The sequence below is a fragment of the Tursiops truncatus genome, chromosome 8 (assembly GCF_011762595.2).
Source record: "Tursiops truncatus isolate mTurTru1 chromosome 8, mTurTru1.mat.Y, whole genome shotgun sequence".
Classification (NCBI taxonomy): domain Eukaryota; kingdom Metazoa; phylum Chordata; class Mammalia; order Artiodactyla; family Delphinidae; genus Tursiops; species Tursiops truncatus.
This window is the reverse complement of record NC_047041.1, coordinates 17,865,751-18,005,394: the sequence shown is the minus strand read 5'-3', so window position 1 is coordinate 18,005,394 and position 139,644 is coordinate 17,865,751. Positions and strand designations below refer to the sequence as shown.

At 39.2% G+C, this 139,644-nt stretch overlaps 2 protein-coding genes, 1 long non-coding RNA gene and 3 pseudogenes across 9 annotated transcripts; 1 reads left to right on the top strand and 5 right to left on the bottom strand.

The window, feature by feature from the left end:
• Nucleotides 1-1,839: 1,839 nt before the first annotated feature.
• Nucleotides 1,840-29,817, bottom strand: LOC109550973 (NXPE family member 1-like; annotated as a pseudogene).
• A 6,959-nt stretch (nt 29,818-36,776) lies between these two features.
• LOC141279315 (uncharacterized) lies at nt 36,777-92,549 on the top strand. Of its 2 annotated transcripts, none has more exons than XR_012333325.1 (3): nt 36,777-36,961; nt 91,922-92,004; nt 92,287-92,549. It is a non-coding gene; the product is annotated as an uncharacterized lncRNA (long non-coding RNA). The 2 variants fall into 2 exon arrangements; XR_012333324.1 differs by lacking the exon at nt 36,777-36,961 and adding an exon at nt 86,087-86,451.
• LOC141275657 (NXPE family member 1-like) lies at nt 39,739-40,256 on the bottom strand (annotated as a pseudogene).
• Nucleotides 55,515-56,722, bottom strand: LOC101319990 (NXPE family member 1-like). Its single transcript, XM_073807941.1, is given in 3 exon segments — nt 55,515-55,599; nt 55,601-56,105; nt 56,641-56,722. Coding segments are annotated over 3 exon segments (672 nt in total).
• Nucleotides 85,661-128,710, bottom strand: NXPE4 (neurexophilin and PC-esterase domain family member 4). Of its 6 annotated transcripts, XM_073808166.1 has the most exons (9): nt 128,576-128,710; nt 115,023-115,186; nt 107,109-107,217; nt 102,087-102,272; nt 100,209-100,313; nt 91,664-92,394; nt 91,100-91,161; nt 88,612-88,821; nt 85,661-86,196 (listed from the first exon to the last, which is right to left on the bottom strand). In XM_073808166.1, the coding sequence occupies exons 5-9, from the start codon at nt 100,236-100,238 to the stop codon at nt 85,661-85,663; spliced, it is 1,569 nt and encodes a 522-aa protein (XP_073664267.1). In that variant the 5' UTR covers nt 100,239-100,313; nt 102,087-102,272; nt 107,109-107,217; nt 115,023-115,186; nt 128,576-128,710. The 6 variants fall into 6 exon arrangements, with proteins under 6 accessions (XP_073664267.1, XP_019797417.2, XP_073664266.1 ...); XM_019941858.3 differs by lacking the exons at nt 102,087-102,272; nt 107,109-107,217; nt 115,023-115,186; nt 128,576-128,710 and adding an exon at nt 99,270-99,375 and having other exon boundaries at nt 100,209-101,571; XM_073808165.1 differs by lacking the exons at nt 102,087-102,272; nt 107,109-107,217; nt 115,023-115,186; nt 128,576-128,710 and adding an exon at nt 99,270-99,375 and having other exon boundaries at nt 88,612-88,818; nt 100,209-101,571.
• Nucleotides 88,946-89,647, bottom strand: LOC101335139 (large ribosomal subunit protein P1 pseudogene; annotated as a pseudogene).
• Nucleotides 128,711-139,644: the final 10,934 nt, after the last annotated feature.

Sequence of the window (139,644 nt, the reverse complement as noted above, 5' to 3'; positions counted from 1 at the left end):
CCCTCTCATATAGCCAGGCAGATAAAACGTACCTCTACACCATGTTCTCGAGATAAATGGTAACCAGGCCTCAGGTAAGAGGACATGACAGCACCATTTGTCACAAATAGTCCCTCATAGATTCACTTGGTAATTGGGGTGACCATCTGTGTTTGTTAACTGTCTTCATCTGGAAGAATAATGAAGCTTCTCTTCTCTCTATGACAGTAGGTAGTTAGAATTTGGAGCCAGAGGACTAAGTTAAACTCTCATAGAGATTGCGAGAGTGGGCTGTTCTTTCCGTTGATGTTTACATTTCAAAGAGGTGGCTCCTAGGTCCCTGAGAAAGACATTCCGGCGTTGTAAACCTGGCGAGAAGCTTATTTAGCTTTTAAAAAGATTTACATACCTCTCAAAAGGACAGAGAAAGAATTTATAATTACAAGTTTTCTAAAGGGAAATGGAGGGGGGAGGTGTCTTTCCCTATGTGCCATTACAGTACTTAGGATCAGAAAGTCTTTGAACATAGTCCAAAGCTTATTTCTGTTCATATGGTCTCATTGGAGAAAGGAGAAGAGCTTGTTGTCAACCTCCAAATAATTACTTTGATTTTGAAGATTATCCTCTCTCCTTTAGGCCACTAATTAATTACTCCAGTCATTGTTATCTGAGCCCTTTCTTTTCTTGGCCTGTGAACTATATCAACAAATGAACATGTTTTCAGGCATGTTCAACTAACCATGCTAAAGAGAAAGTCCTTTACATTAAATTCTCTTTGATTTTGAGTGGCAATGAATATTAAACAGCAGATGTGCCCCACTGTCCTGCGCACTAGGGATAAGTGCTAAACACGGCGGCTGCGGTGCTTTCCCTCCTGGATCTTACTCTCTGGCAGGGAATCAGTTTAACACATAGGAATCAATGCCCTGAGTACACCTCCAGGGGAGGTACAGAGTGGATAGTGAATAAAGTGCCTGCCTTAGCCCGGGATCTCAAGAAGTCAGATTATGGAGGTCCTGTAAACTTTAGTGAGGATTTGGGATTAAGAGTTAAGTGTCTTGGGACTATCCCTAGGGATTTTGATTCTTTGGTTTGGTGCAACTTCAGAGCCAATGGTTTTAAGGAGCTCTTCTGTAGGACTCTGGAGCAGTTAGTCCCAACATATCCCTTTGAGAGTCTCTGGACTTCATCGCCTTTGAAAATTTTAAAAGGCAGAGATTGACATAATTGGATTTGAATGGATTGGTGGAGGGAGGGGACAAGAATGGTAGGATGTTAGGAGGCTACTGCAGTAGTCAAGGAAAGAATGATGGTGGCTTGGATTAGTGGGCATTTAGAGAAGTGGACAGTTTTGAGACATTTAGGAGGTAGAATAGGATTTTGTGATTGTTTAAATGTGAAAGGAGATTCTGAAGGAGAGGGAGGTATCAAGGATGACTCCCAGATTTCATATTCAAGAAATGGGCAGGATGGTGATATCATTTCCTGAGATAATGAACATTGGAGGAAAAGCATTGGGACTGAGGGGTAGGGATGAGAGGTTCATTTTTTAGACACAGGGACAGCCACAGGGAGATGTTTAGGAGGCAGCTGAATGCAGCAGTCTGGAGCTCAGGAGCTCTGGGTGGTTGTATACTAGAGATGGGGATTTGAGAGCAGTCAGCCGATAGATGGTAACTGAATGGAACAGATGAGATCCCCCAAAGAAAGGCTGTAGATGAGAAGGGAAGAAGGTCTGGAACAAAGCATGAGCCATATCAGGATATATTTTGGTAGGAAGAGGATCCAGCAGTCGATGTTGAAAGGAATGGCTAAAGTGATGGGAGGGAAACTGGGAGAGTGTGGTATCCATGTGGATATCTATGGAGAGTGGCCCTTGGTGATTTTTCTATATTTGTAATTTGGCAAAAGCAAGTTAAAAAACATTTCAGTCTCATTTCCAATCACACGATCCGGAGGGTGGATATTCTCAGTGCCACATGCAATGGTTTTATCCCAGGCATCAGTCACATTCACAATGAGATCTTAAAACATACCTTTCAGGATAAGTGAGTTAATACAGCCTCAAAAGTCACAAGTCTCTCTCCTTCCATATGCACATCATTGATGTTTTCCATCCCACTTTGGTGTCTGGACTTCTCAGGAGCAGACATTCAATGGCTTTTTTCTTTTCAATAAATTAATTTTATTTATTTTTCGCTGCATTGGGTCTTCGTTGCTGCACATGGGCTTTCTCTAGTTGCAGTGAGTGAGGGCTACTCTTTGGTGCGGTGCATGGGCTTCTTATTGCAGTGGATTCTCTTGTTGTGGAGCATGGGCTCTAGGTGTGCGGGCTCAGTAGTTGTGGCTCGCGGGCTCTGGGGCGCAGGCTCAGTAGTTTTGGCACGTGTGCTCTGCGGCAGGTGGGATCTTCGCAGACCAGGTCTCGAACCCGTGTCCCCTGCATTGGCAGGCGGATTCTTAACCACTGTGCCACCAGGGAAGCCCTCAGTGGCTTTTTGACCCTGTGAATGAAAACACTGATAAGAAATGATCTGGAGTTCCGGCCAAGGGGGATGAGGATGACTGCATTGTTTTCTGCGCTCAGGTCAGTTTCTGGGTGATGTGTTTATCTTTCACTGAGAAAAAATTCAGCGTGATAAAGTCCTTATCTTTTCCACTGAATGTGAATGTTTTTTCTGCATCTAGAAGTACATATTTCTCTTCTTTTTTAAAAAAATTATTTTTTATAAATCTGCCTGACCCAAAGCTCTCAACCAGGGCCACCACTTGCTCTGGTACAGCCCACCAGCTAGGAATGGTTTTTATATTTTTGAATTGTTTTGTTTTAAGGGATTACATAAATACCTACATAACCTTGATTTTGCCTCTTGGCCCACAAAACCTAATATGTTAACTATTTAGCCTTTTATGGAAACAGTTTGCAATCCCTGATCTTAACTACCAAAGACTGAAAAAAAATCTTTTCACTCAAATGGGAAAGGCAAGTAGGCCAGTGGTTCTCAAACTTTAGCATAGGTCAGAATCACCTGGAAGCCTTGTTCTGGTACAGATTGCTGGGCTCCATCCCCAGTGTCTGGAGTGGGACCAGAGAAAGGGCATTTCTTTCTTTCTTTTTTAAATTAATTTTTAAATTGTGTTATATTTGACATATAACATTATATTAGTTTTAGGTGTGCAATGTAATGATTTGATATTTGTATATATGGCAAAATGATCACTACAATAAGTCTAGTTAACATCTGTACCGATACACAGTTACAAAATTTTTTTTCTTATGATGAGAACTTTTAAGATCTATTCTCTTAGCAACTTTCAAATATGCAATATATCAATAGTATTACTATTAACCATAGTCACTGTGGTATGCATTATACCCCCATGACTTATTTACTGTATAACTGGAAGTTTGTACCTTTTGACCCCCTTCACGCATTTTTCCCAACCCCTCCCCCCTCCCCCCACTTCTGGCAACTACCAGTCTGCTCTCTGTATCTATAAATGAGCTCAGGTTTTTTTTTTTTTTCTTGTTTTGCTTTTGTATTATACATATAAGTGAGATCATACAGTATTTGTCTTTCTCTGTCTCACTTATTTCACTTAGCATAATACTCTCAAGTTCCATTTATGTTGTCACAAATGGCAAGATTTCATTCTTTTTTATGGCTGAAAAATATTCCATTATATTTATACCACATCTTCTTTATCCATTCATTTGTTGGTGGACACTTAGGTGGTTTCCATGTCTTGGCTATTGTAAATAATGCTGCAGTGAACATAGAGGTGCATACATCTCGAATTAGTGTTTTTGTTTTCTTTGGATAAATACCTGGAAGTGGAAATGATGGATGATATGGTAGTTCTACTGGTTTTTCTTTTGGCCGCACCATGCGGCATGTGGGATCTTAGTTCCCTGACCAGGGATTGAACAGGGATTGAACCCAGGCCCCCTGCAGTGGAAGTGCAGAGACTTAACAGCTGGACCACCAGGGAAGTACCCTGTAGTTCTATTTTTAATTTTTTTTTTTTTTTTTTTTGGCCACGTTGCACGGCTTGTGGGATCTTAGTTCCCCTACCAGGGATTGGACCCGTGCCCTCGACAGTGAAAGAGCAGAGTCCTAACCACTGGACTGCCAGGGAGTTCCCCATTTTTAATTTTTTGAGGAACCTCCAGTTACATTCCCACCAACAGTGCACAAGTGTTCCCTTTTCTCCATATCCTTGCCAATGCTTGTTATTTCTTGTCTTCTTGATAATAGCTATTCTAATAGGTGTGAGGTGGTATCTTATGGTGGTTTTGATTTGCATTTTCCTGATCATTAGTGCTGTTCGGCACCTGTAGGCCATCTCTGAATTGTCTTTGGGAAAATGTCTATTCAGATTCTCTGCCCATTTTCTAACCAGGTTGTTTCTTTTTTTTTTCTTTTCCTTTTTTCTTTTTGCTGTTGAGTTGTATGAGTTCTTTATGTATTTTGGTATTAGCCCCTTATCAGAAGTACACGTTCTTTTATTTTTTAAAATAAATTTATTTATTTATTTTTGGCTGCGTTGGGTCTTCGTTGCTGCGCACGGGCTTTCTCTAGTTGCAGTGAGTGGGGGCTACTCTTCTTTGTGGTGCGTAGGCTTCTCATTGCGGTGGCTTCTCCTGTTGCGGAGCACGGGCTCTAGGCGCGTGGGCTTCAGTAGTTATGGCACACGGGCTTCAATAGTTGTGGCTTGCGGGCTCTAGAGCGCAGGCTCAGTAGTTGTGGCACACAGGTTTAGTTGCTCTGTGGCATGTGGGATCTTCCCGGACCAGGGCTCAAACCCATGTCCCCTGCATTGGCAGGCGGAGTCATAACCACTGCACCACCAGGGAAGTCCCTACACGTTTCTTAAGTAATCCACTTCCATGACGGTAGAAACACACACACACACCTGTTTACTGATGGTAAATAAACCATATATATATTTTTTTATTTTAAAGAAAAGAATAGAATTTGTCACTTTAAAACGTTTGACTGTAGTAGCCATATATCTGCCAAGTTTAACTTTCTCGAGCAACTAGTCCCCCCCTCATCCCACCAGGTGAGCTGTCATTCTGTCAACCTGTCAGGCCTGGTGCCCTGTCTTTCCACCACATGGGTTGTGGACACATGGCTAGGGGTCCCCTGGGCCAAGTGATTGGTTTGGGGATAGGCACATTGCCCATACGGATTTCTGCCCGGAATAGGTACCTGGATGTTAGGGGAGGAAAATCCTTTGTTCCTGTAGCGGTGGATGAGCTAGAAGGATGTGCCTCTGGGTCTTTGGGCAGCTGCCTTTCTTTCTGCATGGTGAAGGGCTTCTCTGAAGAAGGAAACCAGCCCATAACCAGAAGCAAAGTCGAGAGATGAGCTCCGGTGACACAGTGTGAGTGGTGGATCCAGCTCTCACTTTGAATCCTTGTATCCCACTTAACGTGATAATACCCTTTCTTACTTAAACTGATTAGCGGTAGACTGTTGTCATTAACAACTGAGAGAGTCATAATGAATCCAATGAGCCAGTGGTTAAAGTATTCACTCTAATGTTTTCAGAGATATTTATTAAACATCATTTATGGGCCTGAAGCCCACTACCCTATTCCTCTATACTTAACAACAACAAAAAAGGGGTCATCAAATTGTGACTTGTTAATTTTAAGTCAGTTAAGAACAGTATTCTCCCTTTCAGGGAAATAAATGATATTTATTACAACAAGAGAAGAGAATATACAATAGTTGCTAATTTTTTTGAGAAATCTCTCTCTAGAAATGATGCTTGCTTGCTGTTTTAATGTTTAAGTAGAGGATCAGAGAGGGACTCTGCCCACTGAACTTGCCTCAAACGAGGTTCTGGAGTTATGATTGGATTCACCAAGGACCATTTATTTCTACCCCAGGGCCTAAGCAAAAATAGTCAGAAACTTCACCCTATTGTGTGCACAGAACTTGGTTGTTCAACCCTTGGTACTAAGTGAGTTCCCAGCTTACAGTGGGGGTGGGATGATGGTGTCACAGTGTGGCAGATGGCTGAAAACTGCAAAGTAATATTTAATGTTGCGTAGTCCTGCCTTGGAAATGAGTGAACCTTTGATTGGTGTCCTGAAATTTCCATCTCATTGCCTAACAAATTTCAGAGTTAGCCCAGCACAGAAAAGGAACTCATCCCAGATTTTGGTAAGGTTTTAAAACACATGACAAGATAATCAAATTTTGAGCATGTTGCCTAAAAAGGGCAGATCTCTAGCTCAGATGAATTAAAACTTCAATGACAGAACTTTTTATTAGAACATGTGAAGAGGAAGAATATTTTTAATATTCCTTGTGACAGGAGAAGTGAAATTTTAAAAGTAACTCACAAGTTGAAAAGGCCGATGAGCCCAAATAAGACCATTAGCATAGGAAGATCACATTTAAAGAGATTCAAAAAATGATGCTTGAATTTTAAAATTAAGATAGAAGAAACGTACTTTCAGAAACTGTTGGAAAGTAGTCAATCCTGTGGTGTAGAGGTATAAGTCAGTTTTCCTTTCAAAGAGTCATTGATGACATTTAATTTTCTGTTAGCAAATTTCTGCAATCCGTCCTCCTTCCAAAGGGCAACCACTGGGAGGTGAGAACTTATCTCAATCTTTTGTTTCCCCCCATCTTTTCACTCTCTGGTAAAACAAATACCCTCATAAGCAATGTTCAGCCCTGCTTTTTTTTTTTGCGGTACGCGGGCCTCTCACTGTTGTGGCCTCTCCCGTTGCAGAGCACAGGCTCCGGACACGCAGGCTCAGCGGCCATGGCTCACGGGCCCAGCCGCTCCGCGGCATGTGGGATCTTCTCGGACCGGGGCACGAGCCCACGTCCCCTGCATTGGCAGGCGGACTCTCCACCACTGCACCACCAGGGAAGCCAAGCCCTGCCAAGCCCTTGGCTTTTTTTGTTACAGACCTTCCTGTACACTTGCAAGTATCAGAAACATCAGCCATACATTTCTCCTACCTCGGCACGTGGAGGAACGTAGCACAGCTACTTTGTTAAGGATGGCTATGTGCAGGTTTCAACTGAAAGACATTAAAGAATCTCTCAATTTGTGCTCATTGGCAAGTGGTGGCTGCATGCCTGCTCTTTCCTCACCTATTTATCAAGGGCCTGCACCATAGTTCTGCAAGGCTCAGAGATGAAAACAATATCTCCTGCTCTTAAGTAGCCTACAGCCTAGTGTGAATCCAAGTATGAAAGGCAATACTATACAGACTCTTCACCATTGACTCTGAGGTTAGGAGAGCAGCCTTTAGCTCTGAAACAAGGCAGTTAACTGACCTGGACACTCAAGACACTTGCCTTGTCAATATTGTGATTTAATGAACTGAGTTAAGCAACTAGAGTTGTCTCTGAAGTGTGGACGTTACCTAAGTTCTAATGAAAAGATTTCAGACAGTAACTCCCAGGAAATCTCCTCCTTACAAACAAAAGAGTCAACACATGCTGATTATTTGGGATGTTGGAGCATTTTCCATTAGTTTTAACTGTACTTTGAACATTTACAAATCTTCTTTCTCCCTTCCATCCTCCCTACATAACAGCAAATTATATTTCTTTAGTTATTCATCCCTGTTGAAAGCAGGTGCAAGGTGCCTTAGCTAATAGTCTACAACTACAAAGGTCTTGCACAACTATCTTCCCCCCATAATGCATACCAAATACTCTCACGTTGTCCAGTCTGTCATTCCCATACCTTCCACCCTTGTACTTTGAATCCTTGAACACTTAGACATGGGCTGTCCAGCACTCCTCTGCATGTGTGTCATTTTTTAAGAAGCTTCTTTCAGATGTGGTACATATATACAATGGAATACTACTCAGCCATAAAAATGAATGAAATAACGCCATTTGTGGCAACATGGATGGAACTAGAGATTATTATACTAAGTAAAGTAAGTCAGAAAGAGAAGACAGATACCATATGATATCACTTATATGTGGAATCTAAAATATGACACAAATGAACTTTTATGAAATAGAAACAGACTCACAGACATAGACTTGTTGTTGCCAAGGGGAGGGGTTGGGGAAGGGATGGAGTGGGAGTTTGGGATTAGCAGATGCAAACTATTATATATAGAATGGATAAACAACAAGGTCCTACTGTATTGCCCAGGGAACTATTAATATATTCAATATCCTGTGATAAACCATAATGGAAAAGAATATAAAAAATGTGTATATATGTATAACCAAATCACTTTGCTGTACAGCAGAAGTTAACACAACATTGTAAGTCAACTATATTTCAATAAAAACAATAAGAAGCTTCTTTCCAGTAGGAAGTGTGGTTGTCTTATGAGAACTGAGCATGTACAATCCACAAGGACTTCTCAGCATTCTTTCTTGGGCTCCTACCCATTCACTGAGCCAGTTGTTAGTTGTAATCTCGCATTGCTAGATTATAATAGTTAGGGTCCTCTCACTGTTCCCAATGTCCAGCTACCAGTAATTTTACTCCTTCCTATAGTTTGTCTTTCTTTCACCAAGTTTCTATTCATAAAACCTTGCTGAACTTATTTATATTCTGTTACCTTTTTATTCTTTCATTCCCCACTACCCTAATCTATGTATTTCCTAATTGGTATATTCCCTGTTTTCCATAGTAATACAAGCAAGAGTAAGGTTTACATTTTCAATAAGTAGATTTGTTAAAATGGTTTGAAAATTATTCAAGAAATAGAAACTGGCGTATCTTGAGGCAGACTGCGTTGGTTCAAACCCCAGTTCTGCCTCTTGCTGGTTGGGTTAGTCATTTATTCTGTTTCTTTAAGCATCCAGAGAGTGAGTGTAATAGTGGTACACAGGTTGTATTGAGAGGGTTCTGGCATTGGGTTCAAATCTTCACTGTCACTTATTTGCGGTCTGATGTTGGTCAAATTTACTTAACCTTTCTAAGTCACAGTGTGCTCTTCTGCAGTTCAAGGATAATGATAGCACCTGCCTCTTGGGATTATTGTATGGAATATGACATTCATGTAAAGCAGTTAGCACAGTGCCTGGCACACTTTAAGTGCAGAAAAACATGTTAGATATTCTTAGGAAAAACACACAGCAGGGCCAAAGCTGATAAACTAAAACTCAGATATGTAAAATAGTATATAGCTTTCTAACTTTTTTGTGACTGGATGAATATTGTTTCTGCTATTGAGGGGACAAAAGTGAAATTTCCCATCACAGGTCAATGTCTCTTCTAGTATCTTTCAGATAAATGGTATCTTTCAGGTTATTTCCCCATTTTGCTGGTAAATGGACAATCTTGGAGGATTCCTCTCCCTGCCATATTCCTCTTGATTGCCCTGTCTTCCTCATTCTTTACCTCTATCTGGGCACAGAGACACTTACATGACCTCCTGGTAGAAGGAAAGATTTCTATCCTAAGAAAGGGCTTTCTCGGCTGGCTCCCACTGAACTCTGATCCATGTGTAATTTGTGCCACTTCATCTCTGAGAGTCTTCTTCTGTCTTTTCTGCAGCTGTTGTTGATGTCTTTGTGGCCGATGTAGCTTGTGTTTTCTAGTCAAGGGAAGTGCAAGATGACCCACTGATTCCTGAGCTCCCACTTGACTCCTACTGATACTGATGCCCTTATGTGACCCAGCAACATTGCTCCCTTCTCCCCTCCCCTTTCATTTTCATTCTATTATATGTTGGCACAAGGTACCTGCAAGCCATTCTTTTATCAAAGTTCCAAATGGAAAAGGAAATTCAAGTCTCCTCTTTGCTTTTGGCATGACCTCAAACTATCTGGAGTATTTTTATTGCAAACCTTACCCAAGGTTTGACAGTGGGAGATATGGGAGGCAGGGGAACAGAATTGAGGACTCTCCTTGATAACCTCTCTCTCTCCTCTCCCAGCTTCTCTTCCCAGTGGCCAGGGGGCTTTCTACTTTTCCTTTCTATGTGATGTGAATGCCATATCTTCTTTTTTGCCTGTTCTATGGGTTTTGTAAGACTCTGATCAAGTTGGCCAGATTTGACTCTCTTGATATATGAAAGATATTAAATACACTTTTGAGGTATTGTCCCCTCAAAAAACAAACAACCAGACCTAGCTTTCAGATCTTTTCTGTTCCTATGTGCTAGAATTCTGAAGATCAAACCTGAGCAATACTTCTCTGTCTCCCCAAAATGTTGAATGAATGCTGTTGATTAGGCAGGATAATACAACATATGGGAAATGAAACTTACATCAGTTTAATATTTCAAAAATATCGTCCTTATTATTTCTGTTCGTTATAGAAAGGGATCATCACAAAGTAGAAAAAAATCATTTGTAATCCCATCTCCAGGAAGTAATCACAGTTAATAATGTTTTCTAGCTGGGTGCTAACTGGGTGACTTAGAGCAAGTTACTTTACTATCTGATGCTCAGTTTTCTCCTTTGTTAAATGGGAATAACTCCTTCTCTTCCTCCCACAGAGGGTTGTTTTGATTCAAGATGGCATTTTTATCATGGAGGGAAATTATTATATACAATTGGTTCTGATTCTTCCTTTCTGTTCCTGTTGTAATACTCTATTATTGTAATTTATGTATCTTTATAGTACATTTTAATACTTGGTAAAACAAATATTATACATCTTTTATTATCTTATTATACATCTTTTAAAATAATTTCTGCCAATTATAACTTGTTTATTCTTTTAAATGAACATTGCAATTATTGTGTTAACTTCTTAAACACTTTATTGGTATTTTCATTAAGATTACCTTAATGTTTATGTTATTAAACATTCAAATAAACAGATTTTCTTTTCTGGACCTTGGTAAAGTTTGGTAGTTTTCGTCATATAAGGTGTTTCACATTTCTTATTAGAAGTTTCCTAGGCCTTTTATATTTCTGATGGTTGTTTAAAATGTGACATTTTTCCTGTTAAATTTCTTAACTGATTACTGGTGGTATATAGAAAAAAATATTGTTGATTTTTGTATATATGTATATATTTTTAACATCTTTATTGGAGTATAATTGCTTTACAATAGTGTGTTAGTTTCTGCTGTATAAGAAAGTGAATCAGCTATACATATACATATGTCCCCATTTCTCCTCCCTCTTGCGTCTCCCTCCCACTCTCCCTATCCCACCCCTCTAGGTGGACACAAAGCACCTAGCTGATCTCCCTGTGCTATGCGGCTGCTTCCCACTAGCTATCTGTTTTACATTTGGTAATGTATATATGTGCATGCCACTCTCTCACTTCGTCACAACTTACCATTCCCCCTCCCTGTGTCCTCAAGTCCATTCTCTACATATGCATCTTTATTCCTGTCCTACACCTAGGTTCACCAGAACCTTTTTTTTTTTTTTTAAGATTCCATATGTATGTGTTAGCATACGGTATTTGTTTTTCTCTTTCTGACTTCCTTCACTCTCTCTGTATGACTGTCTCTAGGTCCATCCACCTCACTACAAATAACTCAATTTCGTTTCTTTCTTTGACTAATATTCCATTGTATATATGTGCCACATCTTCTTTATCCATTCATCTGTTGATGGACACTTAGGTTGCTTCCATGTCCTGGCTATTGTAAATAGTGCTGCAATGAACATTGAGGTACATGACTCTTTTGGAATTATGATTTTCTCAGGGTACATGCCCAGTTGTGGGATTGCTGGGTCGTATGCTAATTCTATTTTTAGTTTTTTAAGGAACCTCCATACTGTTCTCCGTAGTGACTGTATCAATTTACATTCCCACCAACAGTGCAAGAGGGTTCCCTTTTCTCCACACCTTCTCCAGCATTTATTGTTTGTAGATTCTTTGATGATGGCCATTCTGACTCGTGTGAGGTGATATCTCATTGTAGTTTTGATTTGCATTTCTCTAATGATGAGTGATGTTGAGCAAATTTTCATGTGCTTCTTGGCCATCTGTATGTCTTCTTGGGAGAAATGTATATTTAGGTCTTCTGCCCATTTTTGGATTGGGTTGTTTTTTTGATATTGAGCTGCATGAGCTGCTTGTATATTTTGGAGATTAATCCTTTGTCAGTTGCTTCCTTTGCAAATATTTTCTCCCATTCTCAGGATTGTCTTTTTGTCTTGTTTATGGTTTCCTTTGTAGTGCAAAAGCTTTTAAGTTCCATTAGGTCCCATTTGTTTACTCTTGATTTTATTTCCATTACTCTAGGAGGTGGGTCAAAAAGGATCTTGCTGTGATTTATGTCATAGAGTATTCTGCCTATGTTTTTCTCTAAGAGTTTTATAGTGTCTGGCCTTACATTTAGGTCTTTAATCCATTTTGAATTTATTTTTGTGTATGGTGTTAGGGAGTGTTCTAATTTCATTCTTTTACATGTAGCTGTCCAGTTCTCCCAGCACCACTTATTGAAGAGTCTGTCTTTTCTCCATTGTATACTCTTGCCTCCTTTATCAAAGATAAGGTGACCATATGTGTGTGGGTTTATCTCTGGGCTTTCTATCCTGTTCCATTGATCTATATTTCTGTTTGTGTGCCAGTATCATACTGTCTTGATTACTGTAGTTTTGTAGTATAGTCTGAAGTCAGAGAACCTGATTCCTCCAGCTCCGTTTTTCTTTCTCAAGATTGCTTTGGCTATTCGGGGTCTTTTGTGTTTTCATACAAATTGTGAAATATTTTGTTCAAGTTCTGTGAAAAATGCCATTGGTAGTTTGATAGGGATTGCATTGAATCTGTAGATTGCTTTCGGTAGTATAGTCATTTTCAGAATGTTGATTCTTCCAATCCAAGAACATGGTATACTTCTCCATCTGTTTGTATCATCTTTAATTTCTTTCATCAGTGTGTTATAGTTTTCTGCATACAGGTCTTTTGTCTCCTCACGTAGGTTTATTCCTAGGTATTTTATTCTTTTTGTTGCAATGATAAATGGGAGTGTTTCCTTAATTTCTCTTTCATATTTTTCATCATTATTGTATAGGTATGCAAGAGATTTCTGTGCATTAATTTTGTATCCTGCTACTTTACCAAATTCATTGATCACCTGTAGTTTTCTGGTAGCATCTTTAGGATTCTCTATGTATAGTATCATGTCATGTGCAAACAGTGACAGTTTTACTTCTTCTTTTCTGATCTGGGTTCCTTTTATTTCTTTTTCTTCTCTGATTGCGATGGCTAAAACTTCCAAAATTATGTTGAATAATAGTGGTGAGAGTGGGCAACCTTGTCTTGTTCCTGATCTTAATGGAAATGGTTTCATTTTTTCACCATTGAGAACAATGTTGGCTGTGGGTTTGTCATATATGGCCTTTATTATGTTGAGGTAAGTTCCCTCTATGCCTACTTTCTGGAGGGTGTTGAATTTTGTCGAAAGCTTTTTCTGAATCTTTTGAGATGATCATATGGTTTTTATCCTTCAGTTTGTTAATATGGTGTATCACATTGATGGATTTGCGTGTATTGAATAATCCTTGCATTCCTGGGATAAACCCCACTTGATCATGGTTTATGATTCCTTTAATGTGTTGTTGGATTCTGTTTGCTAGTATTTTGTTGAGGATTTTTTCATCTATATTCATCAGTGGTATTGGCCTGTAGCTTTCTTCTTCTGTGACATCTTTGTCTGGTTTTGGTATCAGGGTGATGGTGCCTCATAGAATGAGTGTGGGAGTGTTCCTGCCTCTGCTATATTTTGGAAGAGTTTGAAAAGGTTAGGTGTTAGCTCTTCTCTAAATGTTTGGTAGAATTCACCTGTGAATCCATCTGGTCCTGGGCTTTTGTTTGCTGGAAAATTTTTAATCACAGTTTCAATTTCAGTGCTTGTGATACATCTGTTTATATTTTCTATTTCTTCCTGGTTCAGTCTTGGGAGGTTGTGCTTTTCTAAGAATTTGTCCATTTCTTGCAGGTCGTTCATTTTATTGGCATATAGTTGCTTTTAGTAATGTCTCATGAACCTTTGTATTTCTGCCGTGTCAATTGTTACTTCTCCTTTTTCATTTCTAATTCTATTGATTTGAGTCCTCTCCCTTTTTTTCTCGATGAGTCTGGCTAATGGTTTATCAATTTTGATTATCTTCTCAAAGAACCAGCTTTTAGTTTTACTGATCTTTGCTATCGTTTCCTTCATTGCTTTTTCATTTATTTCTGATCTGATCTTTATGATTTCTTTCCTTCTGCTAACTTTGGGGTTTTTCTGTTCTTCTTTCTCTGACTGATTTAGGTGTAAGGTTAGGTTGTTTATTTGAGATGTTTCTTTTTTTTGACATAGGATTGTATTGCTATAAAATTCCCTCTTAGAGCTGCTTTTGCTGCATCCTAAAGGTTTTGGATTGTTGTGCTTTCATTGTTATTTGTTTCTAGGTATTTTTTGATTTCCTTTTTGACTTCTTCAGTGATCTCTTGGTAATTTAGTAGTGTATTGTTTAGCTTCCATGTGTTTGTATTTTTTACAGATTTTTTCCTGTAATTGATATCTAGTCTCATAGCGTTGTGATTGGAAAAGATACTTGATACGATTTCAATTTTCTTAAATTTACCAAGGCTTCATTTGTGACCCAAGATATGATCTATCCTGGAGAATCTTGCATGAGCACTTGAGAAGAAAGTGTATTCTGTTGTTTTTGGTTGGAATGTCCTGTAAATATCAATTAAGTCCATCTTGTTTAATGTATCATTTAAAGCTTGTGTTTCCTTATTTACTTTCATTTTTGGACCTGTCCATTGTGAAAGTGGGGTGTTAAAGTCCCCTAGTTTGATTCTGTTACTGTCAATTTCCCCTTTTATGGCTGTTAGCATTTGCCTTATATATTGAGGTGCTCCTATGTTGGTGCATAAATATTTACAATGTTATATCTTCTTCTTGGATTGATCCCTTGACCAGTATATAGTGTCCTTCTTTGTCTCTTGTAATAGTCTTTATTTTATTTATTTATTTATTTATTTATTTTTATTTATTATTATTATTTTTTTTGCGGTACACAGGCCTCTCACTTTTGTGGCCTCTCCTGTTGCAGAACACAGGCGCTGGATGCGCAGGCTCAGCGGCCATGGCTCACAGGCCTAGCCGCTCTGCGACATGTGGGATCTTCCCGGACCGGGGCACGAACCCATGTCTCCTGCATCGGCAGGCTGACTCTCAACCACTGCACCACCAGGGAAGCCCAGTAGTCTTTATTTTAAGGTCTATTTTGTCTGATATGAGAATTGCTATTCCAGCTTTCTTTTGATTTCCATTTGCATGGAATATCTTTTTCCATCCCATCACTTTCAGTCTGTATGTATCCCTAGGTCTGAAGTGAGTCCTTGTAGACAGCATATATACGGGTCTTGTTTTTGTATCCATTCAGCCAGTCTGTATGTCGTTTGGTTGGAGCATTTAATCCATTTACATTTAAGGTAATTATCAATATGTATGTTCCTTTTACCATTTTCTTAATTGTTTTGGGTTTGTTATTGTAGGTCTGTTCCTTCTCTTGTGTTTCCTGACTAGAGAAGTTCCTTTAGCATTTGTTGTAAAGCTGGTTTGGTGGTGCTGAATTCTCTTAGCTTTTCCTTGTCTGTAAACCTTTTAATTTCTCTGTCAAATCTGAATGAGGTCCTTGCTGGGTAGAGTAATCTTGGTTGTAGGTTTATCCCTTTCATCACTTTAAATATGTCATGCCACTCCCTTCTGGCTTGCAGAGTTTCTGCTGAAAGATCAGCTGATAACCTTATGGGGATTCCCTTGTATGTTATTTGTTGCTTTTCCCTTGCTGCTTTTAATATTTTTTCTTTGTATTTAATTTTTGACAGTTTGATTAATGTGTGTCTTGGCATGTTTCTCCTTGGATTTATCCTGTATGGGACTCTCTGTGCTTCCTGGGCTTGATTGAATACTTCCTTTCCTATATTAGGGATGTTTTCAACTATAATCTCATCAAATATTTTCTGTCTCTTTCTTTTTGTCTTCTTCTTCTGGGACCCCCTATAATTCAAATGTTGGTGCATTTAATGTTGTCCCAGAGGTGTCTGTGACTGTCCTCAATTCTTTTCATTCTTTTTCCTTTATTCTGCTCTGTGGTAGTTATTTCCACTATTTTATCTTCCAGGTCACTTATCTGTTCTTCTGCCTCAGTTATTCTGCTATTGATTCCTTCTGGAGAATTTTTAATTTCATTTATTGTGTTGTTCATCATTGTTTGCTTGCTCTTTAGTTCTTCTAGGTCCTGTTAAACGTTTCTTGTATTTTCTGTATTCTATTTCCTAGAATTTGGATCATCTTTACTATCATTACTCTGAATTCTTTTTCAGGTAGGCTGTCTATTGCCTCTTCATTTGTTTGGTCTGGTGGGTTTTTACCTCACTCTTTCATCTGCTGTGTGTTTCTCTGTCTTCTCATTTTGCTTAACTTACTGTGTTTGGGGTCTCCTTTTGGCAGGCTGCATGTTCTTAGTTCCCGTTGTTTTTGGTGTCTGCCCCTAGTGGCAAAGGTTGATTCAGTGGGGTGTGTAGACTCCCTGGTGGAGGTGAGTAGTGCCTTTGTTCTGGTGGATTAGGCTGGATCTTGTCTTTCTGGTGGGCAGGACAGTGTTCAGTGGTGTGTTTTGGGGTGTTTGTGACCTTATTATGATTTTTGGGAGCGTCTCTGCTAATGGGTAGGGTTGTTTTCCTGTCTTGCTAGTTGTTTGGCATAGGGTGTCCAGCACTGTAGCTTGCTGGTTCTTGAGTAGAGCTGGGTCTTAGCGTTGAGATGGAGATCTCTGGGAGAGCTTTTGCTGTTTGATATTACATGGGGCCTAGAGGTCTCTTGTGGACCAGTGTCCTGTACTTGGCTCTCCCACCTTGGAGGCTCAGGCCTGACACCTGGCTGGAGCACCAAGACCCTGTCAGCCACTTGACCAGGTACGTGGAGAGTTTCTTGCCTTTTGGGAAGTCTGAGGTTTTCTGCCAGCGTTTAGTAGGTGTCCTGTAGGAGTTGTTCCACATGTAGATGTATTTCTGATGTATTTGTGGGGAGGAAGGTGATCTCCATGTCTTACTCCTCCCCTATCTTGAAGCTCTCTAGACTTTTGTATATTTTAAAACTAATTACCTTAATGACTTCTACTAGTCAATTTTCATTTGATTTACTTAGGTTTTCCATTTAAAGAAGCATGATCTGAAAATAGAGAGTAATTTGTCCCCATGTTTCTAAAATTTACCAATTAAAAGAATTCTTCTGTCCTTTATTGCATTGGCTAGAACTTCCAGGAAAGTGCTAAATAATAACCAGCACACTGCTCTTGTTGCTAAATTTAATGGGAATGGGCTCTAGTATTTCATCATTAACTCTAGTATTGGCTATCTCTATACAATAATTATTCTCTAATTGATTAAGGAGGTTTTCCTCTATTGTCAGGAAGCTTTTGTATTTATTTTAATATTTCATTTATTTTTTATCTTTGCATTTATTAAAAGAACTATTTTTAATCTTCTGAGGTACTGAAGTGACTAATTAACTGACTGGTATATTTTACATGCTACTGGATTAGCATGTTATATAGGGAGATTAGTTTGTGATTTACATTTTTGTGCTCTATTTGTTGGACTTGGGGATTAGAGTATTGCTGGTTTGGGAAAATGAATTGGGCAGTGTGCCGTCTTTCTCTGTACTCTGGAACACTTTAAGTGATATGTGAATTATCTTTCCTTGAAGCTGTGCTAGAACTCACTAGTAAAGTTGTCTAGACATGGTACTGCATTTGGAGTTATTCCCTAGGCAAAATTTTCCATTTCTTCCATGGTTGTTGGTATCCACATGGACTAGTTTCTCAAATCATTTCTGGAAGGTTATGTGTTTTTTAGAAAATCCTGTGTTTCATCCTTATTTTTGGAATTTTTAGCTTAGAGTGGTGCATTTAAATTTCTTATAGCATTACAGGGTACTTGTATATCTGTGAATAAAGCCTGATTCTCATTTTTAATGATTTGAATATATTTTCTGTTGTCTAAATCTGTAAGCTTTGTCTATTTTATCGATATTTTCAAAGAAATTATTTCTTGGATTTATTTATCATATCTATTTTTGTTTTCTAATAATTTCTACATCATTATTTTTACATCATTATTAATGCATTTCTCTTTATCTCTCAGGTTTCTCTTCTTTTTTTGACATTTTTTCAAATTTATTTTCATTTTCTGTTTTTAAAAATAAATATATTTAAGGCTGTGAGATTTCTTGTGAATGTAGTTGTCCTCACCATATCAATTTTGATTTGTAGATGTTGTTGCTTTTATAGGTGTAATGTTCTATAGCTGCACTTATTTTTAACTTTTGTAAAAATTGAGTATAATTTACAAACATTGAAATGCACATATTTGAATAGTACAATTTGATAAGTTTTTTATTGAAGTAAAATTTATGTACAGTGAAATGCATTTCTTAATTGTACCATTTGTTGAGTTTTGACAAGTCTGTGTAACCAACACACCAAGCAAGATGCAGAGTCCCTCCCTTGAGCTTTCCTTCTGCCCGCTTCCAATCAGTCCCCCACTGGGCAACCACTGTTTGGATTTCTATCACCAGAGTCATTTTTTGATTCTCGAACTTCATACGAATGAAATCATACAGTAGTACTCTCTGTGTCTGAGTACTTTCCCTCAGCATAATGACTTTTAGGTTGATCCATATTGTTGCTTGTATCAGCGGCACATTTTTTTTAAACTGCTGAGTTTTAAAATTACTGAGTTTTAAAAATTGTATCGTTTGTACCACAGTTTATCCTATGTCCTCTGGATGGACTTTTGAGGTCTTTCCAGTGTTGGACTATAATGAATAAAGCTGCCTGGACATTCCTGTAAAAGTCTTTTTGTGGATATGTTTTCATTTCTTTTGGGTAAATACTTAATGGCATTGCTGGACCAAGGGGTAGATGTATGCTTAATTTTAAAGAAAGTGCCAATCTTTTTCCAGTAGTTGTACCGTTACAGACTCCATCCGGAAATGCATGAGACTCCAGTTGTTCACATCCTTACTAATAATTGGTATTGTCAGTCTTTCATTTTAGTCATTTTGGGGGGTATAAAATAGAATCTCATTGTGTTTTTAATTTGTATTTCTCTGTTGTCTAATGATATTAGGCATCTTTTTGTGTGCTTCTTCTTGGCCATTTATATAGCTTTTTTTGTTAAGGGTTCAAGCCTTTTGACTATTTTTAAATTGGATTGTCTTTTAGCTATTTGAGTTGTAGGAATTCTTTATATTAATATGTTCTGGATATAAGTTCTTTGTCAGATTTATGATTCTAAATATTTTCTTCTAGTCTGTGGTTTATCTTTTCTTTGCGATGTCTTCTGAAGAATAGGAGGTTTTAATTTTAATGAATTCCCTTCTTGTAATTTTTTTCTTTTATGGTTATTGTTTTTTGTGTTACATTAAAGAAATTTTTACCTACCTGAATATTGCAAATATATTCTATATTTTCATGTAGAAGCTTTACAGTTTTAGCTTTTATTGATCCTATCATTCATTCCCAATTAACTTTTGGGATGAAGTGTAGAGTCAGGATTCATTATTTTTTACCCAGTAGCTCTTTGGTTGTTCCAACACCATTTGTAGAAAAAACTATCCACTTCCTACTGAATTATCTTGGTGCCTTTGTTGAAAATCAGTTGAGAATTTCCCTGGTGGCGTAGTGGTTAAGAATCCGCCTGCCAATGCAGGGGACATGGGCTCGAGCTCTGGTCTGGGAAGATCCCACATGCCACAGAGCAACTAAGCCCGTACGCCACAACTACTGAGCTTGCGCTCTAGAGCCCATGAGCCATAACTACTGAGCCTGTGAGCCAAAACTACTGAAGCCTGCGCACCTAGAGCCTGAGCTCCGCAACAAGAGAAGCCACCTCAGTGAGAAGCCCGCGCACCGCAATGAAGAGAAGCCCCCACTCGCTGCAACTAGAGAAAGCCTGTGAGCAGCAATGAAGAACCAATGCAGCCAAAAATAAATAAAATAAATTAGATTAAAAAAGAAAGAAAATCAGTTGAATGTATCTTGTAGGTCTATTTCTAGACTTTCTAGACGGTTTCTGTAGTTGCAGGTTTGGTATTCTCTTTGACCCATGAATTGCTTAGGAATATGCTGCCATCTTTAACAACAACTCTAACTTATGACCCTGAAGACCATTATGTTGGAGCCAGATCAGGACTGAGGCTGAGTAATAATGTCATCCTCTAAAGCAGTAGTTCTAAAATTTAGCCGTGTTACACAGGGAGTTAACAAACAAGAATAGATTTGGCAACCCTATTCCAGACCTAATTTTCAGTGTAAAAACTGGAGAATATCTCTTTTTAAAAAGCCCTCCAGGTGATTCTAAGACATCCAGTCAATTTGAGAACCATTGCCCTAAGCACCACCTCTTACAACAAAGAGCAGACTTATAGTTACATGCTGAGACCTCAGTGGGTTCAATCTGTTCCATTATTTCAGTGTATAGACTAGACCTTCAAAAAAGGGAAACAGAAAATTAGCCTGTTACTTCTTCAGGTATTGAAATGAACATGAACCTCACATCATCTTTGAATGACCTTCTTTTTAATTTGGGAGGACGTAATATCTATTATTGTTGTGGTGTAGTTAAGAGATTTTTTATGTAGGAAACAATTGGATTCTGGATGACTGTTTTGCTGTTCAAGTACGGTGACTTAAAGTTTTAGGGAGAACTGTTTGGGGCATGGAGGCAGGTGCCTTATCTATTCCAGGGCTAATGGATCAGGGAAGCTCCAAGAAAGCCAAGAGAGCTGTCAAATGAAGTGCATTACAGTTCAGGACCAGAGGGAAGGCTTTTGGAGAGACTTACGATCTCATTATATTGGTGAGACTATTAAAAAAGGAGCCCAGCTTCTGTGCTCCTTAGTTGTGGCATGTGAACTCTTAGTTGCAGCATGCATGTGGGATCTAGTTCCCTGACCAGGGATCGAACCTGGGCCCCCTGCATCGGGAGTGCAGAGTCTTAACCATTGCGCCACCAGGGAAGTCCCCTAGATGGTTTTCTTGTGTTGTTGTAAATCTGGATTGTGAATCATACTATGGTTGGTGAGATTTACCATGGGAATTATGTGTGGTTTGGTTTGAGTGTGTGAATTCAGAAAGAGTTTGTATTTGTTTCTGTCAAGTTCCCCTAGGGAATTAGCCCCAGCTTACTTGCTTATTTATTTACTTAGTTATTGGATTGAGGTTTCCTGAATTGAACAGGTAGTATGGATTAGAATTTCAGATCTTTATCAAGGCAGGTCTGTGCTTACTAACTCATAAAGGGAGACTTCCCTTTTTCTATCAGAATCTAGGACAAGACAGACAAACTTCTTTGTCATCTTTCATGGGTATATTTTTTTCCAGTTCTCCCTTTCTCTGAGAGTAGCCCTTTGAAGGTTTAGGCTTATGCAGGGATTTCAGGCCCCTTTCTTCCTGTCGGAGTGAAAATAAGAAAGCCAGTGAGGCTAGAGGGTAATGAATGAGGGACAATGATGGCAGGACATGAAGCCAGAGAGGTGATGAGAGGCAAGAACATGTAAGGCCTTGTGAGTCAGGACAAGATTTTTTGCTTATACTCTCAGTGAGATGAAAAATCATTGGAGGGTTTTGAGGAAAGATATGACATGCACGAATGTGATCTGATTTGTATTTTAAATGGATTTGTCTGGTTGCAGTTAGAAAATAGATTATGGGGCCCAAGGATGGAAGTAGGGAGACAAAGTTGAAGGCTATTGCAGTATTGCGGGTGAGAGGTGATGATGGTGTACACTTGGGTGGTTATGGTGGAGGTGGTGAGAAGTGGTAAAATTCTGGGTATGGTTTGAAGGTGGCGAAAATAGGATTTGATAATAAACTGAATATTGAATATATGGGAGAGACTTCAAGGGTTTTAGGCTTAGACAACTGGCAAGAAATGTATTGCTATATGCTGAGATGAGGAAGACTGGATAGAACAGTTTGGTGGAGGAAAATCAAGAATTTGGTTTTGGACACTTAGATCATAAGCTTGAGATGCCTGTTAAGCCATACAAATGGAGATGTAGATTGACAGTTGAATTTATGATGCTGGGAGACATGAGAGGAAATGTCCACATTATATATATAAATTTGGTAATTGCCAGGTTATGTATGATATGAAATTCTGTGGGATTTTATAAGATTATTCATTTTAAAAAGATGTTATAAATCACCTAGAATTTCTGGGTATTTTGAGCAGATGTATTTTTAATTAGTTAATTAATTAATTAGGCTGCCTTGGGTCTTCATTGCTGCACGCAGGCTTTCTCTAGTTGCAGCGAGTGGGGGCTACTCTTCGTTGCGGTGCGCGGGCTTCTCACTGAAGTGGCTTCTCCTGTGGCGGAGCACTGGCTCTAGCTGTGTAGGCTTCAGTAGTTGTGGTGCACATGTGCTCCACGGCATGTGGGATCTTCCTGGACCAGGGCTTGAACCTATGTCCCTTGCATTGGCAGGTGGATTCTTAACCACTGCGCCACCAGGGAAGTCCTAGCAGATGTATTTTTAGATTACATTGTCTCTACTGTGTTAGAAGAAATAAAAGTATATATATATTTTAAAATGCAGTAAAATACATATAAACATAAAATTTATCATCTTAACTATTTTTAAGTGTACAGCTTAATAATGTTAAGTATATTCACATTGTTGTGCAACTAATCTTCAGAACTTTTTCGTCTTGCAAAACTGAAACTCTATGTGCATTAATAACTATTCCCCATTCTATTCCTCCCAGCCCCTGGCAACTACCATTCCACTTTCTGTTTATATGAGTTTGATTACTCTGGATACTTCATATAAGTAAAATCATACAGCATTTGTCTTTTTGTGACTGGCTTATTTTACTTAGCGTAATGTCTTCAAGGTTCATCCATGTTATAGCATGTGTCAGAATTTCCTTCCTTTTCAAGACTGAATAATATTCCTCTGTGTGTGTGTGTGTGTGTGTGTGTGTGTGTGTGTGTGTGTGTGTATCAATCACATTTTGTTTATCCATTCGTCTGTTGATTGACATTTGGTTTGCTTTCACCTCTTGGCTGGTATGAGTAAAGCTATTATGACCATGGGTGTGCAAATTCTCTTTGACACTCTGCTTTTAATTCTTTTGGGGATATATACTTAGAAGTGGTATTGCTAGGTCATTTGGTGATTCTATTTTTAATTCTTTGAGGAACTGCCATACTGTTTTCTATGGTGGCCACACCATTTTACATTCCCACCAATAGTGCACAAGGGTTCCAATTTTTCCACCTCCTCGTGAACATTTGTTATTTTCTGTTTTTAAAAATTTTCTATAGCAGCCACCCTAATGGGTGTGAGATGATATCTCATTGTGGGTTTGATTTACATTTCTTTAAATGATTAGTCATTTAAATCATTTCTTTAATGATTAGTGATATTGAGCATCTTTTCTTTGCTTGTTGGCCATTTGTATATCTTTTTTGGAGAGATGTCTTTTCAAGTCCTTTGCCCATTTAAAAAATCAGGTTGTTTGGATTTGTGTTGTTGAGTTGTAGAAGTTCTTTAATACATTCTGGATATTAGCTCCTTATCAGGTATTTAATTTGCAATTATTTTCTTCCATTCCATAGGTTGCTTTTTCACTCTGTTGATTGTGTCTTTTGATGCACAGAAGTTTTATATTCTGATGTAGTCAAATTTATCTAATTTTGCTTTTGTTGCCTGTGCTTTGGGTGTTATATCCAAGACATCATTGCCAAATCCAATGTCATAAAGCTTTCCTTGTTTTCTTCTAAGAGTTTTATAGTTTTAGGTCTTAAATTTAGGCCTTTGATCCATTTTGAATAATTTTTTTCCATGGTCTAAGGTAAGGATCAAACTTCATTCTTTTTGCATATGGAATCCAGTTTTTTCAATACTTTTTGTTGAAAAGACTGTCCTTTATCCATTAAATTGTCTTGGCACCTTTGTCAAAAATCATTTGACTGTATATGTGAGGGTTAGAAATATGTTCTTGTTCTCTCCTTTCTGTGGATGAAAAATGTTGCCTGCCATATCAGTAAACAAAGCCCTAGGCCACTGCAGCCACCCCCTACTGTGTGCCCTGAGGGAAGTCAGGATGGAAAGCAGGGCACTGGCCCTACCTAGATGGTTAAGGTGCATATAAAAGGGATGATTTCAATAGCCCAGACTCTTGCATCTTCCCATACACAAAAAAGCTCACTAAATTCATTAACTTGAGATATCTGGTTTTCTTTAATCAACAGTAATCTTTTGATGTTCCAACTACCTGGTTTTTGTTGCAAAAACCCCTATATATCCTCGCTCCTCCCTTAACCTCTTTGGAGCTGTCCCTCAGAGCTATCTGAGAGACTGTCTTCCAAGCTTCAGCCCTCAGTTTTGTCCATCAAATAAAACATAATTCTCAACTTTTAGGTTGTGCATTTTTTTTCGGTCAACATCTCCATTAAACAAGTCCATTTTTATTTTGCCTACTAAATATCTTCTGAATCTCCCTACTCCTCTTTATTTCTGCCAGTGTCACCCTGGCTTATGTTATCATCCTATCATCCAGGTTACAGGAATAGCCCGAAAACTTGTTTCCTCCTTTACTTAAAAAAAAAAATTACCCCAACAAACCAGCTTTATTGTGATATAATTCACATAGCATAAATATACCCATTTAAAGTGTACAATTCAGTAGTTTTTAGTATATGCAGCCATCTCTAAAACCTAACTGTAGAACATTTTTCTTCTATCCCAAATCACAAATACTCTTGACCCACTCTAACCTGTCATCCAATTTGCAGCTAGATTGATCTTTTTTTTTTTAAAGCTAATCTGATTATGTTCCCCTCCCCCATTTCCCTACACAAAAAACCCTTCAATGGTCTACTATCTCCTTACAATAGACCAAAATCTTTGGTGTGACTTTCATTCCACACTGCCACCTGCCCTCCCCCTCCCCGCCGCCCCAATATCTCCAGCTCCATTTCACATCACTCTCTCCCATAATACGGCACTATGATATGGCCACACCATGCTTTACCCTTCCTCATGGATTTTCAGATGCTTTTCTTTTTCTCTGCCCCATTCCCATCTCTATCACCTTCCCAACTTTTATATCTCAGCTCAAATACTGCTTTCTCAAGGAAGGCTTCCATGACTGCCCTTCCCCCTACCACACATCCAGATGAGCTTAGGGTCCCTCTGTTAGCCTCAGATTCCTCCTCTAGAATATAGGCTCCATGAGGCCAGGTGCTGGTACAATCACTGTATCCCCAGTGCCTAGCACGGTGCCTGCCACTTTGCAGACATTTCATTTGTTCAGCTAATATTATTGGGTGCTCACTATTTGTCAGGCACCTTTCTAAGTGAAGATATGCAAAAGAGCATGGCTGGAAGTCTGAGTCCTTGACTGTAACTACCTCCAGAAGCTGCCAAACACTGGCTGTGTACTAGGTCTGGTGTGGGAAGTGGGACGGCTTTCCCCATGAGACCTGTCAGGTAAAGCCTTTGCAGTTACCTGTGGTCAGGCCTGAAAGATCATACATAGGATTTTGGACAGGAGCTGGACTCCTCAGAGATTAGGGGATGTTTTTCTCTTGAGAAATTGGACGGGCCAAGAGAAAAGCTTCCAGGTACTGGTGTGTGTGTGTGTGTGTGTGTGTGTGTGTGTGTGTGTGTGTAGTCCACTGAATAGGCCTTTTGCCACCTTATCACTGCACAGTGAGATGTTCCTGTTGACCAGCCCCATCCATGTACATAGAGCATCCGTGTTGATTTTCAAGTGCCCAATGAAAAGATATGAGCAGACATCTAAGGATTTCAGGTATTTGATGAATACCTCCTACTTGAAAGAGAGACTAAATAATCACACAGATAAAAGAAATCCAGAAGCAACAGGGACAATGTAAAGAATAAAATAAAATTTCAAAAAATGTATCATCATAATAATAATCTGAATGTTTTCGTCATGTAAGAGAAAATATTGCATCCAGGAAATAATGGGATGCTGTGAAAAAGTATAACCAGAGAACAATTAAGAGCTCTAAAATGAAAAAAAATATAGTGACTGAAAAAAAAAAATCAACAACAGAAGTGCCAAAAGATAAGATCAAGAAAATCTGGCAGAAAATATAGCAAAAGATACAGTGGTATACAGTAGAAAACTTAAGTTTACAAGGTAAATCCAGGAGATACAATAGACTATTAGGAATTCCAGAAGGAGAAAATAGAGAAAATGCCAGGAAAATACAATATTTCTGAAATTAAGAGTACTAGCCTCCAGTTTGAAAAGATCTAGGGTGTGTCCAGCACAATAAATGAAAAAAATCCCTACTCCTACCCACCTTAAATTGAATAATCACAACACCAGGGTATAGAGATGATTCGAAGAAAAAAGGTGAGGAGAGAAACAGATGACATAGCAAGTATTAGGAATCATAATGGCACCAAACTCTGTAGTTAGAGAAAACTGAAAAATAACGGACTTTAAAATTCTGAAGGAGAATCATTAATCAACTCAGAAATCTAAACCCAACCAAACTTTCCAAAAAGTGCCAAGGTAGAATAAAGATAATTTTAGATAAGCAAGAAGTAAAAATTAAATTTTTCTTTTCTAAGAAAGTTTTTGAAAGATATGCTTAGCCAAATGAGCAGTAAACTCAGGAGACTGGAGATGCTGTACAGGGAAGTGGTGAGGAGTTCCTAGGTCATTTTCTTCCTTGTATAGCAGGTGGAAAGCAGTCATTCCCAACCAGAATAGATGGCAAAGGGCTCCGGGCAAGAATTCTGCAGGGATAAAGATAGACTTGAAACCTTATCTGATGCCGTCAATGTTTTGGAAAATAAGAATGGAAGAATTTTGACAGTTATGATGGGGGATGTGGACAAATTAAAGATAAATACATAGAAAACAAAGCAAATGAAATTCCAGTAAAACCAAAAAATTTGTATTTTTTTTGAGAGGGTAAGGAAGGTGTACTACTTGGCTCAGCAGATAGCAAAATTTAATTAGCAATGCAAAACACTACTAAGTTAACTTAGTAAAGCCCTTGTGTATAGTTAGAGAAAGTAGTAAAGGAAAATGTGGTGCAAGTGTGATGTAAGAGAATGAAATCTTTTACAACCAACCTAGGGAATTGATATAAAATACCAAAATGGCAGAAGGAAGACATAGCAGTGTTACAAACACTGCTAGAGACCTACCTGGGGTCCATTCTTCTCCTAACAGAACATACGGTAGCAACATGCTTAGCAAAAAAAATTTATTTCCTTGCCTTTCTTGTCAGTAAGTGTGGTCATTTTATATCAGTCTAGCCAGTGATACATGTGACACATGATCAGAAATCATTGGGTGGCAGATGCAGCTGAAATGTGTCCTTTGCCCTTCCTCTTCTTGCCTGGAATACAATTGAGTTGCTGGAGGTGCAGCATCCATCTTGAGACACTGAGGTGACAAGGATGAGAGAGAAAGTCATGTGCTAATGAGGGGAGTTAGAGCAGAAAGGTCTCAGATGGGTCCTGATGGCGTATTGGGTTGTGTGCCATCCCTGCTTTGCCTCTGGGCTTCTTTTACCTGAGAAAATCCCTGATTTGTTCAGAAAATTGAGATTTATTCAGAAAATTGAGTCGATTGTTCATAAAATTGAGATTTGTTTAGAAAATTAAGTTGATCAAGCTACATAAGCATAATAGCTAAAAACTATGGTGGTAAATAATGTTTAAAACAGTTAAAATAATTCAGACTGATTGTATGGGGGGATGGGGAGAGTGTGGTAGAAACTGCTGGGTTTTGGTACAATTGATGCTGTAGTGAGCTCAATTTGATGTCTTGGACAATGCATATGTATTAGTTTAATAAACAGATTAATAAGAAAGAAGACTATCTTCCTGCATGCAACACTTTGATATCTTCCTATTTTACTTGAAATAAAATCCAAACTCCTTTAACAGATTCTTCATGATATGGCTGGCCCCGGCCACCTTCCCTCCTCATCTTTCATCATCTTCCTCCTTGTCTAACCCCCAGCCGCATTACCATCTTTCAATTTTGTAAACGCCCTTTTAGTAAATTTGCACATGAAGTTTCCTCTGGCTCATTCAGGAGCCCAGGAGGAAACATGACAGGCGCAAACTTGGTGACCCAGGAGAGTTTAATAAAGGCGAGATTTAAGGAAACCAACACGGGATGATGCAGTACTTTGGGGCCTACAAGGGCAGGGAACCATCCATCCCCAGGCCTGAACCACCTGTATGGAGAAAATCACCTGACAGAACTGTGGCCTTTAGGAGAATAATGCTGATAACCCCACAGGTATTTGAACACTGAGAGTGCAGCGCTCACTGTTAATTAAAAGGATTGGAGTGGTTGCTATAGGAACATGTCTCAATGCACATTAGTTTGAAAGCTTGCTTGCGCTATGTAAAAGTCTCTGCCCTTCTTGACTGAGTCTCTGGTGGTCACATGATCAGGGCCTCACAGAGCATGTGTTGAGGCCTCACATAGTAAAAGGCTTCTTTTTAAACAAAATTTTGTTGAAGTATAGTTGATTTACAATGTTGTGTTAATTTCTGCTACACAGCAAGGTGATTCAGTTATACATATACATATATATTCTTTCTCATATTCTTTTCCATTATGGTTTATCACAGGAGATTGGATATAGTTCCCTGTGCTATACAGTAGGACCTTGTTGTTTATCCATTCCATATATAATAGTTTGCATCTGCTAATCCCAGACTCCCACTTCATCCCTTCCCCACGCACTCCCCTTGGCAACCACAAGTCTATTGTCTATGAGTCTGTTTCTGTTTCATAAAAGTTCATTTGTGTCATATTTTAGATTCCACATATAAGTGATATCATATGGTGTTTGTCTTTCTCTGTCTGACTTACTTCACTTAGTATGATAATCTCTAGTTCCATCCATGTTGCTGCAAATGGAATTATTTTGTTCTTTTTTGTGGCTAATATTCCAGTGTGTGTGTGTGTGTGTGTGTGTGTGTGTGTGTGTGTGTGTGTGTGTGTGTGTGTGTGTGTGTGTATACCACATCTTCTTTATCCATTCATCTGTTGATGGACATTTAGATTGTTTCCATGACTTGGCTATTGTAAATAGTGCTGCTATGAACATTGAGATGCATGTATCTTTTTGAATTATAGTTTTGTCTGGGTGTATGCCCAGAGTGGGATTGCTGTATCATATGGCAACTCTGAGGAACCTACATACTGTTTTCCATAGTGGCTGTACCAATTTACATTCCCACCAACATTGCAGGAGGGTTCCCTTTTCTCCACACCCTCTCCAACATTTATTATTTGTAGACTTTAGTAAAAGGCTTCTTGGACACGAGTATCCAGGTTCTCACACAGTTCAGCACTTGAATTTAAAATGAGGGCACAATCAGTATTGACTTGCAAGGTGCCACTGGCAAACTGGCCTGTGAAGATCACCCTGTCATAGCCTTGGTTCCTTGCCCTCCAGAGAGCCTACACCCCTTCACTGGGGAGGATGAGCAGGAGAGACAGAGACACCCGGCCCTCCCAGAACAGGGTGAAGCTGACAAGGTAGGTGCCATTGTTGAAGTCTGTCACCTTTCCCGAAGCGCCTGCCTTCAGGGCTGGGGAGGACATCCTGGCCCTCAGGAAACCCCCGCCATATTCCTTCCTGCGTCCCAAGTGGTCCCTCACCTCCAGCAGGACGTCTAGCTGATCCCCCCTGCAGTATGTGTCTTGAGGGCTGAGGAGGGTGGCTTTGCTGTGTGTGGCGCTGGTGGTGGAGCTCACGTGGGTGAAGGGTCTGGGTGGGATCAGCTGGTCTAGCTTCTCCATGATCCCCTTTATTCTCAGCTCAGTCTCTGTTGGTGAAACTGCTGGATCCAGTGGTACTTCATGGTGTAAGACCATTTTGAAGGTATTTCTGTGATGCATAAAGGGAGACATCTCTTATTCACACCAAACTTGAAATGACAAAGACTGAGACATATTCTATGTACACAGCTGAGCCTGTCTCTGTTAACCTTAAGGTTGGATTTATATCTTTATTAATATTTTACCACCAAAGAGTCCAGTCCAGGAATTTCCATAATTAAAGTGCAGAAAGCTTTTGGTAAAACCTATGTGTCAATTGTTCCATTACTATTCCACTACTATTCCATAGGCTATTAAAGCCCATTAAAAAATATTTAAAGATATTAAAAAATATTAAAAGAATTCTTTTGATTAAGAAGTGGTTACAACAGTACATTGAAAGAATTAACTATTAAGAAATATTTCACCATGTCTGTGTCCTAATAAAATGAAAGGAAAAATCATAATAAAAAAATAAACATTTTTAATAGTGAAATGTCAAGTTTTTTTGGTAGGTACCGCATAAACAAGGTACAAAATTAAAAAGATACAAAATGGAAAGAAGTATGAAAGGAGACTCCCTCTTTCATTCCTGTCTCCTGCCACACAGTTTTCCTCCCAGGAGTAATCACTCTTATCTCTTTTATAAATATCTTTCCAGAGCCTATGTATATATACACGTGTGTGTGCACATACACACACACACTACATATATTCTCTTTTCTTTTTACATAAATGGTAACATATGCATTGTTCTGTGCCTTGCTTTTTAATGTAAGGATGTATTCTGAATATCTCTTCATTTTAACACATACTGAGCTGCTTCAGTCATCCATTGAGATGGACACCAAGTATTTCATTGGATGGATGTATCATTCTTTAACAATCACCTGTTGGTGGACGTACAGATTTTCCTCATTTTCTACTAATACGGAAATTAATCATTTTGTACATTTACTCGGAAGTGGAATTACTGGGTTGAAATTTAAGGGCATTTTTTTATGTGTATGTCCTAAACTATGGAAAAGTTTGTGGGTTTTTTCTTTTGACCACACCACGCAGCATGTGGGATCTTAGTTCCCTGACCAGGGATGGAACTCATGCCCCTTGAAGTGGAAGCGCAGAGTATTAAGCACTGGACCACCAGGAAGTCCAGGTTTGTGTTTTCATTCTCGTAATTTTCTTTATATAATATAACAAGTACATGCAATAGATTTACATAACACATTTAATATTCTTTTTTCAGCAATATCTGTTGACTCCCTACCATAAGCAGTGACCAAAATTATTTACACTGTCTTGCCCCAATTTTCTCCTCTCCACTACTGTATTTTTGTTCTTTAAATTATTTATCTTTGAGTTCACCCTATTTCCTTAAAAGTGTGTGTTTTAATAAAGTTATATGTATTATATGTATAACTGTATACAGAATATTCTATATATACTATGATATATATAGTACTATATAATATATATAATATATATTATATATTATCTATAATGTATAGCATATTATACTATAGTATATGTAAGTACTATATGTAATACATATATAATATATAATTGTATTATGTATAACTTGTTTATTAAAACACATATTTTTAATATTTATGTATATATATGTGTGTGTACTTATTAGCTTTAAAAAGTATCTTCAAATACCAGGCTGAAAATGATAAGGAAATCTCTCCACCTGCCCTCCTCCATCTTTTGTTATTTATAACATTTCTGTGTTATCAGAGTTTATAATATTTGTGTGTCAGAACACACAACATTTATGGTTTTCCACCATAATCTCCCTAGTTTTGTTTTGGTTTTGGCCAGTACTATAGTTTAGTGGATTCAGTAATTGTTGTCATTCTATTTGTAAGAGTTTTTCATCATTTATCCCTTGTTTAACTGAGGCTGGTCTTCTACATTTTAAAAAGAAGAGTTCGTAAGGACTGTATCCCCTGTGTTTGTTGTAATAGTTAGATTTTTAAAAAAAAGTTTGAATCTATAAATAACCTGAGATTCATTTGATACGTGGTATAAGGTGAGAATACAAATTAACTTGTAATCTCCAGCAGTGTATGATATCTAGAGAAACAATTTTGCTTATTATTTCTTTAACCTTCAGAAAAACGCAACTGTACAAGGGACAAATTAAGAATTAAAATATGCTTTCCTTCTAGGAAACTGAGACTTCAAACAGAAAAACATGTTCAATGAATTTGAGGATTTAGGGGAGAAAACAGTTCAAGTAATTAGCTACAGAACCTATGTTGGGAAGAAAAGGAAAATTGGGGCCAGGCAGAGTCTTAATGAGTTGAAAGGAAAGAATCAAGGAAACAGTGCCTGGGACATAAAAGGCTTCAAAACATTTTTGTTTACTGGATTAGTGAGTGAATTCAAGGTGTAATGAGAGTGAGAGTATAGGCATACCTTGGAGATATTACGGATTTAATTCCAGATTGCAACAAAGCGAATATCCGCCTTAAAGTGAATCATGTGAATTGTTTTCCCACTCCATATGAAAGTTATGTTTACACTATACTGTCATCTCTTAAGTGTGCCATAGCATTATGTCTAAAAAAACAATGTCCATACCTTAATTAAAAAATACTTTATTGTGGGCTTCCCTGGTGGCGCAGTGGTTGAGAGTCCGCCTGCCGATGCAGGGGACGCGGGTTCGTGACCCGGTCCGGGAAGATTCCACATGCCGCGGAGCGGCTGGGCCCGTGAGCCATGGCCGCTGAGCCTGTGCGGCTCCAGACTTTCTTGCTAAAAGTGCTAACCATCATCCTGCCTTCAGTGAGTTGTCATCTTTTGGCTGGTAGGGGGTCTTGCCCTGACGTTGATGGCTGCTGACTGATCAGGGGGGCGTTATTAATTGGCCTAATTTCAATACTGTTGAGTCTCAGAATAGAGAGGCCTGAGGAGAGGAAGAGAGGGGAATAGCTGGTGGGTGGACCAGTTGGAACACACACAACACTTATCAATTAAGTCCATTGTCTTATATGGGTGCAGTTTGTGGTTCTCCCAAACAATTATAAGAGTAACATAAAGATCACTGGCCATATATTGCCATAACCAATAAAATAATAATGAAAAAGTTTTAAATATTGCAAGAATGACCAAGATGTGACGCAGAGATACAAAGTGAGCAAATGCTGTGGGAAAAATGGCACCAATAGACTTGCTCAACTCAGAGTTGCCACAAACCTTCAATTTGTAAAAAATGCAATATCTGGACTTCCCTGGTGGCCCAGTGGTTGAGACTTCGCCTTCAAATGCAGGGGGTGCGGGTTCAATCCCTGGTCAGCGAATTAAGATCCCACATGGCTCGGGGCCAAAAAACCAAAACATAAAACAGAAACAATATTGTAACAAATTCAATAAAGACTTTAAACTTGGTCCACGTTAAAAAAAAATAACTTAAAAAAAAGCAATCTCTGCAAAGTGCAATAAAGCAAAGTTCAATAAAACAAGATATGCCTGTATTAAGTGTCTGTGGTTAAAAAGTGTGAGATATCAGTTGGGTGATAACAAGGTTCCAGGTGTGGCCTGTAAAGTGTGTTGTCAAGATATATTAGATATGAAGGTCCCTGGTATGTAGAAAGAAAAAAATCACCAGAAGGCTTGAGGTTTGAATTGATTTGGATGTGGGATCTAAATTCTTTCTGGGCAATGGAAGAATATTTTGGGAGGCGATGAAGACTTAACCAGCTACATAATTATTTTGTGAATATGAGGAAACAATCAACTCTATGAGGTAAGTCCTATCTTATAGTTATTTCATAGATTAGCAAATGAAGCAGGAAGATATTAATTAATTTGCCTATGGCCATAAGAGGAATAACTGCCAAAGTCAAGATACAAGTCCAGGCAATCTGACTCTCAAGCTTGTGATCTGACCATACTGCAGCCCCACCTCCAAGTGTGTGTGTGTGTGTGTGTGTGTGTGTGTGTGTGTGTGTGTAGTGGTGGTGGGGCAGGTGTTGTTCGTTTATGTGACTGTGACCCTAGGGGATGGTGCAGAGGCTGAGCAGCATGATACTCCTAGATTTGGTCACATCAACCAGAGCCTGTCCTATAGGGCAGCTCAGGGAGCTCTGGAGAGTCTGTCTTGCATGTATAGTTTAGAAGGAGACTGTTCCATTCCATAGTTACCCTCATCCCCTAAGACTGAGCTGGGTCGCAAGGGGAGGAGACTGAAAAATTTTTGAAACTCTTAGGCATTTCAGAAACTGTGATATTTCTTTAAAATGTACTGAACAATTTATCCATTTGTTCAACAGACATTTTAGAATCTGTCTTTACTAAGCATAGTAAGGGGCATTCAAAGCAAGATCCCTACTCAAGAGTAATATAAAATTTAGTTGGGGACACAGGTTAAGGCAAAGTAAGTTTAACTCTATCCATCTCATTTACTTTAGTCTCTCAAGTTACAAAATTGGGTGTTAACAACTGAGGGAATATTAAATCTTTCCCAATTAAAAAAACTTTCCCACCCTCAGTATATCACCAGGCAATTTAATGCCATGTTCTTGGTCTGACCTGGGATAGGCTGAATTCTGAGAGAGGTTTTATTGAGAAAGTGCAGAACCTGAACCTTTAAAAAAAAAAAATCTTTGTGGAATTCTTCAGTTGTAAAGATGATCCATACATGTAGCCCTAATATAGGTGCTAGCAGTGTTTTACGAATCATCTTATTTGAAAACAAAGCAGACAAGGGAGGGCCTGCATACTAAGGCACATGGAAGATGAGCCCTTTTGTACATGCTGTTCCTTCCAGAACGCTTTCCCTCTAGGTTGCTCCCTTTGTAACCCTTCTTTTGCGTCCCTGAATTCTACTCATTTTCTGGTATTATTTCAGATATTACTTCCTCCAGAAGCATTCTCTGGACTCAATGCTGGGGGGTGACTCTGTTTCCCCTAGCATCCTTTCGTAGCAGGTATCACACTGTATTGCAATAGTTTGATACTGACTGGTATTCTCTCTTGTTTAACATTATGTCCACACCCCGAGGCCGCCATATAATAGTTGTTGAGTAAACAAGTGTTCATTTAATGAATGATTCTCAGAGCAGAACCTCGTTCTTCCTACAGTTGCTTCAATATCTTCTTCTTTTTTTAAAAAAAATTAATTAATTAATTTATTTTTGGCTGCATTGGGTCTTCGTTGCTGTGCACGAGGCGGGGCTACTCTTCATTGTGGTGCGTGAGCTTCTCATTGCGGTGGCTTCTCTTGTTGCGGAGCACAGGCTCTAGGCGTGAGGGCTTCAGTAGTTGTGGTGCACGGGCTCAGTAGTTGTGGCTCACAGGCTTTAGCATGCAGGCTGTTGTGGCACACGGGCTTAGTTGCTCCATGGCATGTGGGATCTTCCCGGACCAGGGCTCAAACCCGTGTCCCCTGCGTTGGCAGGCGGATTCTTAACCACTGTGCCACCAGGGAAGTGCCTCAATATCTTCTTGATGGGGATCTTTTAGGTTCTCAGTATGTGTCATTAGCATAATCAAAAGGAGGGAAATCAAAGACAAGGTGATTGCATTGCAAGTGGCTGCATGTAAATTTTTGGAGAAAACTCAACTCTTTTCTCCAAGGATCCCTGGTTCTTTTTAGTGAGGAAGGCTTCTTAGAGACCACAGTCTAGGTGCTAGGAGTGATTATTGCTAATGGGTTATTTTTGCTTCTGGGCCTTTTCACTGGATAGAGCTAGGAAATATGTCTATTTGAAAATAAAAAGAATCATGAGCTTATACAGATGTTTCCAATTCAATTTTTGAAAAGTTTGTTTTAACGTCTTTAATTTTTTTTACTTGCATTTTTCTTTTTCACTAAAAACTCCATTTCCTGATATCACTAACATAAAAATTTGCCTTATCCAATAAAATGTAAAAAACAGTTACAAAATAATAATATCAGTATCAGTTCTAATAAAAAGACTGTTGTGTGAAACTTGGGATTTTTTTCTAGCTCTATGTATCCTTAGAATATATTCAACCATGGAAATACAGTCAAAATGCTGTGTTCTTAAGTCTCTGAAACACAGAAAAACATAGTTTTGTGTCACCAACTTGACTTACAGCTAGGTTTATTTATTTACTTATTTTTTCATTTTTAGGAATTTTTTTCTTTTTGGTTTAATGCTTTTAATACATAAATCATATATATGGTTCCAAAACCAAAACCATGTAACAAAGTATAAGAGAGTCTTGCTTCTATACATGTCCCTTCTACTCTGAATTCTGCATGCCTTTATGGATTAATTTATTATTTTTCATCCAATGGTTCTGTTGTTGTTATTGCAGTTATAAGCAAATACAGCTGTGTCTATCCTTCCCTTTTAATTACCTAAGAGGTTGCACACTATGTACTGCAACTTTTCTCATTTACAGTATATCCTGAGACTAACAACATTAGTTTGTAGAGCTCTCCCTATTCCTTTTTATGGTGGCATTGTGTTATCTTGAGATGTATCATAATCTGTTTGGTCCCCTATAGATGCACATTTTGTTTGTTTTCCAACTTTTTGATATCACAAACAGTGCTCCAATGAATAATCTGTGTAGAGTTGTTTCATAGTTTTGTTAGTGTGTTTGAGAATGCTGGGTCAAAAGGTAAATACATATGTACTTTTTCCAAATATTGCCAAATTTCTCTCCACCGGGGCTGTACCATTTTGAATTCCCATCAGTGATGTCTGAGAATGACTGTTTCTCCACAGTCTCATCAATATCATATGTTTTCAAACTTTGGAATTTTTGTCATCTTGATAGAAGAGAAATGGTATCTCAGTGTAGTTTAGATATATATTTCTTGTTCTGTGTTTAAGGGCCATTTTCATTTCTTCAACTAAATTGCCTACTCTTATCTTTTTCTAATTTTTCTATCTGGGCCTTTTTTCTTTTCAATTTTAAGAACTTTTTATATAATAGGCATAATAGTTTTTTGTCAAGGATGTAAGTTGCAAGTGTTTTTTCTCTATTTGCAATTTATCTTTTTTTTTTTTTTTTTTTTTTTTTGCAGTACGCGGGCCTCTCAGTGCTGTGGCCTCTCCCGTTGCAGAGCACAGGCTCCGGACGCGCAGGCTCAGCAGCCATGGCTCACGGGCCCGGCCGCTCTGCGGCATGTGGGATCCTCCCGGACCGGGGCACGAACCCATGTCCCCTGCATCGGCAGGCGGACTGTCAACCACTGTGCCACCAGGGAAGCCCTGTAACTTATCTTTTGACTCTGCTTATGGTTTTTGGGGGGACATGTAAAATGTTTTTATTTTTACATAGTCTGACTTATCAATCTGGGGTTTTAAGTTATCTGGACACAGAGAAAAGAGAAAGTACTTTATTCTATGTATTACAAATGTCTTTTCACAGTTTTGGGGGTTTTTTTTGCTCTCTTAATGGTATCTTTTGATAGCTGTTCCTGATTTTAATGTACTAAAACTTACCAGTATTTCCCCTTCTGATTAGTGTCTTTGGAATTCAGTCTAAGAAAACATTCTACCTGGAAGTCATAAAGTTATTTTCTTATATTATCTTCAACAGTACAGGAACTATTTATTACTGTGCTGATCAAACTATGCTCTGAGGACCTGTGCTAATTCTGAAATTCTGAACTGTTTTTTTACTGGTCCATGATGAGATAAGTACAGAGATTGAGAGTATGCATTCAGAAACTTTTATGGTGATGTGACATTACATGGCGTGCAAGAGGACTCATCTTGCTGATAGTTCTGGTGTGATTGAACTCATGTGGTGAGTCAGGCATCTGAGATTTTGGATATTTTTAAAAACATGGCTCTTTTAAAAAATTAATTAATTAATTTATGGCTGCATTGGGTCTTAGTTGCTGTGCGCATGGGCTTTCTCTAGTTGCGGCGAGCTGGGGCTAATCTTCGTTGTGGTGCACAGGCTTCTCATCCCGGTGACTTTTTGTGCAGAGCGCCGGCTCTAGGCACGCGGGCTCCAGTAGTTGTGACATGTGGGCTCTAGAGCACAGGCTCAGTAGTTGTGGTGCACGGTCTTAGTTGCTCCGCGGCATGTAGAATATTCCTGGACCAGGGATTGAACCTGTGTCCCTTGCATTGGCAGGCGGATTCTTAACCACTGCACCACCAGGGAAGTCCAAAAACGTGGCTCTTTACTACAGAGAGTGTGAGATGTATTCTTCGAGAAGCTTTATTGCTTTGCTTTTCGCATTTATGTCTATGATCTCCCAAGGACTGTAGGGGTCCAATTTTATTTTTCCCATATGGGTACCCTGTTTTCCCAGAACTATTTATTGAAAAGGGTCACTCACTGCTTCCCTCACTGCTCTGCAATGGTCTATTTGTCAGGAGCCAAGAGTTCTGTTCTCTGTATTCTGTTTCATTTGTCATGTTTCTCTTTGCACCAGTACCACACTGTCATAATTCTATAAATAGCTTTAAAATAAGTATTGATATCTGGAAAAGTAAGTTCTGTAACCTTCTTTTTTTAGAAGTATCTTGATATTTTTGGCCCTTTGAACTTTCTTAGAAATTTTAGAATCATATTGTCAAACTATGCATGTGCACACAGATACACACACACACACAACCTGTTCAGATTTTGTTTGGAATTGTGTTGCATTTATAGGTCTGTTTAGTCTTTCAATTTGTGGCTGGAGAGTGGTGTGTGTGTGTGTGTGTGTGTGTGTGTGTGTGTGTGTGTGTGTATCTTACACATTGTTGTATTTATTCCTATCTTTTGGGTTACTCAGTGTTTTTGATAGTTCACTGAGTTGTACTTTTAAGTTTTGTGTACACTCCTAAATATATTGTTATGTTTTACAATAGTGATGGTTTTAAAACATGCATTTACAAGAGGTCAAAAGTCCCAAATTTCTAAAATTAAATATAATACAACATAAGATACCATGGGATTTTAATTATATTTTCTAATCATCTATTGCTACTATGAGGGAAATTATTAATTTTTGTATGTTGAGCTTGTATTAGGTCACCTTCTAAATTTTTATATTTAGCTCTTTTTTTAAAGAGAATGTTTTTTTTAAAGAGAATGTTTCTTAAAGTGAGTGATCAGATAACCAGAACAGTTACTTTTGTTCTTTCTGACACATACAGCCAGGACACTGTTGAATAGAAATAGTGACAGGCATTCATGTTTTCTTCCTGACCTTAGTAAGAAACGTTTGTTATGTTTCATTCACTAAGTGATGTTTATTGTAGTTTTCTGGTAGATAAATTTTAAGTTACGGGAGCTTTCTTCTCTTCCTAGTTTGTTACTAGTTTTCCCCTCAACTTCCAAAGAATTTGTGTTCAAGTCTATCAAGATTTTTGTTTTAAACTAGGTGCTGGCAAACTATGGCCTAGAGGTCAAATACGTTTTACCACTTTTTTGGGGGGGACCCGTCATCTAAAAATGGTTTTTGCATTTTTAAAAAGTTGGGCAAAAATCAAAAGAAGAATAAAATTATATGAAATTCAAAATTCAATATCCATAAATGACGTTTTATTGGAACACAGCCATACTCATTCGTTTACATGTTGTCTTGGCTACATTTATGCTTTCATGCTACAATGGCAGAGTTGAGCAATTGTGACAGAAGTAATGGCCTGCAAAGCCTAAAACATTTACTATCTAGCCCTTTACAGAAAAAGTTAGATAACCCCTGTTTTAGACCATCATGATGATCACTTTTATTCTCTTTTACCCTACTAAAGTATCAGATAGGATGCTTTCCTCCACAAGTAATAGAAATCATGACCCAAATTTTACTTACAGAATAAAAACATTCACATGTAGACAAGCTCTGGGCATGGCATAATCATTCTTCGTGTCTGTTTTCTTGGCTTTGCAGCCTATATCGGTTGTCTTTGTTCTTAAGTGTCCTCCCTGCCCAGATGGAATCTTTTAAATTTGATTTTCTTTGTCCCTAAAATAAGTAAAACTTCTCTGACAATACAAATAGGATTATTTGCCGACTGGTCCCTAGGGATTTTGTGTATTGTTTTAACAAATGTAGTTTAAGTACATGTTAGTCTGATTTCCAATCATATGATCAGGTGTGTGGATACTATTGGTGCCATATGCAATGGTGCTATCCTAGGTATCAATGACACCTACACTGAAATTTTTGAAAATGTCCTTCCTGGTAAGATATTGAATGTTAACCGTGGATGTCTCCAAACCTCTTTGTGTCTATGTGTATCTCCCTGATGTTTTCTGTTTTAAGGATCATTTTAGTGTCCGGGCTTCTTAGGAATAGTCATTCAATAGCCTTTCCGACACTGATGGCCCTGCGAATGAAAATGTCAACGTGGAAGGGTCTGAAGTGCTAGCCAAATGTGGTGATGGCTGTGTTTCTTTGATGATGATGGCTGATATCTGGTCAGTTTCCTGGGATATAATCCTCATCTATCACAGAATAAGAAAGTGATAAAAGGGTAGCTATATTTTCCCCACTGACTTGGAATGTGTCTGTCTTTCTGTATCCAGAGGGAATTGTTTCTTAAAAATTCTAGTTCCATGAAGATAAAAAATTTTAGTGCTGATAAAAAAATAAATAAACCTTTTAACTAGAAGGACATGATTAATATTTTTAAAAAGAATATCCTACCATTTCAAATGCTCACCCATCAAGATTATTTCTGACTGGATCTTCCCTACTCTAGGGTAGAGTACCTGTTCATATGTGTGAAGTGTCAATCAAAATGTAAAGTTTTCATTGGAATTTATAAACAGGAACAACATTTCTTCTGAAAGAGGGAATACAATATATTCTTAATTAAAAGGCTCAAATCTAGAAAGATAAGTGAAGTTGAAAATAAAACAGCCAAAATGAGAGAATACTTATTAAAAGTATTATTAAATACTTATTAAAAGTATTTTTATACCAGCCTGAATTTAATACTTATTAAATACTTAATACTTATTAAATACTTATTAAAAGTATTTTTATACCAGCCTGAATTTCTAAAAGAATATAAAATAGTTACATACTTTTTACAACTTTGAGTAGGTAGTACGTCCACTACCACAGGGTAGAGTCTCCCAGGAGGTAAATGAGTTTTCCTTTTAAACATCCATTTATCTTAATTGTATTAACTGAATCTTGAAGTTCTATCATTTCTTTGCCATCTTTGCTGATGCTGTGCTGACTTAGGCCTTGGTCTCTAACCTGAATATCACTGGTCTGACAGTTGGTGTCCTTGTATAAAATCACTTACCCTTGTTCAATTAACGAAGCAATAATTTATTTTTTCTATGAACGTTTCTTTCATAGGAATATTTTTAAACATTTAAAAAATAGCTTAAAAATAACATATCCACATTTTAAAAACTTCAAAAAAGCTTAAAATATCTAACTTGAATTCATATTTTTAAATAGGATTTTGCTAAAAGTGACATGCAGCAGGCAACACAAACCAATATTCTTAGATTTTTCCAGTGAGTTCCATTAGAATTACAAGCTCTCTTGGCACATGGTCTGTCTTCCAATGTATCTCAGGTAGCAGTGCACCAAGAGTTTTGCTATGGGGTAACAGAGATCATCAGATTCCTTACCTGTCATGCTTCCTCGTCACTTGCTGTGTCACTCTCCTACCACTAGACCAATGCATCGTATTTTGATTGTTTACATCAGCACTTCTGTACTAATATCATATTCTGTATTAGATAGGAAGAAAATAATAATGACTTAAAAATACAAACCTATTTATCCCTCACATAACAGTCATATAGTGAGCAAGCCAGGGCTAACATGATGTTGCATGGTGTCAGGGATTCCAGTTCCTTCTGTCTGCTTGTTCTGCTGTTCTTTTTTCAGGGGGGGCTGGTGTGATACTCTTAATTTTATTATTCCTTTTACAACTTTACTGAGATTTAATTGGTGTACAAAAAAACGCATATACTTAATGTGTACAGTTCTTTACTGAGATTTAATTGGTGTACAAAAAAACACATATACTTAATGTGTACAGTTTGATGAGTTTGAACATATGCATAAACCCACGATGCCATCACCACAATTAAGGTGCTATTCTTAACCTATGACTTCAATCCCACGGGCTAACATGGCTCTTTCATCTCTTACCATTATATCTACAGTTCAGCCAGTAGGAAGGGGAGGGCTAGTTGTTTTACTTTTAAACGCATGACCTAGAAGTTTCCCTTATCACTTCCACTCACAATCCTGGCAAAAATCTAGTTATGGCCTTAACTAGCTGAAAGAAGGCTGTGGCCTTTAGTTTGTGACAATGGACCCAGCTAAAATTATGGTGTTCAATTACTAAAGAGGGAGAGGGGAACGGATATTGGGAGACCACCTGCTTCACTTTCCGTGCTTAGCCCCATGTAGGCCTTGTGGTCTCTGGTTGTCAATGTCCACATAATAGTCATCAACATGGTTGTTCTGTGCGTGTAACCTTTGGACAAATGGCAAAATGGTGCTGATTGCAGAACTGGAAAAATTCTGGATTAGCTATTCCTTGATGACCTGGAGGAGTTGTTAAGTCCTGGAGATTTTGGCCTGCTAAAGAGAGTTTTCATAATCCTATGAAATTCCTGTGTTGGAATTTCCATGTGACATGTTTGACCTTCTATGATGTTTGACATCATCACATCCTGGATGGCTGAATATCATAACTGTGGAAAATTAACATTGCTCTACCCATCCTAATAATGCACTGGCATACTTTGGTGAGAAAGATAGCCTTTGAGTTTATTATCATAAACCATATCTTGTATAATATTAATGTGTCAGGGTATTCATTTTTGCCAAGTGTCAAACTAAGCGCTCTGCAGGACTATTGCAAATATATAGCAAATTCTCTTATGATCAGTCTTACATGTTTATTTTACTTGATAATTTTAGAATAGGCTTGAATATTTTTTTTTTTTTTTTTAACATCTTTATTGGGGTATAATTACTTTACAATGGTGTGTTAGTTTCTGCTTTATAACAAAGTGAATCAGTTATACATATACATATGTTCCCATATCTCTTCCCTCTTGCGTCTCCCTCCCTCCCACCCTCCCTATCCCACCCCTCCAGGCTGTCACAGAGCACCGAGCCAATATCCCTGTGCCATGCGGCTGCTTCCCCCTAGCTATCTACCTTACTACGTTTGTTAGTGTGTATATGTCCATGACTCTCTCTCGCCCCGTCACAGCTCACCCTTCCCCCTCCCCATAACCTCAAGTCCGTTCTCTAGGAGGTCTGCGTCTTTATTCCTGCCTTACCCCTAGGTTCTTCATGACATTTTTTTTCTTAAATTCCATATATATGTGTTAGCATACTGTATTTGTCTTTTTCTTTCTGACTTACTTCACTGTGTATGACAGACTCTAGGTCTATCCACCTCACTACAAATAGCTCAATTTCGTTTCTTTTTATGGCTGAGTAATATTCCATTGTATATATGTGCCACATCTTCTTTATCCATTCATCCGATGATGGGCACTTAGGTTGTTTCCATCTCCGGGCTATTGTAAATAGAGCTGCGATGAACATTTTGGTACATGACTCTTTTTGAATTTTGGTTTTCTCAGGGTATATGCCCAGTAGTGGGATTGCTGGGTCATATGGTAGTTCTATTTGTAGTTTTTTAAGGAACCTCCATACTGTTCTCCATAGTGGCTGAACCAATTCACATTCCCACCAGCAGTGCAAGAGGGTTCCCTTTTCTCCACACCCTCTCCAGCATTTATTGTTTCTAGATTTATTGATGATGGCCATTCTGACTGGTGTGAGATGATATCTCATTGTAGTTTTGATTTGCATTTCTCTAATGATTAATGATGTTGAGCATTCTTTCATGTGTTTGTTGGCAGTCTGTATATCTTCTTTGGAGAAATGTCTATTTAGGTCTTCTGCCCATTTTTGGATTGGGTTGTTTGTTTTTTTGTTGTTGAGCTGCATGAGCTGCTTGTAAATTTTGGAGATTAATCCTTTGTCAGTTGCTTCATTTGCAAATATTTTCTCCCATTCTGAGGGTTGTCTTTTGGTCTTGTTTATGGTTTCCTTTGCTGTGCAAAAGCTTTGAAGTTTCATTAGGTCCCATTTGTTTATTTTTGTTTTTATTTCCATTACTCTAGGGCGTGGGTCAGAAAGAATCTTGCTGTGATTTATGTCATAGAGTGTTCTGCCTATGTTTTCCTCTAATAGTTTGATAGTTTCTGGCCTTATATTTAGGTCTTTAATCCATTTTGAGCTTATTTTTGTGTATGGTGTTAGGGAGTGTTCTAATTTCATTCTTTTACATGTAGCTGTCCAGTTTTCCCAGCACCATTTATTGAAGAGGCTGTCCTTTTTCCACTGTACATTCCTGCCACCTTTATCAAAGATAAGGTGTCCATATGTGCATGGGTTTATCTCTGGGCTTTCTATCCTGTTCCATTGATCTATCTTTCTGTTTTTGTGCCAGTACCATACTGTCTTGATAACTGTAGCTTTGTAGTATAGTCTGAAGTCAGGGAGCCTGATTCCTCCAGTTCCTTTTTTTGTTCTCAAGATTGCTTTGGCTATTCGGGGTCTTTTGTGTTTCCATACAAATTGCGAAATTTTTTGTTCTAGTTCTGTGAAAAATGCCAATGGTAGTTTGATAGGGATTGCATTGAATCTATAGATTGCTTTGGGTAGTAGAGTCATTTTCACAATGTTGATTCTTCCAATCCAAAACATGGTATATGTCTCCATCTATTTGTATCATCTTTAATTTCTTTCATCAGTGTCTTATAGTTTTCTGCATACAGGTCTTTTGTCTCCTTAGGTAGGTTTATTCCTAGATATTTTATTCTTTTTGTTGCAATGGTAAATGGGAGTGTTTTCTTGATTTCACTTTCAGATTTTTCATCATTAGTATATAGGAATGCCAGAGATTTCTGTGCATTAATTTTGTATCCTGCTACTTTACCAAATTCATTGATTAGCTCTAGTAGTTTTCTGGTAGCATCTTTAGGATTCTCTATGTATAGTATCATGTCATCTGCAAACAGTGACAGCTTTACTTCTTCTTTTCCGATTTGGATTCCTTTTATTTCCTTCTCTTCTCTGATTGCTGTGGCTAAAACTTCCAAAACTATGTTGAATAAGAGTGGTGAGAGTGGGCACCCTTGTCTTGTTCCTGATCTTAGTGGAAATGCTTTCAGTTTTTCACCATTGAGGATGATGTTTGCTGTGGGCTTGTCGTATATGGCCTTTATTATGTTGAGGAAAGTTCCCTCTATGCTTACTTTCTGCAGGGTTTTTATCATAAATGGGTGTTGAATTTTGTCAAAAGCTTTCTCTGCATCTATTGAGATGATCATATGGTTTTTCTCCTTCAGTTTGTTAATATGGTTTATCACATTGATAGATTTGCGTATATTGAAGAATCCTTGCATTCCTGGAACAAACCCCACCTGATCATGGTGTATGATCCTTTTAATGTGCTGTTGGATTCTGTTTGCTAGTATTTTGTTGAGGATTTTTGCATCTATGTTCATCAGTGATATTGGTCTGTAGTTTTCTTTCTTTGTGACATCCTTGCCTGGTTTTGGTATCAAGGTGATGGTGGCCTCGTAGAAGGAGTTTGGGAGTGTTCCTCCCTCTGCTATATTTTGGAAGAGTTTGAGAAGGATAGGTGTTAGCTCTTCTCTAAATGTTTGATAGAATTCGCCTGTGAAGCCATCTGGTCCTGGGCTTTTCTTTGTTGGAAGATTTTTAATCACAGTTTCAATTTCAGTGCTTGTGATTGGTCTGTTCATATTTTCTATTTCTTCCTGATTCAGTCTTGGCAGGTTGTGCATTTCTAAGAATTTGTCCATTTCTTCCAGATCGTCCATTTTATTGGCATAGAGTTGCTTGTAGTAATCTCTCATGATCTCTTTTATTTCTGCAGTGTCAGTTGTTACCTCTCCTTTTTCATTTCTAATTCTATTGATTTGAGTCTTCTCCCTTTTTTTCTTGATAAGTCTGGCTAGTGGTTTATCTATTTTGTTTATCTTCTCAAAGAACCAGCTTTTAGTTTCATTGATCTTTGCTATTGTTTCCTTCATTTCTTTTTCATTTATTTCTGATCTGATTTTTATGATTTCTTTCCTTCTGCTAGCTTTGGGGTTTTTTTGTTCTTCTTTCTCTAATTGCTTGAGGTGCAAGGTTAGGTTGTTTATTCTAGATGTTTCCTGCTTCTTAAGGTGGGCTTGTATTGCTATAAACTTCCCCCTTAGAACTGCTTTTGCTGCATCCCACAGGTTTTGGGTCGTTGTGTCTCCATTGTCATTTGTTTCTAGGTATTTTTTGATTTCCTCTTTGATTTCTTCAGTGATCACTTCATTATTAAGTAGTGTATTGTTTAGCCTCCATGTGTTTGTATTTTTTACAGATCTTTTCCTGTAATTGATATCTAGTCTCATGGCGTTGTGGTCAGAAAAGATACTTGATACAATTTCAATTTTCTTAAATTTGCCAAGGCTTGATTTGTGACCCAAGATATGATCTATCCTGGAGAATGTTCCGTGAGCACTTGAGAAAAATGTGTATTCTGTTGTTTTTGGATGGAGTGTCCTATAAATATCAATTAAGTCCATCTTGTTTAATGTATCATTTAAAGCTTGTGTTTCCTTATTTATTTTCATTTTGGATGATCTGTCCATGGGTGAAAGTGGGGTGTTTAAGTCCCCTACTATGAATGTGTTACTGTCTATTTCCCCTTTTATGGCTGTTAGTATTTGCCTTATGTATTGAGGTGCTCCTATGTTGGGTGCATAAATATTTACAATTGTTATATCTTCTTCTTGGATCGATCCCTTGATCATTATGTAGTGTCCTTCTTTGTCTCTTTTAATAGTCCTTATTTTAAAGTCTATTTTGTCTGATATGAGAATTGCTACTCCAGCTTTCTTTTGGTTTCCATTTGCATGGAATATCTTTTTCCATCCCCTTACTTTTAGTCTGTATGTGTCTCTAGGTCTGAAGTGGGTCTCTTGTAGACAGCATATGTAAGGGTCTTGTTTTTGTATCCATTCAGCTAATCTGTGTCTTTTGGTGGGAGCATTTAGTCCATTTACATTTAAGGTAATTATCGATATGTATGTTCCTATTCCCATTTTCTATATTGTTTTGGGTTCGTTATTATAGGTCTTTTCCTTCTCTTGTGTTTCTTGCCTAGAGAAGATCCTTTAGCATTTGTTGTAAAGCTGGTTTGGTGGTGCTGAACTCTCTCAGCTTTTGCTTGTCTGTAAAGGTTTTAATTTCTCCATCAAATCTGAATGAGATCCTTGCTGGGTAGAGTAGTCTTGGTTGCAGGTTTTTCTCCTTCATCACTTTCAGTATGTCCTGCCACTCCCTTCTGGCTTGTAGGGTTTCTGCTGAAAGATCAGCTGTTAACCTTATGGGGATTCCCTTATGTGTTATTTGTTGTTTTTCCCTTGCTGCTTTTAATATGCTTTCTTTGTATTTAATTTTTGACAGTTTGATTAATATGTGTCTTGGCGTATTTCTCCTTGTATTTATCCTGTATGGGACTCTCTGTGCTTCCTGGACTTGATTAACTATTTCCTTTCCCATATTAGGGAAGTTTTCAACTATAATCTCTTCAAATATTTTCTCAGTCCCTTTCTTTTTCTCTTCTTCTTCTGGAACCCCTATAATTCGAATGTTGGTGCGTTTAATGTTGTCCCAGAGGTCTCTGAGACTGTCCTCAGTTCTTTTCATTCTTTTCTCTTTATTCTGCTCTGCAGTAGTTATTTCCACTATTTTATCTTCCAGGTTACTTATCCGTTCTTCTGCCTCAGTTATTCTGCTATTGATCCCATCTAGAGTATTTTTAATTTCATTTATTGTGTTGTTCATCATTGCTTGTTTCATCTTTAGTTCTTCTAGGTCCTTGTTAACTGATTCTTGCATTTTGTCCATTCTATTGTCCATTCTATCTCCAAGATTTCGGATCAACCTTACTATCATTATTCTGAATTCTTTTTCAGATAGACTGCCTATTTCCTCTTCATTTGTTAGGTCTGGTGCATTTTTATCTTGCTCCTTTATCTGCTGTGTGTTTTTCTGTTTTCTCATTTTGCTTATCTTACTGTGTTTGGGGTCTCCTTTTTGCAGGCTGCAGGTTCGTAGTTCCTCCTGTTTTTGATGTCTGTCTCCAGTGGCTAAGGTTGGTTCAGTGGGTTGTGTAGGCTTCCTGGTGGAGGGGACTAGTGCCTGTGTTGTGGTGGAAGAGGCTGGATCTTGTCTCTCTAGTGGGCAGGTCCACGTCTGGTGGTGTGTTTTGGGGTGTCTGTGGCCTTATTATGATTTTAGGCAGCCTCTCTGCTAATGGGTGGGGTTGTGTTCCTGTTTTGCTAGTTGTTTGGCACAGGTTGTCCAGCACTGTGGCTTGCTGGTCGTTGAGTGAAGCTGGGTGCTGGTGTTAAGATGGAGGTCTCTGGGAGATTTTCGCCGTTTGATATTATCTGGAGCTGGGAGGTCTCTTGTGAACCAGTGTCTTGAAGTTGGCTCTCCTACCTCAGAGGCAGAGCCCTGCCTCCTGGCTGGAGCACCAAGAGCCTTTCATCCACACGGCTCAGAATAAAAGGGAGAAAAAGTAGAGGGAATTAGTAGACGTATGAGGAAAGAAAGAAGGAAAGGAGGGAAGGAAGGAGGGAAGGAAGGAAGGAAGAAAGAAAGAAAGAAGCAAAGAAGGAAAGAAGGCAAGAAGGAACGAAAGGAGGGAGGGAGGGAGGAAGGAAGGAGGGAAAGAAGGAAAAACAAAAAGAAAGAAGATACAGTAAAAATAAAATAAAGTATAATAAAGTTATTCAATTAAAAAATTCTTAATTAGAAAAAAAAAAAGGACGGATAGAACCTTAGGACAAATGTTGGAAGCAAAGCTGTACAGACAAAGTCTTACACAGAAGCGTACACATACACCCTCACAAAAAGAGGTAAAGGGGGAAAAATCATAAATCTTGCTGTCAGAGACCACCTCCTCAATTTGGGATGATTCGTTGTCTAAAGGAGGGAAGGAAGGAGGGAAGGAAGGAAGGAAGGAAGGAAGAAAGAAAGAAGCAAGGAAGGAAAGAAGGCAAGAAGGAACGAAAGGAGGGAGGGAGGAAGGAAGGAAGGAGGGAAAGAAGGGAAAACAGAAAGAAGATACAGTAAAAATAAAATAGAGTATAATAAAGTTATTGAATTAAAAAATTCTTAATTAGAAAAAAAAAAAAGGGACGGATAGAACCTTAGGACAAATGTTGGAAGCAAAGCTATACAGACAAAGTCTTACACAGAAGCGTACACATACACCCTCACAAAAAGAGGTAAAGGGGGAAAAATCATAAATCTTGCTGTCAGAGACCACCTCCTCAATTTGGGATGATTCGTTGTCTAAAGGAGGGAAGGAAGGAAGGAAGGAAAGAAAGAAAGAAAGGACGAAGGTAAAGTATAATAACGTTCTTAAAATTAAAATTGATTATTAAGAAAAAAAATTTTAAGAAAAAACCATGGACGGATAGAACCTAGGACAAATGGTGGAAGCAAGACTATACAGACAAGATCTCACACAGAAGCATACACATACACATTCACAAAAAGAGGAATAGGGAGAAAAATCATAGATCTTGCTCCCAAAGTCCACCTCCTTAATTTGGGATGATTGGCTGTCTATTCATGTATTCCACAGATGCAGGGTACATCAAGTTGATTGTGGAGCTTTAATCCGCTGCTTCTGAGGCTGCTGGGAGAGATTTCCCTTTCTCTTCTTTGTTCTCACAGCTCACAGGGGCTCAGCTTTGGATTTGGCCCTGCCTCTGCGTGTAGGTCGCTGGAGGGCGTCTGTTTTTTGCTCAGACAGGACGGGGTTAAAGGAGCCGCTGATTCGGGGGTTCTGGCGTACGGAGGCCGGCGGCGGGGAGGGAGGGGCACGGAATGCGGGGCGGGCCTGCGGCGGCAAAGTCCGGCGTGACTCTGCACCAGCCCGAGGCCCGCCGTGCGCTCTCCCGGGGAAGTCGTCCCCGGATCCCGGGAACCCGGCAGTGGCGGGCTGCACAGGCTCCGCGGAAGAGGGGAGTGGAGAGCGACCTGCGCTCGCACACAGGTCCCTTGGTGGCGGCAGCAGCAGCCCCAACGTCTCCCGCCCGCCTTGGGGTCCGCGCCTCCAGCCGCGGCTTGCGCCCGTCTCTGGAGTCAGCGCCCTCAGCCGCGGCTCGCGCCCGTCTCTGGGGTCCGCGCCCTCAGCCGCGGCTCGCGCCCGTCTCTGGGGTCCGCGCTTTCAGCCGCGGCTCGCGCCCGTCTCTGGGGTCCGCGCTTTCAGCCGCGGCTCGCGCCCGTCTCTGGGGTCCGCGCTTTCAGCCGCGGCTCGCGCCCGTCTCTGGGGTCCGCGCTTTCAGCCGCGGCTCGCGCCCGTCTCTGGGGTCCGCGCTTTCAGCCGCGGCTCGCGCCCGTCTCTGGGGTTCGCGCTTTTAGCCGCGGCTCGCGCCCGTCTCTGGAGTTCCTTTAAGCAGCGTTCTTAAACCCCTCTCCTCACGCCCCAGGAAACAAAGAGGGAAGAAAGAGTCTCTTGCCTCTTTGGCAGGTGCAGGCTTTTCCCCGGACTCCCTCCCGGCTAGCTGTGGTGCACTAACCCCTTCAGGCTATGTTCAAGCCGCCAACCCCAGTCCTCTCCCTGCGCTCCGTCCGAAACCGAAACCCTAGCCTCAGAGCCTCAGCTCGCAGCCCCGCCCGTCCCGGCGGGTGAGCAGACAAGCCTCTCGGGCTGGTGAGTGCCGGTCGGCACCGATCCTCTGTGCGGGAATCTCCCCGCTTTGCCCTCCGCACCCGTTGCTGTGCACTCCTCCGCGGCTTCGAAGCTCCCCCCTCCGCCTCCCGCATCTCCGCCCGCGAAGGGGCTTCCTAGTGTGTGGAAACTTTTCCTCCTTCACAGCTCCCTCCCACTGGTGCAGGTGCCGTCCCTATTCTTTTGTCTCTGTTTATTCTTTTTTCCTTTTGCCCTACCCAGGTACGTGGGGAGTTTCTTGCCTTTTGGGAGGTCTGAGGTCTTCTGCCAGCCTTCAGTAGGTGTTCTGCAGGAGTTGTTCCACGTGTAGATGTATTTCTGGTGTATCTGTGGAGAGGAAGGTGATCTCCGCGTCTTACTCTTCCGCCATCTTCAGGCTTGAATATTTTTAAGAGTATGTTAGTAATAGTTTTAAGATTCCATTGTATTTATTGATTAGTTTAGGGATTGTGGCAGGCAGACTAATGGCCCTCCAAAAATATCTGCTTTATAATCCCTGAGACCTGTGAATATGTTACCTTCCGTGGCAAGTGGGACTTTCCAGATATGATTACGGGTATGGGTTTTGAGCTGGGAGATTATCCTGGATTATCTGGGTGGGACCAATCTGAATCGCTTTAGTTATCAAAAGTGGAAGAGGGAAGCAGAAAAATGGGTCAGAAAGATGTGGTGTGAGGACTTGACCCACCATTGTAGCTTTGTAAAAAAGGAGGAAGGGGGCTGCGAGGAATGTGGGCAGCCTCCAGAAGCCTGAAATGACAAGGAAACTGATTCTGCCCTAGAGCCTCCAGAAGGGAATGCCGTCCTGCTACACCTTAATTTTAGCCCAGTGAGACTGATGTTGAACTACTGAACTGCAGAACTGCAAGGTGATACATTCTTGTTGTTTCAAGATGATACATTTTTGTTGTTCAAGATACTTTGTTACAGCAACAATAAGAAAATAATGCAGAGATGATTGACATTTTTTTCAGTATCAAGTCATCCCACCCAGAAACAAACAGTATTTTTTCATCGATTTATATAAATTTTATTTTATATCACTTAGTAGCAATTTAAATTGTCTTTCTGTAGGTCATGCACATTTTGTTAAATTGTGAATCAGCTCTTTAAAGTACAAAGCAGATTGCATCACTCTCTTCCTTCATTGTCTTTTTGTAGCTTTCGAAAACTTACTGCATAAACACTAAAATCCTCAGCTTTGTACTTGAGAGCCTCCATGATTTAGCTTCTTCTTTTTTTTAGCCTCATGCTTCACTACATTGCACCAAATGCTCTCACTCCTTTGGGCTGTTGAACAAAGTTCATGATGATTTTGCTCCTGAGTAGAGTTACCAGATTAAAAAAATACAGAATACTAAATTGAATTTGAATTATTTTTAAGGAGCAATAATTTTTTAGTGTCAGTATTTCTCGTGCAATATTTTCCCTTTATCTCATGTCATATGCATAAGAAATTAGGAATTACTGAAATTGAACTGACACTTTGTATTATTATTTGCTAAACCTGGCAACCTTACTCATGATCTTTATGAGTTTTCTCTTTCACCTCATTCCCTGTCTACAGATATCCTTTGGGGCTAAGTCAAATACCACCTTATCATAAGCCCTTCTGCCTTTTTACTTCCTTCATAGAATTGGTAGGTTAAATGTCTTTCAGATTGCAGCCTTGCTGAACATTTATTTTTCTCCATTTGCCCATAACGCCTCATATCTGTTAGAATCTCAATAAACATTTGCTGAATAAATGAATAAATATTAGGCAATAAATCAGTTGAGGTACATCTCAAAATGATTGTTATTGGTAAACTCTTAGGCTTTAAAGAAAGTTATTTTAAAGCTAAGTATAAACATTGTTCTTTCATAAGTAACATGGCTTTGTGTTTAACACTAAAACACATTTAATGAAACGGCAAACTCCATATAAAACTGCTAAGTGCATCCACTAAAGGTTAGGAAGGTATGCCCACAGAGAATTCGGCTAACTAAACCAAAATGTTTCTACTCTGAAGCTGTGGGTATCCATCAGAGATTTGTACAGAATGTCCCCCAGACAGAATCACTGACTCTAGGAGATGCATTCCTGGGTTTAAATATGGATGTAGGATATGAATACTTTCCCCTTTGGGATAAATTGAGATGAAATCTGTTATAAAAAGAGTTTGAAATAATTTCCTTGACTTGATTTCTCTCTTTAAAATCCAAGGTGATTGACACCACAGACCCCTGCTAGGAATGGTGTTCCTGGAAAATCGTGATTGCTAGGGTTGATTCTGATAAAGTTTCCTCTGTGTCAGAATGTCTCTTAGAAGATCCATGCCAAGCACCACGTACCACAGGACAAAGCAAACTTACTGTTATATCAGGAGACATCAATGTGGTTAAGATGTTTCATCATTTCAACTCCTATACTGGACCTTCAAAAATATAAGACAACAAATTACCCTGCTGTCTGTTGACACAATACAAGTAATAGAAGCTTGTGAGTGAAGGATAATTTAAAATTTGCTACAGCTGCAAGCTATTATGGTTGTTGTAAATATTGTATCTATTGGGCATTGTATATGAATTAGGATTTTTTATTGTATATCCATTGTATATGCATTAGGAAAACTATTTACCTTTCTGGGAGCACCTTGAAGTCCAGGGCAGCTCTGCTCTTCTGTCACATGCAATCAGTGTGTCCTGGAATTTTAGTTTCAAAGTATTTATCTAATCTGAAAGTCCTCCTCTCTCTCTACTTACACATCACTTATTCAAGTTCATACAGTATTTTTCTTAGATTACTGTCAGCCTCTAGCCAGGCCATCTCAATTTTATCCCATCTAAATTCTTCAACACAACTGCCAGAGCATCCTTTCTTATTGCAAATGCAACTGCATTACTGCTTAAAATCCTTTATTTTAAAGTTGTTTATTTAAAATCCCCATCACTTACCTAAGGAGTTCAGGCTTCTTAGCCTGGCATGAAGACCTCTTCTCATAGGGTTCCTGCTTCCCTCTTTATATATGTTTTCTGCTATGTTTACCTTCCATTTTTCCTAGAAACTTGCTTTCCAAGGGTTGTAATCTTTATGAAGGAAGGTAATATATTTGCCTGGTCCACTGCTGTGTCCCTGATACCTCACAAAGTGGCTGGCAGAAAGTCATGTTCAGTCTGATGCATGAATAAATATACACTGCATTTCTTTCCTCCAGTTGATGAAAGACTCTCTGACTCTCCTACTTCAAAGCTCTTACGCTCCCTTTGATTCACTCTTTGTTCCAGTTCTGTGTACATGTGTAGGTAAGCGGTAGCAGGCAGAAAGGGGACACGGGGGAATGGGGACCCAGGTGCCAGGTAGTACAATGGATATAAGTGGTACCTGATTTGCTACTATGGATGTCTCTTCAGGTTCAATCCAGAGAAAGGAAGGGATCAACACATTTTCATCCTTACTGGGACTTAGGCATAAGAACACTTACTGGGTAGGAAGAGATTTGGTGAGGGGTACCATCAGAGATCAAAGGGAAAGAACAGAAACCCAACTGTGCTTTTACTTGTTTCAGAAGGGAATCAAAGACTATTGATCAGAAGCCAACACTTGGATAACTCTGTAAGATCTGAAATGCATGTTATTTTTCCATGTTTGCTATCCATACGTTACTTCCTCTTCGCGTATTTTTTGGGAGCTTAAGGGGAAAAGACTGTAAGCTTGACTTAGAAAACTGCTGAGAAAGGGGTTGCTGAGAACCTAGCATTCCACTCTATGGCCAAGCTTAAGGAAAGTGAATTCCCAGGAAAAAAATGGATCCCTAGGGGGAAAAAAAAGAATGGAAAGGGAAAAGGAAATGGATTGAGACTTACAGAAAGTTAGCAAAGTAGCCAAAGAGTCTGGAACTGATAGGTTGTCTCAGGGGTTGGCCCACAGGTTCTGGGATTTGTGGTGGCATATAAGTTATCCTTTGTAAATTCCCAAACTGACTCATGAAGTGTTTTGCAGCTTATGGTAGAGCTGGCAGACCAGGAAGTAAGTATGTTTGTGAGGAATGGGAGAAAATCTTGGCATTGACACTGCCATGATTGATATGAGAAACATGCTTACACCCCAGTTTATGGAGGTCTGTTCAACTGGAGGCTTCCGAAAATCACTAGATCACAACTCAGGGAGTATGGAGGACTCCTCCAACCTGATATCTGAGAATATCTGAGAATACCTGATCTTGAGATCAATTGGGGATGACCAGTAGGAAGGAGTTGGATCGTTGGAAAGATGACTCCGGTTGCAGTGTGGACAATGGATTAGAGAGGGTAGGCTAGGCAGAAAGGAATCTGTGACAAGTAATCTAGATGAGATGATGATGATGATCTGAACTCAGGTAAGAGCAGTAATCATGGAGAGAAATGGATAAATGTGAAAGATACTTAAGAGGTAGAATCTACAGAATATGATATGGGGGATGAAGAAGCATGGATGTTACCATACACTTATCAAGGAATCCTTTTCTGGTGTAACATCTATTAACTAACACAGCAGAATACTTTTCCATTGAACATATTTTGTAAAACCTAGGTCTACAGTAAAAGATATGACTGAATCTGAGAATACCCGTCATCATGGAGAAGGACAGGCATATATAATATAGTTCACCTTGGGCAGCCCTCTTTTATTGAACATCTGAGTGAGAATGCCAACCCTGGTGGTAGGAGTCATGAACAGGGGGCTCAGGAAGATGCCGCATACCTGATCAGACCTTAAAGAGGCATCTGAGAGGGTCATGCTCAATACATATATATATTTTTTTGCGGTACACGGGCCTCTCACCATTGTGGCCTCTCCCGTTGCGGAGCACAGGCTCCGGACGTGCAGGCTCAGCGGCCATGGCTCACGGGCCCAGCCGCTCCGCGGCACATGGGATCTTCCCGGATCGGGGCACGAACCCATGTCCTCTGCATCGGCAGGCGGACTCTCAACCACTGCGCCACCAGGGAAGCCCCATGCTCAATATTAATTGAGGTAGGCAATGTAGCTCTGCCTGTGGGCACCTCTCAGGGTATCTGAAAGTATACTTAGCTGTGAAAAAAAGCTTCTTCCTTGACAGTAAGATAAGAAATTTCTCCATTCCTGGTGGTCATGTCAGTCAGGGCCTCACAGAGTGTGTGTTGAGGTCAGAAAGTAGAATTCTTGGACACGAGTATCCAGGTTCTCACACAGTTCAGCACTTGAATTTAAAACCAGGGTGCAAACAGTATTGACATGGGAGGTGCCATTGGCAAACTGGCCCGTGAAGATCACCCTGTCATAGCCTTGGTTCCTTGCCCTCCCGAGAGCCTACACCCCTTCACTGGGGAGGATGAGCAGGAGAGACAGAGACACCCGGCCCTCCCAGAACAGGGTGAAGCTGACAAGGTAGGTGCCATTGTTGAAGTCTGTCACCTTTCCCGAAGCACCTGCCTTCAGGGCTGGGGAGGACATCCTGGCCCTCAGGAAATCCCCGCCATATTCCTTCCTGCGTCCCAAGTGGTCCCTCACCTCCAGCAGGACGTCTAGCTGATCCCCCCTGCAGTATGTGTCTTGAGGGCTGAGGAGGGTGGCTTTGCTGTGTGTGGCGCTGGTGGTGGAGCTCACATGGGAGAAGGGTCTGGGTGGGATCAGCTGGTCTGGGTGGGGTCAGCTGGGATCCATGATCCCCTTTATTCTCAGTTCAGTCTCTGTTGGTGACTTTGACAGGCTCGGTGATGTTTTAGGGTATGGGGACTTTGTGGAGCTGTTCCAGTGGCGGAGGGAAATGGGTAAGTTAGAGTGAACGAAACTGAAGGGGCAAGGAATGAGACATACTATGAAATGAACCTGTCCAAATAATTTTTACTTCTTCTGTGTTTGAATATTTATTTACATATTATCATCAATTTTATTTAAACTCTGACAATTTTGAATAAAATGTATACTACACATTCATCTTTAACCTCAGTGTTTTTGAGAATGCCTGAACAGTTGTAGATAAATATATTAAATCCAAAATATAGAGCTCAGAGAATACTTATGAGTAATAAATTGATTCCAGTGCATTTACTCTTCCTTTTCTTATACATCTTATCACCAGTCATCATTAGCTTCTGTTAGTTCTACTTATGTATATCTTTTACCCTTGTCTAATAGTCTTTTCTTCCCCAACTGTATTATAGTTCAAGTCACCATTGTTTATTTCCTGAATTGCAGAAGTCATTCCAAGGGTCAAAGCTTCAGTTCCGCTTTCTCCCCAATTAATTTTCTCCATTGTTGCTAAATCAGTCCTTCTCAAGCAAAACTCTCTTCACGTCCCTCCCTGCTTAAATCCCTTCAATGGCTTCTCATTACCCTGGGGGTAAAGTCTAATTTTGATATGGCTTTATGCTATGACCTCTTTTATAACTCTCTCTAGTTCCTGCCACTCCTTTTTTGCATTCTATTGATACATTTTAATGAGTAACTGTTTTTATTTTCTGGAGCTGACCTTCCTTTCCTTCAGTTCTCACTCTTTATTAATACACCTCTTCCAGGATGGCTGGCCACCTCCACATTTTCCCCCGAACCACCTAAACATCTGTTAACTTCTTACTGAAAAATCTTTAGAACCTTAGAAGTTCCTTTTTATCTTTTTAGCACTAGATCATGTTTTTATAGGTTCTCAAATTCAGTAATTTCCAAATCTTATCGATAGTCAGAAGTGCCTGCAAACTTTTCTAAAAATATGGATTCTCAAGCTGCAGCCCAGATCAGCTGAATCATAATCACTAAATGCCTTGCCCGAGAGTTTGTTTTTCAAAAGCCTCACATGCAGTCAAGTCAGGTAATTGTGAGAACAATGATTATAGACTGGTGGTTGTCAACCCTTTTGTACTTTAGAACACACATAAAGCTTCAACAAAAAATATAGGTCCACTGCACCCCAGCAATAAAATCAATAAGACCCACGTGGTTGGTACAAAGCAATAGAGTAAATCAAAAGGGACAAGAAACAAGAAAATGAGATATAATTAAAAATAAAAATGAATAGAACCCAAGTTCCTTTCAAGGTCAGGAATAAGATAAAAATGTTATCCACTTTAGAAGTCCTGAACAATAAAACAAAACAAACGAACAAACAAGTGTATGAGAATTGTGAGGGAAGAAGCAAACTGTCTTATTTTTCATTTTTCTTTTCTTTTTTAATTTTATTTTTTGCAGATGTTGTTATTGTCCACCAAAAAACCCCCACCAGAGTTAGCAAATTGTTAGCATTTACAGAGTCACAAAGGAGCTGGATACAAAATAAACTTGTAAAAATAGCATTTATCTATACCAGTAATAATCACCAGAAAATACAATAGGAGATAATCTCTGACCTTGTTGGAGGCATTTTGAAAACTCTTTTGAAGAACATTTTTAAAAGACCTTGAACGAAAAGCTTTAACATTTTTAAAAGTAGTAGAGCCTAATATTATAAATTTGTTAATTTTCCCTCAAATAATTTAAAAATTCTATGTATTTATTTTTTTAATTGAAGTATAGTTGATTTACAATATTGTGTTAGTTTCAGGTATACAGCAAAGTGATTAGGTTATATCTATCTATCTACCTACATATTTCTGATTATTTTCCATTATAGGTTATCACAATGTATCAAATATTGTTTCCTGTGGTATACAGTAAGTCTTTGTTGCTTATCTGTTTGATGTACAGTAGTCTGTATCTGTTAATCCCATACTCCTAATTTATACCTCACCCTGCCTCTTTTTCCCTTTTGGTAACCATAAATTTGTTTTCTATGTCTGTGAGTCTGTTTCTGTTCTGTGTATAGATTCATTTGTATTATTTTTTAGATACCACATACAAGTGAGATCATATAAATTTGTCTTTTTCTGACTTCACTAAGTATAATATTCTCTAGGTTCATCCATGTTGCTGCAAATGGCCATATTTCATTCTTTTTAATGGCTGAGTAATATTCCATTGTATATACATATACCACCTCTTCTTAATCCAGTCATCTGTTGATGGGTACCTGGGTTGTTTCCATGTCTTGGCTATTGTAAATAGTGCTGCTGTGAACATTGAAGCACATGTGTCTTTTCTAATTATAGTTTTCTCCAGATATATTCTCAGGACTGGAGTTGCTGGATCATATGGTAGCTCTATTTTGAGTTTTTTAAGGAACCTCCATACTGTTTTCCATAGTGGCTATACCAATTTACATTCCCACCAACAGTGTAGGAGGGTTCCCTTTTCTCCACACCCTCTCCAGCATTTGTTATTTGTAGATTTTTTGATGATAACCATTCTGATAAGTGTGAGGTGATTTCTAATTGTGGTTTTGATTTGCATTTCTCTAATAATTAGTGACGTTGAGCATCTTTTCGTGTGCCTGTTGGCCATCTGTATGTCTTCTTTGGAGAAACGTCTATTTAGGTGTTCTACCCATTTTTTGATTATGTCGTTTGTATTTTGTTATTGAGTTGTATGAGCATTTGTGTATTTTAGAAATTAAGCCCTGGTCACTTGCATCGTTTGCAAATATTTTCTCCCATTCTGTAGGTTGTCTTTTCATTTTGCTGTTGGTTTTCTTTGCTGTGCAAAACCTTATATGTCTGATTAGGTCCCATTTGTTTATTTTTGCTTTTATTTATATTGCCTTGGGAGACTAACCTAAGAAAACATTGCTATGGTTTATGTCAAAGAATGTTTTGCCTACGTTCTCATCTAGGAGTTTTATGGCATCATGTCTTGTATTTAAGTCTTTAAGCCATTTTGAGTTTATTTTTGTTTACGGTGTGAGGAAGTGTTCTCACTTCATTGATTTACATGTGGCTGTACAGCTTTCCCAACACTAGTTGTTGAAGAGACTATCTTTTCTCCATTGTATATTCTAGCCTCTTTGTCGAAGATTAATTGACCACAGATGTGTGGATTTATTTCTGGGCTCTCTATTCTGTTCCATTGATCTATATGACGTTTTTGTACTAATACCACATTGTTTGTTTTTTTTGGCCATCCTCACAAAATGTATTTATTTATTTATTTTCTTATTAGTCATCCATTTTATACACATCAGTGTATACATGTCAATCCCAATCGCCCAATTCATCACACCCCCACCCCCCGCCACTTTCCCCCCTTGATGTCCATACGTTTGTTCTCTACTTCTATCTCAATTTCTGCTCTGCAAACCAGTTCATCTGTACCATTTTCTAGGTTCCACATATATGCATTAATATACGGTATTTATTTTTCTCTTTCTGACTTACTTCACTCTGTATGACAGTCTCTAGATACATCCATGTCTCTACAAATGACCCTATTTTGTTCCTTTTTATGGCTGAGTAATATTCCATTGTATATATGTACCACATCTTCTTTATCCATTCATCTGTCGATGGGCATTTAGGTTGCTTCCATGACCTGACTATTGTAAAATAGTGCTGCAATGAACATTGGGGTGCATGTGTCTTTTTGAATTATGGTTTTCTCAGGGTATATGCCCAGTAGTGGGATTGCTGGGTCATATGGTAATTCTATTTTTAGTTCTTTGAGGAACCTCCATACTGTTCTCCATAGTGGCTGTATCAATTTACATTCCCACCAACAGTGCAAGAGGGTTCCCTTTTCTCCACACCCTCTCTAGCATTTGTTGTTTGTAGATTTTCTGATGATGCCCATTCTAAGTGGTGTGAGGTGATACCTCACTGTAGTTTTGATTTGCATTTCTCTAATAATTAGTGATGTTGAGCAGCTTTTCATGTGCTTCTTGGCATCTGTATATCCTTTTTGGAGAAATGTCTATTTAGGTCTTCTGCCCATTTTTTGATTGGGTTGTTTGTTTTTTTAATCTTGAGCTGCATGAGTGGTTTATATATTTTGGAGATTAATCCTTTGTCTGTTGATTCATTTGCAAATATTTTTTCCCATTCTGACGGTTGTCTTTTCATCTTGTTTGTAGTTTACTTTGCTTTGCAAAAGGTTTTAAGTTTCATTAGGTCCCATTTGTTTATTTTTGTTTTTATTTTCATTACTCTAGGAGGTGGATCAAAAAAGATCTTGCTGTGATTTATGTCAAAGAGTGTTCTTCCTATGTTTTCCTCTAAGAGTTTTACAGTGTCCAGTGTTACATTTAGGTCTCTAATCAATTTTGAGTTTATTTTTGTGTATAGTGTTAGGGAGTGTTCTAATTTCATTCTTTTACATTTGCTGTTCAGTTTTCCCAGCACCACTTATTGAAGAGACTGTCTTTTCTCCATGGTATATCCTTGCCTGCTTTGTCATAGATTAGCTGACCATATGTGTGTGGGTTTATCTCTGGGCTTTCTATCCTGTTTTTGTGCCAGTACCATATTGTCTTGATTACTGTAGCTTTGTAGTATAGTCTGAAGTTAGGGAGCCTGATTCCTCCAGCTCCGTTTTTCTCCCTCAAGACTGCTTTGGCTATCCAGGGTCTTTTGTGTCTGCATACAAATTAAAAAAATTTTTGTTCTAGTTCTGTAAAAAATGCCATTGGTAATTTGATAGGGATTGCATTGAATCTGTAGATTGCTTAGGGTAGTATAGTCATTTTCACAATATTGATTCTTCCAATCCAAGAACATGGTATATCTCTCCATCTGTTGGTATCATCTTTAATTTCTTTCAACAGTGTCTTATAGTTTTCTGCATAAAGGTCTTTTGTCTCCCTAGGTAGGGTTTATTCCTAGGTATTTTATTCTTTTTGTTGCAATGGTGAATGGGATTGTTTCCTTAATTTCTCTTTCAGATTTTTGATCATTAGTGTATAGGAATGCAAGAGATTTCTGTGCATTAATTTTGTATCCTGCAACTTTACCAAATTCATTGATTAGCTCTAGTAGTTTTCTGGTGGCATCTTTAGGATTCTCTATGTAGACCTTAGACCTGTATTGCTGTAAACTTCCCTCTTAGAAGTACTTTTGCTGCATCCCTAGATTTTGGAAAGTTGTGCTTTTATTTTCATTTGTCTCGAGGTATTTTCTGATTCCCATTTTGATTCCTTCACTGACCCATGGTTTTTTTAGTAGCATTTTGTTCAGTCACCCCATGTTGTGTTTTCTCCGTTTTTCTTCCTGTAGTTAATTTCTAGTTTCATGCTACTGTGATTGCAAAAAATGCTTGATATAACTTCTGTCCTCCAGAGTTTGTTGAGAGTTGTTTTGTGACCTACCATGCGATCTGTCATGGAGAATGTTCCATGTGGTCTTGAAAAGAATGTGTATTCTGCTATTTTTTAATGGAAAGCCTTGTAGATGTGTGTTGACTCCAGTGGTCTAACGTGTCATTTAAGACTGCTGTTACCTTACTGATTTTCTGTTTGGATGGTCTATCCATTGATGTAATTAGGGGTGTTAAAGTCCCCTGCTATTATGCTATTATTGTCAATTTCTCCATTATGTCTGTAAATATTTGCTTTATATATTTAGGTGGTCCATGTTAGGTGCATGTATGTTAATAAGTGTTACATCTTCTTCTTGTATTCATTCCTTTATCATTATATAATTCCCTTCTTTGTCTTTTTTTATAGTCTTTGTTTTTAAAGTACTTTTTGTGATATGAGTATTGCTATACCTGCTTTCTTTTTGTTTCCATTTGCATAAAATATCTTTCCCCACCCTCTTGCTTTTATGCTGTGTGTGTCTTTAGCTCTGAAGTGAGTCTCTTGCAAGCAGCATATGCGTGGGTCTTGGTTTTTTGTTTTTTGTTTTTTTTTTAATCGGCCACCCTATGTCTCTTGTTTGGAACATTTAGTCCATTGAGTTTTATTTTTTTAAGATTTAATTTTATTTATTTTTGGCTGCGTTAGGTCTTCATTGCTGCACGTGGGCTTTCTCTAGTTGTAGCAAGCAGGGGCTACTCTTCGTTGTGGTGTGCGGAGTTCTCATTGCAGTGGCTTCTCTTGTTGCAGAGCATGGGCTCTAGGTGTGTGGGCTTCAGTAGTTGTGGTGTGCAGGCTCAGTAGTTGTGGCTCATGGGCTCTAGAGCATAGGCTCAGTAGTTGGGGTGCACAGGCTTAGTTGCTCCATGGCATGTGGGATCTTCCCAGACCAGGGCTCGAACCCATGTCCCCTGCATTGGCAGGCATATTCTTAACCACTGCACCATCAGGGAAGTCCCTCCATTGACATTTAAAGTGATTATTGTAAGGTATGTACTTAGTGCTATATTGTTACTTGTTTTCTGGTTGTTCTTGTAGTTCTTTTCTGTTCTTTTCTTCATGTTTTAGTTTCTTCCCCTGTGGTTTGATGATTTTCTTTAGTGGTATCCTTGTGTTCCTTTCTGTCTAGTTTTTACGTTATCTATTATAGGTTTTTGGTTTGTGGTTTCCATGGGGTTTAATATATGTTAACCTATAACTATATCTTTTAAACTGGTAGTCATTTAAGTTCAAACATATTCTAAAAGATCTGTAATTTTTACTCCCCTCACCCATGTTTTGTGTTTTTGATGCCATACTTTATATCTTCATGTTTATCCCTTAACTCTTTATTTTAATTATAGTTGATTTTACAAATTTTTGTCTTTTAATCTTTGTACTAACTTAAGTAGTTGATCCACAGGCTTTACTATATATCTGCCTTTCCTAGTGGGATTTTTCTTTTCCTATAGATTCTTTTTTTTGACTGTATTAGTGAGATTTTACTTAAAGCATTTTGAAATTTTTTGTGAGGGGGCTTGAAGGTGGCAGAGATAATGTTTTACAAAAGAATTTTTTGCCCCATTATTTTTCTCCTGGGGAGAAAATAGCATCTTTTCAGATGGGCTCTTCCTCTTCTACCCTTGACTTAAATGTCCTCGGTGCTACAGATTCTTACTTCTAGTTGTAGCCTTTTCTTTTCCACTTAGAGACAACCCTTTAACATTTCTCTTACAGTAGATTTAGTATCGATGAACTCCTTTAGTTTTTGCTTGTCTGAGAAGTTCTTTATCTCTCCTTCAATTCTAAATAATAATATTCCTGGGTAAAGTATCCTAGGTTGCATATTTTTCCATTTCAGTACTTTGAATATATCATGGCGCTCTCTTTTGGCGTGCCATGTTTCTGCAGAAAAATCAGCTGATTTTGTATGTGACTGTTTGTTTTTCTCTTGTTACTTTTAGAATTCTTCTATTTCTCACTTTTGCCATTTTAATTATATGTTGTGTTCTGGGTTTGTTTGGGTTCATCTTGTTTGAGACCCCCTGTGCTTCCTGTACCTGGATATGTTTCCTTCTTCATGTTTGGGAACTTTTCAGCCATAATTTCATCAAATGCATTTTGATCCTTTTCTCTCTCTCTTCTCCTTCTGGGCCCCTTACAGTACCAGTGTTAGTATTCTTGATGTGGCACAGGTCCCTTAAACTGTTCTCATTTTCTTAATTTTTTCTTCTCTTTGTTGTTCTGATTAGGTGGTTTCCATAATTCTGTCTTCCAGACCACTTATGCATCTTCTGTATGAGCTAGTCGGCTGTTAATTCTTACCAGTCTGTTTTTCATTTCAGTTATTGTACTCTTCAGGTCTGACTGGTTCTTTTTTTATATTTTCCAATTCCTTCTTAAAATTCTCACTGTGTTCATCTCTTCTTTCCCCTAATTCTGTTAGTGTTCTTATTACTAATTCTTTGAACTCCTTATCTGGTACATTATTTCTGTTTCATTAGTGGTTTTTTTTTTAAAGGGGTTTTTCTTGTTCTTTCATTTGAAACAAATTCCTCTGTCTTCTTATTTTGCTTAACTTCTCTGTGACATTAGGTCAAATATTACCTATTTTGATCTTGAACCAGTATCCTTATGTGGAAGCATCCTTACACAGTCTGTGTGTTCCCAGTGAGTTTGTTTGGAGAGCTGGATCTGGCATAAGCATGAATCATGTCTTCCCCCAGGGCATGCTGGCGGCTATCGCCTTGGTAGGAGGTGGGGCTGGAGACTGAAGGACTAGAACTGGAGCTAGGTGTGAGCCTGGGTTTCTCCTCTTCTCATTTGCCACCACCTCCCTATTGGGGGTGGGGTCTGTTCCCTAGTTACTAGAGCAGATGCCTTGAGGTTTGGGTCTGAGGTGGCTCCATTCCCTCTAAGTGTGTGCTCTCCCCATTCTCAGCAGCAGCATTCTTGCCCTAGAGGTGAGCTATGCTACAGCAAGAGGGGCTACTGTGGGCACTTGGTGTGGGTAGAGGCATGAGCTGTGGTAGTCCTGGCCTCAGTCAGAGTTCCAGACCACTTCCTATGTGCTGCCTCCACAAGTGTCAGCAATGGCCACTCTTGCCCCATTCAGATGCCATTCTGGGTCTGAGCCAGCTCTGTCCCTCACAACTGCACACTCCCCTCAGCCACTACAGCTGCTGCTCTAGTGTGGAGCTTTGCCATGGGGCAAGAGTGCCTAGAGTGGGCGCATGACTCAGGCTGGGGCTTGTGCTGGGGTGGTTGTGGGAAACTGGCCAGAGTCCTGTGCAATTTCAGTCAGCTTCCTCCACCTTGTTTTGGGAGTAAGCAAGTGTGTGTGTGCCCTTCATGAGCAGAGTCTAGGTTTCTTACAGCCCTCTTGTTTGTCCCACTGATTTTCAGACCAGCTAAGGGGACTCATCTTCCTGGTGTCAAAGCCCCAGGTTTGGGTTGCCCAATATGTGTCTCTACCTTAGATCCTTCGATCCTCAGGGAGGATCTCTGAGCTTGTGTAAGCCCCCTCCTCATCTTTGTCCCCTACCAGGGGTGCCGGTCCTGACCTGATTGCTTCTCTTCCCCTCCTACCCAACTCTGTGTGGATCTTTCTCACAGCCTTGGTTGTACAAGAGTCTTTCTGCCAGTCTCCAGTTTGTTTTCAGTGAGAATTTTTCCACATGTAGATGTATTTTTGATGTGTTGGTGGGGGGAGGTGAGCTCCACATCCTCCTACTCTGCCATCTTGATCTCCCCCTGATTGGAATTCTTAACCCTTAGAGTCCTTAAGTCCAAGTGGAAACTAAGAGGTTAGCAATTGTGGACTGTTGGTCACACTAGCATTCTGATGATTGCCAAATTTATAAATACATTTAATAATTTCTGGATGTATATTCTTCCTTATAGTAAATTTTTCAATGCCTCAAAAAACATGTTTACTAATAAACCCAAATATCTTTAGTTCCTCTGTAAAAGGAAGCCAAAAGTGGTTAAACCTATGTTCAGTAATTAATGTTTCAGTATTTTATCTTAGTTGAAAATGATCTAGCTATTCGATGAATAGTCATCATTTAACTTATCTCAATATAACTTTAACATTTCAAGTTTTTAAAAAGATTTAGAAACAATTTTTATGTAGACTTATCATAAAGCATAATTACTGTTGAAAAATTCATTAATAAACTTTTATATGTATTTAATTTACTTATTCTTGGAAATCATGTTTAGATTACTTATGAAAGCTTCACGTGACATTAAATGCTAATCATCATCTTATCTTTCTTGCTGACAAATTATGTAACAGAGATAATGTGAGCTTATTTAACTTTTAGTAAACCGAGGTAGAATAGAAGTTGTATATCTATATTATATTTGAATACGAAAAATTCCTGTTTTAATTAAACCAACAAACTTAAACTAGCTTTTATTTACTAAAGATTATCCTAGATCACATGAACCTGAAAAACATTTCAGTAATTTCTATATTCCTGAGAGTATATTTGATTTAAGTCAATCAAACAGAGCTCTTTACAAATTCATTTTGGCAATACCACCCAGAGGTAGAAAAATATCACATATCTATAACATGCATACATAGACATACATAAACATACAGACAGATGCAAGCAGAGATCTTACGGCTTTCATTTAAAAATTTTAGCCATGACACATATATGATAATGCAAAACTCACTAGTTTATAAAAGAACAGCTGGATCCAAATTGTGTATCTGGCAGATAGAATAAGTTCAGGTTACTTGCTCAGGTGGCTTAAACTTTTCACTAATATTGGTAGTGAAGGTTTTTAAGATTTTTTTATTCACCTAGTTTCCAAATAGCCTTTTTTTTCTCTCTCTTTTTTTTCCCCTTCTGATAAGAATGACCTCCCTGAAGTTTGCATTTTAAAGAGATGGCCCTCAGTTCCTAAAGACAGGATAGAACATTTAAATATATCTCAAAGGCACAGAGAAAGAATATAAGTTTCTCCAAGAAGGGCTTTTGTTTCCTAAAGCCTGAGTTTTTTCAATACCTACAAGCCTTTTGAGATGAAGACGGGATGTTTGGGGATTGGTAAAAAAGGATAGCAGAGATTTTTCGTTCTTGTAAAGATTCAATTTGTAAGACAAGTTGTACAAGTTGTCTTCAGTTTGTCAGACAGTTTTTAATTCCTCAAAGATTGGGTTGAGGGACTTCCCTGGCGGTCCAGTGGTTAAGACTTTGCCTTCCAACGCAGGGGGTATGGGTGGGTTCAATCCCTGGTTGGGGAGATAAGATCCCACATGCCTCGAGGCCAAAAAGCCAAAACATAAAACAGAAGCAATATTGTAATTGCTTCAATAAAGACTTTAAAAATGGTCCACATCAAAAAATCTTAAAAAAAAAAAAAAGAGTACATTATCTTCAATTTGCTTCTTTATATTTAGCTGAAGATCTTCACTAAGATAGGAGTGAAAAGTTTCCTAGATTCTCTTTGTAATGTTTCAGTAAATCCTCCCACAAAGGGTTCAGAATGTTTTTCTTTCCCTCTGGGCATGTAGTTTCATTTTAGATTAGGGGCATGGCCAAAAAGGAAAGTTCCTATTAGGCTCTGAATATCAGCTTTTAATTTGGTCAAATTCTGGGAATTTCCCAGTGGTTAGGACTCCGTGCTTTCACTGCCCTGGGCCTGGATTCAGTCCCTGGTCAGGGAACTAAGATCCTGCAAGGCCACGTGGTGGCTTTATTTTAAGATAAAATAAAATAAAAATTGGCCAACTTCTCACCATAAAGCTACTTTAAAAAATCCTTTCAAATATCTTGTTAGGTTTTAGCCAGGACAAATAGTATTTACTCCTGACCGTACTGAACAACTCCATGGACGTAAGAAGTGTTCCCAAAGAGGGTGCAAAACATACTACTTTCCCCAAATTCAAAGATAACCAAGAGAAAGAAAGACAATTGCCCTGAGAGCTGGCAGCAGTTGGTTGTACCCTAGCTGTAAATGGAGTGCAAACCCACATTTCTGTCCAGCCATGTGTAGTCAGTGGGGTGTGAGCCACAATTCTATCTGGGCATTTTTTAAAAAAAATTTTATTGAAGTATAGTTGATTTACAGTGTGTGTTAATTACTGCTGTACAGTAAAGTGATTCACTGTACATTATATATGTATATTATATATATTCTTTTAAAAATATTCTTTTCCATTATATATGTATATTATATATATTCTTTTTAAAATATTCTTTTCCATTATGGTTTATTATAGATTATTGAATATAGTTCTCTGTGCTATAGAGTAGGACCTTGTTGTTTATCCATTCTATATAAAAAAACTTACATCTGCTAACCCCACCTCCCATTCCATCCCTCTCCCTTGGTAACCACCAGTCTATTCTCTATGTCTGTGATTCTGTTTCTGTTTCATAGATAGGTTCATTTGTATCATATTTTAGATTCCACATATAAGTGATACCATATGTTATATGTCTTTCTCTTTCTGACTTACTTCACTTAGTGTAATAATCTCTAGTTGTATCCATGTTGCTGCAAACGGCATTATTTCATTCTTTTTTTATGGCTGACTAGTATTCCATCGTATTGATATATATGTACCGCTTCTTTATCCATTCATCTATTGATGGAAGATTAGGTTCTTACCATGTCTTGGCTATTATGAATAGTGCTGCTATAAACGTAGGGGTGCATGTACCTTTTTTGTTCTGTTTTTTTTTTCTTTCTTAATATCTTTATTGGAGTATAATTGCTTTACAATTGTTTGTTAGTTTCTGCTTTATAACAAAGCGAATCATCTATACATATACATATATCTCTATATCTCGTCCCTCTTGCGTCTCCCTCGCACCCACCCTATCCTGTTCCTCTAGGTGGTCACAAAGGACTAAGCTGATCTCCCTGTGCTATGTGGCTGCTTCCCACTAGCTATCTACTTTACGTTTGTTAGTATATGTAAGTCCATGCCACTCTCTCACTTCATCGCAGCTTACCCTTCCCCCACCCCGTGTCCTCAAGTCCATTCTCTATGTCTGCATTTTTATTCCGGTCCTGCCCCTAGGTTCTACAGAACCATTTTTTTTTAGATTCCATATATATGCGTTAGCATACAGTATTTGTTTTTCTCTTTCTGACTTACTTCACTCTGTATGACAGATTCTAGGTCCATCAACCTCACTACCAATAACTCAATTTCGTTTCTTTTTATGGCTGAGTAATATTCCATTGCATATATGTGCCACATCATTATGCATTCATCTGTTGCTGGACACTTAAGTTGCTTCCTTGTCCTGGCTATTGTAAATACAGCTGCAATGAACATTGTGGAACATGACTCTTTTTGAATTATGGTTTTCCAGGGTATATGCCCAGTAGTGGGATTCCTGGGTCATATGGTAGTCCTAATTTTAGTTTTTTAAGGAACCTCCATACTGTTCTCCATACTGGCTGTATCAATATACATTCCCACCAACAGTGCAAGAGGGTTCCCTTTTGTCCACATCCTCTCCAGCATTTATTGTTTGTAGGTTTTTTGATGATGGCTATTCTGAATGGTGTGAAGTGATACCTCATTGTAGTTTTGATTTGCATTTCTCTAATGATTAGTGATGTTGAGCATCTTTTCATGTGTTTGTTGACAATCTGTATATCTTCTTAGGAGAACTGTCTGTTTAGGTCTTCTCCCCATTTTTGGATTGGGTTGTTTGTTTTTTTGATATTGAGCTGCATGAGCTGCTTGTATAGTTTGGAGATTAATCCTTTGTCAGTTGTTTCATTTGCAAATATTTTCTCCCATTCTTGGGTTGTCTTTTCATCTTGTTTATGGTTTCCTTTGCTGTACAAAAGTTTTTAAGTTTCATTAGGTCCCATTTGTTTATTTTTGTTTTTATTTCCATTTCTCTAGGAGGTGGGCCAAAAAGGATCTTGCTGTGACTAATGTCATAGAGTGTTCTGCCTGTGATTTCCACTAACAGTTTTATAGTGTCTGGCCTTACATTTAGGTGTTTAATCCATTTTGAGTTTATTTTTGTGTATGGAGTTAGGAAGTGTTCTAATTTCATTCTTTTACATGTAGCTGTCCAGTTCTCCCAGCACCATTTACCAAAGAGGCTGTCTTTTCTCCATTGTATACTCTTGCCTCCTTTATCAAAGATAAGGTGACCATAAGTGCATAGGTTTATCTCTGGGTTTTCTATTGTGTTCCATTGATCTATATTTCTGTTTTTGTGCTGGTACCGTACTGTCCTGATTACTGTAGCTTTGTAGTATAGTCTAAGTCAGGAAGCCTGATTCCTCCAGCTCCGTTTTTCTTTCTCAAGATTGCTTTGGCTATTTGGGGTCTTTTGTGTTTCCATACAAATTGTGACATTTTTTGTTCTGTGAAAAATACCAGTGGTAGTTTGATAGGGATTACACTGAATCTGTAGATTGCTTTGGGTAGTATAGTCATTTTCACAATGTTTATTCTTCCAATTCAAGAACATGGTATATCTCGCCATCTGTATCATCTTTAATTTCTTTCATCAGTGTCTTATAATTTTCTGCATACAGGTCTTTTGTCTCCTTAGTTAGGTTTATTGCCAGGTATTTTATTCTTTTTGTTGCAATGGTAAATGAGAGTGTTTTCTTAATTTTGCCTTCATATTTTTCATCATTAGTGTGTAGGAATGCAAGTGATTTCTGTGCATTAATTTTGTATCCTGCTACTTTACCAAATTCATTGATTAGCTCTAGTAGTTTTCTGGTAGTATCTTTAGGATTCTTTATGTATAGTATCATGTCATGTGCAAACAGTGACAGTTTTACTTCTTCTTTTCTGATCTGGGTTCCTTTTATTTCTTTTTCTTCTCTGATTGCTGTGGCTAAGTCTTCCAAAACTATGTTAAATAATAGTGGTGAGAGTGGGCAGCTTTGTCTTGTTCCTGATCTTAGAGGAAATGGTTTCAGTTTTCACCATTGAGAACGATGTTTGTGGTGGGTTTGTCATATATGCCCTTTATTATGTTGAGGTAGGTTCCTGCTATGCCTACTTTCTGGAGAGTTTTTATCATAAATCGGTGTTGAATTTTGTTGAAAGCTTTTTCTGCATCTATTGAGATTATCATATGGTTTTTATCCTTCAATTTGTTAATGTGGTGTATCACATTGATTGATTTGTGTATATTGAATAATCCTTGCATTCCTGGAATAAACCCCACTTGATCATGGTGTATGATCCTCTTAATGTGCTGTTGGATTCTGTTTGCTAATATTTTGTTGAAGAATTTTGCATCTGTATTCATCAGTGATATTGGCCTGTAGTTTTCTTTTTTTGTGACATCTTTGTCTGTTTTTGGTATCAGGGTGATGGTGGCTTCATAGAATGAATTTGGGAGTGTTCCTCCCTCTGCTATGTTTTGGAAGCATTTGAGAAGAATAGGTGTTAGCTCTTCTCTAAATGTTTGATAGAATTTGCCTGTGGAGCCATCTGGTCCTGGGCTTTTGTTTGTTGGAAGATTTTTAATCACAGTCTCAATTTCAGTGCTTGTGATTGGCCTGTTTATATTTTCTGTTTCTTCCTGGTTCAGCCTCAGAAGGTTGTGCTTTTCTAAGAATTTGTCCATTTCTTCCAGGTTGTCCATTTTATTGGCATATAGTTGCTTGTAGTAATCTCTCATGATCCTTTGTATTTCTGCAGTGTCAGTTGTTGCTTCTCCTTTTTATTTCTAATTCAGTTGATTGAGTCTTCTCCCTTTTTTTCTTGATGAATCTGGCTAATGGTTTATCAATTTTGTTTCCCTTCTCAAAGAACCAGCTTTTAGTTTTAGTGATCTTTGCTATTGTTTCCTTCATTTTTTTTCCCATTTATTTCTGATCTGATTTTTATGATTTCTTTCCTTCTAACTTTGGGGGGTTTTTTTTGTTCTTTATTTCTCTAATTGCTTTAAGTGTAAGGTTAGGTTGTTTATTTGAGATTTTTCTTGTTTTTTGAGGTAGGATTGTATTGCTATAAACTTTCCTCTTAGAAGTGCTTTTTCTGCATCCCATGGGTTCTGGGTCATTTTTCTCTAGGTATTTTTTTTATTTCGTGTTGATTTCTTCAGTGATCTCTTGGTAATTTAGCAGTGTATTGTTTAGCCTCCATGTGTTTGTATTTTTTACAGTATTTTTCCTGTAATTGATATCTAGTCTCATAGCATTGTGGCCAGAAAAGAAACTTGATACGATATCCATTTTCTTAAATTTACCAATGCTTGATTTGTGACTAAAGATATGGTCCCTCCTGGACAATGTTCCATGAACACTTGAGAATAAAATGTATTCTGTTGTTTTTGGATGGAATGTCCTGTAAATATCACTTAAATCCATCTTGTTTAATGTGTCATTTAAAGCATGTGTTTCCTTATATATTTTCATTTTGGATAATCCGTCGATTGGTGAAAGTGGGGTGTTAAAGTCCCCTACTATGATTGTGTTACTGTCCATTTCCTGTTTTATGGCTGTTAGCATTTGCCTTCTGTATTGAGGTGTTCCTATGTTGGGTACATAAATATTTACATTTGTTATATCTACTTCTTGGATTGACCCCTTGATCATTATGTAGTGTCCTTCTTTGTCTCTTCTAATAGTCTTTATTTTAAAGTCCATTTGTCTGATATGAGAATTGCTACTCCAGCTTTCTTTTGATCTCCATTTGCATGGAATATCTTTTTCCATCCCCTTACTTTCAGTCTGTATGTGTCCCTAGGTCTGAAGTGGGTCTTTTGTAGACAGCATATATATAGGTCTTGTTTTTGTATCCATTCAACCAGTCTGTGTCTTTTGGTTGGAGCATTTAATCGATTTACATTTAAGGTAATTATCGATATGTATGTTCCTGTTACCATTTTCTTAATTGTTTTGGGTTTGTTTTTGTAGGTCTTTTCCTTCTCTTGTGTTTCCTGACTAGAGAAGTTCCTTTAGCATTTGTTGTAAAGTTGGTTTTGTGGTGCTGAATTCTCTTATCTTTTGCTGTCTGTAAAGGTTTTTTAAATTTCTCTGTCAAATCTGAATGTGATCCTTGCTAGGTAGAGTAGTCTTGGTTGTAGGTTTTTCACTTTCATCCCTTTAAATATGTCCTGCCACTCCCTTCTGGTTTGCAGAGTTTTTGCTGCAAAATCAGCTGTTAACCTTATGGGGATTCCCTTGTATGTTATTTGTTGCTTTTCCCTTGCTGCTTTTAATATTTTTTCTTTGTATTTAATTTTTGATAGTTTGATTAATATGTGTCTTGGTGTGTTTCTCCTTGGATTTATCCTGTATGGGACTCCATGCGCTTCCTGGGTTTGATTGACTATTTCCTTTCTCATGTTAGGGAAGTTTTCAACTATACTCTCTTCCAATATCTTCTCAGACCCTTTCTTTTCTCTTCTTCTTCTGTGATCCCTATAATTTGGATGTTGGTGTGTTTAATGTTGTCCCAGAGGTCTCTAAGGCTGTCCTCAATTCTTTTCATTCTTTTTTCTTTATTCTGCTCTGCAGTACTCATTTCCACTATTTTGTCTTCCAGGTCACTTATCTGTTCTTCTGCCTCAGTAATTCTGCTATTGATTCCTTCCAGAGAATTTTTAATTTCATTTATAGTGTTGTTTATCATTGTTTGTTTGCTCTTTAGTTCTTTTAGGTCCTTGTTAAATGTTTCTTGTATTTTCTCCCTTCTATTTCAAAGTTTTTGGATGATCTTTATATCATTACTCTGAATTGTTTTTCAGGTAGACTGCCTATTTCCTCTTCTTTTGTTTGGTCTGGTGGGTTTTTACCTTGCTCCTTCATCTTCTGCATATTTCTCTGTCTTCTCTTTTTGTTTAACTTACTGCGTTTGTGGTCTCCTTTTTGCAGGATGCAGGTTCATAGTTCCCTTTCTTTTTGTTGTCTGCCCCCAGTGGGTGAGGTTGACTCAGTGGGTTGTGTAGACTTCCTTGTGGAGGGGTCTGGTGCCTGTGTTCTGGTGTGTGGGGCTGGACCTTGTCTTTCTGGTGGGCAGTGCTATGTCCGGTGGTGTGTTTTGGGGTTTCCGTGAAGTTAGTATGATTTTAAGCAGCCTCTCTTCTAATGGTGGGTTTGTGTTTCTGTCTTCCTAGTTGTTTGGCATGGGGCATCTAGCAGTAGAATTTGCTGGCTGTTGGGTGGAGCTGGGTCTTAGTGTTGAGACGGAGATCTCTGGGAGAGCTCTCACTGATTGATATTACATGGGCTCAGGAAGTCTCTGGTGGTCCAATGTCCTGATCTTGGCTCTCCCACCTTGGAGACTCAGGCCTGACGCCAGGCCAAAGCACCAAGTCCCTGTCAGCCACATGGGTCAGAAGATAAGGGAGAAAAAAAAGAAAGAAAGAATAATAATAAATTGAAAAAAATTATTAAAATGAAAAAATAATAAAAAAACAAAAGAAGAGAGCAACCAAACCAATAAACAAATCCACCAATGATAACAAGTGCTAAACACTAAACTAAGATAAACATAAAAATCAGAAACAAATCAGTTGCCAACAGCAAGCCCCAAGTGTCCAGTTGCTTCCAAATCCACCGCTACAGTTTTGGGATAATTCATTGTGTATTCAGGTATTCTGCAGATTCAGGGTACATCAAGTTGATTGGGGTGATTTAATCCACTGCTCCTGAGGCTGCACAGAGAAATTTCCCTTTCTTTTCTTTGTTCACACAGCTCCTGGGGTTCAGCTTTGGTTTTGGCCCCACCTCTGCATGTATGTTGCCCTCAAGTATCCATTCCCCACCCAGACAGGAGGGGGTTAAAGTAGTGGCTGATTAGGGGGCTCTTGCTCATTCAGGCAGGGGGGTAGGTAGGGGTACGGTAGTTATAATTGGAATGAGGGGTGAGCCTGTGGTGGCAGAGGCCAGCATGATGTTGCAACAGCCTTGGGCATGCCGTGTGTTCTCCTGGGGAAGTTGTCCCTGGATCACGGGACCCTGGCAGTGGTGGGCTGCACAGGCTCCTGGGGGGCAGGGTGTAGATAATGACCTGTGCTTGCACACAGGATTCTTGGTGGCTGAAGCAGCAGTGTTAGCATTTCATGCTTGTCTCTGGGGTCCAAGCTGATAGATGTGGCTCATGCCCATCTTTGAAGCTCATTTAGGCGGTGCTCTGAATCCCCTCTCCTCGTGCACCCTGAAACAATGGTCTCTTGCCTCTTAGGCAGGTCCAGACTTTTTCTCGGACTCCCTCCCGGCTAGCTGTGGCACACTAACCCCCTTCAGGCTGTGTTAATGCAGCCAACCCATCTTCTCCCTGGGATCTGACCTCCGAAGCCCAAGCCTTAGTTCCCAGCCCCCACCTGTCCTGGCAGGTGAGCAGACAAACCTCTCAAGCTGGTGAGTGCTAGTCAGCACCGATTCTCTATACAGGAATCTCTCCACTTTGCCCTCTGCACCCCTGTTGCTGCGCTCTCTTCCATGGCTCTGAAGCTACCTCCCCACTACCCCCATCTCCGCCATGAAGGGACTTCCTAGTGTGTGGAAACTTTTCCCCCTTCGCAGCTCCCTCCCAGAAGTGCATGTCCTGTCCCTATTCTTTTGTCTCTGTTTTTTCTTTTTTCTTTTGCCCTACCCAGGTACGTGGGAAGTTTCTTGCCTTTTGGGAGGTCTGAAGTTTCCTGACAGCGTTCAGTAGGTGTTCTGTAGGAGTTGTTCCACATGTAGATGTATTTCTCATGTATTTGTGGGGAGGAAGGTGATCTCCACGTCTTACTTCTGTGCCATCTTGAAGGTCTCCCCCAGCATTCGGTTAGTTTTTAAATGCTGGACTCAGTTTTGACTGAGTTCTGAGTAACAGTACTGATAGAGCCTTAAAAGCAGAAAAAACAAAAACAAAAAACTGTTCTCTCTTTATTCTAACAGTTGTGTGGCCTAGATAAAATGATATTTATGATATAGCTAGTGGGAAGCAGCCGTATAGCACAGGGAGATCAGCTCGGTGTTTTGTGATCACCTAGAGGGGTGGGAGAGGGACGGTGGGAGGGAGACACAAGAGGGAGGAGCTATGGGGATATATGTATATGTATAGCAGATTCACTTTATTATAAATCAGAAACTAACACATCATTGTAAAGCAATTATACTTCAATAAAGATGTTAAAATAAAAATACAGACTAAGAGACGTGAGAGGTTCCAGTAAAGGAAGTGGTCAGCTGTGGTAAAAAGATAATAAAAAGTCTCTTGCCTCTTCGGCAGTTCCAAACTTTTTCCCGGACTCCTTCCCAGCTAGCTGTGGCTCACTAGCCCCTTCAGGCTGTGTTCACGCAGCCAACCCCAGTCCTTTCCCTGGGATCCGACCTCCGAAGCCCTAGCCTCAGCTCCCAGCCCCCACCTGTCCTGGTGGTTGAGCAGACAAACCTCTCAGGCTGGTGAGTGCTGGTCAGCACTGATCCTCTGTGTGGGAATCTCTCTGCTTTGTCCTCTGCACCCCTGTTGCTGTGCTCTCCTCCATGGCTCTGAAGCTTCCCCCCTGCCCACTCTTGGTCTCTGCCAGTGAAGGGGCTTCCTAGTGTGTGGAAACTTCTCCTTCACAGCTCCTTCCCAGAGATGCAGGTCCTGTCACTCTTCTTTTGTCTCTGTTTTTTCTTTTTTCTTTTGCCCTACCCAGGTATGTGGGTATTTTCTTGCTTTTTGGGAAGTCTTCTGCCAGCGTTCAGTAAGTGTTCTGTAGGAGTTGTTCCACATGTAGTTGTATTTTTGATGTATTTGTGGGGAGGAAGGTGATCTCCGCGTCTCACTCCTCTGCCATCATGAAGGTCCCCCCTGTAAGGTATTTCTATACATGTTCTGCTCTTCGGTTGGATTGTGAGTACTTTCTGGGCAGGGATCAAATCTTATTCTTTCTTGTTTTTCTAAGTTTGTCAAGCCTTTTACGGTAACCACTTTTATCAATATCATTGTTTATATTCCAAAGGAGCAAATCTTTTCTGGCAACACAAAGGGTACAACTCATATGTCCATATTCTCTTTTCCTTTTTAAGGCTGCAGTCATCAATAGATAAAGGTGAAAAATACAATCTATGTCCCTAAATTCTTCATTTCTAAGTCAGAGCATCAAAATATTTTGGGATACACATCTCATGGCCTTTGGCAGATCGGATGAATCTTGGAGGCTCTGTGTCATATCATGGATTTATTGTCCTAAAAGAGAATATGTCTCTATTACATGCCATGTCATTTTATACATAAACCTCTTCCTAATTCTAAATAGGTGGATACTAGCAGCTATTGCATCTCGCTTCCTCCCTGGCAAATGTGAAAGGAATCTTTATTTTATTCAGCTCATATAAACTGAGCTATTGATATATTCTGGGCATTGTTCTAGATGCTGTGGGCAAAGCATCTAGTGAACAACACAAGGCCCTTACAGTTAGGGAGCTTAGAATCTAGCATTGAGTAGAACAGGTAAAAATCACATATATGACCTAACTTAATGAGAGCATTTTGGATAGTGATACATAGTCATATGAAAAGAGAACATGGCCAAGTAATTAACTAATGGAGAGATGGAGAGAGCTACTTCTGTATTGTGTGGTCAGGAAGAATGATCTCTCAGGAGATAGTTGACTGGAGACTGGACTGACAAGAAGACAGCGTTGTGGATCATTGGAAGGAAATTTAGAAGCCATTGAAAGATTTCACCTAAGGATATGAAATAATCTGATTTCCATTTTAAAAGATCAATCTGGCTGCTTTGTAGAGATTGACTTGTGAAGTGTCAAGATTATAAGCAGAAAGACCAGTCATTTCCTAAATCCAGGAAAGAAGTGGTATAGCTTGGGCTAGGATGGTGGCAATGGAAGTAGAAAAGAAGAGACAGATTTTCTACATATATTTTAAGAAAATATGGCAGGACTTTGGAATGAGTGAAAGAAATGGATGAATCAAGGATAGCTTCTAATTACTGTATGGATTTTACTAACATTTTTTGAATTGGAGAAGACTGGGGACAAATGTGTTCTGGAATATAAATCAAGAATTCCATCTTGATCATGTTGGGTTTGAGATGCTTCCTAGACAGGCAAATGGAGAGTTAAGTAAGCAATGGGATATGCAAGTCCTAAGCAGTGGGATATGCCAGTCCTAAACTCAGTGGAGAGATCAGACCTGGAGACACATATTTAGAAGTCATTGAATACAGGTAGTATGTAAACCCAAGAGTGGATATCACCCAGAATGACAGCATAGATAGAACAAAGCAGGTGGTAGGACTGAACCCCAGGGTATTCCAAACTTAGAGGCCAAGAGGTGGAATTAGCAAAGGAGAGTGGGAGGGAGCCTCCAGGGAGGCTGGAGGAAAACACAGAAAGAGTCATGTCTCACAAAAAAGGAAAGTGAGGGTTTAAATAAAGAAGGTTTATTCAACTTGGTTAAATTCTACTGATAGGCTGAACTGGATGAAGATAGAGAAGCGGCCATTGGGATGAACAATATGAAGATGACTTCAACAAGAGCAATGTAGAACATAAGCCCAACTGTGATATGTTGTAACAGAGAAGAGGAGGTAGTGAGGACATTTTCAAGAAGGTATTGTACAAAGAGGAGAAGATATGTGTCAATATCTGAAGAGAAAAGTAATATCAGGGGATATATATAATTTCTACTTATAATTTCTACTTTTTTTTTGCTTTGTAGTCTCCTATTTATTTCTTAAAATATTAGCTCTTTACCATATCTTTAGAAATTTTATTTTTATTAAAAAATTTTATTGCAATATAGTTGCTTTACAATGTTGTGTTAGTTTCTGCTGTAAAGCAAAGTGAATCCATTATACATGCACATATATCCACTCAGTTTTAGATTCTTTTCCCATATAGGTCATTACAGAGTATTGAATAGAGTTCCCTGTCCTATACCATAGGCCCTTATTAGTTATCTATTTTACATATAGCAGTGTGTATATGTCAATCCCAGTCTCCCAATTTATCCCTCCCCCTCTTATCCCCTGGTTTGTTTTCTACATCTGTGACTCTACTTCTGTTTTGTAAATAACATTTGTACCCTTTTGTTTAAGATTCCACCTGTAAGAGATATCATATGATATTTGTCTTTCTCTGTCTGTACTTCACTCAGTATGACAATCTCTAGGTCTATCCATGTTGCTGGAAATGGCATTATTTTGTTCTTTATTTAATGACTGAGTAATATTCCATTGTATATATGTATCACATCTTCTTTATCCATTCCTCTGTTGATGGAAACTTAGGTTGCTTCCTTGTCTGGCTATGGTAAATAGTGCTGCAATGAACATTGGGGTGCGTGTATGTTTTCGAATTATGGTTTTCTCTAGGTATGTGCCCAGGAGTGGGATTGCTGGGTCGTATGGTAGTTCCATTTTTAGTTTTTCAGGGAACCTCCATACTGTTCTCCATAGTGGCTGTTACCAATTTACATTCCCACCAACAGTGCAAGAGGGTTCCCTTTTCTCCACACCCTCTCCAGCATTTATTGTTTGTTGATTTTTTGATGATGGCCATTCTGACCAGTGTGAGTTGGTACCTCATTGTGGTTTTGATTTGCATTTCTCTAATAATTAGTGATGTTGAGCATCTTTTCAGGTGTTTTTTGGCCATCTGAATGTTTTCTTTGGAGCAATGTCTGTTTCAGTCTTTCACCCATTTTTTAATTGGGTTGTTCATTTTTTTGATATTGAGCTGCATGAGCTGTTTGTATATTTTGGAGATTAATCCCTTGTTGGTTGCTTCATTTGCAAATATTATCTCCCATTCTGAGGGTCATCTTTTTGTTTTGTTTATGGTTTCCTCTGCTGTGCAAAAACTTTTTTTAATAAAAAAAAGTAATTTATTTATTTATTTGTTTTTGGCTGCGTTGGGTCTTTGTTGCTGCACACAAGCTTTCTCTAGTTGTGGCGAGCGGGGGCTACTCTTCATTGTGGTGTGCAGGCTTCTCATTGCAGTGGCTTCTTTTTGTTGTGGAGCATGGACTCCAGGTGCACGGACTTCAGTAGTTGTGGCACACAGGCTCAATAGTTGTGGCTCATGGGCTCTAGAAAGCAGGCTCAGTAGTTGTGGCGCACAGGCTTTGTTACTCCACGATATGTGGGATCTTCCCGGACCAGGGCTCCAACCAGTGTCCCCTGCATTGACAGGTGGATTCTTAACCACTGTGCAAGCAGAGAAGTCCCTGTGCAAAAGCTTTTAAGTTTAATTAGATCCCATTTATTTATTTTTGTTTTTATTTTCATTACTCTAGTAGGAGGTTCAGAAAGGATCTTGCTGCAGTTTATGTCAAAGCGTGTTTTGCCTATGTTTTCCTCTAAGAGTTTTATAGTGTCTGGCCTTATATTTAGGTTTTAATCCATTTTAAGTTTATTTTTGTGTATGGTGTTTGGGAGTGTTCTAATTTCATTCTTTTACATGCAGCTGTCCAGTTTTCCCACACCATTTATTGAAGAGGCTGGCTTTTCTCCATTGTATATTCTTCTTCTTTGTCATAGATTAAGTGACCATAGGTGTGTGGGTTTATCTCTGGCCTTTCTATCCTGTTCCATTGATCTATATTTCTATTTTTGTGCCAGTACCATACTGTCTTGATTACTGTAGCTTTGTAGTATAGTCTGAAGTCTGGGAGCCTGATTCCTCCAGCTCCGTTTTTCTTTCTCCAGATTGCTTTAGCTATTCGGGGTCTTTTGTGTTTCCATACAAATTGTGAATTTTTTTGTTCTAATTCTGTGAAAAATGCCATTAGTAATTTGATAGGGATTGCATTGAACCTGTAGATTGCTTTGTGTAGCATAGTTGTTTTCACAATATTGATTCTTCCAATCCAAGAACATGGTATATCTCTTCATCCATTTTTGTCATCTTTTATTTCTTTCATCAGTGTCTTACAGTTTTCTGAGTACAGGTCTTTTGCCTCCTTAGGTAGGTTTATTCCTAGGTTTTTTTTTTTTTTTTTTTTTTTTTTGGTGCAATGGTAATTGGGATTGTTTCCTTAATTTTTCTTTCTGATCTTTCATTGTTAGTGTACAGGAATGCAAGAGATTTCTGTGCATTAATTTTGTATCCTGCAACTTTACCAAATTCATTGATGTGTGCTAGTAGTTTTCTGTTAGTATCTTTAGGATTTTCTGTGTATAGTATCATGTCATCTGCAAATGATGACAGTTTTACTTCTTCTTTGCCAATTTGGATTCCTTCTAATTCTTTTTCTTCTCTGATTGCTGTGGCTAGGACTTCTAAAACTATGTTGAATAATAATTGTGACAGTGAATATTTTTGTCTTGTTCTTGATATTAGAGAAAATGCTTTCAATTTTTCACCATTGAGAATGATGTTTGCTGTGGGTTTGTCATATATGGTCTTTATATGCTGAGGTAGTTTCCCTCTGTGGTCAGTTTCTGGAGAGTTTTTATCATAAATGGGTGTTGAATATTGTCAAAACCTGTTTTTGCAGCTATTGAGATGATAACATGGTTTTTATTCCTCAGTTGGTTAATGTGGTGTATCACATTGATTGATTTGCGTATATTGAAGAATCCTTGCATTCCTGGGAGAAATCCCACTTGATCTTGGTGGATGATCCTTTTAATGTGTTGTTGGATTCAGTTTGCCAGTATTTTGTTGAAGATTTTTGTGTCTATGTTCATCAGTGATATTGGCCTGTAATTTTCTTTTTTTGTGTGATATCTTTGTCTGGTTTTGGCATCAGGATGATTGTAGCCTTATAGAATGAACTTGGGAGTATTTCTTCCTCGGTAATTTTTTGGAATAGTTTGAGAAGGGTAGGTGTTAACTCTTCTCTAAATATTTGATAGAATTTGCCTGTGAAACCATCTGGTCCTGGACTTTCGTTTGTTGGAAGATTTTTAATCACTGTTTCAATTTCAGTACTTACGATTGTTCTGTTCATATTGTCTATTTCTCCCTGGTTCAGTCTTGGAAGGTTGTACCTTTCTAAGAATTTGTCCATTTCGTCCATGTTGTCCATTTTATTGGCATATATTTGCTTCTAGTAGTATCTTATTGATCCTCTGTATTTCTGTGGTGTCTGTTGTAACTTCTCCTTTTTCACTTCTGATTTTATTGAGTTGAGTCCTCTCCCTATTTTTCTTGATTAATCTGGCTCAATGTTTATCAATTTTGTTTATGTTCTCAAAGATCCAGCTTTTAGTTTCATTGATCTTTGCTATTCTTTTCTTCATATCTATTTCATTTATAACTGCTTTGATCTTTATGATTTCTCTCCTTCTACCAACTTTGGGTTTTGTTTGTTCTCCTTTCTCTAGTTGCTTTAGTTGTAAGGTTTGGTTGTTTATTTGAGATTTTTTTGTTTCTTGAGGTAAGATTGTATTGCTATAAACTTCCCTCTTAGAACTGCTTTTGCTGAATCCCATAGGTTTTGGATCATCATGTTTTTGTTGTCTTTGTCTCTAGGTATTTTTGATTTCCTCTGTGATTTTTTCAGTGTTCCATTGGTTATTTAGTAACATATTGTTTAGCCTCTGTTTACTTTTTTTTAAAGATACAAACTATCATAACTATTATTAGAGCATGGTCTTGTTGTTTCCTAAGGAAATGGCCCAGTAAAAAGGAGTGAGTTGATGACTGTCACAGTTATCAATGCATTGCCTCTCAGCTCCAAATTCACCCATCAATATATTCTCTGCAGTGACAGACAGAATTATTTTAAGTACCTCTCCTTAAGTTGAGCGTGTTGTCGAGCTTTGTCATTAGAGGGCATTGGAGGGACAGTACAGGAGGAAGGCACTATCCCCTGTCACTGCCTACAACAGTGGGTGGGCATTGTGAGTATGGAGAGTTCCAGTGGAGCTCTTCCTGTCTTGTTCCTAGAACCAGGCAATTTCTCAGTGACCTTGTAGGCTTGTCCTTTCCCAACAATAACTTTCCCTGGCTTTCGTACACAGAAAACAACAATCTGTGGCTTCCTGCCAGTGAAGGCCTCCTGCTTGCACAGACCCTGATTCCCTCTGTAGGTCCCTGGGCAGGTCAGCTGTCCCGACCCCCACCCACTTTACATGCCCCCACCCCTGCTTGCTGATCACCTGTATTCCATCTGCACTACAGAGGGTCACTTTCTGCTTGCCCAGCAATTGCAGACCATCTGTGACCTGGACAAACCAGTGATCTTTTCTGCTGCCCAGTGGGCTGAACTACATCTTCCTCAGCAGGGTCTGAATTCTAGCCTTGGGGAGGGCCCCTTCCAAGTTGCTCCTTCCTTGGATACCCTCTCTCTTCCCTAAGGGTACAATATAGAGTTTCCTTCTATCTTACAGTCACTCGTTTATCAGAGTGTAATAATTTTTTATATCAGACGTCCTGTAATTTTTAATATTGTCAGTTTCTTCTCAGTATACTCTTTAACATCCTTACCTCTTGATAATAATCATTTCCCTTGGAAATATTTACCTTTTTGTTTCCTTTAGAAATATTTATCCATCTTGTCTAAGAATCCATTCTATCCAAAAGGCTGTGTGCCAGTAATTTTTACTTGTTTCTCTCATTGGAAGACCAGTTTGCAGTTGCTACAGACATACTGCGCAAGCATCTCAGACAGGAAATGACCCACCAAACATCAAGCAGACGTGGCAACAGTTACTCTGTGTTTATAATGATTCATTTTGAGAAAAACTGATTCATTTTTGGGAAGAACTGAAATCATTTTGGATTTCTGCTAGAAAGTGCTCACTTCTGAGGTCTATCATTCTGAATGCATTACCCTGAGCTTGCACTTCCTCTTAGGGTTCACACATTACAAACAAATACTTCTTCTCTTTTCTTTTCTTTCAAAAAAAAATCTCTGGGTCACATTCTAATTTTAGTTGCTCTTCTAAAATTATAGTCCTCTGTGTTCTTTAAAAAAAAATCTGCCCCTTTAGCAAGACCTTCAGTGACCCTGCCAACCTTACCCAATTGGAGAGTGGTAATGGAAAGTCACTTTATTAATAAAAGAAAACAGATGCTTTTCCAAAGTTCCATGGTTTCACAACTGTTGTTCATTCTGACGTTAGCAACTATAGCAGTCTGTGATGATGCCTGAGTTATGTTACCAGTCCCTCTCTCCCTCCCTCCCTTCTTTCTTTCCTTCTTTTCTCTCTCGCTCTCCCTTTCTCTTTCTCTCTCTCCCTTCCTCTCCCCTTCCTCCCTCCCTATTCTTTCCCTCCCTCCCTCCCTTTATTTTCTTCCTTCTCTTTCTCCTTCTTTTCTTCCTTCTCTCTTTCCTACCCTCTCTCTTATTTTCCTTCCTTTTCTCCCTCCCTCAGTTGCCTTCCCATTATAATTAGGATAGAATTCAAACTCCTTGCCATAGACTACAAAGGCCACATGTGATCTGGTCCCTACCTTCCTCTCTAACTTCTTCTCCCTCCATACTTCTCGCACTGACAATACTCCAGGCATAATGGTCTCCTGGTCTTTAAATAAACCAAGCTCCATCATGTCTCAGGGGTTTGGTACTTGCCATTCTTTCTTAAGGATTGCTGTCTTCAGTTTGTCTCATGGATGCCTCCTTTCCATTATTTTGATCTCGCTTGTAATGGCTTCTCCTCTGAGATGCCTTTTTGAAATGCTCTAACTAGTCACCTCCATCACCACCATGCTGTCACTCTGCATCACATTACCCTATTATATACTTTGTTCATACTACTTTAGTAGTGTGGGATTATTTTATATCTTTTTTGTTTATCTTTTTCCTTTATTACAATATAAGTTCTTTGATGGCAAAAAATTCATGTGCCTTTTGGACCACTGTATCCCTAAAGTCTTGAATAGTTCCTGACACATGATAAGGGACTTACTATTTTTGACCATCTGTTTACTGGGCACTGAACTGTGAATTGTGGTTCATGGGCAAATAAGTAGAAAAATTATTATCCCTTTCCTGAAGGAAACTGGATAAATGGATTTAAGATATTCCTATTATAATTGTCTTTTCCTAGATGGAACAAGAGTACGTCAGGGGCCCAGTGATATCTGGGGCATGGTTTAGAGGGAAAAATTAAAGAAGGATATTATACCAAAATACTTTATAATAATTATATCACCCTATTCAACTGAAATTCTCATATTCTTTTTCGGTCAAATTTTGGGAAGGCCTATTACAATGCAAGTGAGGGTGATGAAAATAGTAACCCATATGTGTAGATTATAGAAACCAATGTTGATTATCTACATTATGGTTTTCAAACATTTTAAGCGGTAGAACCTTTTTTTCAAATCAAAAGCCTACCCAGAAGCCCAATAAACATGGGTAAAAATGGCTGATATTCTGGCTGAAGTGGTGTGGAAGAACTGGTACCCTGCGCACCGAGCACTTCTCCTAACTGTCCCTCCAGGCAGTACCTGCAGCACCACCCAGAGCTGTACAGAGCAAGGTTTGAAAATCACAAATCTCAGACTAACTCCTTCGTTTCAGAAACTGAGGCCCAGAGAGCTGAAGTGACTTATCCAAAGTTATGTAATTACTGTCAACAGAAGGACTGAAGCCCGGCTCTCTGAATCCTAGAGCACTGTGCTTTCAACTGTTTTATCTGGTATTCCTAAAGGATAAATTCTATAGAATAGATTAGCTCCTAGCAGTGGGAGTCCCTCTAGGGAGAGAAATGTCAGAGGCTTTCAGTATCCAGAGGGTCTTGCTTCAAATTCTGTTGCTCCTTCAGGACCATGTACAGGGAGCATTGCCTCAAAAGGCTTCTCTTCCCACTTGGAAATCATCTTGAAGTTGTCTCGTAAATAAGGAAATGGGACTACTTTCTCCAAATATTTATTTTATAATGACTTTATTGCTCTGAATTTCCATGCATCACAGAGAACTTTTAACCATTAGGTGTCTTGACTTCCTGCTTGTGAAAAGTGGCATGACTCTGATCAAGAAGTGTAGCTCCTTTTCATAAGTATTTTTGTGTTTATTTGTAAGTGGAAGCCCAAACTAGAAATAACTGATTTGGTTGAGTTGCTGGTTAATAAATCAGCCATAGTGCAGATTTTCTCTTGTTAATTGAGAGTTCAGAGCCAACAGCATCTGGCATGATAGCAAACACTTAATAGATGTCTTTAATTAAGTGAATAAATTAAAGCGATATGTTTTATCTAGCAAATAAAGTTTAACAATATATTAATCTGATTTCTGACTACAGATTGGGGCGGGTGGACATTATTTGTGCCATATGCAATTGTTATATCCCAGGCATCAATAATGCTCACATTGAGATCCTGAAAAATGTCCTTTATGGCAAGATATTGGATGTAACCATGAAAGTCACTAAATCTCTCCACATCAGTGTGCATCTCCCTGATGTTTTCTGCCTTGATGATAACCACAGTGTCTGGGCTTCTCAGAAGAAGGCGCTGAACTGCATCATGGATACTGAGGGCCCTTCGGAGAAAAACATTAATGGGAAAGGGTCTGAAGTGCTGGCCCAGAGAGATAACAATGATAGTACTTTTTCCTCCTCCAGTTCTGTCAATAACCCGAGCGATGTACTCAATCTCTTTGACTGAATAGGCCAGTGATACAACCAAGGGGTAACTATGCTTTTGCCACTGGATTTTGATATTCTTGTCCAAGTCCACAGCAAATTGTTTTTGAAATTTTCCAGATTCATGCAGATCCACTGACTTCAGGGCTGATGACAAAGGAAAAAAAGTTACACAGGTCATAAAAATAGAAGAAAAGATTTGGTGTTTATGATTAAATAAGTTAATCCTGACTAATTTATTATAGGTTTAAATGAGAGAATAGTTTGAAAATTATTGAGCAACCAAAAGTGTTATACAAATAAGAAATTATATCTGCCCCTCTGTAGAACCATGTAGAACCAAATTGACTGGCGATGGTGAGCACTGAGATCACTTCACTGGAGGATGATGGAGTCACTTTTGTGGGTATTAGTTTTGTACGTTTTGCTAACTATAGACTAAGTTCATTTGAAGATAGAGAAAGATACCAATTGATGTCTTTATATTTCAAAAAACAAGTAACCCTATTTCCCCAAGTCCTCTGTAAGTTCCCTTAAGACTGGAATTATATTTTATACTTCTGTGTTTCTTTTACATATGCATGAAATGGCACTGAATACATCATCTATAATAATAATATTACTACTCATTTGTGAAGGACTTTACAGTTTACAAAGCATTTATTAGGACTGATCTATTCATTTACTTCAAAGCTCAATATATATGCATATATATATTTAATTGCCATATTGTAGAAAAGAAAACCAAGAGATGAAATGACCTGTTCAAGATTACACAACTAGTAAGTGACAGAATCTGTACCTAAACTTGAAGTTTCTCACAATTCTTGTGAAAGTAGTCTACCCAATCTTAAAACTTTTGAAAAGTATAATATGGATAGAAGAAAATGAAGTCCCTTCATTTTTCATCGTATTAATTAGACCCTTGTCAAACTATCAAGGCCAGCTGCTTTGTAGCTAGAACTTCTGAGGAAAATGTGTAGTAAAGGATTATTAATGCTTTGTAACATGTATCATCTTAGAAGTAAAGGGCTGCACTTAAAATCTTAACCAGTGTGGTTTGAAAATAGTGATGCTGGAGGGTTGGGTGGAGGAAAAGGGCAGAATTTTTTCTTCATTCTGCTTCTAACATATTTCAGTTTCCTTTTCCAAAGCACACTGTAGCCATACAATTTAACTTTTAACAATATGTGCAACAGATGTTTTGCTACCACAACTTGAAAGGTCAGCCAAGAGGGTAGGTAACTCAATAATTTAGTACTTTCTATAAACTAAGAGACCCACAGTTATAGGATGTGATGCTAGAGGTTATCCCCAGACCCTTAATTTTATAGATGAGGAAACTGAGGTCTGGTGGAGTTTAGTCATTTAACAGAGGTCACAATTTAAAACTCTCCCCTTCTGTTGGAGGGGATCCAAGGCCCTACTGATTTTCCCTTTTTACTGGGAGAATCAGCTTACACCCTAAGTTGGAGATCACAAGAGTGGCATCCTGTCAGGAAGGCCAGCAGGGAGCCACACCAGCTGCACTGTCCCCAGTGGTAAAAGCCAGGGTCCAGGACAGGCAGTGACAGTTTTCCAGGTAAGAGTGCTAAGATCTACTAGTGGATTCTGAATTAGTATTGATGCATTCTTGGTTTAGTAAAAGGAGCAACTGGACTAGGATTCTAGCAAATGGATTCTAGCCCCAACTCTGATGTGAACTAATGATAATCATTGCAATAGCTGTTGTTTACTGGGCACTTTCTGAGTGCTCATGTGTCTTGCAATGTGTTAAATATTTTATAACCATTACCTCATTTACTCTTTATAACCACCGCCAGATGCTGTTGTTATTTTTAGTTCATTGATGAGGAAAATAAGTACTATGCCCAAGGTCATGGCTTCTAAGTGGCACAATCTAGGTCTGTTAGGCTCCAAAGCCCCTACTTTTAACCACTGTGCCTACCTGATGTGAAGCCATTATCTTACTCCTAGCATCTGTGCTTCCATGATATAATAATAGTGATGACAGCTTACACCAAAGGGAACTTAGTATGTAGCAAACGGTATTCTAAATGCATTGTGTATATTACCTCGTTTTACCAGGTGGGTACTATTTTCATCTCCATTTTACAGATGAGGGAACTAAGGACAAAATCACTATGTAGTTATGTAACTTGCCCAAGCCCATCCAGCTAGGACATGTAGAGGCCATATTTTGATCCCAAGACATCTGGATTTAGAATCCACACCCTTAATCATCATGCCATCTGTAGAAGGTGGACAGTATAATATCTTATTATTGTCTGCTCTGTCCATGATTTTCTGAGCATGCTGGATAAATACTGAAGTGTGAATTTTGCAGGGATAGGCATGGAGTAAACCTTTTTCTAAACTGGCTCCCTTCTAGTCAATAAATGTATTCTTTTAAAGAAAAGACAATGATGTCTTGTGAAAAGTGTTGGTGTGCTGTGATTAACAAATATGAAAAAGAAGAGGCATTTCCCATATTCATTTCTCCCCTTGAAATGAAAAAGATGTTTCTGAAAAGGATATGAGTAATAGCTTAGACAGGCATACTCTTGATACTGCTTTTGAAGTATTCAATCCACTGGCGGATCGTGGAATCTCCCATTAGATGTATGAATTTTCCTCTCAGGCATTCTTTCATTTCGATTGGAGCCAAACTACAGGAGACAGGATTCCATGTGTCTTTCCAGACATGTCCACTGGGGATTGTGGATGCCATTCCAAACTTGCATTTCTTTTTCATTGGAGCTGTCTTTTCTGCTAAAGAATCAACAAGATAGGATCTTCTAAAATATCACTTTACCCATCAGTATTTATTAAGAACCAACTGTCTTTTCTAAGTATCCTTTTAATAGGGTGTGAGGATGGAGGAAAAGCCTTATTGAAGCATCATTATCTTAATGGAATACTTATTTTTCAGAAAAAATTTTCTCTGATAAGAATTTTCTAAATGATACCCATTAATGTTCATTACAGAGAACAAGATTTTTCCCAGGAAAAAGGCCTTCTAGGTAAAATTTAAGTATTTGTTTGCCTTCTTATGAAAGGAAAGACATCAATTCTTGCTTAGTAATGAAAACTCAATTATCTTGTCATTTTATCCCACTTTACCCCCAAGTTTATCACACACTGCCCTAGTGTGTTTTTTGTTTCTGTTTTTCTTTCTTTCAAAGAGCTCAGATTTTTATTGAACGTGTTACTAAAGAGGTTTAGTCAAAAAGACCAAAGCCCATGTCATCATCAGACTCTTCAGATTCTTCTTTCTTTGCTTCCACTTTCTTCTTTTCAGCTGGGGCAGCAGTGGTGGGGCGGGCGGGACCTGCTGCTGGGGCAGCACCAGCTGCTGGGGTAGGTCCACCAGTCCCCACGTTGCAGATGAGGCTCCCGATGTTGACATTCGCCAAAGCCTTTGCAAACAAGCCTGGCCAGAAAGGTTCAACATTTACACCAGCTGCTTTAATGAGGGCATTGATCTTATCCTCCATGACCGTCACCTCAGCGTCGTGCAGGATGAGGGCCAAGTAGATGCAGGTGACCTCCGAGACAGAGGCCATGGTGGGGGCGAGTGCTAAATGGGGGCTGCCGGGTGTGGTGCTTGTCGCCAGATGAAGTGAGGGCCTCTCCCCAACGCGGCTTTAGCTTCCTCGGAAGGATGGAGCACCTTAGCGGCAGCTGAGGACTGTCATAGTGTCTTAAATGCCACAATCAAACTGTAAATCCTTTGAGTTAAGTGCATGGAAATATAAAAAAAATTAACAACTAATTTGGTTTGGGACCTGGACAGTCCACATGGATATGGCTGTAGGCTGGAGCAGAGTCCTGGAGGTCCAGAACAGGCCAGGTATTAACCCGTTAGTCACTGGTTTGTGAAGAGTCTGGGAATCTGACGGACTGACGTATCTAGCCTTGGTGGTCTTGGGGCAGTGATTATCCACCAACCAAAGGAAGTGGTTTAACATTTTAATAACCGGTATGAGTATCCTTGTGTATCCTGGGTGAAAAATGCCATTTCTACCTGTAGGTCGTATATACACTTCAGTGTAAATGAGTTCAGTAGCAATTAGCAAGTTGTTAATGTCGAATTTAAAGGGACACAAAAGTTCTTGCCTTAAATCATTTTAGATAATGATTTCCTAGGATGTTTTGAGCCAAAGAAATTGAAGAGCAATTAATAAATATAAGTGTGGAATTGCTATTTTATATGTTAAAATGTTTGAAAGGCGGCAAAGACAAAGAGGGGGAAATTGTAATGAATTGACTTATAGAGGGCAGGTTAGAAACCTCTAGATGGTGATTCTTGTGCTTGTAGCAATGTGGGAAGTGCTGATGGTGGTGGTTTGGGAATAAGACCTAGGTGCAAATTAGGAGACATTTGAAGGTTGATGTGTCTGATGGGCAGGTTATCTGTTGCCTGATAGATAATGATAAGATTGATGATGAGAGTTATATTTATTTATTTATTTTTATTATTTTTGGCTGTGTTAGGTCTTCATTACTGCACGCGGGCTTTCTCTAGTTGTGGCGAGCGGGGGCTACTCTTCCTTGTGGTGCACGGGCTTCTCATTGCGGTGGCTTCTCTTGCTGTGGAGCATGGGCTCTAGGCACACGGGCTTCAGTAGTTGTGGCACGTGGGCTCAGTAGTTGTGTCTCGTGGGCTCTAGAGCACAGGCTCAGTAGTTGTGGCTCACGTGACATGTGGGATCTTAGTTGCTCCGTGATATGTGGGATCTTCCTGGACCAGGGCTCCGTGACATGTGGGATCTTCCTGGACCAGGGCTCAAACCCATGTCCCCTGCATTGGCAGGCGGATTCTTAACCACTGCACCACCAGGGAAGCCCTCATGATGAGAGTTATAAAACAGGTTTATGATTCTATTCATTTATTCACTTAGGTAACTGGCATCTTGACCTACCATAGACCAGCCTGATAAGCAGAGTAACAATAGGACAGGTAATAGTGAATAAGTCCGCAAAAAGAAGAAGTGCTTTAAATGGGACTAGTACTAAATACCACCCGTCAAACACAGGGAGAACTTACTGTTGCATTTGGAGACAGTAATGGCGCCAAACTTTTTCATCATCTCTATACCCACATTTGACCTTAACGAGACAAATATAGAAATTAATCTGCAGGTGGCCCCAAGATCAGGAAACACAAGAAGCCACATTACCCATTGCTTCAGTTATTTCTTGTGATAATAACTGACTACTTTGCCCACGGTTCCAAACCATTTATTAAATTTACATTTCTTGGCCTATTAGTCCAGGGAGTACAGATCCCCAGAAAGTGTACAAGGTAAGTTTTTGAGAAGCAGAAAAAATATATTAGATCCCATGCATATTCACACATGTCTATTTCTCCTCCTCTTTTAATTTTTATTTTATTTATATTTTTTGTTTCAATGATAAGTGTTAAATATCCCAAACCTTTAGGGACTACTGGAGAGTGGGCACTGTCCCCAAATGAATTCACAGACCTTTTCTAAAATGGCTCTTCACAGAGTCCCTAAGTTGATATACTCATAGTAGTTTCCTTTAGATCAACAGATAGGCCAAATCATTACTATATTTGCCCGGGTAGTCTCCAGAAATAATTATTTACCTTTCAAAGAGGCTTCTTTCTTGTTTGCTAAGATAAGACACGGCCTTGTTTTTGGAATGCATGTGGGTGAGTGCAGCACAGGGTATATGTGGAGGCTTCACGCAGTAGAAGGCTTCTTGGTCTCGACTATCCAGGTACTCACACAGTTCAGCACTTGAATTTAAAACCAGGGCGCAATCAGTATTGACATGGGAGGTGCCATTGGCAAACTGGCCTGTGAAGATCACCCTGTCATAGCCTTGGTTCCTTGCCCTCCAGAGAGCCGACACCCCTTCACTGGGGAGGATGAGCAGGACAGACAGAGACACCCGGCCCTCCCAGAACAGGGTGAAGCTGACAAGGTAGGTGCCATTGTTGAAGTCTGTCACCTTTCCCGAAGCGCCTGCCTTCAGGGTTGGGGAGGACATCCTGGCCCTCAGGAAATCCCCGCCATATTCCTTCCTGCGTCCCAAGTGGTCCCTCACCTCCAGCAGGACGTCTAGCTGATCCCCCCTGCAGTATGTGTCTCGAGGGCTGAGGAGGGTGGCTTTGCTGTGTGTGGCGCTGGTGGTGGAGCTCACGTTGGTGAAGGGTCTGGGTGGGATCAGCTGGTCTAGTTTCTCCTTGATCCCCTTTATTCTCAGCTCAGTCTCTGTTGGTGAAACTGCTGGATCCAGTGGTGCTGCAGGACATGATTTCATGATGAAATTCCTGTGATGGAGGGAGATGGGCAACTTGAGTACAGTCCATAACTGAAATGACAAGGAATACAATAAAGAACAAAGAAAATGTGCTTATTTAATGTAATAATTTTGGTAGGTTAGCCAACTTCTCTTTTATAAAATGATGGGAGGTACAAAAATTAAAAATATATTGAGATTTCACTATTTCTGGTTTTTTTTTTTTTTTTTTTAGTGGCTGCACTGCATGACTTGCAGGATTTTAGTTCCCTGACCAGGGATTGAACTCCAAGGTCCTTGGGAGTGAAAGTGCAGAGTCCTAAGCATTGGATTGCCAGGGAACTCCCATCAGTGGCTAATCTATTTTGAATGAGCCACTCCACCCTAAAGAGCCCCGGGATCTTCTTCCTTAAAGTGGTGATCATAAAATATACTTTCACTGGGCAGTCATGGAGACCAAATGAGAAAATGCTTTTTAACTGCATAGCAGAGAACAAATGTTTATTGTTCAATTATTTTTTATCTTAAAACTAGAATTCAGTCATTTAAATAAATCCTTAAGAAAATGTTTAAGAAGCATGGAAATTTTATGTAATATACAATTATCTATTTTTTTCTATTTCACTTGTTACACTTTGATTAAATTGTGATATTTATTAGTAATTTTCAGATTGCTTTAGCTAACAGCACATAAGAAGCATAGGCTTATAAAATATTTATTTTCTAATCATAAAATAACACTGATTTATTATTAAAAACGAGGGAATGGCACAATTCTATAGGAAATAAAAGTCAGTCACACCAACCATTGATAACTACTCTTGCCGTTTGGGTGATTTTATCTCATCCTCTATATAACAATTTCACATGATTGTGAATAAACTGAATATTTACCAATGAATTTTGATTTAAAAAAAAGTGTAATTAAAAACTTTCCACCTTATGTCAAAGGACCACATAATATTCCAGCCTATGGAATATTTCACTTATTCCTGTCTTTTTAGATATTTATTGCATTCAGCTTTTCTCTATTACTTACGATTCTGTCAAGAACACTTTTTGGTATAAATCTTTCATAGTAATATCTCCAAATTTCCAATAAAGGCAGAATAGCTTGTACTGGACTAACTATGATTAACATTGTTACTGTTTTATTATTTGACACGTGAAGATTTTAAAAAATAAAAACATTTTAATTTATCAAATAAGAGACAGTAATAGCAAACATTTATTATGTGCCAGGTACAATGCCAAATGTTTTTCATATGTTAGCCAATTAATCCTCACAATAATATATGGGGTATTTATTTTTATGACCCAATTTTCAGATGATGAAACTGGTTCACAGCGAAGTTAAGGGACTTAGCCAAGCTTGTATAGCTAGTCAGCAACAGAGTCAGGTTTTAATCCCAGGCAAGTATCTCTAAAAATGAGCTACCCAGTGTGGCAAACATGCAGTAAGACTAAAATTCTCTTTCACTGTTGGTTTAGGTGTGAATGGCACCACATTTCTGGAAAACAGTTCTATAGCATATGTACAAGACCTTTAACAATGTTCACTGCATTTATCAATAACTCTATTTCTGAGAACTCAGTGAGTCATAGTAATATCTCCAAATTTCCAATAAAGGCAGAGTAGCTTGTATTGGACTAATTCTCCTGTAGAGAACAGTGATTAGCTCTACAGAAGGGACAACACTGGACTTGCATTTTAAAAAGTGCTGGGGCTTCCCCAGCGGTCTAGTGGTTAAGACTCCACACTTCCACTGCAGGGGGCACAGGTTCGATCTCTGGTAGGAGAACTAAGATCCCACATGCCAGCGGCGGGATCAAAAAGATAAAAAGAGACAACTGCTAACTAAAGTTCTTCAAGCTGAAGTGAAATTACACCAAAAAGACACATAGATCTTCAGGAAGGAATGAAAAGCACCACAAATGATAAATATATGTATTAATATAAAATACTGTGTGTTTATCTCCTAGTTTCTTTAAAGTGCGTACAATTATTTAAGAACTACAATTTTGTAATAATATGACAACTATAGCATAAAGAATGGGGGGAATAAATGGAAATAAATGGTTGAAAGGTTATTACAGATTACATGAAGTAGCACAATATTAACTCTAAAAGTTAAGAATGTGTATTGTAATCTCTAGAGAAACCACTTTAGAAAGACAACTTAGAGCTGTAAAAATAATAGAGAAACTGAAAGGAAATACTAAAAAAATCCAACAAAAATAACAACCCAAAATAAGGCAGGAAATGGGGAACAGAGGAATAAAAACCAGAATGGCTGGGCAGAAAACAAATAGCAAAATGATGGACCTAAGTCCACCCATATTAATAATTCCATTAAAAGTAAGTAGACTAAACACTTCATTAAAAGTCAGAGATAATACTCTTCCTGGGATTAAAGTAGTGTAATCAAACTCAAAAGAAAAAAAATACTGTTTTGGAATAGCTAGAGTGTGAAGATTTTTAAAAGACAGTATGTATAAATAAAATAATGTTCTGTAGTCAACACATTCATTTATGTATATTTTAATATTTTGAAATATTTAAAATATTTTGATAATAAAAGTTATAGTTTGGCATTAAAATTTATGGTTTTATCAAATTTTTCAAGAATTTTTATTAAATGAATTTGTGATCAATGTTTCAATATTTGAGATAATTCATTTATAAAAAGGTGAAGCTGTTATATTTTCACCTATGTGATTAGTAATACATTCTAGAAAGAAAGTTTTACTAGAATGATATTAATAAATGAAGTGTTAAATTTTTTTAAAGGCAGAGATAAAACAGCAAGACCCAACTATTTGCTATCTACAAGGAATGTAGTTTAAGTATAAAGATACCTATAGGTTGAAAGTGAATGGATGGAAAACAATATACCATGTAAGCATAAAAAAGCTAACATTAATGTTAAAGTAGATTTCAAATGGATTAAAGACCTAAATGTAAGGCCAGAAACTATCAAACTCTTAGAGGAAAATATAGACAGAACACTCTGACATTAATCACAGCAAGATCCTTTCTGACCCACCTCCTAGAGTAATGGAAATAAAAACAAAAATAAACAAATGGGACCTAATGAAACTTCAAAGCTTTTGCACAGCAAAGGAAACCATAAACAAGACCAAAAGAGGACCCTCAGAATGGGAGAAAATATTTGCAAATGAAGCAACTGACAAAGGATTAATCTCCAAAATTTACAAGCTGCTCATGCAGCTCAATAACAAAAAAACAAACCACCCAACCCAAAAATGGGCAGAAGACCTAAATAGACATTTCTCCAAAGAAGATATACAGACTGCCAACAAACACATGAAAGAATGCTCAACATCATTAATCATTAGAGAAATGCAAATCAAAACTACAATGAGATATCATCTCACACCAGTCAGAATGGCCATCATCAAAAAATCTAGAAACAATAAATGCTGGAGAGGGTGTGGAGAAAAGGGAACACTCTTGCACTGCTGGTGGGAATGTGAATTGGTTCAGCCACTGTTGAGAACAGTATGGAGGTTCCTTAAAAAACTACAAATAGAACTACCATATGACCCAGCAATCCCACTACTGGGCATATACCCTGAAAAATCCAAAATTCAAAAAGAGTCATGTACCAAAATGTTCATTGCAGCTCTATTTACAATAGCCTGGAGATGGAAAGAACCTAAGTGCCCATCATTGGATGAATGGATAAAGAAGATGTGGCACATATATACAATGGAATATTACTCAGCCATAAAAGGAAACGAAATTGAGCTATTTGTAATGAGGTGGATAGACCTAGAGTCTGTCATACAGAGTGAAGTAAGTCAGAAAGAAAAAGACAAATACCGTATGCTAACACATATATATGGAATTTAAGAAAAAAAAATGTCATGAAGAACCTAGGGGTAAGACAGGAATAAAGACACAGACCTACTGGAGAACGGACTTGAGGTTATGGGTAGGGGGAAGGATGAGCTGTGACAGGGCGAGAGAGAGTCATGGACATATACACACTAACAAACGTAGTAAGGTAGATAGCTAGTGGGAAGCAGCCGCATGGCACAGGGATATTGGCTCGGTGCTTTGTGACAGCCTGGAGGGGTGGGATAGGGAGGGTGGGAGGGAGGGAGACGCAAGAGGGAAGACATATGGGAACATATGTATATGTATAACTGATTCACTTTGTTGTAAAGCAGAAACTAGCACACCATTGTAAAGCAATTATACCCCAATAAAGATGTTAAAAAAAAAAAAAGTAGATTTCAAGACAAAGAGTATCACCAGACATAAAGATGGACATTTCTTAGTGATAACAGCATCAATTGGTCTGAAAACATAGCAACCTTAAATGTGTATGTGCCTACGTATCCATGTATTTATATGTGAAACAAAAATGGACAGAACTAAAGGGAGAAGTAGAAAAATCCACAATCAGGATCAGAAATGAAAAAATCTCTCAGTAGTTGCTGCAGGAACTAAATTAAAAAATGAGTAAGTACCAAATGTAAAATAACTAGTGGGAAGCACCTGCATAGCACAGGGAGATCAGCGGGGTGAGATAGGGAGGGTGGGAGGGAGGCGAAAGAAGGAGGGGATATGGGGATATATGTTTACATATAGCTGATTCACTTTGTTATACAGCAGAAACTAACACAACATCGTAACGCAATTATACTCCAATAAAGATGTTTTAAATAAAAGAGTAAGTACCTAGAGGATCTGAACATTATCTTAGTAACATCTTTTAACCATACAGTACATTATCAGATGTTTTTAAACTGCTACAACTTCACATGAAAATTATAAGTGATTTTCAGTATGGTAGAATAATATTCTCTGCACAATTTTTTTTTAGTAGAAAAGTAACAGGAAAATTCTGATTCAAGGTGGAGAAGTAAGCACATATTATAGCCTCGATTTCCCACCATAAAATTGTATAAACGGCAGAAAAGAACTTAAAATTTTCTAATTGTTCTGGGAAATAGGAAGAGATACCTTATATGGACCAGAACTTATAAGCAGTCTCCTGAAGAACGAAATGCAGATGAGATTAGATCAAAGAAGGAAACCATGGCTCCAACGCATGTAGATGAGGCTTTGGCAAAAGAAGGAAGTCACTGCAGGGACATTACCAACATGGAGGAGGGTGATAACTGGAATAAAAAGGGGTGAAGGGGAGGCTCACAGGAGGACAAACCAGGCAGGTTGACACCTCCTTATTTCCCCGCCCGTGCCTGGGCCAGACAGCTAGAAACAGGGACTTCTGTACTCTGGTGAGAGTAAAAACTACAGATATTTAAGCTGGAGAGGTGGGTAGGACCCAGTGTGCCTGGCAACCCTTTAGAAAAGTGGGGAGCGTTTGTTGCCCTGCAGCACTTTTTGCATCTCTGCCACAAACATGCTGGAGCAAACAGGTAACAGCACTGCACACTGGCCACCACAGAATCTCAGGTGTAAGAAAGTACACAACCAAGAATTAGCAAAAAGTTTTCATGAAAGGTGACTCATGCGAGGGACTTCCCTGGTGGTCCAGTGGTTAATACTCCATGCTTCCATTGCAGGGGGCACGGGTTGGATCCCTGGTTGGGGAACTAAGATCCTGCAAGCCACGTGGCGTGGCCAAAAAAAAAAAAAAGTAACTCATGAGAGAGAGGTATCAGGTTCAACAAAGAGGAGACATCAAGGGAACAGAATTAATAGAAAAATCAAAATTTTAGAACAAGTATACATTCTGTACTCAGAGAGATCTAGACAATATTGGATCTGTGAACTAGTGAGTCTTTCAAGATCTTGGAAAGTAAAATCCTAATGTTCCTTATGCAAAAGTCAGTTGGATTCCTTTACACCAGCAGTAAGCAATTAGAGAATGTATTTAAAAGGACACTATTGACAACAGCAACAGAAAAATTATGAAGTACCGTGGTATCACTCTAACAAAAGATGTATAAGACCTGAATGCAAAAGTTATAAAATTTAGTGAAAGATCTTGAAGAAGACCTGTATAGATGGAGAGAGATTACATGTTGATAAACAGCAAAATAATATTATAAACATATCAGTTTTCTCAATTTGATCTATATGGCTAATGTCATGGACTTATAATTTAAGTAGAATTTTTCACTAAATTTGACAGTCTGATTCTAAAATATATAAGAGAGAGTGAAGAGCCAAGACTGGCCGAAAACTAAAGAAGTTTTCAAAACTAATTATGAAGCTCTGTTAACTATAGCCATGTGGTATTGATACAGGGAAGACAAATTGTTCAATGGAATAGAACGAAGAGCCCACAGAGGGACCTGTATTTATTAGAGATTTTGATATACAACAAAAATGACATGATAAATCAGCTTGGAAAGGAAGGATTACAAAATAAAAAGAGCTGAAAAAGTGGTTATCCATATGGAAATAAAAGAAAAGTCAGCAAAAAAAAAAAAAAAAATCCAAGTACATTACAGGGCTAAATGTCTAAAGCAACCTTTAAAACTTTAAGTAGAATATTTAGATAAATAATTTGATGTCGGCATAGGGAAGGGTTTATTAGTACTCAAGAAGTAGTAACAGTAAAAAGTATTAACAGTAAAAAGTATTAACAGTATTAACAGTAACAGTATTAACATAAATTTTACTACATAAACATGAAAATATTCTGTTGTTCAGAGGTTCCTTGGAGAAGGTGTAAAGACAAGCTAAGCAGTGGGAGAAGACTGTTGCAATGCAAATATAAGTGACAAAAGAAGAATGTGTGTATATATACACACACACACGCAATATTATCCTCTCTCATATTGCATGATTATTTTCAAGTACCTTGGCTCTTAAAGGTGTGTAAGCTGTTGAAACTCCCCTACTACAATCTACAGGTGTGTTTGTTTGGACTTTTCTAGAACAGATGAAGTGTCGAGTAAAAATGTACTTTTGTAAAACACATAAAGAAAGCAGTTCCTACCTTTGTGGAGTTTTGGAAAACTGTAAAAGTGATCCAGGAGGCTAATATAAACAACAACACCAACAGTGACTTATGATTTGTTATTCTTATTGTCATGATTGGGATCCTAAAAGAGACAATACAAAAACGGGCACAAAACCAGGAAAGAAATGCAGAAATACTTGAAAAGTTTATGCCTCCTGATTCTTTTTGTCCTCGTATGAGTTACTCCCAGAATTGAAACTTGGTCCTCCTGCTGCTCTTGCTGTCTCCCAGCTGCCTTTATTAGCTTGTACCTCAAGAGAGTACACAAAACGATATATGTGCTCTTTGCAGTTAGTATGTTTTCCTCGTCATCTTCTGAGAATGGAGCCCACCATGGACTGTAAGAAATTGAGCAACTAAGGGCCTGATGGATGCAGGGTTGCTCATGCTTAGAGGAAGTTTCCAGGCTATGTGTCATCTAACAGGTTTCCTATTCTCTTCCCTTAAACAGGAAGAGCAGACACAAAACATCCCAATAAATACTGACTCTGATAATCACATTCTTCTGGGGCCCTTTTAATGTAACTTGATTTTTCCAGCTTCCTTTTTACTAATCTGTTAATAGGTTCCCCTTTCTTGTCTTACCAGCCTTTCTAGCACCCCTCAAGCTTGAAAAGATTTGTTTTAAAATTCAGATTTCTCTCTTTCTTTAAAAAATGTTTTAGGCTTTATCAACGTTTTCTATGGTTACATCTTCATTTCTGTCTTTGCCCTGGAATTTCAAGTTGTCTTTTAAAATCAGATGGCTTAAACACTGCCCTTCTAAAATTTTCTCATCTCTCAAAATTTTCTCTCCCCTAGAAGCACCTCCTACCCTAGATCCCCAGTTTATACATACACATTAGAAGTTTCTGCACCCAAGAATAAACATTACTCCTTTCCCCGACCTCCCCAACTTTGCAAATATTTTCATACCTTTAGTTTAAAGACTTTGCTTAATTCCATACACAGGAACTATGGTGAGCTGGGTGGTGAGGCTTTGTTCTGAAGCCACCGGTGTATTACGGGTATACCTCTCCTCTGTGCCAAGACATATCACAGGTGTAAATTGCAGTCTGCATACTTTGAACTTAGATCCAGAATACTCTGCTTGTTTCAGGTAAGGTGAGTTATCAGGCTTGCCAGCCCCACCTTAAGGAGGTTCCTGGATCACAGCTGCAGTTCTCAGTTCATGCAGAGGTGGGGAGGAGAAATGAAATTCTCAGTATGGTTAAATTAGATAATTTTAATGTTCTTAGACTTTATTAATTTTAGTAAGTGTACAATAAATACCTGACAAGAAAATGTGTGAATGAATCTGGAAGTTTGAATGAATTGTCATCTGTGAAAAGCTGAACCACTTAATCTCCACCTGAGCCTTGTCATCAAGACCCAGTTGCCAGATTCTGGTGCGTATTATCTAGTACAGAGTAGGTACCCGGTAAAATTTGCTGAATTAAGAAAGAACCTCAAATACAATGTAGGCAAGACAATGATATTGATTCACTCTGAGACCAAGAGAGTGACCGCTTACAGTCATGGGTTTGAATCCATCTGGGATTTGTATTCTTGAACCGATAGAAATGATGCCAGAAAAAGCATGTGCCCAGGACAAATGCACCAGCGCTCATAGGACGCAGTAGCTGATTACACTGTGGATCCTTCCACAGTTTCATTAGTGCTGCCCCACACAGGAAGTTAAACATCTTTAAACATCTACACCAATCCTTTCAGTCATATGTATAAGCAAGAAATCAAGACCTATTTCACAAGGATCTTTAGGATTTTGATAATGCTCCCAACATCCTTCATCATGCTCTATGGAACTGGCCTTAACAATACTTTCTTATGTCTTTACATAATGACTGTTGGAAAAGCTGTTTAACCTTATACAACTGGTCGAAGTTGCTCACTTCTTCCCTAGGGAGTCTCTAATAATAGATAAATATTTGCAGTAGGTCTGGTTTGGCGGCTCCGTAGGAGACCGGTGCCAGCAACCACCCAAGTTCACAGCCTACTCTGAGACACAAGTTCACAGCCTACTCTGAGACACATTAAAATCCATGTGGATTTTAATTTTGCTTTAGTCATATCAATCTTGATATTTAATGTTAACCTGGGGTGAGTTTAATAGAAATGCTTGACTTGAGGAACTGAGAGCACAGAGGAGAGTTTAAATGATTTGTCCAGGTCATCCAGTGAGCTTTTTTTTTACATCTTTATTGGAGTATAACTGCTTCACAGTGGGGTGTTAGTTTCTGCTTTATAACAAAGTGAATCAGCTATACATATACATATGTTCCCATATCTCTTCCCTCTTGCGTCTCCCTCCCTCCCACCCTCCCTACCCCACGCCTCCAGGTGGTCACAAAGCACAGAGCATCCAGTGAGCTTTGAAATAGAGCTGAGACCAGGATTCCTGCCACTTTGACCTCTGATTCAGAGCCCTTTTCACTACTCAGCGTGACTCCAATACGTATGGTAGAAGCAAGTTCAGGTAGATCCTGTGGTTCATATATTTATTGTTCAATATATTTAAAAGAAAAGGCTCTTTTTTTTTTTTAAACCATGTTTTCTTTCAGTTTGCTCAAAAGCCTGGTGTGAGCACGATATATGTGCTCTTTGCAGTTAGTATGTTTTCCTCATCATCTTTGAGCAGTTTCCTTTCCCTTACATTTATGGGTCTAAATGAGTAGTCTGAACATGAGAGCTCAGTCAGAAGTAGGAACATAGAGCCATGAGTTCACACAATAAAATATAACCCAGGAGAGCATCAATTCTTTGGGGGTGTGAATAGGGTAAGAGTAGTCTTACCTTGGCAGGGGTCTAAAGGAGCCGAAGCAAAACGGGCAAAGCAAAGAGTAGATGTCCAGGAAACACGCAGTGGGGACTCAGCCACAAGTTAGGGAAGTGGCTGCCGTGGCCTCAGGAATCAAACAAGATGCACCCCATTGCCAAGGAGGCTGCACTGAATGGTGGGAAGTCTTGTGTCCATGGGATCTGAGTACAAGGAGAGGAAGGATGAAAGAAGATGCAATAGCAAGAAGTCTCAAGGTTCCAGCAGTGAGAACTTGGCATAGGACTCTATGTCACTAATGTAATGAAGAAGGGCACAGGCTGAGCAGCTCAGCCATGTTGGTGGTGAGGGGAAAGGTCAATGCTGAGGCAGACACGTGATTAGATAACTCACCATGGCCCCAGATTTACTAGTAACAGATCACCATGGCCTCTGTGCCATTTTCAGGTATTGTGCGAAAGTGTACGAAGTTCAGAGGGACTGCCATGCCCAGAGCTCTCTTTGAAAAAGGTGGTGAAACAGAGTTTTAAGTCTGCTTCATTATGCCTAAGTCATTGTTACCTGGCCACCTATAACAGAGATGAGCACCTGTTTCAAACTTGGCATGAGATGCCTGCCAAATATGGATGCTCCCTTTCAATGGTGACTGCCTACATTCAGATCTCCTATTTGCTGGAATGTGAAAGAGACACATACATGTGGAGATGGAAGAGCTTGGTGGGTGTAGATGGAAGAGACTCACGGATCAAATAACGACAGCTAACATTTATTCGAGGACTTACCAGGCACTGTTCTAGTGCTTTTCATGCACTAACCCACTTAACCCTCAGAACTACACTGTGAGGTCATCACCATTTTCAGATGAGGACAGTGAGGCACAGGATGTTTAAACATTAACTAAGTTCACAGAATCAGTACCTGGAAGAGGCAGGCTATGAAGCCAGATCTCCAGAGTTGCATTTTTATCCACTCCAAGGTACTGCCAGCAGGCATGAGATAGCAGAAGACACAAGGCAGCAGAATCCACAAAGCAGAGAACACAGAGAGTAGAAATTAGTTAGATGTTCACAGCAGAAGTAGGAGAAGCAGAGGCAGAAAGGCACTGCCTGGTGGAGCACAACGAAAACCTGTGCCAGCTGCTGGGGTTGTTTCCAGCTCACTACCAGGGCTGCATCATGTCCTAAAGTCTCTTTCAGTTAGGTCCTCAGCAGTGCTTTCCATCTCTGTGAGGCACTGGAGCATGTTGGGGGGCCGGGAGGAAGACTTTTATCTCACCCTCCAAATTCTCAGACAGGATTCAATTCTAAAATGTGAGACACTGGCCAAATTACATGAAACCAGCTAGTACACATATTGCAAAAACAAGTTATTAGATTTTTATTCACTGGCAGCAGGAAGCAATATATTTTCCAGGAAGTTGAAAAAGTGAGACACAAGAAAACTGTGAGCATCTTTTTCAAATGCCCTTGACTTTGATATTTTAGTTATCCTAGCAGCACGTGTCCAGGGATTTTTGTGGATAAGTAAATGAATGTGCTTGTTCAGACAGTGATGTGTCTGGTTTCCTGAACAACTCGGATGGATTTGCACAGCTTGAACAAGAGAATACGGACATCTGACCACCTAGTCAGTTTTTGACCAAACATTGAGTAACAGGTTTGCACGGCTGGGACTTTACCTCCAAGGTAGAATGAAGAGGAACTTATTTTAAAATTCTGCAAGAAGTCTTGGCCTTCAGGTTTGACTGGAACGCTTATACTACTCAAGACGCTTTTAGTTATATGATTGTAAAGCAAGTGTATGCCCCTTTTTTATTATGAAAAACATGAATGAAGTGGAGCAAGTTAAATACAGACATTTCAGAATGAAAAGTATTCCATTTGCTAATATAAACAGATCCATTGTCAAGGTACATCATTTCTCTGCATTAGAACACTGCAGGAATAGTTGGAATAGTCAAGATCTGCTGATGAATCCTAAAACCACTGGGTGAAAGTTTGAGGAGAAACAAGAATATCTTTCCACCAATACATTTATTAATTTCAAAGTGAAAAATAGTAACTTTAGGGAGAAAATCAGCGGACACCGGCTTACACAAGTGGTCAAGGTTAATATCAGCAGTAATAAGATGTATCTCCTTTCATGATGTTGTACCGAGAAGGGCACACCACTTCTGTGGTATTCTTGAGAAAAATGCATGACCCCAATCTAATTATGAGAAAATATTAGATAGGACAAAAATTGAGGGACATTTGACAAACTGACAATACTATTCAAAAGTGTAGTGATCATGAAAAATAATGCCAAATTAAGCAGCTTTCAGAGATAGGAAGACACTAAGGAGACACGATGACTGAATGCAAAGTGGCTTCCTTAGATTGGGTTGTGGAACAGAGAAAGAGCATTCGTGGAAACACTGGTGAAATTCATACAAAGTCTGTAGTTTAGCTACTAATCTACCAATGTTAATTTCTTGATTTTGAACGTTGCACAATGGTTACACAAGATGTTATCATTAAGAGAAGCTGGCTGAAGGGTATATGAGAGCTCTCTGTACTAGTTTTGAAACTTTTTTGTAATTATAAAATTATTTCAAGAGAAAGAGTTTAAAAGCTTTCTCAAGTGGAGAAAATATTTCTCCATGAAATGGTTCATTTCCCCCCAAATCATCTACTAAATAACTTACCAAATAGACTATCATGTTCACACAGATTGGTGCTGCCACTTCTATCATTTCATGTTGCCATCTATACCTGCTGTATTTCTGGGCTTTATAATCCTGTTTGGTCTATTTTTCTGTAAATGTTATTCTTTTGGGTTTCATTTTGCTTTCTTTTAAAACATGGCTTTATACAAATATAAAGATACAATATCTTATTATCTTCTGGGGTGAATCTCCTTTTGTTGCTCTCGTTTTTCAAAATTAGTTTTCCATGTACTTTTTTTTCCATATATTGTTAATAATCAGTGTTCCTGTGAGGTAGCAGGATGGGATACTAATAGAGGGTGCTGATTCCCTCACATGATCCAGCCCTGGAGATGCCACAGAAGTGAGAGGAGGTGATGTATTTGAGACATTAATAAAAACTGTGAGATATCCCTAGGAAGTCCAAGATAACTGGGTTCTGTTGTGCCTGATGGAGGTGAGGGTTTGGGGAGAGGAAGCGAACCCAGGGAAGGAAACAGCTGGAAGCCATGGGCAGGATAAAGATTGAGGCGAGCATTCTGAGTCCTTTTAATCTCCTTATAATACCCTGGTTAGAACAATGATTGCCACCTTGCTACCGTAGGGCAGAGAAATAGCATCTCTCTGAGCACCTGATTGGGGGCAGTGTAGCAGCATCAGGCACCACTAGGGGACCCTGAGAGTACAGAGGAGAAACCTACTTGTGCAAATGAATGAGCTAGTCCTAAACTTTAACTTCTGCCCCATCACTACTGGGGGCACTACTGTCATTCTGTTTGGGACAGTACTTCATTGTGTGGGATTTTTCTATGCGTTATAAAAAGGCATGCTTAGTACCCCAGCCCCTTGTCCTAAATGCCTGTAGTAACCCAATGTCAATAGAGCAACCTCCAAATTTCCCTCAGACATTTCCAAATACCTCCTTTGGTTGAGAACCTCTGGTTTAGATGACTAGATCATAAGAGGATGACAACTCTTGGGAAAACTGTACTTGGGTCGAGGTACAGAAAAGTCACTTAGGGTTGGCTGTGTGAGTAACAGAATGGAAAATTGTTGAGGACCGATCAAAACAGGCTCTTAGTACTAAAGAATCCTTTTAAGAACCCCTGCAAATTCACTACCAATGGCACAAGCTAAGGCTTGGAATTTGGCCTGTTCTCCTAGGAAGGCATTACCATTGATAGCCAATAATTTCAGGGAAATGTGACCTCACAGGAAAAAATAATGAGACATCCGAAGAGCACAATCACTATATAAAAAAGGAGAAAAGTAATGGGCCACATAGACCGAGAATTAGAATTAAACATAATAAATATCATTTGAGAGAGAGAAGAGATACCAATTGCTTGACTGTAAAGCACAAATGAGCAGTCATAAAGAAGAACTAGTGGAAGAGTCTCGGTCTACAATATGTAATAACCAAAATAAATAATAGAGTGCAAGAGTAAAATGTATACAAAAATAAAATTAGTAACCTGGAAGATCAGGTTGAAGAACTCTCCAGAAATCATCAAGAAGAAGTTGAAAGAATGTGAAAGACAAGTTAAAAGATATGGAGCAAAGAAATAAAAATGTCAATATCCATATTTAATAAGAATCCCAGAAAGGTAGGGTAAAAACCAAGGAAACAAACAGAGACACTACATTATTTTCAAGTACGTGTGAAAATCAAAAATACTGAGTCACAAGGGAATGCTCAACAACTTTTAAATTCATCATTTATATGTAAAGCACAATGAAATCATAAAATATTTGACAGTGAATAGCAATGAAAGTACTTTATGTCAAATGTTGTGGAAATCAACCAAGTCGTACTGAGGGGGAAATATATAACTGTAAATGCAGCTATTAAATAGCAATAAGAATTAACACTAAATGAGCTAGATGTCCAAGTCAAGAATAGAAAAAGAACAGCATAGTAAACCCAAAGAAAGTAGAAGTAAGGAATTCACAAATGTAGGAGCAGATACTAATAAGAGATAAAACAGAGGAACAATAGAAATGATTAACAGAATAAAAAGCCAATTCTTAGAACAAAACTAAAAATGAGCAACTTTCTAGTAAATCTGATCAAGAGAAAAAGACAATATATATAGGACTCCAGCTGCTGAACGTAGGAGGATAGAGGAACAATTTTTCCTCCCTGACAACTACATTAACAGTTAGATAAAAGAAATGTGATCATTTCAACTGACGCTGAAAAATAAGACAATAAAATGCAACACTCATTCATAATTTGAAAACACAACAATGTAAAAACAACCTCTTAGCAAACTAGGAATTGAAGGAAACTGGATTAGTATAATACAGGATGTTTATTAAAGCCCTATATCAAATATTACATTACACTTACCTGTGAAATTTTAGAAGAATTCATACTCAAGTTAGTAACAAATTAAAGTTGCTTGTCATTACAACTTTTGTTCAATATTTTCATGGAGTTGTAGCAAAAGTAAGAAGACCTAAGGGGGAACAAAAAAGGAATGACAGAAGAGACAGAAAATGAGAAAATTGTCTGTTTGAAGATGACATAAAAGATATGATAATCCACAAACTATTAGAAATAATAAGAAAATTTGGTCAAGTTGTTTGATATAAGATTGTAAGTGAGTTGAATAGTGTCCACCCCAAATTCATGTCCACCTGGAATCTCAGATTGTGACCTTATTTAGAAATAGGGTCTTTGCAGATGTAATTAGTTAAGGATCTCAAGATGGACTCATTCTCAATTTAGGTTAGGCCTGAAGTTCAATGACTGGTGTCCTTGTAAAAAGAAAAGAGGACACAGAGCGAAAGAGGCCATATGGAGATGGAGGCAGAGATTGGAGTCTGTTGCCGGAAGCCAAGAAATGCCTGGGGCCACTAGAAGCTGAGGCAGGTGAGCAAGGATTCTTCCCTAGAGCCTTCAGAGGGAGTGTCATCTTACTGACACCTTGATTTCAGATTCTAGCCTCCCAAACTGTGAGAGAATAAATTTATGTGGTTTCAGCCACACAGTTTATTGTACTTTGTTATGGCAGCCCTAGGAAACTAATCAACATATAAAATCAATTGTATTCTAAGCAGTAATAATGACCAATTAAAAATATAATAGTAAAACCTTCTATTTGCAGTAACATCTAAAATTAAAACAGGATATAAAACATTTTTATGGGCAACATTGTGAAACACTGAAGGACATAAAAGAAGACCTGAATAAATGAAATGGTATGTCATGTTTATGAATAAGAAAGTTTAATATCATGTGGATTGCAATTCTCCCCCAAATTCTATCAGACCTCTATATGATGACTAATTATTATATGGAAGAGCAACAAGCCAAAAGTAGGAAACCAAACCTGTAGAAGAAGCTTAAAATGAACGGCCTATCCTACCAGATAACATTTTATTAAAAAGCAATTGCAATTAAGATAGTCTGGTATTGGGGGTTGGAGTCAAGATGGCAGTGTGGGAAGACACGGAGTTTGAGTCTACCTACAACTAGGGTGCCTGCTGGACACTGGTAGGGGACCTTGATGCCCAAGGAGATGGGAGGAACCCGTGAGCAACTGGGTAGGATGCGGGGGGTGGGTGAGCGCGGAGGAGAAGTGGAAGCCAGACAGGACTGGTGCCCCTGAGGGGTGGCTGGGAGGGGGGAGTGGTTCCCATGCCTGGAGGGACCCTTAGGGGCTCAGAGGATCAGGGGAGGCAAGGCAGGTGTTTCTCCCACTCACTCAGCCCCAGGAAACGTGTTGGGCTCCCGGGCCAGATCCCCTGTCCTCCATGGCCCCCTCTGGGCCATGTTGGTCCTAGGGGTGTAGGAGGAAGGTGGGGGGAGAAGAGGAGAGGTGGACCAGGAGGGTCCCTCCAGGATCAGAGGATCAGGGGAGGTGTGGCAGGTGTTTCCCCTGCCCACTTGGCCTGGGGACCTGCTGGGACCTGGCCTCGTACTTCATTCTCCGGGGCCCCCTCTGGCCTTGTGGGTCTTAGGGGCATGGGAGGGAGGGAGGAGGGGGGAAGAGGAAGAGAGGCAGATGGTGGGGGGTGACCCTCCAGGGCCAGAAGATCAGGGAAGGTGCAGTGGGCATTTCCCCCACCCACTCGGGCCCTGGGAAGCCTGCTGGGCTCCTGAGCCTGGTTCTGTGTTCTCTGAGGCCCCCTCCAGCTCTGGGGGTCCTAGGGGCATAGGAGGGAGGGAGGGAAGGGGGGAGGGGGGAAGAGGAGTAGAGGCAGACAGGGAGGGGCCCTCTGGGATTGGAAGATCAGGGGAGATGCAGAGGGTGTTTCCTCCACTCACTCCTCCTAGGGAAGCCTGTTGGGCTTCTGGGTCTGGTCCCCTGCCTTCTGGGGCCACCTCTGGCCACATGGCTCCTAGAGGCATAGGAAGGAGGGAGGGGGGAAGTAGAAGAGAGGCCAATGGGGAGAGGCCCTCCAGGATTGGAGCAACTGGGCGGAATGCACTTAGCATTTCCCCCACCCACTCAGGCCCAGTGAGCCTGATGGGGTCCTGGACCTGGTCCTCTGACCTCTAAGTCCAGAGACACTCCTGGGCCCCTCCTGCTGCATTAAGCCAAAGCACCCGCCCTCCCCCAGGGCCTCTTCTGCCCAGTGGGTCCTAAGCATAGGCCCCACCAACCCCCTAAACCCCACCCCTGCCTAAGCCACACCCCCCAGAGCCAAGGCCTTTTCCAGCTTTTTTTTTTTCTCCTCTTTCTTACTATTGTGGTTCTGTTTTACCTTCTGGTTGTTGTTTCATCTATATTTTAATTTTTTAATGCTTTCTAACATATCTGTTAGTTTTCTAACCTTATTTTATTTTTTACTCTTTGTTATTGTTCTGCTCCTTTCTTTCTTTTCTTTTTTTTTCCTGCACTGTGAGGCTTGTGGGATCTTGGTTTACGGGCTGGGGGTCAGGCCAGAGCTCCTGCAGTGGGAGCTCAGAGTCTGAACCACTGGACTAACAGAGAACCTGACCCCAGGGAATATTCCATGGAGTGAGGTTTCCCAGAGGTCCACATCTTGGCACCAAAACCGAGCTCTACCCAATAACCTACAAACTCCAGTTCTGGAAGCCTCAGGCCAAACAACCAGTAAGACAAGAACACAATCCCACTCATCAAAAAAAATGAGATGACAAAAAATATGTCACAGATGAAGGAGCAAGGTAAAAACCTACAAGACCAAATAAATGAAGAGGAAGTAGGCAACCAATCTGAAAAAGAATTCAGAGTAATGATAGTAAAGATGATTGAGAATATCGGAAATAGAATGGAGGTATGGATTGAGAAAATACAAGAAATACTTAACAAAGATCTAGAAGAATTTAAGAACAAACAAACAGATGAACAACACAATAACTGAAATGAAAAATACACTAGAAGGAATCAATAACAGAATAACTGAGGCAGAAGAATGAATAAGTGAGCTGGAAGACAGCGTGGTGGAAATAACTGCTGAGGAGCAGAATAAAGAAAAAAGAATGAAAAGAATTGAAGACAATCTCAGAGACTTCTGGGACAATATTAAATGTGCCAACATTTGAATTATAGGGGTCCCAGAAGAAGAAGAGAAAAAGAAAGGGTCTGAGAAAATATTTGAAGAGATTATGGTGGAAAACTTCCTTAACATGGGAAAGGAAATAGTCAACCAAGTCCAGGAAGCTCACAGAGTCCCATACAGGATAAACCCTAGGAGAAACACACCAAGACACATATTAATCAAACTAACAAAAATTAAATTCAAAGAAAAAATATAAAAAGCAGCAAGGGAAAAGCAAAAAATAACATACAAAGGAATCTCCATAAGGTTATCAGCTGATTTTTCAGCAGAAACTCTGCAAGCCAGAAAGGAGTGGCAGGATATACTTAAAGTGATGAAAGAGAAAAACCTACAACCAAAATTACTCTACCCAGCAAGGATCTCATTCAGATTTGATGGAGAGAAATTTAAACCTTTACAGAGAGCAAAAGCTAAGAGAATTCAGCACCACCAAACCAGCTTTACAACAAATGCTAAAGGAACTTCTCTAGGCAGGAAACACAAAAGAAGGAAAAGACCTACAATAACAAACCCAAAACAATGAAGAAAATGTTAATAGGAACATACATATCGATAATTACCTTAAATGTAAATGGATTAAATGCTCCAAACAAAAGACACAGGCTAGCTGAATGGATACAAAAACAAGACCCATATATATGAAGTCTACAAGAGACCCACTTCAGACCTAGGGACACATACAGACTGAAAGTGAGGGGATGGAAAAAGATATTCCATGCAAATGGAAATCAAAAGAAAGCTGGAGGGCTTCCCTGGTGGCTCAGTGGTTGAGAGTCCACCTGCCGATGCAGGGGACATGGGTTCGTGCCCCAGTCCAGGAGGATCCCTCATGCCGCGGAGCGGCTAGGCCCGTGAGCCATGGCCGCTGAGCCTGCGCGTCCGGAGCCTGTGCTCCTCAGCGGGAGGGGCCACAACAGTGAGAGGCCCGTGTACCGCAAAAAAAAAAAAAAAAAAAAAAAAGAAAATTGGAGTAGCAATACTCGTATCAGATAAAATAGACTTTAAAATAAAGAATGTACAAAAGACAAGGAAGGACACTACATAATGATCAAGGGATCAATCCAAGAAGAAGATATAACAATTATAAATATATATCCACTCAACATAGTAGTACCTTAATACATAAAGCGAATGCTAACAGCCATAAACGAGGAAATTGAGTGTAACACAATATTAGTGGGGGACTTTAACACCTCACTTACACCAATGGACAGATCATTCAGACAGAAAATTAATGAGGAAACACAAGCTTTAGATGACACAATAGACCAGATAGGTTTAATTGATATTTATAGGACATTCTATCCAAAACCAGCAGATTACACTTTCTTCTCAAGTGCACATGGAACATTCTCCAGGATAGATCACATCTTGGGTCAAAAATCAAGCCTCAGAAAATGTAAGAAAATTGAAATCGTATCAAGCATCTTTTCTGACCACAACACTATGAGACTGGAAGTCAATTACAGGAAAAAAACTGTATAAAACACAAATACAAGGAGACTAAACAGTGTGCTACTAAATAACCAAGAGATCACTGAAGAAATCAAAGAAGAAATAAAAAAATACATAGAAACAAATGAAAATGAAACAAATGAAAAAATAGAAACAAATGAAAATGAAAACACAATGACCCCAAACCTATGCGATTCAACAAAAGCAGCACTAAGAGGGAATTTTACAGCAATTCAATCTCACCTCAAGACACAAGAAAAATCTCAAATAAACAATCTAACCGTACACCTAAAACAACTAGAGAAAGAAGAACAAAGAAAAGCCAAAGTCAGTAGAAGGAAAGAAATCATAAAGATCAGAGTAGAAATAAATGAAATAGAAAAAAGAAAACAATAGCAAAGATCAATAAAACAAAAAGTTGGTTCTTTGAGAAGATAAACAAAATTGATAAACCTTTAGCCAGACTAATCAAGAAAAAAAGGGAGAGGATGCAAATCAATAAAATTAGAAATGAAAAAGGAGAAATCACAGCTCACACTGCAGAAATACAAAGGATTATGAGACTACTGCAAACAACTATATGCCAATAAAATGGACAACCATGAAGAAATGGACAAATTCTTGGAAAGGTACAATTTTCCAAGACTGAACCAGGAAGAATTAGAAAATATAAACAGACCTATCACAAGTAATGAATTTGAAACAGTAATTAAAAATCTTCCAACAAACGAAAGTCCAGGACCAGATAGCTTCACAGGTGAATTCTATCAAACATTTAGAGAAGAGCTAACACCCATCCTTCTCAAACTCTTCCAAAAAACTGCAGAGGGAGGAACACTCCCAAATTTGTTCTATGAAGCCACCATCACCCTGACACCAAAACCAGACAAAGATATCCCACAAAAAAGAAAATTACAGACCAATATCACTGATGAACATAGATGAAAAAATCCTGAATACAATACTAGCAAACAGAATCCAACAACACATTAAAAGGATCATACACCATGATCAAGTGGGATTTAACCCAGGAATGCAAGGATTCTTCAATGTGCGCAGTTCAATCAATGTAATACACCATGTTAACAAATTAAGGAGTAAAAACCATATGATCATTTAATAGATGCAGAAAAAGATTCTGACAAAATTCAACACCCATTTATGATGAAAACTTTCCAGAATATGGGCATAGAGGGAACCTACCTCAACATAATAAAGACCATATATGACAAACCCACAGCAAGCATCATACTCAATGGGGAAAAACTGAAAGCATTTCCTCTAAGATCAGGAACAAGACAAGGATGTGCATGCTCACCACTATTATTCAACATAGTTTTGGAAGTCCTAGCCACTGTAATCAGAGAAGAAAAAGAAATAAAACGAATACAAATTGGAAAAGAAGAAGTAAAACTGTCACTGTTTGCAGATGACATAATACTATACATAGAGAATCCTAAAGGTGCCAATAAACAACTACTAGAACTAAGCAGTGAATTTGGTAAAGTTGCAGAATACAAAAGTAATGCACAGAAATCTCTGCCATTCCTATACACTAACAATGAAAAATCAGAAAGAGAAATTAAGGAAATAATCTCATTTAGCATCACAACAAAAGGGGTAAAATACCTAAGATTAAACCTACCTAAGGAGGCAAAAGACTTGTACTCAGAAAACTATAAAACACTGATGAAAGAAATAAAAAATGACACAAACAGATGGAGAGATATACCATGTTCTTGGATTGGAAGACTCAAAGTGGATTAAATACCTAACTGTAAGGCCAGAAACTATAAAACTCTTAGAGGAAAACATAGGAAGAACACTCTATAACATAAATCACAGCAAGATCCTTTTTGACCCACCTCCTAGAGAAATGGAAATAAAAACAAAAATAAACAAATGGGACCTAATGAAACGTCAAAGCTTTTGCACAGCAAAGGAAACCATAAACAAGACCAAAAGACAACCCTCAGAATGGGAGAAAATATTTGCAAGTGAAACAACTGACAAAGGATTAATCTCCAAAATTTACAAGCCGCTCATGCAGCTCAATATCAAAAAAAATAAACAACCCAATCCAAAAATGGGCAGAAGACCTAAATAGACATTTCTCCAAAGAAGATATACAGACTGCCAACAAACACATGAAAGAATGCTCAAAATCATTAATCATTAGAGAAATGCAAATCAAAACTACAATGAGATATCATCTCACACCAGTCAGAATGGCCATCATCAAAAAATCTAGAAACAATAAATGCTGGAGAGGGTGTGGAGAAAAGGGAACACTCTTGCACTGCTGGTGGGAATGTGAATTGGTTCAGCCACTATGGAGAACAGTATGGAGGTTCCTTAAAAAACTACAAATAGAACTACCATATGACCCAGCAATCCCACTACTGGGCATATACCCTGAGAAAACCATAATTCAAAAAGAGTCATGTACCAAAATGTTCATTTCAGCTCTATTTACAATAGCCAGGACATGGAAGCAATCTAAGTGTCCATCAACAGATGAATGGATAAAGAAGATGTGGCACATATATACAATGGAATATTACTCAGCCATAAAAAGAAACGAAATTGAGTTATTTGTAGTGAGGTGGATGGACCTAGAGTCTGTCATACAGAGTGAAGTAAGTCAGAAAGAGAAAAAAAATTCCGTATGCTAACACATATATATATGGAATCTAAGGGAAAAAAAAAAAAAGATCATGAAGAACCTAAGGGTAAGACAGGAATAAAGACACAGACCTACTAGAGCATGGACTTGAGGATATGGGGAGGGGGAAGGGTAAGCTGTGACAAAGTGAGAGAGTGGCATGGACATATATACACTACCAAACATAAAGTAGATAGCTAGTGGGAAGTAGCCGCATAGCACAGGGAGATCAGCTAGGTGGTTTGTGACCACCTAGAGGGGTGGGTTAAGGAGGGTGGGAGGGAGGCGCAAGAGGGAAGAGATATGGGAACATATGTATACGTATAACTGATTCACTTTGTTATAAAGCAGAAACTAGCACACCATTGTAAAGCAATTATACTCCAATAAAGATGTTAAAAAAAAACTTTCTTGTTTTATTAAATGTATCCTAAGTATATTTCCTCCTCAGTTCTGTTTAGATGTATGTTACAAATTTGGACATGTAGTAAGTTTGTTGTCATCTATACTAAGCAATATTAACATCATACTTAATGGAACAAGACAGAATGCATTCTCTCTAAGGTCAGAAGCAAGGCAAGGATATCTGCTCTTACCACACTTACTTACATTACACTTGAGGTTTGAGAGCAAGGCTAAGAGAATCCTCTTGAAATAAGCAGTTCCTTCACAAGTGAAAGGCAGTGGCCTGCTGATGCTGGGGACAGGGTAGGAGAGCTGTCCCATGACTCTGAAGCAATCCAACCTTTCACCAAGCTTATTGCAGTGGCCTGCTAAAGGCAAGAAAACAGGGGAGAACTAAGAGAAATCTCTCCAAAGCACTTTGGGCTGCATTCAGCTAATGTACTGCAGCATTCTCCAAAGGTTAGAGACAAGGAAGCTGGACGTAAAGGTATCTACTGAGGTGCAATAATTTAGAAGTTGAGACTGGAGAACAAATAAGAATCCCCAGAGACCCAAAGAAGCTACCATTATGAATTGGAAAGCTGATGGTTAGCCTCTTAAGCCTAAAAGGATCTGTGGAGTCTTGTGTATGATCAGACTCAAGCTGTACTCTGATTCTGCCTTCAAAATATTTTTTAAGTTTTTATTTTATATTGGAGCATAGTTGATTAACAATGTTGTGTTGTTTCAGGTGATTCAAAGTGATCAGTTATACATATATTGATACATGTATCTATTCTTTTTCAAATTCTTTTCCCATTTAGGTTATTACAGAATATCAGTAGCGTTCCCTGTGCTATACAGTAGGTCCTTGTTGGTTATCTATTTTAAATATAGCTGTGTGTACATGTCAATCCCAAACTCCCAATCTATCCCTTCCCCCTACCCTTCCTCCCGGTAACCATAAATTCGTTCTCTAAATCTGTGAGTCTGTTTCTGTTTTGTAAATAAGTTCATTTGTATTATTTTTTTTAGAGTCTACATATAAGTGATATCATATGATATTTGTCTTTCTCTGTCTGACTTACTTCACTTAGTATGATAATCTCCAGGTCCATCCACGTTGCTGCAAATCTGCCTTCAAAACTTTTAAAGCCAGTGATGAACTGAATCAAGCTAAAACTGTAACAAAGCCCAGACACAGCTCAGTGAGAGATTAAATTGACTCAATCCTGCATTCAAGTACCTAGAAAGAAGGAGCACACCCTTTGGTGGGGGGGGGGTATTATTTCCTTCAATATCTACTATTTGTTTATACAGAATGTCTTGACACAGAGTCAAAAAATTACAAGTCACATAAGGAAGACTCAAAGATAGTCCTGTTGTTGGAATTATTAGACAGAGACTTTAATATAACTGTGGCAAACATATTAAAGGCTCTAGTAGAAACATTGGACAATGTAAATAGATGGGGGAATTTCAGCAGAGAGGTCAAAATTATAAAAAAGACCCAAACAGTTATTTTGATGGAACTTATAGATGAAAATGTTAAAAATGAAAAAAAAAATAATGCAGAAGTGAAAAATTCATTCGAATTATGACATGCTGGACTCAGAAGAAGAAAGCAATAATAAACTTGGAGACAGGCCAATAGCAGTTATACAAAATGAAGAACCAAAAGAAAAAAGGCAAAAACCCAGTAACAGAATATCTACGATATGTGGGGCAATATCATCTGGCCCAATATATAAGTAATTAGAGACCTAAAAGGAGAAGGGAGAGATAATGGAGCAGTAGATATATCTGAAGAGATAATGGCTTAGCATTTTCCCAAACTGAGGAAAGATATCAGATATACAAAGCTCAATGGACCCCTAGAGCAACAGACTTCCTCAACTACGCATATCTTAGTCAAACTGTTGAGAATCAAAGATGAGAAATCTTATAAGGAGCCCAAGAAAAAAGACACATGACATACAAGATGTATTAGTCAGGATTCTCCAGAGAAACATAAGCTATAGGATGTATATCTATTATACACTGCTGAGTTTGTAGCAGAAATAGAAATAAAACTGTATGATAACAAGAGTACAAAGGGTAGCAGGAAGTAAGTAGAATTATACTGTTGTATGGTTGCTACATTAATTGCAGAATAGTATATTATTTTAAAATAGACTATCATAAGTTAAAGATGCACATTATAAACTCTAGAGCAGGGGGAGTGATTTTTTTCTACAGAGGACCAGGTGGTAAATATTTAAGGCTTCGTAGCCCAGAGTGTCTCTGTCACAAGTACTCAACTCTGCTGTTGTAGTGCAATGTGAAAATGACCACAGACCACATGTAAGCCTATGAAGGGCTGTGCTCCAATAAAATTGTATTTAGGAAAACAAGCTGTGGACCATCTGGGGACTGTAGACCATAGCTTGCTAGAGTTGAGCACCACTAATGATAAAACAGAGGTATAGCTAAAAATTCAATGAACTACACAGAGATTTGCACATAAACATTCATAGCAGCATTATTCATAATGGCTTCCAAATTGGAGACAACCTACATGTCTTTTAACTGGTGAATATGGTACAGACAAAATTAGGTATAGGTATACACTGAAATAGAATTCAGCAATAAAAAGGAATGAACTGCTAATACATGCCAGGATTTGGATGAACCTCAAAACTATTATGCTCAATGAAAGACTCGGATACAAGAGACCACATATTTCATGATTCCATTTGCAATACGAAATTTGAAATGTCCAGAAAAGACAAGGTTGTAGAGACAGAAACTAGATCCGTGGTTGCTTGGGGTTGTGATGAAGATGAGACAAGAATTGGGATTAAGAGTAAATCGGCATGAAGTATCATCTTGGGGTGATGAACATGTTCCAAAACTGATTTATGGTGATGGTTGCACACAGTCATGAAACACAAAATAGGATGAAATGGAGGAGGTCTGGAGGCAGGGAAGCAGCTAGGAGGAAACAATTATAAGATCGCAAGGGAGGGACAAATCCAGGTGCACAAAACACCTGGAATGTTCTTTTGCCTCTGGGCTAATGTTACCAACCACTTTCCCTGTTCTAACACACTCCTGAGGGTTACGACACTCCTCTCAGTTACAGCAGTTGAGGCCGGGTGGTGGGTGGGTGTGTGCATTTGGAAAGAAGGTGCGGGTACACTTGAAATGAGTGAATTATATGATATGTAATATTTTTACGCCTCAATAAAGTAATATTTATAAAAGTCAACTAAGACTTCTGTGACTACAGAAAATGTAATAAGCTGCAAAAAATACACTCTTACCCTCACAATGGGAAAAAGCCAGATACTCTACAAAAGTGTAACTTTCTTGAGTACCTCAGAGAACTTAAGTAGCAAGAAACCACATGACCCAAATTCCCAGGAGGGACAATCTCCTTCAAGAAGAGATGAGATACACAATCCCTTTCATCTTCGGCAGAGCAGGGGAAAAAGAGAGCAACAGAAAAAGAAAAGAAGAAACCAGCAAAAATGTAAATGAATTGTTAAAGGCCAAGTGTGGGTTTATGTGCTGGTGGGGCATTCCAGAAAAGAGTAGGAAGAGTCACCCCTAAGCTCTTCCACATGGTTCTTCACTGGTGCTCGGGAGGAAGACTGGGGGCTGGGCAGGAGATTGAGAGAGTACCCCTACTCGGTGCAGGCATGAAGGAAGGGATTGGCAGTTGCTAAGGGATAAGCATAAAGCCCTGCAGACTTTCCAAGGCTCTTCAGCAAAAGCCTTCAATCACTTGAGGAGAATCTGCAAACCGGTCTCAGGGCCCAGGCAAAACTCCGTTGCTAAGGAAGGAAGATTAGAAATTCAACATGTCCTGCCTTGAGAGTAGGACATGTAACTTTCTCATTCCCAGGACACAAGCAAAGATCCAATCCTGCAAAGACAGGAGGTAGGAGAATAAGACCCCTACTTCTAGGGAAGGGACAGGAAGCCATCATGGACCCAGGATTTATACTGACAGTAGGTAGAGGTCTGCTACCACCATGAATAGGGCAGGAAACTCCCACCGAGACCAACTTTGGATACAAGGCAGACTGTGGTTGCTATGGGAAGGAGGAGCGGGAACTCTGAAAAAAGCTTTCTCAAAGATCCAGGCACAGAGGACCTGCCTAAGACAGGCTGGACCAGGAAAACACTCTCTCCTGCCCCCACCCCAGGCCTAGTATCCAGGAACAATGGCACAGCAGCAGTCTGCAATCTGTGGAGGGAAAGCACCATGACATTGGCCTCAGAGCTGGCTGAGAGTGGAGGGGGAAGCAGGAACACTGAGGAAAGACCCTCCTGCATCTCAACCCCCAGCGTAAGCACAGGGCAACCAAGAATTTGAAGCCTGCGGTGCACTGAAGTTTAATTACAACACCAATAAGGAAAAGTTATTAGGGTGTTGTTAGGATAGCAACAACCTCCGTCTTTCTGTAGGTTGGAATGGAACTGGAACTGGGCTGGACCTCAAAAGGTTTGTTATCCACTTGCATTCTGACCACTGACAATACTGACGGACCCTGGAGCCAGGACCTTACACTCCTTCCCATGGCAATTTGATACACCAGAAATACATCTACATGTGGAACAACTCCTACACAAGACCTACTGAATGCTGGGAGAAGACCTCAGACCTCCCAAAAGGCAAGAAACCCACCACGTAGCTGGGTAGGGCAAAAGAAAAAAGAAAAAAACAGAGACAAAAGAATAGGGACAGGACCTGCACCAGTGGGAGGGAGCTGTGAAGGAGGAAAGGTTTCCACACACTAGGAAGCCCCTTCGCGGGCAGAGACTGCGGGTGGCGGAGGGGGAAAGCTTCAGGGGTGGCGGAGGGGGAAAGCTTTGGAGCCGCGGAGGAGAGCACAGCAAAAGGGGTGCGGAGGGCAAAGCGGAGAGATTCCCGCACAGAGGATCAGGGCCGACGGGCACTCACCAGACCGATAGACTTGTCTGCTCACCCGCCGGGGCCGGCAGGACTGGGAGCTGAGGCTTGGCCTTCCGACGGAGCGCAGGGAGAGCACTGGGGATGGGGGCGTGAACACAGCCTGCGGGGTTAGTGCACCACTGCTGGCCGGGAGGGAGTCCGGGGAAAAGTCTGCACCTGCCGAAGAGGCAAGAGACTTTTTCTTCCCTCTTTGTTTCCTGGTGCGCGAGGAGAGGGAATTAAGAGTGCTGCTTAAAGAAGCTCCAGAGACGGGCGTGAGCCGTGGCTAAAAGTGCGGACCCCAGAGACAGGCATGAGATGCTAAGGCTGCTGCTGCCGCCATCAAGAAGCCTGTGTGCGACCACAGGTTACTATCCGCACCCCACTTCCGGGGAGCCTGTCCAGCCCGCCACTGCCAGGGTCCCAGGATCCAGGGACAACTTCCCCGGGAGAATGCACGGCGTGCCTCAGGCTGGTGCAATGTAATGCCAGCCTCTGCCGCCGCAGGCTTGCCCCGCACTCCGTGCCCCTCCCTCCCGCCGGCCTGAGTGAGCCAGAGCCCCCAAATCAGCGGCTCCTTTAACCCCATCCTGTCTGAGCCAAGAACAGACGCCCTCCGGCGACCTACATGCAGAGGCGGGGCCAAATCCAAAGCTGAGCCCCTGGGAGCTGTGAGAACAAAGAAGAGAAAAGGAAATCTCTCCCAGCAGCCTCAGAAGCAGCAGATTAAAGCTCCACAATCAACTTGATGTACCCTGCATCTGTGGAATACATGAAAAAACTACGAATCATCCCAAATTGAGGAGGTGGACTTTGAGAGCAAGATTTATGATTTTTTCCACTTTTCCTCTTTTTGTGAGTGTGTATGTGTATGCTTCTATGTGAGATGTTATCTGTATAGCTTTGCTTCCACCATTTGTCCTAGGGTTCTATCCTTCCTTTTTTTTGTTGTTGTTTTAATTTTTTTTCTCAATAATTATTTTTTATTTTATTAACTTTATTTTATTTTAGTTTATCTTCTTTCTTTCTTTCCTTCCTTCCCTCCTTTAGACTACGAATCATCCCAAATTGAGGAGGTGGACGTTGAGAGCAAGATTTATGATTTTTTCCCCATTTCCTCTTTTTGTGAGTGTATGCTTCTGTGTGAGATGTTGTCTGTATAGCTTTGCTTCCACCATTTGTCCTAGGGTTCTATCCGTCCGTTGTTTCTTTTTAAAATATTTTTCTTAATAATAATTTTTTATTTTAATAACTTTACTATATTTTCTTACTTCATTATATTTTACTTTATCTTCTTTCTTTCCTTCTTTCTTTTTTTCCTTCTTTCCCTCCTTCTTTCCTTCCTTAGGCCCTCCCTCCCTCACTTCTTTCTTTCTTTCTTTCTACTTCTACTAATTCTTTCTTTCTACTTTTCTCCCTTTTATTCTGAGCTGTGTGGATGAAAGGCTCTTGGTGCTGCAGCCAGAAGTCAGTGCTGTGCCTCTGAGGTAGGAGAGCCAACTTCAGGACACTGGTCCACAAGAGACCTCCCAGCTCCACATAATATCAAATGGCGAAAATCTCCCAGAGATCTCCAGCTCAACACCAGCACCCACCTTCACGCAATGACCAGCAAGCTACAGTGCTGGACATCCTATGCCAAACAACTAGCAAGACAGGAACACAAATGCACCCATTATCAGAGAGGCTGCCTAAAATCATAATAAGTCCACAGACACCCCCAAACACACCACCAGACGTGGACATGCCCACCAGAAAGACAAGATCCAGCCTCATCCACCAGAACTCAGGCACTAGTCCCCTCCACCAGGAAGACCACACAATCCACTGAACCAACCTTAGCCACTGGGAACAGACACCAAAAACAACGGGAACTATGAACCTGGAGCCTGCAAAAAGGAGACCCCAAACACAGTAAGATAAACAAAATGAGAAGACAGAGAAAAACACAGCAGATGAAGGAGCAAGATAAAAACCCAACAGACCTAACAAATGAAGAGGAAATAGGCAGTCTACCTGAAAAAGAATTCAGAATAATGATAGTAAAGATGATCCAAAATCTTGGAAATAGAATGGACAAAATGCAAGAAACATTTAACAAGGACCTAGAAGAACTAAAGATGAAACAAACAATGATGAACAACACAATAAATGAAATAAAAAATACTCTATATGGGATCAATAGCAGAATAACTGAGGCAGAAGAACGGATAAGTGACCTGGAAGATAAAATAGTGGAAATAACTACTGCAGAGCAGAATAAAGAAAAAAGAATGAAAAGAACTGAGGACAGTCTCAGAAACCTCTGGGACAACATTAAACGCACCAACATTCGAATTATAGGGGTTCCAGAAGAAGAAGAGAAAAAGAAAGGGACTGAGAAAATATTTGAAGAGATTATAGTTGAAAACTTCCCTAATATGGGAAAGGAAATAGTTAGTCAAGTCCAGGAAGCACAGAGAGTCCCATACAGGATAAATCCAAGGAGAAACACGCCAAGACACATATTAATCAAACTGTCAAAAATTAAATACAAAGAAAACATATTAAAAGCAGCCAGGGAAAAACAACAAATAACACAAAAGGGAATCCCCATAAGGTTAACAGCTGATCTTTCAGCAGAAACTGCAAGCCAGAAGGGACTGGCAGAACATATTTAAAGTGATGAAGGAGAAAAACCTGCAACCAAGATTGCTCTACCCAGCAAGGATCTCATTCAGATTTGATGGAGAAATTAAAACCTTTACAGACAAGCAAAAGCTGAGAGAGTTCAGCACCACCAAACCAGCTTTACAACAAATGCTAAAGGAACTTCTCTAGGCAAGAAACACAAGAGAAGGAAAAGACCTCCAAGAATGAACCCAAAACAATTAAGAAAATGGGAATAGGAACATACATATCGATAATGACCTTAAATGTAAATGGACTAAATGCTCCCACCAAAAGACACAGATTGGCTGAATGGATACAAAAACAAGACCCATATATTTGTTGTCTACAAGAGACCCACTTCAGACCTAGAGACACATACAGACTGAAAGTAAGGGGATAGAAAAAGATATTTCATGCAAATGGAAACCAAGAGAAAGCTGGAGTAGCAATTCTCATATCAGACAACATAGACTTTAAAATAAAGACTACTAGAAGAGACAAAGAATGACACTACATAATGATCAAGGGATTGATCCAAGAAGAAGATATAACAATTGTAAATATTTATGCACCCAACATAGGAACACCTCAATACATAAGGCAAATACTAACAGCCATAAAAGGGGAAATTGACAGTAACACATTCATAGTAGGGGACTTTAACACCCCACTTTCACCCATGGACAGATTATCCAAAATGAAAATAAATAAGGAAACACAAGCTTTAAATAATACATTAAACAAGATGGACTTAATTGATATTTATAGGACATTCCATCCAAAAACAACAGAATACACATTTTTCTCAAGTGCTCATGGAACATTCTCCAGGATAGATCATATCTTGGGTCACAAGTCAAGCCTTGGTAAATTTAAGAAAATTGAAATTGTTTCAAGTATCTTTTCTGACCACAACGCTATGAGACTAGATATCAATTACAGGAAAAGATCTGTAAAAAATACAAACACATAGAGGCTAAACAATACACTACTTAATAACGAAGTGATCACTGAAGAAATTAAAGAGGAAATCAAAAAATACCTAGAAACAAATGACAATGGAGACATGACGACCCAATATCTATGGGATACAGCAAAAGTAGTTCTAGGAGGGAAGATTATAGCAATACAATCCTACCTTAAGAAACAGGAAATATCTTGAATAAACAACCTAACCTTCACCTAAAGCAATTAGAGAAAGAAGAACAAAAAAACCCCCAAAGTTAGCAGAAGGAAAGAAATCATAAAAATCAGATCAGAAATAAATGAAAAAACAATGAAGGAAATGATAGTAAAGACCAATAAAACTAAAAGCTGGTTCTTTGAGAAGATAAACAAAATTGAGAAACCATTAGCCAGACTCATCAAGAAAAAAAGGGAGAAGACTCAAATCAATAGAATTAGAAATGAAAAAGGAGAAGTAACAACTGACACTGCAGAAATACAAAAGATCATGAGAGATTACTACAATCAACTCTATGCCAATAAAATGGACAACCTGGCAGAAATGGACAAATTCTTAGAAATGCACAACCTGCCAAGACTGAATCAGGAAGAAATAGAAAATATGAACAGACCAATCACAAGCACTGAAATTGAAACAGTGATTAAAAATCTTCCAACAAACAAAAGCCCAGGACCAGATGGCTTTACAGGTGAATTCTATCAAATATTTAGAGAAGAGCTAACACCTATCCTTCTCAAACTCTTCCAAAATATAGCAGAGGGAAGAACACTCCCAAACTCATTCTACGAGGCCACCATCACCTTGATACCAAAACCAGACAAGGATGTCACAAAGAAAGAAAACTACAGGCCAATATCACTGATGAACATAGATTCAAAAAAATCCTCAACAAAATACTAGCAAATAGAATCCAACAGCACATTAAACGGATCATACACCATGATCAAGTGGGGTTTATTCCAGGAATGCAAGGATTCTTCAATATACGCAAAACAATCAATGTGATAAACCATATTAACAAATTGAAGAGAAAAACCATATGATCATCTCACTAGTTGCAGAGAAAGCTTTCGACAAAATTCAACACCCATTTATGATAAAAACCTTGCAGTAAGTAGGCATAGAGGGAACTTTCCTCAACATAATAAAGGCCATATATGACAGACCCACAGCCAACATCATCCTCAATGGTGAAAAACTGAAAGCATTTCCACTAAGGTCAGGAACATGACGAAGCTGCCCACTCTCACCACTCTTATTCAACATAGTTTTGGAAGTTTTAGCCACAGCAATCAGAGAAGAAAAGGAAATAAAAGGAATCCAAATCAGAAAAGAAGAAGTAAAGCTGTCACTGTTTGCAGATGACATGATACTATATATAGAGAATCCTAAAGATACTACCAGAAAACCACTAGAGCTAATCAATGAATTTGGTAAAGGAGCAGGATACAAAATTAATGCACAGAAATCTCTGGCATTCCTATACACTAATGATGAAAAATCTGAAAGTGAAATCAAGAAAACACTTCCATTTACCACTGCAACAAAAAGAATAAAATATCTAGGAATAAACCTACCTAAGGAGACAAAAGACCTGTATGCAGAAAATTCTAAGACACTGATGAAAGAAATTAAAGATGATACAAATAGATGGAGAGATATACCATGTTCTTGGATTGGAAGAATCAATATTGTGAAAATGACTCTACTACACAAAGCAATCGACAGATCCAATGCAATCCCTATCAAACTACCACTGGCATTTTTCACAGAAGTAGAACAAAAAATTTCACAATTTGTATGGAAACACAAAAGACCCCGAATAGCCAAAGCAATCTTAAGAACAAAAAACGGAGCTGGAGGAATCAGGCTCCCTGACTTCAGACTATACTACAAAGCTACAGTAATCAGGACAGTATGGTACTGGCACAAAAACAGAAATATAGATCAATGGAACAGGATAGAAAGCCCAGAGATAAACCCACGCACATATGGTCACCTTATCTTTGATAAAGTAGGCAGGAATGTACAGTGGAGAAAGGACAGCCTCTTCAATAAGTGGTGCTGGGAAAACTGGACAAGTACATGTAAAAGTATGAGACTAGATAACTCCCTAACACCATGCACAAAAATAAGCTCAAAATGGATTAAAGACCTAAATATAAGGCCAGAAACTATCAAACTCTTAGAGGAAAACATAGGCAGAACACTCTATAACATAAATCACAGCAAGATCCTTTTTGACCCACCTCCTAGAGAAATGGAAATAAAAACAAAAATAAACAAATGGGACCTAATGAAACTTCAAAGCTTTTGCACAGCAAAGGAAACCATGAACAAGACCAAAAGACAACCCTCAGAATGGGAGAAAATATTTGCAAATGAAGCAACTGACAAAGGATTAATCTCCAAAATTTATAAGCAGCTCATGCAGCTCAATAACAAAAAAACAAACAACCCAATCCAAAAATGGGCAGAAGACCTAAATAGACATTTCTCCAAAGAAGATATACGGACTGCCAACAAACACATGAAAGAATGCTCAACATCACTAATCATTAGAGAAATGCAAATCAAAACTACAATGAGATATCATCTCACACCAGTCAGAATGGCCATCATCAAAAAATCTAGAAACAATAAATGCTGGAGAGGGTATGGAGAAAAGGGAACCCTCTTGCACTGTTGGTGGGAATGTAAATTGATACAGCCACTATGGAGAATAGTATGGAGGTTCCTTGAAAAACTACAAATAGAACTACCATATGACCCAGCAATCCCACTACTGGGCATATACCCTGAGAAAACCATAATTCAAAAAGAGTCATGTACCAAAATGTTCATTTCAGCTCTATTTACAATAGCCAGGACATGGAAGCAATCTAAGTGTCCATTAACAGATGAATGGATAAAGAAGATGTGGCACATATATACAATGGAATATTACTGAGCCATAAAAAGAAACGAAATTGAGTTATTTGTAGTGAGGTGGATGGACCTAGAGTCTGTCATACAGAGTGAAGTAAGTCAGAAAGAGAAAAAAAATTCCGTATGCTAACACATATATATGGAATCTAAGAAAAAAAAAAAAAAGATCATGAAGAACCTAAGGGTAAGACAGGAATAAAGACACAGACCTACTAGAGCATGGACTTGAGGATATGGGGAGGGGGAAGGGTAAGTTGTGACAAAGTGAGAGAGTGGCATGGACATATATACACTACCAAACATAAAGTAGATAGCTAGTGGGAAGTAGCCGCATAGCACAGGGAGATCAGCTAGGTGGTTTGTGACCACCTAGAGGGGTGGGTTAGGGAGGGTGGGAGGGAGGCGCAAGAGGGAAGACATATGGGAACATATGTATACGTATAACTGATTCACTTTGTTATAAAGCAGAAACTAGCACACCATTGTAAAGCAATTATACTCCAATAAAGATGTTAAAAAAACAAGATTTAGCAGTTGGAGATTAGAGATGCAAAGGTAATCTTAAGCAAACAATATAAACTTACTATGTAGGGCTGACTCCAGGGTTGTTCAAGGAAAGGGTAGCCTTTTCGGTCAGCATATGTTACTTTTATTTTCTCTGTAAGCTCAGCAATCTTATTATGCAGACAATAAACCATCTAATTTTCCTCTTGATTCCTCTTTTGCTGTCACATTTTTTTCCTCACCAAGAAAGTAGCTTTAAACATATTTTACCCTTTGCTGCTCTTATTCCATATTGCATTCTCTTTTCCTGCTAGAATGGCCCCTATCCTGGTTTCCTTTCCACCTGCCTCTAGAAAGCGTAGGATTCTGCTTTCCTAAACAAGGATGGTATCTACATTTGTGAACTAGAGTGGGACTCCCCATGAAGTCTTGAAAGGTGAGTCCTAGTTAGCCAGGAGACAAAGGCATACCTGGAAGGAGGGCATTCCAGGCAGAGGGGAAATCATGGGCAAAGCATAAAATGGGAAAATCAAGTTATGTTTGGGAATGGTGGTGGTACAAGGTGGCTGAGGTGTATGTGAAGAGGCAGGAGATGAAGCTGGAAAGAAGGGACCACCCCCCGCACTGGCTTTCAGGGTACAATCACTCTCCTTAGTATGGCATTCAAGACTCTTCATCCCTGAGAATTTCCAGAATGAAATGCTTCCCTCCTACACAGATGAAGACACACCCAAAGCCCCTCATGAGCTTTGAATGAAATAGATCTAGGTTTGTATACATGCTTTGCAACATACAAGCTGCTTGATCTTAGGAAAGTTGTTTAAAATCTCCCAATTTCCTCAATATGTTTACCTCAAAGAGATATTGTGAGGACTTAATTACATGAAAAGAATTTATAATATACTTAATACAGCACTGGCGTCTAAAAAGTCCTCAGTAAATGGTAACTAGTAGTAGTGATAGGGTTGTGTCCTAAAATGCTGAATTACTTTCAGTTCTCTGAATGTACTACACTCATCCTCATCTGCATATTTTTGCAGATGCTGTGATCTCCACCTGGAGTTTTCCTAAAGCCTTCTCTGACTTTCCTCTCTCTACCTCTGATTGCTTTTGAGAGCTCTCTGTTTCTAGCACAGAGGTTTCTTAATCCAATGGTCCCCTTGGGAGATCCGTAGATGGAAATCAGAGGAGTCTGTGAATTTAGATGGGAAAAAGGTTGCATCTTTATTTTCACTAACATTTCACTGAGAGTCAGCATTTTAAAATTTTTGTATGTAAATAATAAAGTTCAATAGTATTAGTAATATCTAATATTTAAGCCATTAAAAATCACAAATATTTCATATCATGTCACAGTTGTTGCAGATTTCGCAAAATAGCATTTACTCTCACCACTACTTTGAAATTGTTGTAAACCGTTGTTATTTAATGTGGTAAATTGGAAGGGCATATATTTCTATATCATATTTTAAAATACTTTGAAAACTATAATTCAGTATAATTAATTTCCTTTTAAATCCTACATATTTTAATTCATGCACTTAATATTGTTTTGAGAAAAGTTTCATAGATTGTGAAAGGGTTCTATGCCTCCCCCCCAAAAAATTAAGAACCCCTGTTCTTATACTTACTCTAGTGTATTTTCCACTAATTTAGATAAATATGATATTTTCAGTTAAAAATTAGCCTACAGTTGCAAATTTGCATTCTGAGCAAAACTTCTTCGTCTCATTTAATGCCATAATCTTCCTCAATCAAAAGGGAATATAACAGACAATTACTTACTTTTAGTTGCAGACAATGTCCAATCAGCTCATTGAACATGTGCTTTCTTTAAATTAAGGTTTTTCTCTTCAGGACTTCCCTGGTGGTGCAGTGGTTAAGAATCCGCCTGCCAATGCAGGGGACATGGGCTCGAGCCCTTGTCCGGCAAGATACCACATGCTGCGGAGCAACTAAGCTTGTGCGCCACAACTACTGAAGCCCGTGTGCCCTAGAGCCCGTGCTCCACAACAAGAGAAGCCACCACAATGAGAAGCCCGCACACCGCAACGAAGAGTAGCCCCCACTCGGTGCAACTAGAGAAAGCCCGAGTGCAGCAACGAAGACCCAACGCAGCCAGAAATAAATAAAAATTTAAAAAAAAAAAGTTTTCTTCTTTGGTCCGAGGATCTTTGTCTCCCTAAACTGTTTTTTTTTATCCCTTTGAAATAAATGCTGGAGGACTTCCAACTTCAGCCTAGGATGGAGTTGGCCGTCAGGAATATCATCACTCCCACAGTCACAGGAAAAATCCAGATAATCTACAAAAAGATAACTTTTGTTTAACTACCAGAAACTGGGGTCACAGGCCAACCATCTAACTTAAAAATCTGACAAAAGTAAAGTACTTCCAAGAAGAGAAGGGACACAAACACTGACTCGCTTTTGCGGGGGGAGATGGGTAAGAAGAATTTAGTTTATTTAAAAAAAAATAATTTGCTAAAAGCTGAGTATGGGCTAGTGTAAGGATAGAGAGCTTCTAGGAGTGAAGACATGAAGAGACTTTGCACCTACCTGCCACCTCGTCTCCTTGGGCCTCCACCAAGCACTCACGAGGAAGACTTGGAACAGGGCAGGAGGCTGGATGAAGTCTCCCTCAGTGGCACAGGCCTGGAAGAGAAGGCAACTGCTTGATGGGAAAGGCACCAAGTCTCCCCTGCATCCTTCTTCCCTAAGAGCAAAAGCTTGTGCCACTGCGGGAGGAACAGTGAACACTTCCCAGAGCACACGTGAAGACTGACTCTGCCTGGGGAAGTGGAGAAGGAAGAAAACTGTAGACTCCTGTGGGAGCGGGGGAAACTCCTGGACTCAGGCCATTAGAGATTTCCTAATGCTGTGGGGAGGGGGACAGGACCACTGAGAAAGCCACCCCCCAACTCCTGCCCAATCCAGGGGCATAGGGCTTGCCTAAGATGGAGGCTGAGCCAGAGCAGCAGAGAGTGCCATTTCTTCTCCCCACCAGGCTGGGCAGTGCCAAGTGAGAGACAACTGCAGTCGACCACAGGAGAAGGGGCAAGGCGTGGAGAGAGACTCGGAGACATAGACAGGGAAGGGTGAAGCTAAGGGTGAAACAGGAACACGATAGAAACAATACCCACCCTAAGCACAAAGTAACTCCAGAGAAATTTGAAGCTCGTGTTGAACCAAGGTCAACATAGTGACAAAAGGCCCAAACCCAGCTCAGCTACTGACTAGATTGAGTGAACCACCCCCATCCCCAACCCTGGCCTCCAACACATTCTGATGGCCTAGAAGAAGAGGTGTATCATTTCTATGCACAAATACTGTTTGTTTCAGTCTATACTCTTCTAAACTTTGTTTATGACAATGAATAAAATATGAGATGAACACAGGAAGAGCGAGGAAAAATAATCCATGGTAAAGAGGAAAGCAATCAATAGTATCAGACTAATATACAATAATATAACCCAGATACTGGAATTCAGACAGGGGAAGTTACAGAGATGAAGTATGTCTTTGATGGCTATAATGGTTAATTTTATGTGTTAATTTAACTGGGCTAAAGGATGCCCAGATAGCTGGTAGAACAATATTTCTGGGTGTATCAGTGAGGGTCTTTCCAGAAGAGAATACTGACTCAAGGTAGATGGAGTGAAGAAGATTGCCCCCATCCCTAACCAATGTGAGTGGGCATCATCTAATCCAATGACAATTGGAAGAGAACAAGAAAATGGAGGGAGAGTGAATTTGGTCTCTGCTTAAGCCAGGACACCTATATTTTCCTACCCCTAGATATCAGTGCTTCTGGTTCCCTGGCCTTTGGACTTGGACCAGGACTTACATATATATGTCTCCCAAAACACAATAATAAGATAATAAACAACCCAATTAAAAATGGGCAAATGTTAAACATTTCACCAAAGAAGATATACAGATGACAAATGAACATATAAAAAGATGCTCAACATCTTCAGACATTAGGAAATGAAAGTTAAAATTTTAATGAGATAATACTATACATCTATTAGAATGCCTAAAAAAAACAAAAAACAAAAAAAAAACCCTGACAGTACCAAGTACTAAGAAGAATGTGGAGCAACTGAAACTTTCATACATTGCTGATGGAGTATGCAAAAATGGTGAAGACACTGTGAAAAACAGTTTGGAAATTTTTTATAATGTTAAAATAGACTTATCATATTACCCAGCATGATCACCACCCAAGAGAAATGAAAACTGATGTGCACACAAAAACCTGTATGTGAATGTATATAGAAGGTTTATTCACAACTGCCAAAAAACTGGAAATAACTCAAATGTCCTTCAATTGTGTAAACATGCTGGGATACATCCATCTAATGGAATACTACTCAGCAGTAGAAAGGAAAAAACTTCTGAGTGATACACAGTGTATGAATCTAAAATGTATTGGGTGGGCTAAATTGTTCATTCTGTTTTTTCTGTAAGATGGCTCTAGTAGCACTTAGTTGTCTTTAACTTCATTTGAAACAATTTTGTTAGATTGTATATGACAACTGTTATATCAGCATCTATTAAAAAAAGACATCAAAATTGGTGAATTTTGGGGTAGCCATTTTATTATTGAAGATGGAAGAAAAAAAAGGAACATTTTCGGTGTATTATGTTTTATTATTTCAAGAAAGGTAAAAATGCAACCAAAATGCAAAAAAAGATTTGTGCAGTGTGTGGAGAAGGTGCTGTGACTGATCGAACGTGTCAAAAGTGGTTTGCAAAGTTTCCTCCTGGAGATTTCTTGCTGGACGATGCTCCATGGTTGGGTAGACCAGTGAAGTTGATAGTGATCAAATTGAAACAATAATTGAGAACAATCAACGTTATACCACGCGGGAGATAGATGACATACTCAAAATATCCAGATCAAGTGTTGAAAATCATTTGCACCATCTTGGTTGTATTCATCACTTTGATGTTTGGATTCCATGTTAAGTTAAGCGAAAAAAACCTTCCTGACCATACTTCCGCATGCGATTCTCTACTGAAACGTAATGAAAGGGTTCCATTTTCTTGCTGCGACCCCTCCCGTTGCGGAGCACAGGCTCCGGATGCGCAGGCCCAGCCATGGCCATGGCTCACGGGCCTCGCCGCTCCGCGGCATGTGGGATCCTCCCGGACCAGGGCACAAATCCGCGTCCCCTGCATCGGCAGGCGGACTCTCAACCACTACACTACCAGGGAAGCCCCAGGGTTCCATTTTTAAAACAAATTGTGATGGGCGATGAAAAGTGGATACTGTACAACAGTGTGGAATGGAAGAGATCATGGGGCAAGTGAAATGAACCACCACCAACCACACCAAAGGCTGGTCTTCATCCAAAGAAGTTGATGTTGTATAGATGGTGGGATTGGAAGAGAGTCCTCTATTATGAGCTCCTTCCAGAAAACCAAATGATTAATTCCAACAAGTACTGCTCCCAATTAGACCAACTGAAAGCAGCACTCGCTGAAAAGCATCCAGAGTTGGTCAACAGAAAACGCATAATCTTCCATCAGAATAACGCAAGACTGCATGTTGCCTTGATGACCAGGCAAAAACTATTACAGCTTGGCTGGGAAGATTTGATTCATCTGCCGTATTCACCAGACATTGCAGCACCTTCAGATTTCCATTTATTTCAATCTTTACAAAATTCTCTTAATGGAAAAAATTTCAGTTCCCCAGAAGACTGTAAAAGGTACCACCTGGAACAGTTCTTTGCTCAAAAAGATAAAAAGTTTTGGGAAGATGGAATTATGAAGTTGCCTAAAAATGGCAGAAGGTAGTGGAACAAAAGGGTGAATACGTTGTTCAATAAAGTTCTTGGTGAAAATGAAAAACGTGTCTTTTATTTCTACTTAAAAAACCAAAGGGACTTTTGGTCCCACCCAATATTATGCTAAGAAAAAGAACCTAGACTAAAAAGGCTTATAGGACATTCTGGAAAAGACAAAACCTTAGGAACAGAAAACAGATTAAGAGCTGCTGGAGTTGGGGGTTGGGACAAGGATTGGCCACAAAGGGATATGAGATGGTGTTCTGGGTGATGGAATTGTTCCGTATCTTGATTGTGGTAATGGTCATATTACTGTCAAAACTCACCAAACTGCATATTAAATACGGTGAATTTTATTGTATATGAATTGTACTTAATAAATTGAATTTAAAAAATCTGGACAGAGTGTCATTTTCCACATTTGCTCCTGTCAGACTGTTCTGCACACCATGAAGAAAGGGGCTCCTTGAAGGTACAGAGTCCTTAAAGGGACATGCATATAATTTTGTATGCACTTAAATACATGACATCATATATTATCTTATTTTATCTTATTTATTATATTTAATTTTCCAATGAAAACATAGTTTCATTGTAGATATCTAACATAGCTTTGCCATACCATTCCCACTTTCTTTATGATAATGCTGTTATCTTGGTAAAACATAGAATATCTGTTTAAGATTAGTTCAAAAACGTTTTCTCATCCATTATATGGTAACTAATTTGAAATGCTGATTTTTTTCCTCCAACAATCTCTCCAATTAGAATGTTGTAAACTCATCACATCTTGATGATCTGTTAACAAAAAATGTATGACCTGAACTTGTTCAAAGTTTAAAAATTTTATGAGCATAGTACATGATTTTGGTCCCTTTGGTAGTCGTACTTTATGGGGAGTTATATTAGTACTTAATATATCAATTCTAAAAATAAAAGGGTTGTAAAGTCTGAAGATCTCGAAGTATGCAAAGAAGCATGTACCTTTTAAAATATTTCAACAACTTCTCTGAAGCCCACATAGTTAACATTGAGAATTAGTAAGACAGGACACGGACAGCCAGAACGCATTGCTATGAGTCAGTGTAGGTGGGAAATTGTTTGGCGGGTTAGAAAGAATTTATAATTTGGAGTCAGAAAGGCTGAGTGTGTAGGTGGCAAAGTCAAGGTCAGGATCTAGGGATTCAGAGGAGGGCTGACCATCAAAGTCAGAAGCTCCTCTGTGGAACTATCCCCTCCTACACCGCCTCACTCTAACTAAAGCTACCATGTTTGCACGTGGACAATGCACTAGGACCTTTACTTGCACTGAAACATTAATCTTCATGACAAACCTGTGTGCAGTTCTTCTTCTTCTCATTTTATAGAAAAAGAGACTGAGCTAGTGGCAAAGTCAGGAACTGAACTTACACCTTTCTGATTCCAGTGTCCCTACTCTGTTCCACACTATCCTGCATCTTAGGAGGAACTGCCCAGCATTCAGTCTTTTTGGCCCTACTGCACATTTTCCAGATTTCTGAAGACTCTTTCCACATCTTTGAACAATTATACCACTCTTTCCACTGACCCTATCTCCTTTCTTTATGATTTGTGGCATGTTCTAGACATCAGAGAGGACCAGCACCCCCCCGCCCCCCGCACCAAGGCCCTGCCTGACAGTTTCCTACTCTTTGCTTTTTACTAAGGTCCACACGTTTTCTCTCCTGTAGCAGGTTCATTCCTTTTTACAAGATCATCTCTCTGATACGCATCACCATTTTCAGTTTTATAACATTTCTTGCTGGCCTGGAGCCAACGTCAGGGTCTTCTTTACAGTGAAAGCCCCATAGCACCATAATTATCCTTAATCAGGGGATGGGGAAAATTTTCCCCTAAAAATAACTCAATTAGATTATTATTATCAAGGTTTAAAAGGTGTATGCCCAGATCAGTTCTGATTTGTTTTAAAATGTTTTCTATGGACTCTCAAACAAAAGATAGGTGTTTGTTCTTTTTTTTCAGAAATGGGAACAGTATAACTGAAATCCAATGGACTGGTAATTAAGAGATCGGTTCTCTAGGAAGTCCATTGTTGTAACAGCTATATGGCCTTCAGTAAATCAGATAATTGCTTTGAACTTTGGCTTCTTCATCTGAAAAATCAGGCACAGTTTTGACAAATAGTTTCTAAATAGGTCTTAAAGACCGAAGTCTCACTCTAAATTGTGCAAATATGCATGTGATAAAGTTTTACGAGCTAGAATGCCAGCTCATCTTGGAATGCTCTCTTAATGTATTGGTGTTTTCTTTGTATTTACAGCCTTTGTTTGAACTGGTTTCTTGTTCAGTCATGATGGACAAAATGACCAAAGGATAATCAAACCCCAGCCCTCTTTTATAATATACACACCTCTATATAAAACACACATAAAACCCGTGACTACACACATCCACACACATATCACACACACCCTGACAGGTTTTTTTTTTTTCTGGTAATGTGTCTGACTTTAGTTTTGATTGCCGAGGTATCCTCTTCCAAAATGGCATGTTGGATAAACACATTGCCAGCACAAGGCTAGATAAAGAACCAGGCCATTTCCCCCAACTGAGGCACCTTTGTTTTAAAGATCTTTGGTTGAGTCTGATAACTGACTGTTTGGGCCATTTGTGCTTTTTTGTCTTCCCATGCTTTAAGTTCCTGCTTTTAAGACTGAAATTTACCAACAGAGGGTGAGTCTGCAAAACACTAGGCCCCCACCCTTGACCTCAGTAAAAACAGAACCCCAGCACCACTCTCTCTGTTTATGACCTCGTGGCCCAGGTGTGCTATGTAATTTCCAGGTCCTGTAAGTAATAAACCTTAATTTTTTCAAAGTTTCCTGATGGTTATTGCTGAAGGGTGTCTTGCATTCACAATAAGAGCCACAGGGCTGCTCTACAACACTGGTAATTGATGGGCTGAGGCGGGCACAGAACACACCCATACGTACATGCCTCAGACACACAAACACAGCATTGAGCATGGCAACTAAAAATTGTCACTCACCATCTGCGTCTACAAGGATGAACTCATTAGTCACTGCAGTTGCTGACCTTTAACACACCCTAAAAGGAGTTCAGGGAAGAGATCAAGAATGAGGCACTCTGTGCTCTGGGAAAAGCTGGCAGAACAGGCTTTCAGATAGATATTTTTCAGGAGAAGAATTTATGAGCCCAAGTTTTTGCATCTTCTCATAACTAGAAGAGCACTAGAGTCATTAATGGAGACATCTGCTTCTCGTGGCTAGAAGCAACATTCTACCGAGGTGTGTTCCTGACCGCACGTACCCCTTCACCAAGATCATATATATACTGACACTCCCTCCAGTACGTCTTCGGAGCAGTTCCTCAGAGCTATCCGAGAGTCTGTCTCCCAGGTTACAGTCCTCATTTTGCCCCAAATAAAATTTAACTCACAGCTCTCATGTTGTGCATTGTTTTTCAATTGACAAACATTAAAGAACACCTAAGCTCCCCACCTCTAAATTATGTACCTATTTCCTTAGTTCTTTTGAGCTGCTATAACAAATTACCATAGATTGGGCAGCTTTTAAACAACATAAATTTATTTTTGCAGTTCTGGAGGCTGGAAGTCCGCTATCTGAGTGCCATCATGGTTGGGTTCTGATGAGAGCCCTCTGCTGGGCTGCAGACTGCTGGCTTCTTGCTAAGTCCTCATGTGGCAGAAAGAAGGCAAGGGAGTTCTCTGGGGTCCCTTTCATGAGGGCACTCATCCCATCATGAGGATTCTACTTTCATGACCTAATCACCTCTCAAAGGCCCCATCTCCTAATACCTTCACATTGGGGGTTAGAATTTCAACGTGTGAATTTGGGGGAAGGGGACACACACATTCAGCCCAAAACACTATTCATTCTTTCATTCATTCAACAAGATTTTATTGAGCATCTACTATATGCTGGCTGCTGTTCTACTTGTGTAATGAGAGCCATATGGGCCAGTGAGTTATCTAAGTATCCACAGGTATTTTCATGAAGATCCAGATTCTGATTGACAGAGAGTAATGCAGTTGGTTTTGCTCTTCTAGAATTAGAAGGAATCTTTCTGGATTTTTCTAATTCATTCTTTTCACTTTATAAGTCAGGAGACTGAGAAACAGAGTTGCAGAGTGAAGGTAAAAAGAGAAAGTGTTTCTTTATTAACCTAATTATAATTAACAACTAGACAAATTTCTCTCTCTCTCTCTTTTTAATTTTTTTGGCCATGCCACAGCAGAAACTGACACAGCAGTGTAACGCAACTATACTCCAATAAAAAAATTTTTTTAAAAAAGGGGAGCCTTCCTTATTCTGCACCTCTTGAATGGGGATGGACTTGACTTGCTTTGTAACAAATATAATTTGATGGAAGTGATAGTGTGATTAGATCCTAAAAGGCATTGTGATTTCTGCCTTGCTTTCTTACTTTGTGGGGAGCCAGCTGCCATGTCATGAGGACACTCACCCAGTCTCTGGAGACATTCACATGGTGAGGAACCGAGCCCTCTTGCTAACAGACAGTGAGGAAGCGAGACCTCCTGACAGCAGCCATGTGAGTAAGTCATCTCAGAAGTAGATCTTCTGCCCCTTAAAGCCTTCAGATGATGATTGCATCTCCAGCTGCCATCTTGACAGCAACCTCATGAGAGACCCCAAGCTAGAACCCCTCCACTAAGTCACTCCTGAGATCTTGACCACACAAACCGAGGTAATACATGCTTATCCTTTGAAGCCACTAAGTCACACAGCAGTGGATAACTAATATACAGAGGACATGGGAATGAAAGACACAGTTCTTGACTTTAAGTCATACACAGAAAGAGGCAAACACACACATTGTGATAAGCACTATGATAAAAGTGAGGTTGGTGTTCTATGGGTACACAAAGAACAGGCACCAGCCTTGACTAGGGAGAAGGAGGTCGAGGAAGTGTTCTTAGAAATGACCTTTGAGCTAAATTTAGGCAGATGGATAGTGTGCCTATTATTAAAATATAGCTCCTCAGCTTAAAACCACCTTTCTATATTCTGCCTTGTGATGCTGGGGCTGGGATTTTGCAAACCTCAGCTGGGTTCCTACTAGGGTTTGCCATTAAGGGGCACTAGAGAAAGGCTTGAAGACTGAAAGAAGACAAGGGACCGTTCCTTCCTGTCTGCTCTCTGTTCCTGCCAGTGAAGACCAATAAATAGCCTTTCATCCCGGCAATGGCATCTAGTTTCTTTGGGCTCTTCAGGAACTACCCTTATTGCTCTCTCCTCTGACTTTCAACATCTATAAGGGAATGTCCCCTTCTTAGTTTCTTGAGCCCTACTTGACTGGGACCTTCTTTGTAGCTTATGGGTTTTGATAACCCCAACTCTTTCCTATGTTTCCCCAGCCCTGGAGTGGTGGCTGTTTCCTGCAGTTACTGTCTCATGTATCTCACTGTTCTTCCCCTCTGGCTTTTTGAATCCATCAATATCTGTTTAACTCATTCTCTAATAACTTCTCTCTGTTGAAATATCTAGTGTATGGTTTCTGTTTTCTTGAATGGGCCCTGACTGATACAGGTAGGGATTAACCAGGTGAAAGAGAGTGAAGCGTACCCCAGACAGAAGGAAAAGAAAGAACAAAGCCATGAAGGCAAGAATGAGCACAAGGTAATTTAGAACCTGGTCAGACATGTAGGGCAAGTGAGGAAAGGAACAGGATAGGAAGATAATGGGAGTGGATAGGGACTGTGACTTGTCCTTATATTTTTCTTTACAAAACATCAATGTTTGTTAATCTTTTAATGGACACTATAAATATAAAATCAGACTAGTAGGACATGACTTTTGGATTAGTAGAATTAGAACCTTGGAAAATCCTTCCCCCCAAAACCTACTGGCCAAAATTATCAAAAACAACTATTTCAGAACTCAGAAGTTAACCAAATGCATACAACAAATAAAGAAGCATTTATTTAAGAAAAAAACTACTGAATCTTGATAATAAGAGTGGAATCTCTGACATTTTAACTTAGGGATGCTCTCGTTTTACTCCCAGCTCCACGGAGCAGTAGCCATGAGGAATGGCAGCTGGAGGGGGCTGAGCTGATTTAGAGATCCACAGAAAAACCCTACCCTCAGGGATGATTTTGGAAACAGTAACAATCCAGAGACAACTGCTGAAACAGTCATGTGAGAGCAACATGGACCCTCCTCCCAGTGAAACAACCATAACTGGTGAAAATTATAAAACAAAGATTTAAAGTCTCTGAAAGTTATCCTAAGGGAAAACAGCAAATGAATAAACAATTTAAAAAGAAAATCTACTAAATCTTGGTTAGAACAGCAACAGTTTATGGCATTTGAGAAATGAAACGCTCCCTTCCTCCACCCATTCCCCCCCCAGTTCAGGATGACAGAAATTCCATTCTGGTGGGTACAACCAAGAATACAGGGCTTCCCCTTTCCCCAGTTTCCAGTAGAGGGTATATTCCCCAGAAAGGTCAAGCCACCAGCATGTCTCACCCCCTCCAGCTCCGTGTTGTAGAAGTTCTATTCCAGGCAAGAATGACTGAGAAATTGAGGACTCTCTTCCTCCTCCTAGCCTCTACTTGTAGGGCACAAATTCTATTCCAGGTGTGGTAGAGTAATAATCCTGGGCCCAAATCACCCCCATCCAGCTTACGTGCTGGGAGAGACAAGCTGAGAGGATCTGTGTGCAGAGCTAGCATGTCGCTCTGAGAAAAGTGGGCCACTGTCCCTGCCTCAGTTCTGGAGCAATTGCAGAGGTTTTGGAAAGGCAGGACATAGAACAGAATGCTTCAAAGGTCTCCCTGAGAGAACTGACTTTATTTGGGAAGTTCAAGCCTAAGGCCACTCTCAAAAACCAGTGGAGATATTGGAGGTAGGCAATTAAGAGGAGGCTGGTAGTTACTTGAGAGCAGCAAGCTAAACCACAGACTGACTAGTTTGCCAGAGAGAACCCACAGAAAGAGGAAGCTAAGAGCCCTCTGGAGTTGGAACAAACCTCAACGACTCATCTCAAAGATTGCCCAGGCAAAGTGGCCCA

Bases quoted from the DNA above. Each gene is read 5' to 3' on its own strand.
- NXPE4 (XM_019941858.3), bottom strand. From the start codon at position 99,365: ATGACAATAAGAATAACAAATCATAAGTCACTGTTGGTGTTGTTGTTT. The intron at 91,162-91,663 runs GTAAATAATTAT...TGTCTCGTTAAG, and splicing joins GAAAGAAGCCTCTTTGAAAG to GTCAAATGTGGGTATAGAGA. The intron at 88,822-91,099 runs GTAAGTTCTCCC...TTGATTCTTTAG, and splicing joins TACTGTCTCCAAATGCAACA to CAGAAAAGACAGCTCCAATG.